Consider the following 144,179-nt stretch of genomic DNA (forward strand, 5'->3'; position numbering starts at 1 on the left):
CGATATTGTCAGGGTATGAACCTCACAGTATGATATTTATTGTGATATTTTGTGGAGGCAAACAAAATTGTGAATATGCTACATTTTCCACTCAAAATACCTACTGCCAGCGCTTAGAACTGTTATTCATGCAGTCTACACTGAAATGGAGCAAAGGATCATGGTCTATGTAGTTCCCTCTGTCTTTATTCTCTGTCTATTGCTGCACCCTCAGCCTTAATTTAAGCAAAAAGACTTGTAATTCCATATTCGGTATTCTTATTTGATGGTCCATGATATTATTCTGAGAACTTTGACAATACGATATGACAATATTTCAGTTATTGTTACATCCCTTATTAAAACTAATACAAAATTGCAATAAATTATTTTGTTTACACACAAAACATAAGACAGAAAATGTAAGTGTCAAATTGGGGTCTTGAGCCCGGAGTGTCCATACTAAAGATGAGCGACTTGAGCAAAACTACATGATGTCAGGGAAAGCTTGGTTGTGGCAGTGCCTGAGCTGCCTCCCCTGACCACACGGCGTTGGTACTCCACCTCGCTGTCTCCCCTCTGCTCTCCACTCGGCTCCAAATGCGGCGGCCGTTGCGTACTGTCTGCGTCTTCAGTCAGACGCTCTTCCCTGTTATGACCAAGCGCGGGGTCTCAAAATGGCCGCTAATTCAAGTCAATGGGCCGAGTTCGATGGTGCGTGACTCCAGATTAACCTTTAGCCCAGTGAGGTACTCCTGGTGGCTGTGGGCCAATTGAGCACGCGTAGTAGTGCTCTTTTCTCCTGTGGATACATGTGAATGCACGCAAGAGCACAAACGGAGCAATCTCGTGTATCACATTATCGCTTTGACCAATCAGAGCGAGAGGAGCTAGAGCGGCGAATGGTTATAAAGTGTTTTTTTTTTTTAAAACAACTGAAGAGTTTTGAAAAAAAAAAAAAGAAAAACTTTTATAATCTAAAAATAGGTAAAAGTTGTCTCAAAATCCAACATTTTTGAAAGTCGTAGGTGCCCTGTCAGACGAACAAGAGCTTTCTCAGCTCTGGGGATTTTTTCCGCTGAAGTGCCAGTGAGTGGCCACTACGTCAACTGGAGGCAGCTACAAGCAGCAAAACCCTATCGACTTAATTTAATAGATCCATGGTTATAACGTAGGAGGCGACCAAGGCGAATGTACACCTTGCAAACAGAGCGTCTAGAAGCAGGAGTCAGGGCTGTGTGCAGTCGACTCAACCTCTCCACCAACAGTTTTTAATGTTTTTCTTAAAATAACTACTTAGTATTGACTTAGAGTGTAATTTTTGGGACATTCAGGGCCAGATTCGGGACAACAGCTTGATTAAAGCAGACTAATAATAAAGGATTACTCAAAACACAACTCTAGGTCTGTTTTTGAGGAGGTAACGGTATTATTATCTGTCTTAAAGCTCACAAGAGTCAGTTTCATGTAATATAGGACTTCCCAAGGTTTAGGTTTAAAAGTTTAAATCTGTTTTTGCATGGGAGGTTCATGCACAAAATTTCTGCGAAGCCTCAAAATGCATAAAAGAGGAAGGCAATGCTTTCTTCATACACAGGGATGTTGTCAATGTCCCTAAAACAGCCTTTACGAAAAACAGTGCAATATCCCCATGAGGAAACATAAAAACACTGCAATGGTTTTTAGCTCGCAAGTTTCCAAGGTGGACGCGGACAGGATAATACAACAGTAAATCAGGAGAATTCATATAAAACTTCTTATAAAAATGATTCATGATATCTTCTCTTGCTGCTCTGATACAATGAGTTGCACACGACTAAAATAAAAGAAACCCAGGACTGAAGTTTAATCAAACCAAATGTTAAGCCTGTCACAAATGTTAAGTGCGATGTATTGATTCTGAAAATATCACTAAATGAGTTGATACCATTTTCACACTTAACCTTAAAGCAGAATCATCACAGTCAAGTCTTTTCTAAGGCGACGTTCAGATAGCCTGATTCATCAGCCGGTTTCACTTCGTGGAAACCGTCTGACCTCGCAGCATTAGAATTTGTTTGCTCGACGGTAGGCGGGTACGTCTGCAGTCTTCTTTTTACCGCTGATCACATTTACTTCAGTGGGTTTTATCACAGTGGGTCGGTGAGCCCAGTGTCGGGAACTACACTGGAAGTTTTCATCGCATCTTTCTTAATGTTTTCTTGGTTTGTGATGTAAGCGTGAGTAGAGCCTATTATTATATTTTAACTGCTGAATGTGCTTGAATACCCTCTGAAATAGTGTGATTCATCAGCCGGTTTCACTTTGTGGAAACCGTCTGACTTCGCAGCATTAGGATTTGTTCACTCGAAGGTAGGCGGGTACTTTTTTTTTAATTTAACCAATCGCTGCTGTTTGGTCGTGACGTATGTAATGCGCCGCGAATGGGGCTAACTGGTATATTAAGCTTTCCCCAAATCCTGTAGGAAGAAGGACAATAACGTCTTTCCCCTTGATAAAATTCACCATGCGTTGTCACTGTTCCTGCTTTAAATCCTCGATCTCTGGAATCGTTGCCAACAGGGAATGTATGGTTTTAACTTCTTGGGTTCTTTTTAAAGACAATGCAGTAAAGTGTGTTTACCTTGTTGACATGTTTCGGCTGCTAGCTGCGAGCCATCTTCAGAACTGTCACCGGTGTTGGTGGTGACGTGTCGTATATCAGCTGTTGTTACTTCCTGTAGGCGTGGTCAGCCTGATGGACCTGGCAGGTCGCTCAGACTGACCACGCCTCCCGTCGCCCGGTGTTCTCTGGAGGAGGGTGTCCCAGGTGTGTGAAAGGAGGAACGCGCCGTCATCACGGTTAATCCTGTCCGTGCCTCGTTTCCTGATTTCAATGTCCTCTTTGATCCAGCGTTTGAACTTGTTGTTTTCTGATCCAATGACCCGAGCCCCGTCCCGATCCAGAATGTGGTTGTATTTTACAGTGGTTTTCCTGTTCTACTTTATTTTTTGTGTTCTGGTGAGTCTCCCTGATGTTTCCTTTTCGCATTCCTCTTTTTTCGAATGTGGAATGCCCAGCCTGTTTCTCCTATGTATGATTTATGTCATGATTTGCATTGGATATCGTATATGGCGTTGCATTTTTGTTGTTGTGGGATTTTGTCTTTGGGATGTACTAGCTGTTGACGGAGTTTTGTGTATGGTTTGTCTACAATGCTTATGTTGTGTTTTTTCATGGCTCTCTGGATGGGTTCAGGATCCAAATTCTTTCATTTAACAGTGCTTGCTTGGCCTTATTAATGATTTGTTTTGCATTATGGGTTGGGATCGGGGTCTTGATGTTAATGCTTGCTGGCGTGATGTTCTCGTCTCTGCATCGGAGGCTGAATCGTAGGTGGTTGTTACAGCGGGCGCGCGCCTTTTCCAGCCTCTCCAAATGGCGAAGTGCTTTGACACCTCTTTGTCCAAATCTTCTTCTTATTAATCCAAAGATGTTAATTTTGTCTTCTTATAGACTTTAAATTCTTGGGTTCTTTTTAAAGACAATGCAGTAGTGTGTTTACCTTGTTGACATGTTTCGGCTGCTCGCTGCAAGCCATGGTGGTGACGTAATGTATGGCTCTTCGCTGATTGGCTGGTGCCCAGATTCTCACTTCCGGGGTTCTTGCAAACCGTCTAGTGTATTTTGATTCCTGACCTTGTCGCTGGAGAGAAATGAAACTGAGCAGAGGATTGGCTTATTGTACTCTTACTACTTCTTATTAGAGAGGTTCCTACTCCAGCCGCTCTAATCAAAAGAAGCAGGAGATGAAATAAAACAACATGACTCCCATTGTTGTGGCGCAATAGTTGCAAAATTAATGCAGCGTATTTTCTTAACACAAGCAACTGCCAACAGTTTAATCTGCTCAGATCCCGGTTTGTGCTCAGCATATGCTAATGAAGTCCACAGGCGCTGTACAAAGGAATTTGAGTGGATTACTGAGAGTGAAAAAACTCCACTTTCTGTGAGAGAAACACTGCACTATTCTCTGTGGTCTGCTGTGGATTTATGGCTGATCTTTAAACTGCACCCAGAGTCAAAGCAGGACAACGTTTTTCAATGACCACTGTATCACAACGGCCACTGTCCCATTTAGGTGAGGTTCTTTTGACCTAACAGCGTTTAAAATGGACTCGTGCTGTTTTTTTTATATTATGTAACAATGGTGGCCAAACTTTTTTCTATGGCGGGCCTAAGTGGATACTTTCATTTTAGCATCTTGAGGCCAAATCTGTTCATCTCTTTCTATATAAAAAGTCAGTCTGCAAAGATATTTAGGATTAAACTGTCTGGAGTCATGGTGCTTTTTACAGAGACAGAGTGCTATGAGCTCTTCTTCATCTCCCGACAGACTTATTAGTGCAAAACTGAATCAAAATAGATTTCATTTATTTATTTATTTATTTATTTTTTACAAATCTCAGCACCCCTTCACAGGCCCCACTTAGGGCACCCCTCGTTTATAAGGGTCTGCTCACATGATACAAAAACTGCCAAAACGTTATATTAAAAATAACTAAGTCAGTTATTGGTCTGTATAACTGTGAACACAATTTGACTGTAGAATGAATCTGGTGAGTTTATGGGTTCAAAAACAGCGTAGAAGTCCAGAGTTTATCTATGACACAACTAAATGGGTAAAATGTGAATAGACCATTTTCAAATGTTCAGAGAAGAAGACCAATAAAGTTTTCTGACACTAAAATGTGACACAGCAGTATATCGAGTTGTTCCACAGCCTTTTTTTATCTAATGCATCTCTTTGGACATTTTTCACACCAAACATGGCAGATTTCCAGGGTAACAGTTGTCTTTTTGACTCGCTCTGTGGTGGGGTTTTGTGTCCTCCTGTGTTCTATTCCCAGAGGCCGAGTGGTGACTGTGGTTTGGGAGCAACGCCGAGGACACAGGTACTGGACTGGTTTCACTTTGAGCCGTGTTTTTGTGCACACTGCGGTCAGCATGCTCCCCTGAGCCCTGCGCTGCTGGAGGGAGAGTTATTGTCTTTTTATTAAGTTGGGGTTATAAAGTAAGTAGTTGTTTTGCAGAGTCAGCCTGAGAGCTTTGAAACACAGTGGGCTCCACAGTGACACTGGAGCAAAGAGCACAGAAGACGATGATGGTGGAGGAAAGTTACTAACGAAGCATGACAAATACAGAGATACAGACGATCACCTCCTGTTCACCTCCTGATGTCCTGTCCTGTGTTAAAGCCCCTCCCATATTAAACTATTTTCTCATCAGTTCAATTGTTTACTTACTCATTTCTCATTCCCACTACTGACAGCAGAGGGAGCTCCAACGTCTAAATGCCACATTATTTTAAGTTGGAAAATGTGAAATGCTGATCCAAATGTGAGTAAAAGCATGTTCAAAAGAGAATGAAAGCCACAAGAATGCGTCACATGTGAGTATTGATTTGATGTCATTGTTCAGTCCCCCAGTGTTTTTTTTTTTTTCTTTTTTCATTTTCTGTTTGTCAAATAAAAACTAAATTTGACAAAGAAACTGTCTTCAAATAAACATTTCTTTCAGAAGCGGGACATGTGTCCCTTCATAATTGAGCCAGTGTGTGCCAGTGTTCTGACCGTGCAGTAATTGGATCACTGCAGGCGACTGTTTTCATGTTCAGTATGAATAAACAATAGTACAAAACTATTGTGACTATTGACTATTTAAAAAATTAAAACACACTTAATCACCTGATTGTCCAGACTTACTTCTTAAAAAGTGAAAAAGTTTATTTGCAAACTTCAGGTTCTTGCTATGGATTTTTAAAGCTTAATAATGATATGGGCAAATATCAGCAAACATCGGCTCAATTTATATCGAATCCCTAAACAAAATATAAAGTGTGCTGTGGAGGTGGGATCATGTGTGTCATTGCTAATCTAAAATGTGTTAGTACACAGTGTAATACTTTCCTGGGTGTTTCTTACCTTGTGCACTTGAATGCCTCTCTTAGTGTGATCTCAGAGGACACTGAGAGTGCTCCACATGTGCATTTTGCACTTTTACTTGAGTAATATTATTTTGAGGTAACATTACTCTTAATAGCCTGTTTCTGGCTATTCTACCACCTCTGGTCACAGCAAGTGTTTGTTCAAAAGAGCTACACCTGTTGGGACAACGGAGAACCTGCAGGAGTTTGTTTTGTATTTTATGGCTCTGAAGATTCTGCCTGAAGGTAAAAGATCATATTCTGGAAACAAAACGTGCTCTGGACATTTGGAGACCTTCTTGGCATGAGTATAGCTTCCACGAAAAAAAAAAAAAAAAAAGTGTTTGCAGAGCTTTTCCTGGTGTGTATGGAGGATCATTTTGTGAATTTTGCTGCTTTTAAATGTGTAAATCTGGTTGAAATAAATGATCCTGTATCGGTGTACATGTAAACGCCGTGAGGGCAGTGTGAGGTGCAGGGGGCAGCGTGGGGACAATGGCTCTCTGGACTCTGGTAAGCACACTCTCCTGAGGCCTTGCGCTGGAAGAGTTATTGTGCTTTTATTAAGTTGAGGTTATAAAATAAGTTGTGTTGTGCTGAGTCAGCATTCAAGCGCTGCTGGATTTAGGGGACAGGACAGAGCGCGCTGGTATGCTAGTGGATAGCATTGACATTTAAAAGTGAAACTCAACTGCATGATCGGCCAAGACGCAAAATAAGCTGCAAGTTTTGTGTGAAGATGCTGCTTGGATTCCAGTGTCAGTCCTTCACAATGTTGTAAAGGACAATTGTTCTGCAAATGCTATTTTTGAGCTTTTAACCATGTTCTAAGGTTCATCCTGCTTTTTGACAGGACAATCAGTGTGAGAACCAAAACACCAAATAATGAAAATATAAAATAAATGGGGCAGCATGTACAATGAATTAAGAATAAATCAGTATTAATTATTGTCAGTGAAACCTACTGTATATTGTTTTTGTACATGTTTCTTGTACCTGTGGACACAGCATGATCAAATTTATGAAACAAAAAATCATAGTTCTTTTTAGATATGCCTCACTGTTTTTAGTTTTTTTAAAATTATATATACATATTGAATAGAATAATAAAGAATGTATCATATATATCTTGGTGACATCAGTCTAAAGTCTGAAGAAACTTTGTCCTGGTGTAAGTTATTTGTTAAGTGCATGGCATGTTCATTAGTGGGAAGTGTAGAACACAGGAGAGCAGCTGCTTAATGCAGAAGTCCTTGGCTCAGTCGATGTAAACAGTACTCCAGAGTTGGCCACGTACCATTAGCATTCATAACAAAAGGCCCATTAACTGTAGACAGCTTAATAAAGGGATGACCAGGCTTTATGTGACATTATACACTGGAGCGCCATCACAGGCCCTCACAACTTCTAAGCACAAGAAAACTTCGATTGGAATTTAAGGCCATAGATCCAAAGCACTCATTGAACTACCAGTACACTGCTGGACATTTTTCAATAATTTGTCTCCATTACAAAAAAAAAATAAAAAATGCATTATTAGCATTAGTATTATGGGGGCAGTTTTGTAAAAGTGTTTGTCCACTGATCTGAAGGTTGGTGGTTCGATATAAATATCACTGGTAGAGCAGGCAGATCCACTGACCCAGAGGTGCTCTCCCATAGATGAATGCTGCCGTTGTGTCCTTGGGCAAGACTCTCAACTTCCCTTGCCCCCAGTGTCTGCCACAGACTGTATAAAGAAGAGGAATAAGTGAGTGTGACACCACCTATTAGGGGTGTGCAAAAATATCGGAATATCAATATATCGTATTGTTTAATGTGATGATACAGTATCGATATCGTGGGCTACTGTATCGATATATAACCAAGAGTATTTTTAGGTGTGTTTTACTAAAATTATTTTGTTACAGTGCTACAGTTTTGTTGCTTGTGGAGTGAAAGGAAGCTCATTTATGCGACACATTTGACATTTTTACTGTTTGGATAATAATCCAAAATGTTTGTGTTTCATATGAACTTTGTACAAGAAATGGTTTAACAAAGACTTTTAGTATCACAGCCAAGATTTAGCCATTATTTTTAATTGAACCATATCGAATCGATTTGAAATATATCATATCGTATCAAAAGTGCACTGTATCGAGATACGTATCGTATCGTGGCTTGTGTATTGGGGTATGTATCGTATCGGCAACTTCTTAATGATACCCAGCCCTACCACCTGTACTGTTCAGCGCCACTCAAATGAATCTCGTGATGCAAACAGTTACAGGGGCGAATTTGGAGCCAGGCTTTTTTAACAGACAAAATTGCAAAATAAAAAACCCAGGATCATGTAGAGCGGATTGATACAAACATTTTAAGACCAAAATGACAAGACTCACAGCAGCAGTTAAAGAGAGAGGAGCCACAATATTCTAATGTAAGACAATGGGAGCCAAAGTCAGAAGGAGCCAGAAGCGCCCACATGCAAACTTCCTATTTGGAAGTTAGCTATTTTCATTTCTATATACAGTCTCTGGTGTCTGTGTACACTGGTGTATGAATCTGTCTGTGAATGGATGAGCGGTTCCTTGATGTAAAACACTTTGAGCACCTTGGAGGTGAAAAAGCGCGATATAAAAATGTGACCATTACCACTTTTCTAATGTATTATTATACTGTATTGCAAAGTGTAAGGTATCATGTCCAAATAATTTCCCTTGTGATCAATGAAGTTTGTCTAAGATGAAGTCAAATTTCTATTTAGCATCAATACTAAAAGGTCACATTCACAGAACAGAACTGAGCCTTTCCTGAATAGTTTTAGAATGATGTTGAGCTGTATCAGAACAAGTATCAGAGCACATAGACGAGTACACACCCCTGGACCACTGAGGGATTACACAGATATAAGACCACATGTTTCAGAACTGAGCTTTAGTATTGTGACAAGACTACTTCTGACTAGTACTAATGTGCACTTCTAGTTAAGTGGGAATCCCATTTGTTTCAAAGGAGAAGCTGGTAAAATGTGCTGTTGATATCTGAGGCACTGTTGATGCTTTTTGTTGAAAATCTAACTCCTTAACAGGACTATGAACGCTCGTATTGATCACAAGCTCCTGATAATATGCTGTTTAATTCCATTTTGAGTCTTGAGAGTTTTTGGTCTGCTGCTGTGTGCACCGTGCATTGTGTTACCATGGTAACTGCTGAACATTCATATTAAACCTACATGCAGTATGTGGTGTGACACCACTGTATAGGTATAGTGGCAAGTATAGGGCACGATAAACAACAAACAACAACAACAACAAATATGCATAAAACAAATATATAAATACAAAATAAGTAATTCTACAACTAGTGTTGTGATATTAATTAAATTGCAATATGAACCTTGCAGTGACATCACGCTGGGGTGTTCTACATGTATCTCTATGGTGTTACTATAATGACACAATGCACACATTAACACTGTCAAAAAAGTTTTAAAATAATCTGAAAACTAACTTTTCAGGGGCCTAGCTTGTGACAGTAATTTTATGCATGAGAGGCTTGTTTAACAGCTCACCTGTGGTAGTTCTAACTAAATCAGTTTGTGTTAAAACAAGACTCAAATTAAAGTCTAAAGGCCTATTCATAAGTCATAAGAAAATAAGAACTTTGTTCTTGTTCTTGAGGTGATAAGAACAAAGTTTGTTAGGGCTTTGACATTTCATACTTCAAAAGATGTTTTGCTGCGAAATGCCCCGGCCCCTCGTTCTAGCTCTATAGCGAGGGTATTTCTTTTCGTCCTCCAGACTGACCACTCTTTTTTTTTTGGTTATCCACCTTTTGGCTTTTGCACAAAAGAACAAAGATGTTCTTTTTAAAGTATAAATAGGCCTTTACTTGAGTAACAGATGTTCAGACAGAGCAGTGCCTACAGTTAGCATCACACCCCCAGGGAATATTGATCACATCAGCTGCAAAGTATCAATAAACAACCTCTAGTATAGAAAATCATCACATAATTTTGAAATAATAATAATGGAACCTTTATTTATTTACTTATTATTAATTAATTAATTAATTTAGTTAGTTATTTTTATTTATTATTTATTTATTATTTACTTATTACTTATTTATTTGGACAAATAAAATGCAGGAAAAAACAAAAACAGTTTTAAACTGTGGATTTTGAGTGATTTGTAGGTGTATAATGTGTCTGACTTCCGGATGGGTTACTTCCAAAGCGCTGAAGCACTAGCAGCAAACTCATTTCCTCAAGATCTGGCGAAATTTCTAAGTCTATCTCTTCCTGAAAACTTTCTGAATGCACGTGTAAGTGGACCGTCCATCCTGACCTGTGCTCTGTCAGCGTACCCGATCTCCCTTCAACCCGCTCCTCCCTCCTTTGTCCGGTTTGAATGCACCGCGTGTGGTTCGGTGGAAATGTCACCGTCGACGGGCACAAAAGCTGCTCTTACTCGTCAGGTGCAGGTATTGTGGCCCTGACAGGTGCTGAATGGTGCGAATCTCAAGTTTTGCGCCCTTTTAAACATGTTCTCCAGACAGGGACGCCTCACCTGTCTCACACCTGATCCGAGACCAGCTTTCAACATGCGCCGTGGTCAGTGTCGAGGAGGAAGTACAAGTACAGAAAGTACACATTCAGAATAGTGATTTTGAGTGACTGTGTTCTGGTGTGGTTACTTTTTCATTTGGTGGTTTTCAAAATACAGCTCTGTTTCTCAAATCGGAAGAATAGAGGTCTTGATCTTGCAATTTGGGCTTCAAACTCCAGGGATGTGACAGTGAGAAAAATAAAACACTGCTCTTACAGCTCTTTTTTCTGTCCCTAATTGGAAATAAATAAATAAACATGCAATAACTGGTGAAAAATATGTAAAGCCATTTTACTCTCATGTTGCGTTTTCAATGATAATGTAAAGTTATATCACTATGTACATCTCACGGTAACATATTTACAGAACATTTTAACAGAATTACAGAAATGCTACTTTTAACTTTTAAAATACTCTTAAAATACTTTGGTGTGAAAGAACTAAGTGCTAGGGATGGGATAAGATCTTGTGCCACAAGATCTTGCAAGACAAATTTGCCACATGATTGCACACACGAGAATTATTAATTCTATATATTAATAATATTAATTAAAATTATCTCGTGAGATTCATTCCCCTGAATTTACCTTTGGATTGGACTGAAAAAGAGTTAAGAGCTGGTGAGTTATTCAGTTTAAGAAGATGTAAGCTGTAGTTCCAAAAAGCAGTAGTACAATCATGGCCATACCGGCTTGTCAAAGCCTGATCCCATCGGATTTCAGAAGAGCCGGGCCTGGTTAGTACTTGGATGGAGACACTGGGAATTCCAGGGGCCACAGAGAGGTGCCAGTCGCAAAAACTGTCATTGTGTCTTCAGGCAAGACACTTCACCCACATTGCCTAGTATGAAAGTGGTGTGTGCATGATGGTGGTGGTCGGAGGGGCCAATGGTGCAGATTGGCAGCCTTGCTTCTGTCAGTCTGCCCCAGGGCAGCTGTGGCTACAGTAGTAGTTTACCACCACTGTGTGTGTGTGGAGTGACTGAATAATGAACTGTAAAGCAATTTGGGTATCTTGAAAGGTGCTATATAAATGCAATGATTAATTAATTAATTAAATAATTACAATGACCACTAAAGTATTACATAAAGTAAATACAAATTGTGACGCCAAAATCGTGAAATGGATTGCACTTTCTTATTTCTTATAAATTATGTTAAAATCTCGTTTTGTCTCATTCTCATGGACCTAATCTTGTGGTGTCTCATCTTGTGAAATGTGTGTCTTATATTACACTATGTTCTGATCTGTTCTAATGATGTTTCCTCATCACATGTTTTATTTTGTTCTTTCATTCTCACATTTTAACACACAAACCCTTAGGGGTGTAACGCTACACAATAAATTGGTATGTACCTCAGTTTTGAGGTCACAGTTTGGTTAATTTTTTGGTACAGTATGGGAACAAAACGGCCAACCATTTGCTTGTTGTTTATTTGTGTTTTTATTAAACCAACAATTTGTTTTAACATTATACAAACGGGAAAATAAAATAAATGCAAAGTGCTGCTTGGTAATACTAATAAGTTAAATAATATATTCTCAAATAGGCAACAAATGTATGAAATATTATAAACAATAAATTCCTTGTTAACAGTAAACAAAACTTTTCAAAAAGTAAAGCACAGCACTAACAGTTCCAGGATGAAGTTTTACTCAATCTTCATATTTTTGGCCAGAAAAAACAACTTGTCCACATTGTCTGCAGTAAATGCAGGGGAGGCAAAAGTGAGGACTGGGGCGCGACGGTCATAGTTTTGCAAGGATTTACGTGGTTCGAAGGGACATAGTCAAGGGGGGGAATTGTTGTCAAGGTGGTCGTCCTAACTATAAAGTGCTGCCGGAAACACTGCCACTCCAATCACGGATGAGTTCCTTGTGAATATTAAAGAGCCGAGCCTCCGTGTAGCTGAACATGTAGTGCAAGAATGTAAACACACACAAAGTGAGCAAATTCACTCGTGCACTCCTGCAGTGAACCAAACATCCCGTACTGAAACATTATGACACTAATGCCTGTACTGTTACACCCCTACAACACCTGCGTATTTAGGCTGAGCTCTTATCTCAAACAGAAAACTCTCTGTTCCCACTTTGTGATGTTGTGTGGTAATAGAGGAAGTGTTTTTAAACTCCAAACACCTTCAGAAGAATCACTTGGATAATTACTGAATGTAATCTCTGAGCAGGTCTGGTGTGTGACATTAGCACCAAAGCCTCCCTATGGCTCCATGACCTTTATTGGCTGTCAGCGCAGACAGAGGCACCACAGGTGTTTTAATCATCTTCATGCTCTACAACCCACCAGCACCCTCACATACCCACCCACATCCTTCTATAACTACCAGCACCCTCCTATATCCACCAGCACCCTCACATAAACACCAGCACCCTCCTATACCCACCAGCGCCTTTGCATGCCCACCAGCACCCTCGCATACCCACCCCATATCATTCTATACGCACCAGCACCCACACTCACCAGCACCTTCACAAACACACCAGCACCTTCACATACCCACCCACACCCTTCTCTACCCACCAGCACCCTCACATCCCACCAGCACCCTCACATACCCACCAGCACCTCCACACCACCACACCTCACAAACCCACCAGCACCTCACATACCCACCAGCACCCTCACAAACCACCAGCACCCTCACCCACCAGCACCCTCCCACCAGCACCCTCACAAACCCACCAGCACCCTCACATACCCACCAGCACCCTCACAAACCCACCAGCACCCTCACATACCCACCAGCACCCTCACAAACCCACCCACTTTCTCCCCTACCCATAAGCACCTTCACAACTGGCATTCTTGACTCTGATGCAGAGCAGTTGTGAAGTGAAAACTTGGACATAAAATAAAATAAAAAAAAAAAAAAAAAAAAAAATATATATATATATATATATATATATATATATATATTATACATATATATATATATATATATATATACATACATACATAACTTGAGCTATTTAACTTGAATTTTTATACTTAGACTAACTTTATTGATCCACAAGGGCAATTATTTGAATACAGTAGCTCACACATCACAATAAAATATAATAACAAAGAGTAAAAAATATAAATGGTAATAATAAATGCTAAATAAGTAGCAAGTAATATAGCAAGAGACTGGCGTAATTATATAAATGTAAATGCACAAGTCAAAATAAAGTTGAGAAATAAGTAATAAATAAATAAAAAAATAAATAAAAATAATAATAATAATAACAATCTGCTTTATAGAAGACAGTGCAACAATGATATGACAGGACATAGAGTTATCTGTTACATAAGGGTGAGTTGTTGTACACTTGTAGGGAGTATTATCTGTTACATAAGGGTGGGGTGAGTTGTTGTACAGTTGTAGGGAGTATTATCTGTTACATAAGGGTGAGTTGTTGCACAGTTGTAGGGAGTATTATTTGTTACATAAGGGTGAATTGTTGCACAGTTGTAGGGAGTATTATCTCCTTCATAAGGGGGTAGTTGTAAAGCTGTAGGGAGTAGTATCTCCTAGATATATTTTTTATAAATTTGATGTCTTCTCATGTCATAAAGAAAAAAAAAAAGAAAATGTGTCCAAATATTTGACTGGTAACATCGCCAGGTAAGAGAAACAGCAAAATTACGATTTTCTGCTTTAACCAATCAGCTTCTTTCTTCTCAACATGTAACACTCCTGTGTAACATCTGAGAGTGGGGCTTTGTTGACAGGAGAGTGTAGTTAACCCTTTAAGCTTTTGTTTTATTGAATATTAGATTGAACCTGCAATGACTAAAACTGACCTAACACTCTCCACACACGCTCCTGTACTGGGCCACACATCTGCTTTGTCTCCACAGTCTGGGGAAGTGTCTGGTCCCCGGTCTCTCCTGTCGGCTCCTTTGTCACTCAGCTTTTGTGAGTTTTTGACATTTGCATTATGTGACAGACATCAAATGAGGCAAAAGTGCAATTTAGCCTTTATCTGACAGAGTCCTTTTTTCTCCATCCAAAGGCAGAACTTCTAAACAGTACTTCCTGCTCGAAATAGAGACATGTTTCTTTGGGACAATAGCTCATATGAAACAATTCTACAGTAGTAGTTATCTTTCATTAGAAGTTTGTGAGTGTGCAGTATGTGTAGTGTTTTGTTTTGGATCAATACAGTCGTTCCTCGCTATATCATAGTTCACCTTTTGCGGTCTCGCTGTTTCGCATATTTTTTTAGTGCAACTTTACCTGATTGTCTGTAGACCATTGTCAATCAATCTCTTCCGTGCTGTGTCTCCTGTACAGTACAAAATGTGTTCAGCTGCCAAATTTCCATAAATGTTCGATCTCCAGCAGTGTGATTCTGAAGACGTTTTCTCCCCGACAAAACCCACAATGTCGACGAAACGTTCTGCACCGACAAAGGCTCCTGTGGTCGCACCCAAAAGGCAGAGGAAGATGCAAACCATCGCACAAAAAGTTGGACTTCTGGACATGCTGAAAGAAGGTAGAAGCACTGTAACGGAGTCCTGCACCGGGTCGCGTACCCACGGGCAAATAGTTGCTGAAACAGGTGGGTTTTAACGTTCTGGAATTTTATGGGCAGGTATGCGGGCGGGTAGTGCCGAGTAGACCTCTGTGCCAGAACATCGGTCCTTTTCCTTTTCTCCTGTAGCCACACCTGAGCCCGTCCCGACAGTGAGTCCTGGTTCAGTTCTGGTTTAGTCCTCATTTAGTCCTAGTTCAGTCCTGGTTTAGTCCTCCCCTTCAGTCCTGGAATCAGTCTGAGGTTAGTCCTGGTTTAGTCTTGATTCAGTCCATGGTGTAGGCAGCACAAAAGTTTGAAATAATCTCGGGTTAACGGGCGAGTTCGGTGCTGTACTGCGCGGGTGCGGATCTCCAAAAATGGACTGTGCAGGATTCTGTGCAGTAGAGCTCCATTACGGAATAAATGAATCTTCAGTTTGTTAAATAAAGTACGAAAATAAGATAAAGACGACAGCAGCTCTAAGTTTTAAGAGGGATGCAGAAAGGGTTAACTGTCCTGTGTGAGAAAAGTGTATAAAGTGTGTGGTGTGGGATTTTACAGCCTTAAAACAGATATAATAATTGTAAAATATAAAGTTGACTACTTTGCGGATTTCACCTATTGCGGTTTGTTTTTAGAACGTAACTCCCCCGATAAACGAAAGGACCACTGTATTGTGATTTAAAATGTGAAAATGTCTTCTTTAAGTCAAGTAATGTTGAGCTGAAGTGTTTAAGATAAAGATGTAGAAGTTGGGAAGCAGCTCCTAAATCTTTTTTTCCGGCTTCATGTGTCATTTGTCAACCTGGAATATGATTTACCCGAGGACCACACGAACGCAGCGCAATTCTAAAGCGTTTTTATCACCTGTGAACCAGAATGCGCTCCTGGCACGCTTGTGTATGTTAGGATTACAGTGACAGCCGAACTCTGCTCTGGCCTCTGAAAGTTGTGATAAGCACTTTAAACTCATTGTGGTGAATAATTAGGATGCTAGGATGCGTTAAGTAAGTCACAAATTAAAAAATTAAAAAGACAAATTGGGTACAGCACTTAAAAAAACAACATTGCGTAACTTTCTGGAGATGGCACGGTATTTGCATGCTTCCTTGATGATAGAAAGTAGACTTTTGGAACTTTTCTCTATGGAGATAAGATAAGTTTAATGCCATATTGAGGAATATTATAACAAAAGGATCAACATGGAGCGAACATGTAAACTATGTTTTAGAGAAATTAATAGTTTAAAGCAGACCCATCCTGTAAAGTCAACTTTTCAGAGCTTTTAACTATGTTATAGTTGTTTGTGCTCACCATTTACTCACCTGAAGTTGTATCTGGAGTGATTGTGCATGTTTGTAAGCATGTTAAATTGCTTATTTTCAAGACACCATATTGCTGATCAACTCCTGTTTTCACCACCACTGGTACACGCCCACTACTAAATTCTTCAGTTTTATTTTCTTACTGGTAACACACGTGGGATTCAGCAGATTTGCAAAGTCATTTTGATACAATACAACAACAATCCATACAATAGAATTTTTAAAAATCTGCTACTCAGTAATTGATTTAAAATGTCCAAATGGTAACATAATGATCCACCACGGGTGCCACAGATCATTGTTTCCCAAAGATTGGGTCCCAAGAGATTTTTTTGGATCACCTTGTCACCTTCTGTAGCGCCGCCTTGCCTAACCATTTTTCTGTGGGAAACACTGATTTTCCATATTTTTCAGACTATAAGGTGCACAATTTTCTGAAAAATTGACAGTGCACTTTATAAGCTGGTGCACCTTATGTAAATTCTGGTTGTGCTTCCTGACCTCGGACCTATATTTCCATTGAGTCGTCTTTTAGTCCTACAGAAACTTCAGAGCACAAGAAGCAAGCAGTTTTTTTTTTTTTTTTTAAATCCCTTATAGTTTATGCAAATTGATAGTGACGGGCAAATGGGACGGAGCTCCGGAGCACGTCTCGTTCTTTCTGAAACAAATCGCTCTGAAGCACTGCCTCGGAGCTCGTCTCGCAGCAGCCGCTCACGTGACCAAAGTGTGGAAGTGTCGGTCCCTCCCCCTACTGCTTCGCTCTGCGTGTAAGTCTCTTCAGTGTATCGAAGCGTTTCATTGGCTCAGCGAATGTTCTGCTCTGCGATTGGTTCAGAGTGCTTCAGAGTGTTCAGCGCACTTCCGTGGTTTGACAAGCGCTAAACTGCTACAGTATAAAAGATGCACCAATATTTCTTAAAAATGTTGGGTAGTGAGGAGTATTGTGTGAGTGTGGTGATTTTGGCGACTTTTGGCATTTGTTTCATTTTCGATGACATCAACAAGTGGAAAAAAGTGATCCATGGTTTGGGATCACTTTGATCTAATTCCACCTAACAAGGTAACACCTATTTTCTTATTTACAGCTGCTATTTATGTTGCTCTTGACATATTATTTTAAATCATCATTATTATTGGTTATTATATTATTGGTTATTAGGTACGGTGTCGCTCTGCACACAAGTATTTTCTTACACTAACAATACTTCATCGATGCTGAGACACCTGCGTGCCAATGGTTAAATTTGTCCACTAGAGGTCAGTGTTTCTCCAAGGCCTCAGACACGTCGAACAATTTGAGACAATATTGCAACTGAGGCGTCAATGCTTCACGAGGCTCCATTCGCCCATCACTAACAATTAGTCATGTGGTTTTAAGTTTTGTCTCTGTAAAACAAAAACAAATGTGCGCAACGCTGACTTAAACACATTATTACTCAATCTACATTTGAGTCCTCCTCCTTGTCCTCCTCAAGTGTCGTCTGTTTCATTTAATGCGCTTTATAATTTGGTGCGCCTTATGTATGAAAATAGACAAGAGAATTGAACGTTATTGATATTGCACCTTATACCCCGAAAAATACAGAAATACTAATCTAACTGATCAGAGAGACACAATCACTCAGTCAACAATAAAATATCCTCATTAATGTTCAATAATGGTCACATTTATTTTGTGATTTACAAATAATGTCTATTGACTTGGGTCGTGAAGATCTGTGACTTTTAGAAATATGGGTCCCCAGAAAAAAAAGTTTGGGAAACACTGTCGTAGATTATAACTACGGAGCAGGCTCTTATTACATATCGTATAATGTCTTTGCCACTTTTCCTTGCACTAATTCCATTTGTGGGATCAACGACTTGGACTTCCAGCGCTCCACCCCACTTAACGAGCCTAACGACTGGTGTAGATGTGAGTAATGTCACATATTACAGGTCTGATGTGCTCTTGTCAACATGGAGGATTAGAAGTGATGAAGTGTGAGGCCGTAAAGTTTGGAGGAGTACATAAAAAGTACCAGTTGATTTCATTTGGGAACGTGACGCTCCAGTTACTGAGGCGGGGATTTTCAAAGCTCATTAATCGTGCCATTAATCTGATGGTAAACATTATGGCCATGCTGTAGTGATTGATATCTGTAATTAAACTGTCCGAGTCTGAGGAGCACTCCTTAAAGAGACGGTGAGCTCAAGTTGGTCCTACATGTATTATAGGTGCCATCAAAAAGAGATGAGCGAGGATGTCCAATGTTTTTAATGGGGAAAAGTTATACAGTTCTTTTAATGCAGCTTTTATTACACACTATGCAAATGTGAGTTGGTGGTGGGCACTTTCTCTGTAGTGGTATGTCTCTTTTTGTGTCTTAGCAGCAGTGAAAAGCACTGAAAGCACACAGATCATGCAAAAGTAAGAATTGAGCTTTAAGTTTCAAAACAAGTTTCTAGGAGTAACTATAGACCATAATTTAAACTAGAAATCACACATAAATAAAATGAGAAATAAATGACCACAAGTAATCACAGTTATATACAAATATAGGTATATCCTTGATAAAAAAAAAAAATAAAAAAAAAAAATCAAACTGTATTTTTATGATATACCACTCGCTGGTAATGCCCTACATAACCCACTGTATTGAGATTTGGGGCAATACATTTAAAGGGCCCATCTCATGCAAAATCAACTTTCTACCTTCTAAGAGTGATGTGTGGGCCTTGTATATGTCAACGTGTTTTTTAGATTGACTCTGCGTTTTTTTTTTTTTTTTTTTTAACAAATTGCAGTGTATTTCTGCCACCCTCCCACGTGACAACGAACTAAAGCTGCTACAACAATGACGCAGCAGCTACACCGATGATGCGTTTGACGTAGCAGAAAGCGTTTCACACCCGACCCCCTCCCCTGCTCCACCACCTCCGCCCCACCTTTACCCCGCATCGGCTGACAATTCCCACATGAACACTTAAACAAAAGCGACAGCATAAGCTCATTGTTCTACACTGCAGTGAACATGATATAATAAGTTTATCTACTAGTGTTTATTAATACTTTACTAATCAGTAATGTTCAGCTCATGTCGACGCGGTGCTTGAGCTTCGTGCACCTCCAAGTCCTCGTCTGACTCCAGGTCCAACACATGCGGCTGAACGTGCTGTATCTCCATGATGAATAAAAGTTTATTCCTACCACTACCAGGGTGCACGCCTGTATCCCCCTCCCTCCCTGAGATGGCGGAGGAAGGGCGGCTCACTCAGAATCTACGTCACGTTTGGAGGGCGGAGCCTGTGCTTTCTCAGGACGGGCGGGGGGATGAGCAATAGTCGGTCTTTCATAGTTCCTGATCTGTAACTGTCTCCAAGAAATCAGTAAGATTTCATAACTATTGTGTAATGGATGTTCCAAAACCCAAATTGTGCTTGTATATGTGCAGAAGATACAATGTGAAAAGAGTTATTTTATATGAGATGGGCTCTTTAAGACTAATACAAATCCAATCTTTACCTTGCAACAAAAGGCAAAAAGAGTGTGGTGGATTCTCTGCCATCACTCCATAGTGTCAGTATAATTTCATTTCATTTACATTAAGTTAATCACATTACACATAATTTAATTCCTTTATTTAGACTTATATTCTAATTTGAGTGCACACATTTTAGTTAATATAAGTCTGATTTACTTACACTGTTTTTTTTTTAGCCCCTCACGGAGAACCCTTGGGAGAGACAATCAGGACTCAAGAAGGAGGGAGGGAGCACTATTTAGTTAGTTTTATTAAGTTAGTTTGTTTAGTTTGTGTTAAGGTCACTTTATTATCACTTATTACCTCCGCCACGGAGGTTATGTTTTTGCCGGCGTTTGTCTGTTTGTTTGTTTGTCTGTTAGCAACATAACTCAAAAAGTTATGGACTGATTTTGATGAAATTTTCAGGATTTGTTGGAAATGTGAAAAGGAAGAAGTGATTTCATTTTGGGGGTGATCCGGAAGAAATCCTGGATTCTGGATCACTTTGAAATTTTAGTTAACATTGTGGTAAATGGGGCCAAAAATTTTGTTTCTCAATATCTCGGTTAATTATTGACCAAACCCCATGAAATTTGACTCAGGGATGGACAATGGGATCCTCTTTCATATTCCAAAGGCTGATCCGGATCTGATCCAGAAGACTGATTTTATCGCAATTTATATAAAAAATGGGGGTAGTCCTTGGCGGAGGTCTGCGCTCTCTGAGTGCTTTTCTAGTTATTTTCTGTATTATAATTATTTACCTTTTTGTTACTTTGATTAAGTTAGTAGTTTAGTCAATTATTTAGTGTAACTCGTCCCTCTTGTGTTTAGCTTTAGTTGGTCCTTAGATATTTAAACATCCCTGCCTGTTTGTCTGGTTTGGTTTTGTTCTGTTCAGTTTGATTTAAGTTACCCCAGTTGGGCTATTTTTGTTAATAATTTGCCTAATTTGAACCTTTGTTAAATTATATCTTTTTTGACTTTATTAAATTTAAACTTATTTTTATACCTTGTCTTTGCCTTTCTGTCCACTACAAAGAGCATCACATTATTAGCTTATAATGAGCCAACAAATGCATAATTTATAAACCTTCAAACTCTGAAATTTTATGATTTAGTCGACCTTTACACTTTGGAAATCATGTTCAAAGTAAACAACAATCTCTTGTCAAAATCGTTACAGAATATGTTCAAAATCCGAAATAGCAAATATGAGCTCAGAGGTACGGACATGTTTATCAGAAAGAAAATCAGAGCGAACATTATGAAATTTTGTGTATCTGTTAAAGGGGTGGAGCTCTGGAACTCTCTTCCATTTTATAAAGAAGTTTAAATGTTTAACTCTTGGCAGATAAATGAATTATGAGACTTAGTTTGTGCTGTAATACTTTGCTGTACTGTTACTGATTTATTTCTTTCCTCTTGCTGTATTTATGAAGATGAACTGGTGTCAAGATGATGCTCTGACAAAGAAATAAAGGGTAATGCCATAATAAACTCAAGCTTCAGCCTGCACCTTTTCGCTCTGTGTATGTTAAAAATGACTGTTTGTGGAATAATGTCAGAATATACCTGTGACCGAAATAAAATAAAATCTAAAAAAAAAAAAAAAAAAAACATTGTTCCCTCTTCAAAAACATACCCAGAGATGTATTTTACTTCATCCCCATGTGTTTGATGAATCTTTGTTAAGTAAATCCACTCCTTCTAAACCATTGTTTCTCAAACTCACGACACTCAGATGGGTTGCAAGATATTTTTTTCTGGGTTGCCTGATGTGCTGCTGCGCTCTCCTCCTGCACCTGGACTGGAACGTGCTACAAAAACACAAACAGGCCCACCTAACTCATTAGAAATGTTGATATGTTGACATGTTTTGTATAATTTCTTATCTTTTTTGTAATTATTTGACTGACCATTTTGTTGTTTTGTTGTTCCGGTATTGCTGGTTCAATTGAATGTAAAAAAAAAAAAAAAAAAAGGGGTATGCATTTAATGTCCAAATGGGTGACTTATGGATCCTTTTATTGCTGCTTCAATGACATTATTTTAAAACTTGAGTAATTGTTCATAGACACAATCACTCAGTCAACAATAAAATGTCCTCATTAATGTTCAATAGTCATTCAATTCAATGGTCAAATAATGGTTAAATCCACCTTTATTTTGTGATTCACGAATAATGTCTATTGACTTGTGCCGCAAAGGTTTGTGACTTTTAAAAAATGTGCCCCCAGGAAAAAAAAAAAAAAAAAAAAAAAGTTTGTGAATCACTGCTCTAAACGCCATAAAACACAAGAAGCTTCCAGTTTTGTGACATAAGTAAACGTCTAAAGGTGTTCTGAGCTGTGTTGTAGTCCATAAATCAAAATCTGAGGATTTGTGCGCCAGTTCCAGTATTGTAGATATCCTTAAGAAACAAAGTGCCTGTTGTCTAGATAGACGTACTGAACTGCCAAAGCAAAGGTAGTCGATTTTTCAAGACAACAGCAATGCAAATAAAGCAGCATAAGTTGTTTATTCTTTTATTGTGCTGTTTTATCTGTATTTGTGATTGACTGATGCCTAAAAGTGTATGTTTTCAGTACCAATGGATACCGAAACCACATTGTGCTTCATACCGTACAGTGGTACCTATAAAAACTATAAACAGAGTCATTATGTACAGTGAAAATGATCTTCTTACCAAACATATTCATTTTGGTTTTGTTAATAGACTCAGACAAACATTATTGATCCATGAGGGACATTTAAGAGACTAATTAATGGTGCACTTTGAAACTGAAGGAGGGTGTGCCAGCTGCTTGTGTTTTGTGCCATAGGTCTAGTGCAGATCATTCCAGGCCAAGCTATAACTCTATTAAGACAAGCAGCTGGCTGACCCTCCACCAGAAAATATAGATTTATACGGGACATTGTAACTTCAAAGGCTGTTTGCTCAAAATGGATTTTTCAAGATCACCCCTTGAAGTAGCACCTACTTTACATACAGCAAACTTTTTGACTCTTTGTACAGAAAGATTTGTACAGACTGACTTATAGTTTTAACTTCTCCCTTTTGTTTTTTACATCAATTTTGGAATAATTTCAATTTAACAACAAACAAGATCCACTCCCCTCCTTCATTCTAGTGTAAAGAAAATGTAGCAAGATATTTCCATTTTTCCATTTCCCAAATATGTCAAGTTTTGGCAATTTTCACATACATACAATGCCTTATTTACATATGAAAACATGATTTGGCATTGTGATTGGCTGTCAATTCTTAGAGTATCATTTTAGCTCGGGCTTAGACCCTGTTTACACTGAAATGAATCCGCGTATCACCGTATCACCATATCGGAAACAATCTGCGTCCAGACATGCCGTTTCTGTGTCCGCAATCCTTCCCTATCCACACAGCTTTGAGCATATTTGTTTACGTTTTACAGAAACGAAACTTGAAACCGCATGGCTAATTTGCATAGATTAAGATCGCTATTGTGCCCTGATGTGGTTCAGCTTCTGTCGGACTAAAGGACACGAGTCAGTGGAATATGAGTGTTCTTTCTGTGACAGAGGGATGTTCTGCTGATGGTGAGTCTGTTCTGTGCTTCTGTCGCGTTGGAGATGATTCATGTTAAACTTTTCAGAGATTATACATCTGCAGGTCAATGAATTCTTGGGAGCTGGCAGCACCAGATCGTTCCGTCTCTGGAGTCTTTTTCAATCGGATTAGTGTGGACGAACATGTGCATCCACAACAAAAACGATTTGAATAGGTACTAGTGTGGACGGGGCCTTAGTGAGTAGATCAGGCCGATACGGAGCGAGCCCTGCACACCACCGTCTCTCCCAGAGCAGCTTCAGCACAGACTGAGGAGACAGACTCGAAAACAGCTAAAACCATGACTCATGACAGAGACAGTGTTTGTTTTACCTCTGAAATCTTCCTGAGCCATTTGACCAACCTTTGGCCTAATCGTCAGGGGCCAGGACTGAACACACTGAACTTGTTTGAGAGACCGTGTGCTCTACAGCAGACTTCAGACTTGAATGATGCGGTGAATATGGCTCTATAGCTGCTGAACATGCATAAAACATTATTCTACAACATTATAACAAATCATTAGGTTATTTTTAGACATCAGTGGTGCCAGTGGTGATAGGAGCACTCAGGGCTGTAATCCCCAAACTAGAGGAGTAGCTACAGCAGATTAGCCAAATTCATCTGATGGTTTCACTTCATGAAAACCGTCTGACCTCGCAGTATTAACGGGGCTAACTGGTGTATTAGGCTTTTCACCAAACACTCTCTTAGCTCTGGCTTTAAATCCTCGATCTCAGGAATAGTTGCCAACACAGAATATGTGGCTCTTTGCTGATTGACTGGTGCCTAAACTCGCACTTCCGGGGTTTCTGGGAACCGTCTAGTGTATTCAGAGTCCTGACCTAGTCCCTGGAGAGAAATGAAATTGAGCAGAGGCACCAGCCTGGTTAATAGCAGATACATCTCAGTTCAGAAAAGTGCAGTACTAGAAACAGCAAAAAAATACTGCACAGAACTCTCAAGCTCCCAGGCCTCTGGTATAGGACCTAAGCTGGATGAGGGGGAGAGAGACCAACCACCATGGAAAGGTGAGGATTTATTTACTTATTTATTTTTAAATATATGTATAAAGATCACTACTGAATGGTGAAAAAAAACAAAAAAACACACATTTTCTTATGATAGAAGTTTCAAATGAGTACATCTAAATTTAAGATTTGCCCGTTTGATTTGTAGCTGCTACCTCCTAAAAAACAAACCGGGAGTTTATTGTGGTCTATTGTTTAATTCACATGATTGAGTTAGTTAGTTGAGTTCTTTATTATTACTTTGCTACATCTCTTAAGATCAAAATGTTCCACCTTGTAATGTCGTGTAGTGGCAGCTTTCAACTCAACAGCTACCTTTACTTTTTTAGTAGATATTGTAAATTCCACGTCTCAAATGATCCAAATTTTTAGTGAAGGTGTATGGAGTTTAAAGTACTGTTTTTCTGTACAAACATAAAGGCACCAGCCCAAAGTAAAAAATGAATAAATAAAAAAAAAGCAAAAACAAACAAACAAACAAACAAAACAGTAATATTAGATTTTATTTTATTATTTTTTATTTTTTTACTCAAAATGATGCGGAATCATGTTATTAACATTAACGCCGTTTATAATCACCTACAGAACACATAACACATGAACCAGAATTGAATAAACCAGGACTGAACCAGGTCTAAACCAGGATTAAACCAGGACTAATCTTGGATTTGAGAGTGAAAGGGAGAACCCCGAGCCAGTGGAGCAGGGTTTCCGCTAAGTCTGGCGACGCCTGTGCTTATCCTGTGCGGCACGGAGCTCTGCGGCGGTCCTTTTGCCTGCGATCACCCGACAATCTACGTGTGCGCAAACTCCAGAGCGTTTTCTGTTTGAAAGCAGAACTCAGCCTAACCATGCAGGATTTGCGTGAGCGTGTGAATGAATCAAAACACAACTCCACGTTTGTTTTTGACGAGGAAACAGCGTTGTACCATCGCTCAGAAAACGGCATCACATGGGCCCTTTAATTCTCCATTAAATATTATTAAAAGCAACAGTAACACTCGTCCTCCTCTCTGCGTGGCGCTGCCTCCTGACCTGCCTGCATCACACCAGAGCACTGTAATTAGCGGCGGTGAATTATGGCAACATGGGAAGAAGCCGCTATATCTGGATTAGCCTCTTGGATCTCCGGCGCATCACTGTAATTAATGAAGCCTCGGAAGTGAAGGACTGGAACACCAAACGCGCCTAATCCCAAACACATGGCCACTCCGGAGCGACGCGAGGAGGACTGACTCATTATCTGCGTTTGGACTGCCAAGAGCTGACGGCGTACTCTTAAGACCATGAATAATTCCACCTTGTGCCGCGGGATATGAGAACGGAAATGTATAATGGAAGGCTTTAACTCCATATTAACTCTATACATATGGATGTCCTGGAAGTTGAATGAGACGGGAGGGACTGGTAACCGGAGATGTTTGAGCCTCTTCAGAGCAGATGGAGAAGAAGCGCGTGGTGGTGAGATGTGTGGAGCATGTGTGCGAGGGAATAACTTGGGAGATGGAAATGATGTATTGTGGTTTCAACGGCGTAAACAAATATAGCATTGAATTCCCTACATCTGTACATGTACATCTGAATCTCACAGAAAAAAATAGGTTACCAGATGCAACGGGTTCACAAAGTTTTCCCAACCGTATATAATTCCTTCAGTTTGGTTATGGCTTAGTTGGATACAAAATCTGCTTGCCTAGATTATTATGATTATGATTTTATTATTCATATTAAGATGAAAATCGCGGAATGACAAAGGAAAAAAAAAAAAAAAAACAAAAAACATATATAAGTCACACTTTTTGGGGGAAATGTGTTTTATAAAATTAGAGACTAGGAGCCGATGTTTCATCTTGAAAGGCAAATTATAGTAATACAACAATAGAACAGAGAACAACAGAATGTTAACGTCACATATGAACAGTTCTTCAGATAAACTATAACATAAACAACAGAACAGAACAAGTTTTTCAAACTCTCCATCTCACTCCAAATCACTAAATCCATTCAATTCTTCATCCTCTGTGTCACTTCTGAACAACTCCACGACCTCCGAAGGTAAACAGAGCGCCGCTTCCTCTTCTGTGTCGCTGTCGTCAGACTCAGCATCAGTTCCAGTTAGAATTATTCCAGCCTTTCTGAATTCCCGTCAGGATGGTTTCAGTTGTCACCGAATTTGAGGCTTTGTCGATCCATCCAGTGAGTTCCAGGAAAGTTTCATGGTGCATCCTCCTGGTGTCACAAGTTTCTCGCTCACTCCAGACTTTCTTTTTGCTGCTCGATTATCATTTTTTCAGTCAGTTTATCAGTTTGTAATCTGCAAAATATGATTTTCTTTTTGGGTACAGACAGAGGGACAGAGGCTCTTTCTGCAGGAGACATGTGCAGTAGAGTGAAGTGACAGTGATACAGGAGGAACAGGAGCAACAGATACTGGTACACAAGACTACAGCCTCTCACGACTGTCAGTGTGAAAATTTTAATATATACTGTAAGTTGCACCAGAGTATAAGTCGCAGGAAACACCCAAACTATGAAAAAAAAAAAAAGTGTGACTTATACTTTGAAAAATATGGTGCTCTAAATCAATAAATTATTATTATTATTTCTTTTTTTTTCTTTTTTCCAAATAAACAGTAAAAAAAAAACCAAACAAAAAAAAAAAAACATTTGTACTGATCCAAAGTTATTCCTCACTTACATGGTTATGCATTCTGAGCATTTAAATTTTGCACCGTGTGGACTATATAAGCGCTTTTCACAATTGGCATGCTAATACACACTTTCTGATTATCTGACAATAAAACGCTGAATGTTAATTCTAATTTCAGATTTATTTTGATGTCAAGAGTTGCTTATAGAATATATCTGTACTGGGGCTGAGACATTTTGCTCAAATACATGGGGGAAAACCATGCAGGTCCAGACCCATTAATGCTGTACTGTGGAACATTCTTGGCAAAGTTCCAGTCTCCAAGGAGAGCAGGTGGCGTAACCTTCACCAGAGAAAAAAATAAAAAAAAAAATCACAGTGTATCTTTATATTTGGGTTTTGAAGTTACCATTTGGAACTGATTCACCTTTGTCATTATTAAATTGTAGTTTGATTTGACTTGACTTTTTTTTTTTTTTTTTAATATCATCAAGAGAAGAGAACTGTACAAATAAAACAACGTAATCAGGTTGAGACTACACCACAGCAAAATCGAAGGAATTAAAAACGGTCTACAGCTCGGATGCAAGAGGAACGCTTTTGAGAAATCCAGTCATTCATCTTCATCCTTTTACCCGAGCCTTATTCACTCCAAATCCCTCCATTCTGCAACCCACTCACACAGCCCGTCCCGTATGATGAGAGCCGTCAGACGTAATGGCATCTGATTTATTTTGCCCACACGGAAGAGAAATGCCACGCTGCCGAGAGAATTCCCGGGCCTCCAGACCTTTGCCTCCTGCCAGAAATCCTCCAGCCCATATTGGATCATTTTCCACGGGGTGTCACGGCGCTGCTTCCCCACACCGTGCTGCTATTATTGGGGTTTGGGCGTTGGACGATCGGACGGAAACGCTCCATCAAGCCTGACCCACTTAGCTGCTGGAAAGGCACCAGAGCAGCGCAGTGGCAATTATTTAAACCTCCCCTTTATTATTCATAATTAGCAGCTATGGTACAGTGTGTGTGTGTGTGTGTGTGTGTGTGCGTGCGTGTGTGCTAAGAACAGGCCACAGCTCAGTAAATGTGTTTGCGTTCGCTCTGGGACTCTGTGGGATTGTGCATATCGCCAGTGGGACGAGCTTGGATCATATTTGCAGACTTGGGTACAGTGCCACTATGAAGATACAAAGCATTTTTATATTGTTGCATTGTTTCTGGAGAAAAAAGAAGAAGAAGAAAAAAAAAAAAAAAAAAAAAACTCTACCAGGCCTACGGATATAGCATAGTGTTTGGGTCTAAAGTGCCAAGTGGACGACCTACTTTTCTTGCAGTCAGCATTATTATCATGTACAATTTGTTCGTTGTGAAATGTTTGCAGTGTTAGGAAGTAACTAAAGACATGTAATTAAAATATGTATTCAGATTTTTCCAGAAGAGACTGAAACCCGGCCATAGATCTTGAGACAATCCACCCACTGCTGCTAATCTGTATGGCATGTCTCTCAAGCAGTGTTGGGAGTAACGCATTATAAAAGTAACAAATTACTGTAATGCATTGCTTTTTTGCTGTAACGCAGTAATGTAATAGTCAGGCTGGTGCCACCTACTTAATGCCTCCGCTCAATTTTATTTCTCTCCAGCAACTAGGTAAGGAATCAGAATACACTAGACCACAGGTGTCAAACATAAGGCCCAGGGGCCAGATCCTTCCCTCCAAGTCATTTAATCTGGCCCTCAGCTGTTTTTCTACTAAAATATTTTAATTATATTTTCTATTAAAATATTGGTAATTTTCTGTGGTGTTTATCACAGCAGCGTCTGCAGCGTCTGTACGTGGCCCCTCCCACCAGAGCAGCACAAATAAAGACTTGTCTCTTTCCAAACGCTCTTAAAGGACGATCGTTTTGACTGTTGACCGTGACACCCTCATCAGAAAAATGTCCAAAATGAAAAAAGTGGAGCCGAGTGCAGGATTTTCCAAGAAAAATTGACTTATTCCTGTTTGCATACAAGTTCATGTTAAAACTTCGTGTTGAAATTGCATTTACATCTTAAAGTTTCGGGTTGTTCATAATAATAATATTTTGTAAAAGAAAGAGTTCATCAATTAAAAAAGATTTCTGTAATAGATATGTGTTTCTCTGCACAAATATTTAAACGTATTGTTATTTTTGGGGTTTATATATGACATGAGTTTTCTGATCCGGCCGCTTTGGGATCAAAGTCGGTTGGATACGGCCCCCGGGCCAAAATGAGTGACACCCCTGCACTAGACGGTTCGCAAAAACCCCAATTAGCAAAGAACCACATATTCAGTGCCGTCAACGATTCCCGAGATCAAGGATTTAAAGCCGGAATAAAGAGAATGTTTGGTGAATTTTATCAAGGGGAAAGACATTATTGCCCTTCTTCCTAACTTAATATAACAGTTACAGCATTACATACATCATGACCAAACAGCAGCGATTGGTTAAATGAAAAAAAGTACCCACCTACCGTCGAGTGAATTCTAATGCTGCGAGGTCAGACGGTTTCCACGAAGTGAAACTTGCTGATGAATCATGCTAATCAAGTCCAGCTTCCAACTCTTTTCACCAGAATTCATTGAGGGAATTATACTGGAGGGGAAGTGTGTGTTTGGGGACACCTGGAGATGCACACACATGCACACATATCACGCGCACACACACACACACACACACACACACACACACACACACACACACACACACACACACACACACACACACGCACACACACACACACAACACACACACACACACACACACCTAACCCTAACGTCACATATTTGACAGTTCTTCAGATAAACTATAAACAACAGAACAAGTTGAACAAACTCTCCGTTTCACTCCAAATCACTAAATCACTTCAATTCTTCATCCTCGTGTCACTTCTGAACAACTCGACCTCGACCTCCGGAGGGAAACGGAGCCAGGTCTAAACTAGATCTAAACTAGATCTAAACCAGGTCTAAACTAAATCTAAACCAGGACAAAACCAGGTCTAAACCAGGACAAAACCAGGACTAAACCAGGACAAAACCAGGTCTAAACTAAATCTAAACTAGACCTAAGGTAGATCTAACCAGGTCTAAACCAGGTTTTGTTTTGTTTTTTCCGTCCGGGAACCGAAGCTCAAAGTGAAACTACAAACTCACGAAAAAACTACAAACCAGGCTAACGGCTCGTGCTATCACAGGCTGACGCGGAGGACACGCCCACCTCGCGACACACGTCATCACGCACGTTTTGTAAGCGTAAAAAATGGGACAGAAAAAAAATAAAAAAATAAATAAAAAGAAAAATAAATAAATAATAATAATAAAGAAAGAAAGAAAAAGAAAAGAAAAAATTAAACTAAAAAAATGGGACAGAAAAGCAGTGTCGGGGAGTAACAGATTACATGTACCAGAGTTATGTAATCAGAGTACAATTTATGAGTAACTGCATTCAACTACAGTTACTGTTTCAGTGAGTGGTAATTGGATTACAGTTACTTTGTTGAAATAAAGGGATTACACGGCCCCTTTTTTTCGGTAGATGCCAGAAACTAAACCAGGACTAAAACCAGGTCTAAACCAGGTCTAAAGTAGATCTAAACCACGTCTAAACTAGATCTAAACCAGGTCTAAACTAGATCTAAACCAGGACTAAACCAGGTCTAAAACCACATCTAAACCAGGTCTAACGTAGATCTAAACCAGGTCTAAACCAAGTCTAAACTAGATCTAAACCTTGTCTAAACCAGGTCTAAACCAGGACTAAACCAGGTCTAAAACAGGATTTAACAGGACCATGCTGTGTGGACGTGTTTCTTCGTTTTCTATCAATAATATTTTTAATTTGGTTCAGTAAAGTTTGGGCTTTTTATTTTCTTTTATCAGACAAATCTTATGTGAAGATTTCCTCGTCTTTGTTTCTCTACAACAAATCAAATAATCCAAAGTAATCAGATTACATTACTCACTTTAAGTAATTTAATGGATTACGTTACAAACTATTACATTTTAAAAGTAAACTTCCCAACACTGTGTACTGGGTGTACTGATGTTGTTTTGTTAAGTTGTTCCAAATTTTACATCCACAAATGTAAAATTCAGAAATGTCCCACTAACTTTGCTTGTTTTAAAAACGAACTCAAATTATATATAAAAGCTCTGAAATATGTGTGAAATAGCCCTGGACTTTATGAACTCGACTTCCCTCAATATTATCCTTTTCTCTTCCTAAATGCACTTTTTTTTTTTGTATTTCATTGTTTTTATATAATATATTGTGTTTATGATCCCTCATCCCAACATGGAACTGCTGACGACACACACGTTTGTTGTATCAAGTTTATGCATCCGGTTGTGTGTAATTAAAAAAAAAAAAAAAAAAAAAAAAGTTTTGTTATGTTGTTTTGTTACTGTAATAAAAAAAGTAAAAAAAAATTTTTAAAAAGTGAAGAAAATCCATAAATCCAAATTCTCCAATTCCAGACCATTTTCAAAATCATTATATTAGACATAAAAAAATAATTATATATATATGTATATATATATGAAACACTGAAAACTATTTCTAACATTGAATCTGTTAAAACACATAAAATTATAGAATTAGGATTTTATTTTATATCACTTCCTCAGTTTATTGTATTGATTTTTTTCTTTGTGCACATTATCTGCCTCAGTTTGAGTTTACATGTATGTCAACTTTGTTTTTGATTCGTTTTCGCTTAAAATTATATATATATATATATATATATATATATATATATATATATATATATACACACACACACACACACACACACACACACACACCACTTTCATACGAGGCAATGTGTGTGAAGTGTCTTGCCTAAGGACACAATGATTGAATTGATTGTGTTTAAGTGTCCTTGACTATCAGCTGTTCATGGACCTGGAGCAGATTTTGTGTTGATGGAGGAAACCGGAGGAAACTCATCCAGACACGAAGAGAAACAACCCATAACCTTCTTGCTGTGAGGCATGAGTGCTAAACAAAAATAGAGTAAATAGAGACATGTCATATACCGGACGGATGTCGTAATACCGGCAGGTCTAATCCAGGACTAAACCAGGTTTAAACCAGGTCTGAAAACCCGATCTAAACCTGATCTCACCCAGGTCTAACCCAGGTCTGAGCTGGGGTTTCATCTAGTTTGTCCCGTCTTCCTCCTCCTCCGTCTCCTCTTCCTCTCCTCTCGCGCTCTCGTCCTCATATTCTTCTTCTTCGTCGTGGAGTTCGTATTTGTCCTTCAGTCGTGTGAGAAGTTGGTTTCTCCTCTGCTCCTCGGCTAACGTCTTCGTGGAGCTCTCCAGCTCGGCGTGGGCTTTCTGCAGCTCTTCACACATCTGCTGGATTTGCTCTTGCAGATGTGTTTTCTCCTGTTTGATCTTTTCATGTTCATCACAGAGAATCTCCATCTCCTCCAACAGTTCTGTGATCCTCTGTCGTTGTCTCTCTGTCTCTCTACACTCCTCCGATAACCTGTTCTCCACACTTTTCAGATCTTCGGACATGCGCTTCTTATAAGATTTTAAAAAAAAATTCCCGAAAGCCTGAGGAACCGACTCCTGTCGTCAACATTTCGAGCTCCTCCTTCAAATTCACCTTCTCTTGGTTGAGCTCGGTGACAGCTTTGAGGAGCTCTGAATGGGTCTTTCAGCTGAGCATGTTGTTGACGTTCCTCCTTCAGATCTCGTAGGTGTGGGCAGACTTCACCTTGTGCTTCATCACACCTCATCTGAACTTTCTCCAGCGACTCCTGCTGCAAGCAGACCCTCTCGATCTGTTCTTCTAACAGTTCGTTGTTATGATTTAATGAGTTGTGGATCTTCTCGTTTTGTTGCTGGTTCAGATTTATTAAGTTTTGGATCCTCTCTTTCTGTTGCCGTTTCTGATTGTTTAAGTTTTGGATCTTCTTTTACTCGCGAGGAGAACGGGCAGAGAGTGGGCATCAAAACCAACAGTCTCCACACGTTCTGATGCTTCAAGGCCGCTCTCCTCTTTTTATTTCATTAGGAGGCCCTAGTTACAGAATGATAATTCTCAAGGGGAAGGGGAAACAGCAAAGACATAATAAGAAACTGATGCAGCTATGCATAGTCCAAACACATAAAACATGATTAACAATCAGGAGGTGCCTTAGGTATGGACAGACTCCATGTGTGACAGTGGGAGTTGGCTTCATGTGAGGAATCATCTCGAGGTTCACTAGAGCGATAGGACACTGCACACAGTTGTCAAACACACAGAGGTTTATTCAACAAGTGACAAGTGATTGGTACATTATAAATAAAATAATTCTAGTACATAAATGGTTAACTTATAGGCACAGAATATCACACAAGTATTTAGCAAATATGGGATAATAAAATTATTCTGATTCTGATTTTCTAAGTTTCGGTTCCTCTTGTTTTGTTGCTGAATCTGATTTTCAAAGTTTTGGATCATCTCGTTTTGTTGCTGGTTCTGATTTTCTAAGTTTTGGATCGTCTCGTTTTGTTGCTGGTTCTGATTTTCTAAGTTTGGTTCTCTTGTTTTGTTGCTGATCTGTTTTCAAAGTTTTGGATTCTCGTTTTTTGCTGGTTCTGATTTTCTAAGTTTTGGATCGTCTCGTTTTGTTGCTGGTTCTGATTTTCTAAGTTTCGGTTCCTCTTGTTTTGTTGCTGAATCAGATTTTCAAAGTATTGGATCGTCTCGTTTATTTGCTGCTTCTGAATGTCTATGTATTGGATCCTCTCGTTTTGTTGCTGGTTCTGATTTTCTAAGTTTCGGATCGTCTCGTTTTGTTGCTGGTTCTGAATGTCTATGTATTGGATCCTCTCGTTTTGTTGCTGGTTCTGATTTTTTAAGTTTCGGATCCTCTTGTGCAGTTCCTGGTTCTCAGCCTCTAAGATTTGGCGCTTGACCTTAGGTCGAGAGTTTCTAAAAAAATACCAGGGCATTTTTTCTGTTTAAATATGCAGTAGAGAGAGAGAAAAGCTCTAGTGTAAACGTGCAGTAGTAGCTCTAGTAGCAGTACACGCAGTACACGCAGTAGTCGTAGTACACGCAGTAGAAGTGGCAGTATTCTGTGTCTGTAGGGTCTGTTTCGTGTTGCACTTATAATCTTCTTCAAAGCAGTAAGTTGCTTTGTGCTTTGTGCTTGTCCTTTACTGATGATGTCATAAAGCAGAGCGCTGCTTTGAAGTAGCAGTAGTAAAAGTATTAGTAAAAGTATTCTGTCACTTTAGTGTTTATTTCACTGTGTCACTCAAAGTTTACTTTAAAGCAGCGTCGTGCTTCTCTGATGATGTCATCAAGCAGCGTTCTATCACCATGGAGATCCAGGGCGGCATTAGAACATCACGTTGCTACGGCGACAGCTTCTCAGGCTCCAAAACTATTTTAGATTCTAGAATGTGATGATGTCATCGTCCCAGAGGGGAGCTAAATCATTTTCCCGGTGATTACGATGTACTTTTCCATCTGTATTAATATTAGATGGAAACCATGGCAACAGAGAAGTCGTCTGCTCTTGTGGAAGCTTTCACATGTTAAACGTTTAATGTTGTTTTTTTATAATTAACAAAACTAGTCGATCTCACCTGGGACAGAAGGGGAGGGGCTTAGATCAGAGAGATCAGGAGTCTAACCCACAACCTCCTGGTGAGAGGGAGGAGACAGGACAACCGCCCGACGTCAGAGCGTTTGTGAAAGCAGCGGCTGAAACGTCCCCAACACATTTGCACGACTTCATTGTTTTTTGTTGATTCAAGGAAAGTTACTCAGAAAATACTCAGGTAAAGGGGCGGGGCCTCACTGCTCAGGTAAAGGGGCGGGTAAAGTCTGACCTGTTCATTTTCAGAAAAGTCCTGGTGTTTGACACAAAGAAATACAAATTGAATTCACAAATAATAATAATAACCCAGTTTTGTTTTGTATGTGAACTAGAAGTGCACAGTCTGATCTTTGAACACTGAAGAGTCTCAAAGTGAGTGGTTTTACTGTAGACAGGAAACAGGTGACACAAAGGTCTGCACACAGATCCCGCTTCAGTCTTTGCGATCGGGGATTTAAAGTCTCGTAAGATTCTCCTCGTGTCTGTGGCGTTCGCTTTCTGTCGCACGTTTAAAAATGGTTCCAAATCCTGTAGTGTGTGTCGGCCGTAACTGCTGCTGCGAGCCTCATCGTTCTGCTCTTAAAATGTTCGTATTAATCCGCTCTACGTGATCCCGGGTTTTTCATTTTGCTGTTTTGTGTGTAAATCGATTCCTAAAATGCAGCTCTGAATTCTCCCCTGTAACCGCGGGCGTTGATGAGCTTCATTTGACTGGAGCCGAGCGATTTCTTTACAGTGTGTGGACGTCTAAAGAGGAAAAGGACTCTGGATTTGGGCATTTTCAGTTTGTATTTTGGATTTAGATGTGAGTCATTTATCACTGAAAGACAAACAGACTGTGAGTAAAACACAGTGATAATAATAAAAATGAAATGTGAAGTTTTTGAGGCGCCTATGTTCTATTTTTGTCATAATTACACCAGGGATTCGGTCCTGTTTTAAATTAGTCCTGGTCTTGGTTCAGTCCATATTTTAGTCCTGGTTCAGTTCTGGTTCAGTCCTGGTTTAGTCCTGGTTTAGTCACATCAGGACTTGTCACTTTTTTAGTGCTCTCCTTGTCTCCATCCCTCTTTATCCCTCTTCTCTTCCTCTGTTTTCATCTCTATGTAGCGGGAGGGCATCTGACACACACACACACACACACACACACACACACACACACACACACACACACACACACACACACACACACACACACAACTTCATGTTGAGTTTGGTCTTTTTCTATTTTTATTATTATTATTTTTTATTACATGTTTTTTGTAATACATTTTCAGTGCCTATTTGTGTTTTCACTGCAGTTATTTTATGTGTAATTCTATAAATGTATGTTAACACAACTTAATGAGACATTGTTCACAGCTAAAGAATGTTGAATACCAATTTGGTGGTGAAAAATGTTTTTTTGTGCTAATTTAAAAGCATTTAAAACAGACCGGTCAAGTTTGACAGGGAACATTAAAGTAAGGGGCTGGAGGTGAACACAACAGGAGGGTTAATATACCACTTGGTCCCGTTAGCGTCGCATTACATACATCATGACCAAATAGCAAAGACTAGTTAAATGAAAAAAAAATACCCACCTATCGTTGAGCAAACAAACTCTAATGCTGCAAGGTCAGATGGTTTCTACAAAGTAAAACCGCCTGATGAATCAGGCTAGTAATGTTTGGCATTACAAGAAAAAAATTTTTAATATTTTACTCGGTACAAATGTCAAGCATGCTACAATGCATTTTTAACATGGATTGAAGCGGTGTTTTTTTGTTTTTCTTCATACAAACTCGCTAAAATCACCACAATATCAGCAGCAGTGAGACGCCCGCGCAAAATGCACCACTTCCTTTTCTTTATTGATGGTTATTTGACAATCAGCAATAGTTATTTTGGTGAGAGTAACTTAAAAGTACTGCAGTAGTCATGCAATGTCTTACATTTTAAACACAGTAATTACTTTGAAATGACAGTAACAAGTAACAAATACACACATATTGCAATTTTGAAGTAACCTGCCCAACAGTGCTCTCAAGTGCTGAAGACATCTCCTTTTGAAAATTTGTGTAACATTCAGAACAAAATATATAACTTCTTTTACCTGAGATAAGTCATAGTTTGATGCTTCTGTTGATTCAACAAAAATCTGCTCTGTTTGTCCGTCCTCTATGTAATTTGTTGTTTTGTTTGTTTTGACAGATATGGAGCATGTGTCTCTCTGACTGGTTAATTTGCCTGTCAATCACTCCTCTGAAATCAGGGAGACAGGGAAGGTATTATTAGTTCTAAATTAGTACTTGATTAAGGGTTGAATTAAGGCTTCAAACTGCACAATACTAGTGAGAAAAATATAAAATACAGTTGTGGTGAGTTTGTGCATGCTTTTTCTCTAAATATGTTTTTATTTCCTCTGATTACAGATGGACATAAATGAGCAAGGGCATGGACTGTGGCCATATCAGCTTGTCAGAGCCTGATCTCGTCACATCTCAGAAGCTCAGCAAGGCCGGGCCTGGTTAGTGCTTGGATGGGAGACCACTGGGAATTCCAGGTACAACAGTCGGGCGCCAGTCATTGTGTCCTTAGACAAGACACTTCACCTACATTGCCTTGTAAAAAAGTGAGTGTTGGTGGTGGTCAGAGTTACCGATGGCACAGATTGGCAGCCTTTCTTCCGTCTGCTTTGGGTGTCTTGAAAGGTGCTATATAAATGCAATGCTTAATTAATTAATAAATGAACTGATTCCACCCAATTGACTTCTATTGAAAAAAAAAAAAAATGGTGTCCTGTCTCTGTAACTGCTGCTGTCAGGATCCTCATTTTGGTCTTAAAATGTTTATTAACTCCGTCTACATTATGCTCTTTGTATGTTACAATGTTGTCCATGGATCAAGATTTTAACATCAATAACAGACCAATAAGTTACTGTGCTTGTTGCTAGGCCCCACCCCCTGCCAAACCAACAGTGCAGGCAGGATGTGGGCTCCTGATTGTCTCTTTGTGCATTTAAACTTCCAAATGTGGTCCCTGGTTGCAAACGATCTGCTATAACTGCTAGCCTCAGTTGACTTCATTTGTCTGGAGAAGAACGCTGTGGGTGACGCTACACTCCCCTCAGTCCTATACAGCCTATAATCTAAAAGCGTAGTCCTTCTTCCGAGCACTGCCTACGAGTGGCTTATGACTCATGACTCACAGCAAGAAGGTTCTGGACTGTTGGACGTTTCTTCCATCTAAATCCTCCATCACAGGTCAAATCCTTCACCGAAGACTAGCTCAGTATCGCCCGCTGCTCCAGATGGTTTACCCCAGCATCACAGAAGTTTGTCCTTGTGCAGTACCCTTGTCTGCCTGTAGGTGTCTCTCCTCTGGTTATCCGTGTTCTGGCACTTGCGCTGGTGTTGTGGGGGACCTGTGTGGAGAGCTGGGGGCCGGAGAGTACGTGTGACCAGGTCGCTGTCGCCACCATCAGACAGCGTGATCCACAGAGTCCTGCTGATCAACTGCTGCGTAATGGAGCGCGCGGTGTGAAGAGAGAGAGTAAGCAGCACTCGCACCATGTGAGAGGGAGCGAGAGAGATAACAAATACCAAACAATATTTATCTCGATTATGTTCAAATGTGGTCAGAACAGCTAAAAAGGGCACAAAACCCCCCAAACAACAACAAAAAACAGGATTTATTCATAATTACATCAATGGATCAATGGATCAGTTTTATATAGCACTTTTTTGGACAATCAATCATTTACAGTGCATTATTCATTCACTTCACACTCTGAAATACTATTGTCGTCACAGGTGCCAATCTACACCATTCGCCCATTCCCAGGACAGAAATGAACTTTTCCTGAATAGCTTTAGAAAGAATTTGTGCTGTATCAGAACAAGTATAAGGCCACATATACTAGTAGGCTCAATTCAGATTTTTTTTTTTTAATTAAATCAGATTTTTTTTTTTTGCAAGGTCATCCACATTTCCAATTAAATATGACTTGTATGTGATCTCCAGTGTGAACTTCAAACACCTCAAAAGTGTCCCGCATGCGCATTGGAGAATACGATGATGTCACATGCAGCTCGGTGTTTACAGAAGCTGAATAAACGCTGGGCTCGTCTCCCAAAATACGGCCCAGTTCTTCGTAAAATGGACAGGTTACACGTCCACGGCCACTTTGTTTGTTTGAGTCTTTAGCCTCCTTGTATTTGGCTCGCAGGTTCTTTATTTTTTTGTTGACATTGGAGTCAGGACCGCCTGTAGCCACGCTCGGCACTTCATTTCAATCATCATTTCAAAAACTGCCCGGTTCCAATTAGGGGTGCGCAAAGATATAAAAATATTGATATATCGTATCGTTTAATACAATGGTACATTATCGATATCATGGGCTGCTGTATCAATATATCGCCAATATCGAGTATATTTTACAAAATTATTTTGTTACAGCGTGACAGTTTTGTTCTTTGTTTAGACTAAGGAAACTCGTTTATGCAACACATTTGACATTTTCATATGAACTTTGTACAAGAAGTGGTTTAACAGAGACTTTTAGTATCACAGCCATGATTTAACCTTTATTTTTTTAATTGAACTGTATCTTATCGATTTTAAATATATCGTATTGAATCAAAAACTCACTGTATCGAGACACGTATTGTATCGTGGCCTATGTATCAAGATATGTGATACTCAGCCCTAGTTCCGATAAGACCCCTCCAATTTGGCGTGTACACAGTGATTACCCCAAATATTAGTTCACTCACTAACCTCGCTTTCCCTCCACTGACGAGACTCCGAGCCTGACGTGTAGGTGGGATGAATGCGCTTTGGCCGTTCAGACTGAAATCACATGTCAAAAGATCGGCTATGTATCGGTTTTAGGAGCACATATCCAAGTGGCCTGGGTCGCATTTGAAAATAATCGGATCTGTGTCGTTCGGACTGTCATTAAAAGATCAGATACAGGTCACATAGGGGTGAAAAAATCTGATTTGGGTCACTTCAGGCTGCAGTTGTAGCTGTATACGCCCATGGAGCAATTTCGAACCCACATGGACCACTGAGGGATCACACAGATATAAGACCATATGGGAATAGAAAAGAAAGTACTATGTTTGAATCTTGAAAATCACATTCTATAGACTAAATAAAATATCAGAATGCATATTGAGTATTGAGTCTATTAGTATCTTAGTATCGAAGACCAGTTTGAAATGTTAGTATCTCGACAACACTATAGTGCACCAGAGTTGTTTTGTAATCTAGCGCTCTTGCTGTGGGTGGGCTCGGATCGGAGACAGAGTTCTTAAGCACTCGATAGCTTTAGATAGATTTAAGTGTACTGGCAGCGCTTCCATCTGTCCTGTTTTGTTGGAAGGAGCCGGCACTTTCCAATTAAAACATCTGATAAAGTCGTGACGGTGGTTAGAGCCCCGGTGAGCTGTAAACACGTGTACTGGCTTATCTCAGAGCAGACAGCTCACCGCAAAGAGCACAGTCACAGTCACACAGTTAAGACGGACTAATGGTATCCTGACATTTAACATGAAGACACACAGCCACGGCACCATCTGATTTACACAGGGAAACTTTTAAGTGCTAAAAATACTGTAGATTTCATGCTGGCTGGGATCCAGAACAGACACTTCTTCAATAATTTGTGAAGACGTAAACCTGATCATCGGTGAATCTCCTCGAGTACAGATGGGCGTGACTGACAGGAGAATTAGCCAGTCAGGGACACACACACAAATATGGCTGCTTATGATGAGAAAAGAAAGAAAATATAGCGCAGGGGACTGAAAAACCTTCTGTAAAATCACTGAGCAAACCATATGGAAGTATAGATGTGCCAGAAGTTTTGAATTAGAATATTTCACAATAAATGAAATAACTTGAATAAAAAATAGTTGAACTAGAACATTACATTACTTTTCAGCTTCTTTAATTCAGACTGACAAAATTCAAGTTGAGAAATTCAGGTAAAAAAAAAAGTCAAGTTGAGAAATTCAGATAAAAAAAAAAAAAAGTCAAATTGATTGAATTTATATAGCACCTTTCAAGATACCCAAAGCACTTTACAGTTCATTATTGAGTCACTCCACACTCAGTGGTGGTAAACTACTACTGTAGCCACAGCTGCCCTGGGACAGACTGACAGAAGCAAGGCTGCCAATCTGCACCATCAGCCCCCTCCAACCACCACCATCACTCACACCACTTCCATACTAGGCAATGTGGGTGAAGTGTCTTGCCTAAGGACACAACAACAGTTTTTTGCCACTGGCACTCCCCTTCGGCACCTGGAATTCCTAGCGGTCTCCCATCCAAGTACGACCCAGGCCCAGCCTGCTTAGCTTCTGAGATCTGACAGGATCAGGCTTTGACAAGCTGGTATGGCCATGAAATCATTCAAGCCACCACACATTCTGTTTCTATGAGAATTTGCTAACACCAGGGGGCGCCGTGCTCATAGAGGCCAAAAAACTGAAAACATTCAACATTCTCGCACACCATGAACAACCAAGCAGAAAGTTTTTGTTTTTTTTTAAATAATCCATGTGCCATTTGTTCATTCGATTTTCAAAATAAAACAAAAAATTTTAAAAATTAAAAACAACTATTTTCATCATTTGTCTGCAAAACCAAAATGAAAACAATGGATATATATATATATTTTTTTTCAGTTTTCGTTTTCCTGTTTCTGTGACTTCTGTGACACCGGACTTTTGCGCCGCATCTAAACCAGGACTAAACCAGTCTCAGTCCTGGTCTCAGTCCTGGTCTGGTCCCGGTCTCACTCTTAATCTGAGGTGAGAGAAGTGTCACTTTGGTTGTAAATGATGGTGACCAATGAGCTCCTTTGTTTCACATGTGTCACTGAAATTAATTGCTACTAAACGCTAAAAAGGGAGTGGTGACCAGGCTAATATCCCTCTGTTTAAAAAATAGACATGTAGCTGATATTTTTCCCCTGAATTATCATGTCATTCAAATGTATTACAAACTGCCCCAAGGCCTGTTTTACTGCAAACCTTTGGTGTGTAAAGCAAAAGTCTCCAACCTTTTTCCTCTGGTGAGCTACTTTCACAAAACAAAAATGCCAAAGAGCTACTTATTTTAGCAGTTACAAGAACTTGAGTATATAAAAGAGCCACAGTCTTAGATTTGGAACAGTTAGATGCCTATAAAATATAAACCATTATTCATTTATTAGTGCACAAAACTGGGCATTAAAATGATAGATTTACAATGGTAATTAACCAAATTTTACTTATTCAGCACAATATATTATATATAATTCAGAAATTCTTTGGCAAGCTACTTGGAATGGAGTGAAAAGCCACTGGAAGCTTCTGAAATATTAGGTTTTTTCCTTGTCTTGTCATGATTTACTTCTGTGTCAAATTTCATGATTGTGGTTACACTTTTCTTTTGGTGTTATTCCTATTCCCTAATGCATTTGTCGTGTGTGTTGGCAAAGTTTTGTGACTTTTCGTTATTGTTTATTGGGTGAAAAATGGGCGAGTCGAATAGAAAAAATAATAATAATAAAATTCTGTGCTTTTTTTTAGCTAGCAAACTATACATTTTCGGTCACTGGTCACATTTCACTTCTCAGCCACTAGTAGCATCACTTTCCAATATTAATAGACCCTTTGCCAGCTTCTGACACTCAGGACTAATAAGCAATTAAAGATGAATCAAACATGTACAAATCACTCCAAAAACAAATTTGAGAGGGGAAATGAGAAGGGGAACATCTCTGTTATGATTAAAAGCTCTGAAAAGTACATTTTGCATAATGGTCTGCTTTAATGTAGAGACGGTTTCAGAGGTAATCATGTGGACACTGTTTTTGCAAAGACATTTCGGCTTCCATCCAGAAGCTATTTTACATTTGTTTTCCTGCCCCCAGTGGGAGGAGTTTCAGAGTGAACCTGCCCTGCCTTTGTTTACATGCGAGCTTCATTATGGGGCATTATGGTCCATTTGTTATTTGGCTGACTCACCTTCAGCACTGTTAAGTACCTGATGTGGCTTTAACAATGTGCCAAAGGTTTTGTGCTGCTAATGAGTTAGATCAGCTATTAAATCCAGCTACCCCAGCTGTAATGAAAGCCCCGTCATGCATGTGTCTGTGCTCTTGTAGTGTCATGTGTCCTGTGGTGTTGGCCTGAGCTCTCTCTAACTCCCTCTGCCCCTGTTACTCTGCTTCTGCCTCTTTCAGCTGCACCCGGCTGCCTGCCCTAAAACAAATGTCCCTCCAACTCTCCTAAAGTTACACAGAATAAATTGGAAAAATACTTTTTGACATGTTGAGTAATGCATCAAATCGCATTGGCTTTCCCAGAAGCCGCGCTCTTGTATTTCATCTGCAGCGTCTTCAGGCAAATGGATAGCCTCCATAATGCTCTGTTTATCAGGCTGTGGCTGTGAGCAGACCACTGCTGCACGCACATGCTGCTAATATACTCCTATTCTGTGTATGCATCTGCCACAACAGATGCTATCGCCGTGAACTGGTCACAACTAATGTTATTCCAGAGGTTATATTATAAAAAAAAATATTCTCATCAGTTTTCTTAATGTTCCACTACAGCAGTTTATGTACAAATGGACTCTCAACAAACACCTAATACAAATGTGAAAACAGGGCTGTTGATCTTTAGTGTTGTGCAAAGCAGCAGAGAGTAAATCATTAGTGAAAGAGTTAGAGTCATGTTTGCACATAAAAGCAAACTCTTAGGACGAAATGTAGTGCTGTCATGCGATTAAAAAAATTGAGAGATTAATTAATTATGATCTGTAATTAATTAATCTAATTAATCTCATTTTAATCTCACCTAAAAATTGCTGAGAAAAGCCTTCAATTTGAGGTATTTTCATTTAAATTCATTATTACATTATTGTGGCAGATCAAAACACTGATATAGAACAAAAAAAAGTGACTTTATAAAGTCATTTATTGTTTAACAAATCTCTCCAAATTGGCTGTTGAGCCCAAGTCTCCATGAATAAGAAACTGTTTGCTGTAAAGCAGCAAAGACGAGGAAATCTGAACATAATAACTTTTGTCTACTTAAAGACAATAAAAAGTCCAGTCTTTCCTTAACCATATTAAAAATATTATTGATAGAGAAATGCTTTATATATGAGATCACTGGTTTTAGTCCTTGTTTTAGTCCTGGTTTAGACCTGCTTTAGTCCTGCTTTAGTCCTAGTTTAGTCCTAGTTTAGTCCTGGAATGGATTAATCCTGTTTTAGTCTTGGTTTAGTTTAGTTCCTGGTTTAGACCTGGTTTAGAGGTTTGCACAGGAGGAAGCGCGGTTTACGCAGCGTACGCGAGAAAACACGATCCACACGCGGCTCACGGGAGCACGTCGGTGTCCGCGCAGTAACTACGGAAGGAAACGTGGTCCGCGCGTTCTCAGGTTAATGACGATGATGAAGGTGTGTGTTTGTGTGTGTGTTGTGTGTGTGTTTGTGTGTGTTGTGTGTGTGTGTGTTTGTGTGTGTGTGTGTTGTGTTTGTGTGTGTGTGTGTGTGTGTGTTTGTGTGTGTGTGTGTGTGTCCCCTCATGTGGCAGGTCACTATAGGACAGTAGTGCAGACATCATGAGTCTATGCAGGTTGTTTTCACCAGTGACATTTAAGTTGTAGGCGATTTTATATTTGTTATTTTCTTTTGTATTTCACGTCGAGAGAATAATTTCCAAGACACGAATGTGTTTTTACCTGTGCACTGCTGCCTCTGTTCTACTGGCTCTTCGACCTCGTCCATTGTGAAAAAAAATGTATAAATGTGTTTTTTGTGTGTGTGTGGTTTTATAATAAAGCAACTCGCATACAGAAACACTAAAGTTAGAGATTAAAAATGAGATTAACGCGATTAAAAAACATAACGCGCTAAATATGGCTGTAATTAATTAATCGCAATTAACGCGATAATTTGACACCCCTAACGAAATGTAAAGTAGACTCTTCATGAATTTCTCTCTTTGCAGGTGATCTCATCTAGCCAGGCTGGCGCCACCTAGTGACTCCGTTCAATTTCATTTCTCTCCAGCGACTAGTCAGGAATCAGAATACACTGGACGGTTCACAAAAACCCCGGAAGTGTAAGTTCAGGCACCAGCCAATCAGCGAAGAGCCATATATTCAGTGTTGGCAACAATTCCCAAGATTGAGGATTAAAACCAGAATAAAGAGAATGTTTGGTGAATTTCATCAAGGGGAAAGACGTTATTGCACTTCTTCCTTCGGGAGCTGGGAAAAGCTTAATATAACAGTTTAGCCCCGTTAGTGGTGCATTACATATGTGACTACGAAATAGCAGTGATTGGTTAAATGATCAAAAGTACCCACCTACTGTCGAGCGAACAAATTCCAACGCTGCGAGGTCAGATGGTTGAAACAAAGTGAAACCGGCTGATGAATCAGGCTAGATCTCATCTGGATTCTCACCAAAACACACTGAGTATATTTAGTATAAGTTCAGTTTCCATGCCATTTCTGTGTCCCAAGATACAGGGTTAATGTTAATGGGTAACATAAAATCAAATGTAGTTTTTAATAATAACAACTGTAATACTGTTTTATTGTTAATGACGAAAACATTGGACATGATGACCTATTTATTTATGCTATACTTTGGTGTTTTGGACAGACAGTTACCCAGTCAGAAAACAGAATGAGCCTCACATGAATCTCTCGTTTGGGTTGTGAGTGTCAATGCTGAAATCCAGTTGGTTTAATCTTGAAAGGATCTGAATGGTCACTACCTAAAGCCAATCATGAACCAGTGCTAGTGCAGCCTTTGCAGCTTAGTGAGTGAATTCTGGAGGTTCTGAGCATTCACCTGAGGCATATTCATTTACTGACAATGAGACAAGCATGTATGTGTCCTCTGTCTGCAGGTTAAAGCTCTGGTGTAGAGGTGAGATCGGGCCTAAAAAATCCAGCCCGACCCGACCCGGCCCGCGGGTATTAAAACCCGACCCTGCCCGAGCCCGACCAATTAACTTGATTTGCAGGCCCGAGCCCGAAGCAAACCCGAAATGTCATATTTTATTTGTGAGGACTCGGGAGGAGGAGGGTTATTTATAAATAGGAACATTTTCAGGAACACCAGTCTTTTTGCTCTCGTATGAAAGCAAAGCGCCACATTGACGACATTCTGCGAAGCCAACGCAAGTTTCTGTAGCATTTTCAACAATCAATTTGAAGCTTTTCCACACCTCACTCTTACCGGTGCGTGTTTGTCTTTTCAGTTCTCCTGCCTTTAGTTTAACTTCTTGCTCCTCCATATTGGGGATACCAGGTCAAAATAGATGCAGACTTGCGGAGGGGAAGATTATTAAATTAAGAGGGGGCGTTCACGTGCGCAGAGCTCTGGCTCTGCGGATCCTGTTTAGTAGTTAAATAGCAATTACATTACATTACTTCTCTGTTTTATCCATATTATTTATTTTATAAGAAGTATTCCTTAGTTTAGTATCCACACATCGTTTTAGCATACATTTTATAAACATATATTTATTTGAAAAAAAGTCAGCGAGAGAGAAGCCCGACCCGACCCGACCCGAAGTAATGATTGGGCTTGGGCTTGGGCTCGGTCTTAAGATCTTACCTCTACTCTGGTGACACCATTTCAGTTGTGATTGTAGTGCCTTTTTCTCCCCTCAACAACGTAAGAGTACCGTCCGCATACAATTCCTTTAACGGAAATATCATTGTTATCTCTGTGCTCCCAGTCTGTCATATTCAAAGCAAGTCTAAGTGTTAATACAGTGAGTGCCGGCTCTTTAAAGCTCAGGTTCAGAGCTGGGGCACACATTTCATACACGATGTCTCCTCACTGTACGGCTTATAGGCTTTGACTGTCATGTTCTCTCTGCTCCCCCAGTACCAGAGCCTGTGTCCGGGTCTGTGCTCACGAGCCCCACCAAGGGCAACTCAAAGACACACGAGCCATCTCCAATGCTGGACGTTACTCAGGTCCATTTACTCACTGTAGAAACAGGAAAGCCTTCTGTCAGTGGAGGCTGGTGATGTAAACTCTACATGGGGCTGTTACACAAAAGGGATGTGCTGATATGGATCTTTTGAGCCATTACTGATATCCGATATTTGGCTTCTGGTGTGGCCAATAACCGATAATTGGGTATTTTTATATTCATAGCAAGGTCCACAATTGTATATAAGTGGAAGTAAAGAACGTTTCACTTTTGTAAACATAATAATAATAATAATAATATTATTTTTTATTTTTTATATAAAGCTCTTCAGTGTCAATTGTTCCTCATGATTCTGCTCAAAAAGACAAATCTGATGCACTGAGATAATCTGGGAATGACACACAGACATACAGAGAATGGGACAGTGGTGGAAAAATATCAGTGTCAAATACCTATCTCTCTCTCTCTCTCTGTCTTTTTTTTTTTTTTTTAACTATCAGAAACTTGTCAGACTAAAAAGAAGCAATTCACAGGACTAATGTTCTTCCCAGATCTAAGAGGACCACAATCAAGATGTGAGCTACAGACAAAACAAGTCAGGCTCAAATTTTCACAGTGGACAAAGATATCAGAAAGTACACGAGTCCTTTCCATGCCCTGCTCCTTGTGTGAAACAGCAGCATAAGTACACTGACATCCAGAGGTCAACTATGACATAAACATCACTGCATTCACCAGTGTTTCAAGTCTCACCTTCCGGCCTCTTACTATCACTCTTCTAAACTCCACCAACTCACTGCAGCTTCGCCTTTTCATCTTGTGTCACCAGTTGCAATGAGTCATCAGAACAACAAAGAATATCAATATAATATCCTTATGATCCACTGGGATTTAACTGTGGATCTATTAAAATAACTGGATAGGGTATGACTAGCTTAGAACAGTCTCAAGCTGGATTAGTGGCCACTCACTGGTACTACAGCGAAAGGATTTTCCCCATAGAGCGCAATGGAATCACAAACTGCTCGTGTTCAGCTGACTGGGCACCTACAGCTTTCGAAAAGGCTGGATTTTGTGGTGATTTTTTTTAAACCTATATGTAGATCATAAACTTTTGTTCAGCTCAAAATCTTTTAATTATCTTAAAAGCAGCTTTTTAATCATTAACTCCGGCTTCGCTCTAGCTACTCTCGCTCTGATTGGTCAGGTCAAGATGGTGTTCCTTGTGCACGCTCTTGTTCTTTGGCGTGTGCCCACATGAGAGAAGAGCACTGTGGCACATGTTCAATGGGCAGAGAGCCACTGGAAGTACTTAGCCGGGCTAGGCTAATCTGGGGACATTGAGCCATTGAGCTCGGCCCATTGACTTGACTGGACGGCCATGTTTAGGCCCCAGGTGTTGGGGCTAACGGACTAGCCCAAATGGTGTGTGTATATGTAAGAGGCGGGACCTTCCAAAATGGTCCAAAAAGTCCCGCCTCATTAGATATAAACAACTTCAAACAGGGGATATTATGCAAAATCTTTTTCTTTGTTTGCTATTGTAAGTTTTTTTCCCTCATCCAAAACATGCCTGAAGAGGTTTTAGATGCCGTCCATGCATGTTTGAGTATTTTAGCAATCTTTCAGGCCTTATTCAAACTTTTCCGACGATTAACTGTGAAGTGTGTCCAGTGTTCCGTCCACAATCCTAAATCATCCAAGCTCACACACGACAATTCTCCATAAACATACTAAAACACGATATAAAATGATACACTACAGCTTTACAAACCTGATGTGATCTGCTGTAGCTTCATTAGATGCACACAGATGGCAGTGGCATGCGGTCAGGGCAATCAAGGCAAGCAATGGTTGCCCAGCAAAATATAAAATCATCATCCATATCCAAATAATTTAGTTTTTTCTTCACTTCAGCAGAGTTGTAGACATGGTGTCCTTTAGAGCACTCTACAGGTCACTGAGCAGACTGCAGCAACTGCGGTTCTGAACGTCCCGTTAACTTGTGTGGTTTTGCCTTTCTACAGACGACTGGAGGTACATGTGGGGTGCGCGAATTTCTGTATGCGCTCTTACAACCGGAGAGGCTAGCCAGTTGTTTTAGAGGTCTGAGCATGGGTACTAACACAAGAGACAAGAGCCGACTCACACAGCTCTGAATAAACCTTTATTATAGATCCATGGGAATTGGAGATGTGAGACGATTCCAATTGAGCGCCCATGTGCAGAAGGGGAGACGACAACAGAAGCGCTTACTTTCTACACAAGGGTCTTCACTTTGCTAACTTTTAAAGTGTATGGATGGAATATTTACTTACAGAACCTGAGTGGGTGGTCAGAGGTTGAGCACAGCTGTGTTTGTGCAAACTTTTTACTCATGAAGTTGCTATAACTACAATAAGAGGCTATGGTCACAACATGAACATATGCTATCAGCAACAGAACACCGAAGCAGCTCATCTACACACTATTTAACTGTGAATCTCCATTATCAGATTTGCCCAAAACTAATGACAACAAGCATCTTCCCTTCTCCAGAAGACTGAAGCAGAGTGTATCCTCTTTCCACTGTCCTGTTGCCTCTGTCTTCACAAATGTATTATTGTCTAGTATGAAGAGATGGAACTGGTCCAAGTTTAGGCCAGGTCCAGGCAGGTCTGGAGGTTTAGCTGAAAGTAATAACTAGCCATTAGTCGGAGTGAAACAAATGGAGCACACAGAATACACCGCAGCCAGATGCACTCATTCCAGCTTAATGAAAATCCTTTTATTTTCTTCAAAGGCAGAAGATGCTTTGTAGAAGGGTCCCGCTGAAGAGAAGACACAGAATTCTCCCTGATAAATGGTTCATCTGATGCACTTTGACTTGGAGTTGAACTAGCCATAAACTCTCACTGTTGTTTTCATTCATTATAGTAGTAAAATGCCACAAGTATAGTCAGCAACTGGGCTGGACATGGCAACAGGCTTAAACGCAGTAGGTCAGGTGTCTGATAGATGTTTTTGAAGCCCAATCGCTTGATTTGAAAGTGCCCCAAGAACATATGTCACAGTTGTAATGTATAGTAATGGGTACAAGCACTGGATTTGATGGCAAATTTTGTCAAAACTTTCCCACAGAATTCCATTGAGTGGCATAGACTGTATACGACATGGACTAAGTGAGTGTGACGTCACCCACAGCGTTCAGTGCCGCTCAAATGAGGCTTGCGATGCTCACAGTTACAGGAGAGAATCTAGGAGCATGTAGAGCGGATTAATACAAACATTTTAAGACCAAAATGACAAGCCTCACAGCAGCAGTTACAGAGAGAGGAGCCACAAGATCCTAGTGTAAGTCAATTGGTAGTAGTCATATACACGATCTATGATGAGTGGGCACCCACCCTGCGCACTCAAACAGCAAATAGATGCCTCAAATAAAGTAATATGAGCACATTTAACATAACAAAAATAAGCATATACAGACTCATGTAAAATTTTAAAGAAAATATGAAACATATAGGCTAAATCTAAACGACTTTATCCATTTATCCCGTTAAAGTTAGGAAGTGTGGCACACTAGCCACCACTGGTCTTGGCAGAAAGCCACACTCACACTGAGCGGTGCTTAGAATAAGGTCCACCTCCATCAGAGGGACATGTTTTATGAAGCATTCACTTGGTTCCTCTAAGGCAGACTTGGGCATTGTCCAGCTCCTGGGCCACATACGGTCTTTTGTTTGACTCTGACCGGCCCATTTAAGATCGTTTGGAATTACAAAATAAACATATTTTATCATTTTACCTCATGCATGGACTAAAGCTGCATTGCTTTTATTTTAGGTGGTTTAGTTTTATTTATTTATTTTTTTTTAAATGACATTTTTTGTAAGACAACCTCACTTTTTCATTGCTTAGTCATAATGTAAACTCTTACCAGTCTGACCAGCTCATCAAAACAATTATATTTACTGCTTTTTATGAAGATATACAATTAATATTGTGCAGAACTAAGAACTAAGAATTAAGTATTCTGACCCGGCCCTCCACAATATTTTCTGTTTCTTATGTGGCCCCATGGAAAAAATAAATAAATAAAAATTGCCCACCCCTGCTCTAAGGACAAATGGAGAAAGTGATTTTCTAAAATATATTTTCTAAAATAATTTTCTAAAACAGAACCTAACTGGCAGTAAAATACTCCTTGTTACCTTCCTCGTTGGAAATGCAGCTCGTGCAAACATTAGTGCAGCCCCTGGTCAGTCAGTACATCCTCAACTTCAAAACCTGCATCCTGCATTTTAATGTTTCTCACAGAACACTCAAGAGCACTGAACTCTGCAACAGTGCCCCCTTGCTGCAGATCCCTGAATGACTTTTCCAAATGACTGATGCAGAGCCAGTTATCCAACTGTGAAGGTACACTTAATATTGGCTTCTACCTTGCAATGATTTTGTCGTGTTCTGCTTTACAGGTGGAAAAAAAAAAAAAAAAAAGCAGGCAAATGGAAAAGACACAGCTTGAAAACTACCTAAAACCCCAAAGATATGCGAGCAACTGTAGAAGCATGTGAGGCCCTGAAATCACACAAAAGAGCAGTGTACATACTTTACCTACTAAAAAGTTTATTTTTTGATATAACGTTCATTTTGATATGTTGGAAGTCTGAGAAAAGGCATAGGAATAAAATGTACCTCTCTAAAACGTTTGTCTGATCCTATAGCCAGCTGGACTATGGATAGCTGCAAAGTTTAATGTAAAAATAAAAACTAAAACCGGTTGAGAGCAGCATTCCCTGATGAAAATAGCTGTGCTGCTTCTCCTGCACTGTCAAGCAAGGACAAAAAAAAAAAGAAAAAAAAAAAAAAAAAGAATGTGGGTGCACCCTATCAACAGGAAAAAGGACTTTATCACAACTTAGTCCAGGAGCTTCAATTGAACAGGGAGAAACAGCATGAATATTTCAGGATGAGTGCAGAGGAGATGGAAGAAATCCTTGCAAACATTGGCCAGGACATAATGAAAAAAGACACCAATTATAGACCGAGCATTGATCCAAAACAAAAGCTGTCTGTCTCAATCAGGTAGTAGAAGTAAACTTCCACATGCAAATGAAACAAGAAGCAGTCACTATAGAATCAAATAATGCTATATAAAACTGAAATAACAGATTTGGTTCAAGGGGAGGTACATGGCTTGTCACAGGTTGGGCATAGTGTGAGTCCTAAGCTGTTTCGAGATCCTTAAGATTTTGCTTGAATCTTATTTTGGTTCTGCCTTTATGTCAGTCATGTCTGTTTATTTGAGGAACCAAACTTAAAGTGGGACTAAACACCTAAACCCCGACCACAACCACATTTCAAATAGAGCTGCAAACTGGGCAGTACCTGGAAGACTAAGAAACAGCAGCAGAGTCTCATTTCTCTTCCCTCGCTTCCTTCTCTTTGATTCCTCTCCTTGATCCTCCATTTTTCAGCTGTCAATCAAATGTGCCATACTCAGTGGTGTCCCAAAGCTCAGAAAAGGCAAGGGAAGGAAACCACAAAGGAAACCCGAGAGAGGGTTCAGGAGGAAGACATCAATTAAACTAGTCAAACTTTATTTGTCTCACAGAGATAAGTTCACGTTGTTGCGATAGTACATGTACAGGGACAGAAGCAAAGGATTCTAAATTCAACATAAAAACTAGTAACACAATATGTGAGGTCTGTCTTTGGGCTCCACTACAGACTCCTCCAAAATCAGTGTAGTGCTACAAAAATGACAAGAGACAATAAGAGGTGACACTGTACTGAGGCCGTAGATGTGAAGCATGTTCCCATTCGAGCGTTACGGTGCATCATTCGCCCAACTTTTTGAAAAAAAAGTTTTGAAAATCAATCTGTACCTAGTATCAATTTTTTACACTTGCCAAAGTAAACTTCTACAAGAAATTTCATGAAATTCTATTGATGTCTACTGGGTCCACCAAGCCTCTGAAGTTCAGTGCCTGCAGAAGCCTTAAATCTGAGCCGAAAAGTCAGTTTTTCTTTAATAACATGAAAAATAATGAATTTAGCCCTATAGTATCAATGGAAGTTGAATACAGATATGACCATTACGTATCATTTGGTACCTACTTTCTGAGATATGTCCAAAGTCTAATCTCTTTGGGACTTCAAGGACCTTGAATAAGAAATAGGTCCTAAAATATAACAAATGTAGGGCCTACAACTTGAAACGAACAAATTTAGAACTGAAAGACTTGAAACTGTGAAAAGTAAAATCTTTAATGCAGGTATTATGATATAATGACTGTCCATTATCAGATGTGTTCACTGTGACCTACTTGTCAAAGCATCAATAAGAAACTATTTAACTATTCTTATTAGAGAAGCATTAATCACACTGTCTACACCTTTCTCTTTCTCAGGTTTGGTGTTTCGTTTCTGTTTGCTTCAACCACCTGCAGAACATTCTGATAATGTTCTTCTCCTCTAGCAGAGCCAGTGTATCCGTGCTGAGCTTGATATTACACTCTGCGCTGTCATTTATAACGTTCATGCATTCCAAGGTGATCAAGGCTTCCTGGTGAGCTTGATGAGCAGGCCAGGTTGAAACATCAGCTGTGAGGAAAGCAGCTGTACAAGATAAAAGGTGTAGAATGAATCAGGTTCCACCAGGTCTGCCGGTGTTATCTCCTGGGTTTTCCTTTCTGGACACTTGGGTTTACCAAACCCTGAGCCGTACCTGTCGAAGGGACACTCTGGGTAACGTCACACTCGCTTACTCCACTTTTTTACACAGTCTGTGATCAATACAGAAAAGTACAAATTTTATGTCTCTCAGTTCATCTTTGGCCTTTGTGCATATTGGATAATTATGAAAAACCACTGGAAAACCTTACTTGGGCAAAAATCTTGAAGACTTCTGAATTTGGTGTTTTGCTTTGAATTGTCATATCTGTTTTTTAAAATAAATTTTGTCTGCGTAAACAGATCTTATTGCAAAAATTTGAGAAAATTGTCATATCTTAAACAGAGATATAAAATTGCGCAATAGCAACATTTATATTCAACTTTCATTGACACCATAGCCTAAAATGCATTATTTTTAAAGTTATTTGAGAAAAACTGATTTTTCTGCCAGAGCGTTAGATATTATTCAACTGGGCTAATATTCCACAGATTTTCTTTTAATTGGTACAAGTTCAATTTCTGACACTGGGGCAAATGATTCTCCCTAAAGCATGTGTATTCAACCACAACAAGGACTTTTCACTGGTGATGGTTTAAGAGAGACTTTTTTTTTTTTTATGTTGTAATAACTGTTGATCATTATTTATTCAAAAAATGTGGTTTACAGTGAACAAAATGTAAAATCATGTCATCATCTCTTTGTCATAGTTCAATACTGTGCACCTGAAAACAGCACAATATGTCCTATTATTGAGGAATAAAGCGCGTCCTGGGCTGTACGTCTGGATTGTGCCAGTGTGGTCTGCTCTCCTGAGTCATCTCTCTGCTGTTTCAATGCCCCTGCAGCTAAAGCCAGTGGTTGTAAAAGTCAAACAAGAACACACTTCCATTAGCCCCAATTAAAAGAACCAATCATTTGAAAGGGAAGTTTAGGCAGTGTTCGCAGTTGGATCTGCCTGGATGCCTGACAAATGTAGCAGCACTGTCTTCCATCTGCAGCTCTAATCATGTTGGTAAAACGGAGACAATTCATTTAATACGGTGTAAAATGAGAAGTGTTGAATGTGGGAGTCAAATTAAGACTTCAGCGGGGGGCTTAAATTACCCTGCAAAATAAATGTCATCTCGCACCAAAGTCAAATGGAAATGGAATTACAAAAGACAATAGATATTCAGAGGAGATGGGAGGAAAGCAGATCCAGAAAAAGCATTGCTGTTCTTGGCTTTGTTTTCAAATTAAGTTAAGAATCCATTTTATAAATCACATATCTTTTCTTTAAATAAGCACTTATTTAACTGTGTCCATTGCTTCTTGTAATTGACTCTGATGGAATGGGCCAAATTCACCGTCATTGAAACGGTGTTTTAAAAATATAGCATTTGGATAGAAAATAGTTAAAGAGGAGGTATGCACATTTACTTTTTTAATTGTTGTACCATGTTATAATATTCCCTCATCAAAAACAAGCCTCAAGAGGTTTTAGATTAGGGGTGTCCAAACCTTTTTCATCGAGGGCCACATATCTAAACACAGACGAAGCAGAGGGCTGATCGAGGGCCGTAGACTGGTGCTCAGTACTGTGAATAACTGAAATATGCGCAAGTTTAACATTAGAATGAGCCATCAGTCCTTTATTCATGCTAAGATCCTCAAACCACACACAAAATATTAAATACTGGCTTTATCAAGGTAGATTTTCAAAAAAACTTGCAATAAAAAGTAAATTTTTCATTGGGCCAGTTGCCTGTTTTAGATGTTTTGAGAAGAGTTGAGAAGTTTGTCTGCCCAAGGCCCAGTCCAATTAACCACACTGGCGCCACCTAGTGCCTCCGCTCACTTTAATTTCTCTCCAGCAACTAGGTCAGGAATCAAATTACACTAGACGGTTCGCAAAACCCTGGATGTGCAAGTTCGGTCACCAACCAATCAGCGAAGAGCCATATATCCTGTGTTGTCAACGATTCCCGAAATCGAGGATTTAAAGCCGGAACAATGAGAATGTTTGATAAATTTTATCAAGGGGAAAGACATTATTACCCTTCTTCCTACGGGATTTGGGAAAAGCTTAATATACCAGTTAGTCCCATTAGCGGCACATTACATATGTCACGACCAAATAGCAGCGATTGGTTAAATAAGAAAAAGTACCCTCCAACTGTCGAGCAAACAAACTCTGCAAAATACTGAAAGGTCAGATGGTTTCTGCAAAGTGAAACCGTCTGTGGAACAGGCTACAGTCCAATAGATAATGGACATTTTACATAAATATACAAAAAGCATGATACAAATGCACTTATAACTTCACAAACTGATGTTGGGAGAATAGTTGATTGCCGATGAGGTAAAAATGAAAATATTGGGGAAAAAAAGTGAAAAACAAAACTTTTTATTTTTGCATTAAATTGAGCCAAAATCATGTATAAATGTGTTTAATGTTTATTTATTTATTTTTTATTTTTTTTGCACTCAGTGGTGTCACCACACGTGTTCTTTGCATCTGGAATAGATTTATTGGCAGCTTACCCAACCCACTGAGGATTTCAGGAAATTTTTCATCTTTCAAAATTTTCTATCAAAAAATGAAAGTTATATGCACTAAAATGGCCACTTTTTTTAATATTTCTCGAAGAGCAGACCCTCCATTTTTTGGTCCTTAGGGTCAAAGTTAACAAAAAAAACACCAATAAAAAGTACAGGCAGACCATGTCAGGTTCTACCAATTTTATTGAGCTTTTGAGACTTTGGCTCCCTGACTAAACCTGATGTGATGTGTAGTAGTTTTATTAGTGGAATACACACTGATTGTGATTGTGTAATATGTTTTGCAGAATATAACATTTTCAAAACAGTGAAAGGTAACATAGTGATCTAAATATGTAATGCAAAAATATCAAATATCATCCCAGCAAATACCAATGCTCAGACTGTTTACCACCACAGCACACAGCACATCCCCTGTGTGTGCTGTAGTAGTACTGTACACACAGGGAGAGTTCACCAAGTACAACATCTGTCCAGGAGCATTAAACACCACACAAACGCAACATAAGGGCACACGTAGGACTAGCACTACACTTAACCACCAACAATAAACCACAGCACTTACTAAGTTATTCGTCTTTCGCCGTTTTGTCCCAGAGTTGTTGAGTTGCTGATCTGTTTAGTGTGGCACCCAGGCTCTTCTATAAATCCACTGAACAACATATCCCGCTTTGAGATCACTTAATTCAGACATGTCAGACTCAGGCTTGCAATATAATTATATTTGGCCCTCGAGCTCATATCAAATATGTATTAGAGCTGGCCCGCAGGCTGCTGCACCAGTATGGCTCATGCATCTAGTACTACTACTAATACTACTGCTAATACTACTACTTTGATGAACTTGTATCTTAAAAGTGATGTATTTGTATCTGCTTTGGACTGAGCTTGTATGAATGTTTTGATTTTTGATTTTTGACTGTTCATAGTTGAAAGATTGATTAAAATATGTTCAAAAGCTACAAATTTCATTATTTTACATTTTGCTTGTTCTGGATTCAATGTTTAAGCAAAACTATTATTAAACATTTATTTTAATAAGAAAAGGTTAAACATTACATACCTTGAAAGAAGAGAAAACATGCAGATGTCGTGTTACTTGTTCAACTATAAGCGCCATTAACTGTTCTGAAGAACGCAGAGAGCAAGTCATGTTGACCAGTCAGAACACAGGCTCATAGCTCCTCACAGGACTGTTTTCTACAGATCCTGGGTCTGTAGATGCACTGAGACAACAGGGGTGAGTCTGACTCCAGTTCAGCCCAAGCTCCTGGGTGTAAACATTCAAGTCAGTGGACCAATCTCAATGGCACATGTCTCCAGATTTGTCTAACCCAGATAGGTACGTCTGGTAGCTCACCTGCTCATTGAAGTAATAATGCTGCTCTCTCATGTGGTCTCCCGTGTCATGTGATTGCTTTGACCAATCAGATCGAGAGTAGCAAGAGCAGAGAGGGAAAAAAAATATATATATATATATTTTTAAGACATCTGAGGGATTTTGAGCTGAGAAAAAGTTTAGGATCTAGAAATAGGTCAAAACAACACAACCTTTGTGAAAACACTAGGTACCCTGTTAGCTGGACATGAGCAGTTTCACTTTGTGGAAACCGTCTGACCTCGCAGCATTAGGATTTGATTGACAGTAGGCGGGTTTTAAAAAAAAAAAAAACCCATCACTGCTCTTTGGTCGTGATGTATGTAATGTGCCAAATCCCGTAGGAAGAAGGGCAATAACGTCTTTCCCCTTGATAGAATTCACCAAACATTCTCTTTGTTCCGGCTTTAAATCCTTGATCTCGGGAATCGTTGCCAACACAGAATGTCTGTCTTCGTCTACATCCATCTCGATGCTTTGTTTACTGTTGTGTTGTACCACAAAAGGAACACAGACAGGCGCTTGAGTTTGACGTTATGGCTTCACAGCTCTTCACTGATTGGCTGGTGTGCGGTCTACAAATTCCGGAGTTCTTGCAAACCATCTAGTGTATTCTGATCCCTGACCTAGTCGCTGGAGAGAAATGAACTTGAGCGGAGGCACTAGGTTACCTGACTACCAATGAGGATACCAGCTCCTGACAGCTCTAAGCAGCAATACCCTATTATATCCATGGGTCAGACCAACAGCAAAGAACAGCAGAAAGGAAACACATAATTTAATATTCCCTTTTAGGAATTATTGATCGTACAGATTTGATATTTATGATACAACTCTCAACACTAGATCATTCTTATCGGAATCTTACATAAGTTATATTGTGCACCATTAAGTAAACTATTTTTCGTTAAATAATATATATGACGATGACTATGTTTTAGTGAATTGAAAGAGTACTTTTGTGGCTGGGAGCTAATATTTCCATTAAACACGAGTGAGTTCAGAGTGTGACTTCAGACTTCAGACTTCAGAGTGTGGGCGGCTGCATGGGCAAGTAAAAAATAGCAACAGCTTTTAAAATGTTTTCAAACAGTGACTGAGCCCAATTAAATTAAGACTTTCCAAACTTTAAAGGACATCGAGTGCCTAGTATTTTGGTTAAATCATTCAATGACTTTGCAACTATTTGAGTGTGCAGAATATTTCCGTGTAAACCAATCATGGATTTCCACCCTGATCTTGGGATTCTGAGAAAAAAAAAAACTGAATCACATAAACCCTTTCAGGATGGACATGTGTAGAATTGTTGCGTACACAGCATGTCCTGATATCAACATACTGTCCCATGCATTTAAATAGAACAGTAAAACAACAACAGGCATCTTGGCATTTGTAGGAGCCGCTCTCCCTATCAATCATGCAAATTTATAAAACAATATAACATTAAAGATACTTCAGCAATATTAGTCTTCAAATATGACATACATGTTGACTGTAAATAACATGCATCACTAGAAAATATAGCCTTGTTGATCAAGTTTCTTAGTCTTCTGCTTTTCAAAGTACGCGACTGAGCCCTGTAAACACCTGTGGAGTGTCCCGAAACCATTGTTTTCCAAAGACTGGGTCACGACCCTCAGGTGGGTCGCAAGATATTTTTTTGGTCACCTGATATGCGCCTGATCTGCTGCTGCGCTCTCCTCCTGCACCCCGGACTAGAACATACTACAAAAACAAAGACAGGTCCACATATCTCATTAGAAATGTTAAAATGTTAAGACATGTTTTGTAGAATCTTATCTTTTTGTAATTATTTTATTTTAGTTATTGACTCTTTTGTTCCAGTATTGCTGGTTCAATTGAATATTGAAAATAAAAGAAAAAAAAGGGCTACATTTAATATCCAAATAAGTGACTTATGGATCCTTTTATTGCTGCTTCAAAGACTGTTTTTCATGGTTTAAAACTCGAGTAACACTAATTGTTCAGAAAGACATGATCACTCAGCCAGCAATAAAATATCCTCATTAATGTTCAATAATGATCAAATCCACCTTTATTTTGTGATTTACAAATAATGTCTATTGACTTGGGTCGCAAAAGTTTGTGACTTTTAAAAGTCCCCCACCCAAAAAAAAGGTTTGAGAATCACTGCACTAAACCCTCACGCTCAGCTCCACAGTCACACCACAAACACAAACTCCACAGGACACAGGGACAGTCCCACATTACACCTCGAGTGTTAATCACAAAGTCAAAAAAAAAAAAAAAAAAAAAATCCTCAATAAACGTGCACCTCTTACCTCTGGTCCAGTTCTCTTGGTCCAAAACACACTCATTTAGTCTTTATGAGTCAAAATAATTGTATATCCCAAAGTATGTCCCAAATGTGTTGATAATAACCTGTTCCCTGTTCTGTAAATAAATCTATAGCACCGTATATTCTACTGCAGAATGTGTGTCAAACAATTTGTGGCAAAGCCTTCACAGATTCCTGTCAGTCTTGCCTCAGGAAAGGAAAAGAAAGGAACAAATATATAAAAACATTCAGTGTTCAAAAAAGAAGTAGGAAGAAGCAATTGTATGTAGCCTAAAAGAATAGAATCCATAGAAATATTATTGCTTTGTCTAAAATGTCCTCTTGTCTGGCATTGAATTTAGGCTGTCTGTTTTCTTGGAGGTGACGCTGCCAGGTCACGTTACAGGTTCAGTCTGTGGAGAAGTAGCCCTGCTCACAGTAATATGTTCCAAGGTATTTTTGGGCACTAAAAACATCGCTCCATGATAGGTAAGTTTAATGCCACATTATGTGATATTCCAGCAGTAACACTTTCATGGAGAGAGGTCCCAGCTTTCATTAGCAGAATGCACGCTGACTGTGTTGTGATAGGACTTTTAATGGGGAGTGAGGAAGAGGAGAGGAGACTCAAAGTGCCAAAAATGAAAATGAAACTTATTAGACATGCTAATATGTTGTTTTTGACAAATACTGCACTTTTAAAACAATAAAAAGTAACATGGTTCTCTAAGGGCCTGTTTACACAAGAACGCTTGCAGGGAAAAAATGACAAAATATTTTATCCGAAGTGCCTTTCCTTTATAGCCAGGCTGGCGCCACCTAGTGCCTCTGCTCAATTTCATTTCTCTCCAGCAACTAGGTCAGGGATCAGAATACACTAAGCGGTTTTGCAAAAACCCCGGAAGTGCGAGTTCAGGCACCAGCCAATCAGCGAAGAGACATATATTCTGTGTGCAACGATTCCTGAGATCGAGGATTTAAAGCCAGAACAAAGAGAATGTTTGGTGAATTTTATCAAGGGGAAAGAAGTTATTGTCCTTCTTCCTACGGGATTTGGAAAAAGCTTAATATACCAATTAGCCCCGTTAACGGCACATTACATATATCATGACCACATAGCAGCGATTAGTTAAATGAAAAAAGTAACCACCTCGAGTGAACAAATTCTAACACTGCGAGGTGAGACGGTTTCTACGAAGTGAAACTGGCTGATGAATCAGGCTATTTCCTTTAGACTGTGGCTGCGTTTTCGGGGCTTAAAAACACAAAAATTTGAAACCACCCTCCAGAGTGGAAAAGTTGAATATGCTCCACTGTAGTATTTCCGTCTACACTGCCCAAGATACAAAACATACATACAGTACACAGAAAAAAAAACAAAAAACATGTCGGATCATTTCCATCCGTCGGACTTTCTTCTTCTAAGCTTACAGGAGGCATATTAGTGAACAGAGAAGGATCTGCAATCACCTCTGTCAAATTCTGGATGCACAAGTTCGTCGCAGGCGAGTCAGACGGATAGACCTGGGAGAACCGATGGTTGATGGTGGGACAACTTTGTGGAAGGAGTAGCTGATGGTATGCATACCCAATCGAATTCCACACACTTTTGCGTCACCGTATGCACGCAAATTTCCTTCCAGAAACACTTGTCTAAAAGTGGAATAAAAAGTGAAGACGTGACGCCACTTTTACGTCTTCTGCTCAGACCGTCATCATATAAACGTAGCCTGAATGTGTTACAGGGAATTTTGTGTCTTCAGTCTTGTTTGAGTTTAGCTGGAGAAAGTCGCTTTCCGTCCACACTGATCTGGATGCAGTGACAAAGTGAATCCACTGGCCCATAGTCACTGCTGCATATTCACTGGCAGCAAATAGAGACTGAACACGAGCTCAGGACTGCAGTATTGAAACTGGCAACCTAAATGAGAGACTCCAAACCCTAAATTAGAACAAAAATAACTTTGTCATCCTGTCCACTGTTTTACGTAACAAAGCATAAATCATCATTACATCACATTGTTATCATTAAAAGCTATATTTGAACAGATGGTTTATGGAATTTAAAATCAAAGCCTTATATTCAGTTCCTTTAAGCAGTTTTAGATCAATATTGTGGTTTGCGCCTGACAAAATGTTAAAAATCGATTTATGTTGTAGTTAAATAAGAATAAAAAGCCCATGATGTTTTCTTCAATCATGCTGTGTTTAGCTTGTTTCCTGTGGCAGTTGGATGGAGATGTTTCCACCCAGTTTCTCAGGACTTTGATCTGCGTTATGTGTGAGAGAATGAGATTAATTTATCCTCTACCGATTCTAATTCTCAATTCATTTAGAGCAAAAACACACGCTTAAAGGCCATGTACCCAATTTTTCCCCACGATAAGCCTTAATTGGCCTAAAATCATCAAATGCACGTCCACAATCAATCCGTTGATTCCCACAACCACCAAAAGTGAGAAAGGACCCATTTACCCAAAGGTGGGACCAAGTCATTGTTTTGCAAGTCTCAAGTAAGTCTCGAGTCTTTAACCTCAAGTCCGAGTCAAGTCCCAAGTCAAAGACAGGCAAGTCCAAGTCGAGTTTCACGTCACTGGCCCACAAGTCCAAGTCAAGTCCAAGTCGTCTGCTTTGGCTTCAAGTCCAAAAAAGCACCAAATATAGCTTAGATTTATGCAATTTAAATTACTTTTAAAACTAAACTGTACACATAAAGTCATGGTGTATGAGTATTTATTTAAGAGTTGTAGAAAGACTCATTTTTCCTTTTTAAACATCTTGACAAGAGTACGAATTATTATGATCAGAACAGAAAAAGTTAAGATTTAAAAGTGTTTAATAACAGTTATTTTGTCTGAAATGGAAGGATCATGTTCTTTGTAGTTCCCTCTGTTTTACCACATTGTACTGTATATACTATATTTTACAGTTTTATACTGTAGTACATTTGAGGACACCATATCGCAGTACTTCAGTTACATCCAAAGTACCAAACAGAGAAGTGGGAGAGACATGTTCCAGTTTGTTCCTGCAAAATTAAGCACCACGTTTATCGAACTGTAAAAAGAAGTATTTTCTAAAAGCATATTTTTTTAGGAGAAGCATCACGTTTTCTAAAGTCATAGGCCTCAAGTCCGAAGTCAAGTCCCAAGTCATTCACCTTCAAGTCCAAGTCAAGACCCATCTTTGTTTTTTTTTTTATCAAGTCAAGTCTCAAGTACTAAAAATAGTGACAAGTCCAAGTCACAAATTGAAAGTCCCACCTCTGCATTTACCAAACATGAGAAGATATCAACAAATGCACATGATAAATGCATGAAAACAGGTCAGGGGTGAAAAAGGTGAGAAGAGACGATGTGGCCTCAGGTCTGTTTTGGAGGGGGGGTATATGCATGCATAGTGTAGTCAAGACCAAGACCTGTCCGAAACCAAAGAGTACTGAGACAAGACCAAGACCTCTGAGGGTTGAGACCGAGACAAGACCGACACCACCGGCCAAATTGAGACCAGTCATTTTCTACATTTATTTATTATTTACAGTTATTTTGTTACATATATATCAATGAATATGAATCAATAAATCTATGTCAGCTTGATCTGATTAATGTTCATTTAGGCAGAAAATAAGCCAAGCAAACTGGGGCGTGCGTGATGACGTTCATTGCCGACAACAGCGGCTGTAATGAAATATTATCGCACACACCGAGCGTCAGACCTTGATTCCGAGACAAGACCGAGTCCAAATGCGCTCGAGTCTGAGACCTGAGACCCGACACCGTGAGAAAGGCGTGGGATTTTCATGTCTGCAAATGACAGCGCTTGTGCCAAACCTGGGTGCAGACCAAACTAACGGAGGGTACATTTGAGGTTTAGAAGGGTGCAAAGATACTGCTCTTCCATTAAATGCCATTATTTACCTGCCTTAAATGTGGAGGCAACACTTTTAAACAAGTTTGCAATGTACCCTTTTTGCTCCCCTATAGACCTATAGGCCTGGCTTGTGCACTTAAGAGTTGAAGATGCACTTCTATAAAATGCACTTACGATGTAGTAGATGGATGTGAAATTGCTTGGCTGATGTCTTTTTTAGCAAAGTACAACCTCCACCCACACATGATGCTTCTAATTCTGCTTTAAATCCAATCACAGCCAGTAGCCAAAATATATATAAAGTATAAGCCTATATTTCCATATAATCCACTTTTATGGGCACAATCACTCGTAGAAAACTGAGTGAGGGCAAAACCAATGAAATATTAAGTAACTCCTTACACCCGCCTGCTGCTTCTGATGGCTCTTTTTTCTCCCCTTCGATCTGTATTTTAGCTAATAGCTGCCACAAAAGCCCTGCCCTGCCATGTTTACTTCCCAAAACTTTGGCAAAACGTTGTAATTCATCTACGCTCTGCACTCACAAAGTTCACGACACAAGCTCCTGTTGTCATGATGAACGCAAAAACGCGACCTGGCCCCAGATAGAGCGGAAGAAATGGATGAACTTACCTCAACCCGGACCTGGTTCAGACTTCCTCATTGTTATCAGCCCTGAGAGTTGTGAAAACAGCTTATGAACTCATCCCCGTGAATAATTAGGATACTCAGAATGCATAAGGTAAGTGAGGAACCAATGGAAACTGTTTAAAATCATGTTGTTCTGTTTTTGACACCTTAAAAATCATAAAATCATGTACGACAACAAGTACATTTATGCTGTAATAAGCAGCGACCAGCTCTGTGATTTTGTTGAGAGGGAGTACAGTAAATGTCAGTTTGAGTTTTTTTTTTTTTTTACTGCAGTTTCACGTCTAATTTGGCAGCTCCTCAGCGGTGTCAGGCAGACGAGTGATGAGAGGGAGACAGAGTTCCTTCAGTCTGCGGGAAAACCTGCTCCTGCACTTTTTCTGCTTGGCTCTGCCTTTCTGCGACGCTGTGGGTCTGATCTCTGATGTTTCACCCTCCTGTTCTCTCACCTCAGCCCGGGTCCCTCGCTCTGCTCCACTTCACTTTTGGTTCTCCTGCAGTGAGGCAAATGGAGGCCCTTAGGGGTGGCAATGATGGAAATCAAGGGCAGTGCCATGATGTATAATGCATCGCTCCTCAAACTTTTGACACCAAGTGTCACCCAAGAAAAAGATTTGGCATTTCAAGTATTGCCATATCTAAACCAAACTGACTTTTGAGCTTTAAATCATGTTATACTTCTCCTCATCAAACACATACCTGGACTTGTTTGATGAATATTGTGCAGTAAGTTCATGTGATTAGAATTTTCCCAAGATTGTTGCATCGCTGTGAACAATGGTGGTCCCTCTCTCTGTAATTGCTCCTGTCAGGCTCGTCATTTTGGTCAATATTAGTATTAACCCGCTCTACAAGATCTTGTCATGAGTTTTTATTTTACTACATTGTCCGTAAATCAAGATATGAACATTAATAACAGAACAATCAAGTACCTTGTTTCCTGCAGTCAGTCCGCCTAATGTCAGCAGGTTTGATTGACAGAGTTGCTAAATGGCTTGTTCCTGCCAAACCAGTTGTGTTACCCTCAACTTCCTCGCTCCTGATTGGCTCTTTGGTTGCTATGATACATGCAATTGAAATTTCAAATATGGAGCTCAAGTCCAAATTGGCTGTAGTCCAATGAGGTTCATTTGGTCTTCCGATAATTTATGTTTTTTCAGACCAAGAGTTTTTCATACCTGACAGTTTCGACTGCTCACTAGTGGTCTTCTTCCTCAGAGTGGTCACGTGATGTTGCTGTGACGTGCCCGGTCAGCTGATTTAAACAGATTTTGGTGCTGTCTTCCTACCTACGGGACTATAAACCAGGACGAGGGAGCTGTTTTACTCTCACACACCTGGGAAACTGTCCCGAGGAAGTCGGACTGCAGACGCCGCTGTCGTCCTGCCTCCTCCGGTAGGAAAACAGAGCCAAAACCTGTTTAAATCTGCTGACCGGACACGTCACAGGAACATCACGTGACCACTCTGAGGAAGACTGCTAGTGAGGAGTCCAGACTGTCAGGTATGAAAACAAACTCTTGGTCTGAAAAAAGAACCTAATAACATCTCCAAATTGGCTGCTCTCACTGCTAGCCTCAACTGGCTTCATTTGGCTGGAGCCGAATACTATGAGTGATGTCCCTCAGTCCTGTTCATCAAAGTCTATAATCACAGGTAGAAATCCTGCAAAGTTTTAAAGTCTCGTTCTAAATGCAGGGACTCTTAACATGATTTGAAACACTGTGTCGCAGGACATAATCTATTTCTACTGTGTGTGACATGCGATGTGTTTTAATTGTTTTCAGTGCGTCATCTGGCGCTCGTGTGTGCAATTCTTGAGTGCATATTAAAGAAGTGAGTAATGGTTTTAAAAAGGCACACATATACATTAACATGTTTGCAGAGTGTTTTGAAGTTGTTAGCAATAGTTGATTATAGAAAGTGTGTGTTTAAGGGCCAATTAGATGTTTAATTGAAACATCAGGGAATGCTAAGTGCTCGGTGGTAAGCTACCGGCCCGCTATTATTATAGAGCTGTTACCGCTTGTTTCTGACGTGTTTGTTTGCATTTATAAAGTATATAATAATTTCCATTTTTTCCCACTGTATGTCTCAGCGCCACGCACACACACACACACAAAGTTCAACGTTTTTAATGCATGCATCCCGAATTTCGGACTTCCGGTCATCACACAATGCATACTGGGAAGGATCCTCAGAAAAAGTGAGCATCAAATCACCATATTTGATTTCCCAGTGGGAGGCGTCTATTGACAAAGCCAGTCTTTAATCTTTCAAACCATATCGCTTTTGTTTCTGGTTCTGATATTGTCATACTTTAGTTATGGGATTCAAACATCATAACTATGTGGTTGTTGGATATTCTAACAGTGGAAAACGGCTCAAGAAATGGGCTTCAGAAGTTTGCGAACTCCGTAACAGCAAAGGGAATCAGATCTGTGTGACTGCAAACCTCCGTTCAAACTGTTTCCCTTCTCAACAGAATTGAAAAATTGTGAAAAGGTGAATGCGATGGGCAGTACTGATGCACAGGAAGGACGAAAAAAGTAACCTTTGGCTGCCTAAGAAATCATCCCGAGTTTGCATTTTGTATGTGGAGCGACAGCAAAACAAAATCCCGATCCCTCTCTCAACCTTGGTTACAAATTTTTAAAATTAACGCCAAAGCAAAAGGCACCAGCTGTTCACCAAGAAACACCTTCAACTGCAAAGTGACCAAGACGTCATATTGCTGTAAAACCACAAGAACAAGAAAGTGTGAGCTCAGCCTGCTCGTCTTCTGTACTTCTCGCTTAACAAACGTGATTTTGCTTTGATGGCACTCCACGTACAAAATGTTTGCTCCAAACTCGGGATGATTTCTCAGGCAGCCAAAGGTTTCCGTTTTCATCCTTCCTGTGGATCAATACTGCCCATCGTCTTCGCTTTTCACTATTTTTCAATTCCGTTGGGAAGGGAAACAGTTTGAACGGAGGTTTGCAGTCACAGATCTGATTCACTTTTGCAGTTAGGGAGTTCGCAAACTTCTGAAGCCCAATTCTCGAGCCGTTTTCCGCTGTTAGGACATCCAACATAGAGGTAAGATCTTAAGACCGAGCCCAAGCCCAAGCCGGGTCGGGTCAGGCCTAAAATGTCAATCATTACTTCGGGTCGGGTCGGGCTTGGGCTTCTCTCTCGCTGACTTTTTTTCAAATAAATATATGTTTATAAAATGTATGCTAAAACGATGTGTGGATACTAAACTAAGGAATACTTGTTATAAAATAAATAATATGGATAAAACAGAGAAGTAATGTAATGTAATTGCTATTTAACTACTAAACAGGATCCGCAGAGCCAGAGCCCTGCGCACGTGAACGCCCCCTCTTAATTTAATAATCTTCCCCTCCGCAAGTCTGCATCTATTTTTACCTGGTATCCCCAATATGGAGGAGCAAGAAGTTAAGGATAAACTAAAGGCAGGAGAACTGAAAAGACAAACACGCACCGGTAAGAGTGAGGTGTGGAAAAGCTTCAAATTGATTGTTGAAAATGCTACAGAAACTTGCGTTTGGCTTCGCTGAATGTCGTCAATGTGGCGCTTTGCTTTCATACGCGAGTCCTCACAAATAAAATATGACATTTCGGGTTTGCTTCGGGCTCGGGCCGGGTCGGGTTTTAATACCCGCGGGCCGGGTCGGGTCGGGCTGGATTTTTTAGGCCCGATCTCACCTCTAATCCAACAACCACACAATTATGATGTCTGAATCCCAAAACTAAAATATCAATATCAAAACCAGAAACAAAAGCGATATGGTTCAAAACTTGAAAAGATCAGCTTTGACAATAGTAGATGATGAAGTAATAAAACTTCATCATCTCTCATCGTCCATTCTTACCGATGCCCCCTGGCGGTCACAACAGTTATAAGCCGCACTAGCTCTCCCCACAACAAACACTAATTTAACAAAAGATTGCTAACATGGCACTAAGCAAGCATCTAACTTCAATTGTTGATATTGGAGATTGCAGAAATGTGTGTTATGTGCGCTCGTTGGCAGTGGAAAAGCAACAATTGTGCAGTGTTTGCAGTCTCTAAATGCCCTCACAGACTATATTCAAATGGACTAAAGTGAAAGATGCACTTTAAACCCTGTATTTCTTATTATTTTTATACTTTAAAGTTCGCTCTCTGCCGCGTCAACAGCAGTACAATGTCCCCAGATGAGCACGGGCGTCTAAACTGTTCCGGATCAGCCACAGCGCCAGCCTCAGCGAGTATTAGAGAGGCAAAAATAAATAAATAAATAAATAAACAAACTGCAACGCGCATACATCTTTCTCACTCTATCATCCACGCAAATCCCCCGGGCGCGGTGGCAGCAGCTCGGCATTCTGGGAAATCTGAGAGGTCAGGACTTGAAAGGGGCGAAGAAAAGAAAGCGTCAGATGAAACGGCGGGGGGAAAATGATGCCTGTGAGTTACAATAGAGCGTGCCTTATTCTCTCTCTGTTGTCGGTGATAGGCAGGAGATACAGGGAAGTGACGGAGACAAGCACGGAGAAGGCGGAATACATCTCGCAAAATTGCACAGTGAGCACAAGTCAATCCGGCGCTGGCAGTTTAACAGTATTGTCCATTACGTACGCTATAGGTACACGGCGGCTTCAGCAGTATTAGCTATATGAGTGGACTTTTGAGGGCTGAAAAGGCGTGATCAAAAGGGGAAGTTGTCAGACAGCAAACACGGCAGCACGCACCGGGATTCTGATTTCAAAGTGAGGAGCTGTATTCGATATTCCACTAGACTAAAGCGCGTACACAGCAAGAAACGGATATCTAGATGATTTGAAGAGCTATTATCTTGTTGGCTGCCAGAAATGAAATTAAACCACGTCTGCCGGTGCTGAGCTACTTATACAGCCACTAGTTTTGTGAAAAGTATTGAAAACCTTGGCCAAAAAAAACAACCTTTGCATCATTATGGACAGAAGGCGGCGCAATGATACATTATGAACCTCGCAATACGATATTTATTGCGAGATCGTGGGAAAGCTCACGATTTGGAGGGGAGGCTCACGATTAGGGATGTGACAATACCAACATCTCTCGGTACAATATTTTCATTATCATCTCACGGGATGATATTTATTGTGATATTTTGTGGAGGCTAAACAGCTAAAACTGTTAATATGCTACTTTTTCCTCTTAAAATGCCTTGACAAGACTAAATCCAAAGAATTAAGGCTTAAAAGTGCTTAAAGCTGTTATTTCTTCTTGTAGTCCACATTGAAATGGAGCAAAGAATCATGGTCTATGTAGTTCCCTCTGTCTTTTTTTTTTCACTATTGTAGGGTGACCATATTTCCGTTTGTGAAAACCCGGACACCTTTGGGGGGGTTCTCGGATTTTTTTTAAGTGCAATTTTGCTATTTTTAACAGTGTACAAATTGTGTACGTATTGTGTATTACAGGCGGGTAATAATTACACACGGGTGGGTCAGGACTAAAGACTAAACCAGGTCTAAACCAGGATTAATCTTGGACTTAAGAGAGAAAACGCCGAGCAGTTTGTCCGCAAAGCGCGATCGGGCGATTGCCGAGTTTAACTCCGTGAGGTACGGAGCTGAGCCGGTCCTTTCTCCTGTGGTCACCTGCAAGCCCGTTCTGACGGTGAGTCCTGTTTCAGGTCTGGTTTAGTCTTGGTTTAGTCCTGTTTTAGTCCTAGTTCAGTCGTGGATTAATCCTCCTCTTCAGTCCTGGGTTAGTCCTGGTTTAGTCTTGGTTCAGTCCGTGGCGTAGGCAGCGCAAAAGTTTGATATAAACTCAGGTTAATGGGCAGGTGCGGTCCTGTACTGCACGGTTGCGTTGTTGTACTGCGCGGGTGCGGTGTTGTACTGGGGGTCTCCAAAAATGGACCCGTGCGGGACTCTGCGCTGTTGGGCTCCATTATGGAATAAATGAATCTTCAATTTGTTACATAAAGAAGGAGGAAAATAACACAAGGACGACAGCAGCAATAAGTTTTAAGAAGGAAGTAAAAAGGGTTGCACCTGTCCTGTCTGAGAAAAGTGTATAAAGTTTGTGCTTGAGGGGTTTTACAGCCTTAACACAGATAGAATAATTGTAAAATATAAAGTTGACTACTTTGCGGATTTCACCTATCGCGGGTTATTTTTAGAACATAACCCCCGCGATAAACGAGGGACACTGTACTCTCACCTCACAACCTGTGCACATGGCCTCCCACTTGTCCCGACGGGACGGAAAACGGAGAATTTCTTGTACAAGTCACTGTTAAATGCGCTTTTGTGCTTCGGTATGTTGCAGGCTGACCGACTGTTTGTGTCTGCTCGCTCCTTCTGAGTCACAGAAACTATGAGAGACGCTCAGTTTAATGTCCCCAATGAACGGTACTGAAAACCTGGACATTTGCATCACTTTATAAAAAAAAAAAAAAAAAAACCCGGACGGGGAAAAACGGACGTTTGGTCACCCTACACTATTGCTGCAACATAACTAAAGAGACTTGTAATTCGATATATTGTGATGGTCCATGATATTATTGTGAGAACTTTGACGATACGATATCACGATATTTCTGTTATTGTCACATCCCTAATGGACAGCGATTTTAAATTTGACAAAGAAGTAAATGCAGTTGTAAAATCTGGCTTTTATCATTTGCTCAAAAACGTGAGCACATTTTAGCGATTTTAGCTTTGTTGCATTGGCTTCCAGTTCGTTTTAGAGTTTTTGTAAGTGTAACCCGAGTGATTTAGATTCCCTTATTAATTGCTCACACAATTAGTTCTGGCACAAAGGAGGACAAGGACAATGTGGTATAAAAAGTTACACATCTTTATTTAATATTTTAAACATGTAAAAATGATTTCATTTTCCTTTTATTTTTATTTTTTTTGCATGAATCGTCGCATGTTGAGGGACTATTTTCTCAGCAGCAGCGGAATGTTACTTTGCCGGTAAGATAGGTGCTAGGTGATATCAGTCCGCTGCTGCCGAGCTTTCTATCAGGAAGAACAACTCGCTGCTGCTGCTCAGACATAAATCCTTGAAATGCAAGGTTGGTTTTACTTCTAAAATTATTCTATCAACACAGACATTTACATCGATACTCTGGTGTAATAATTGTTTTGCCTCGAGTGCACTGTGGAGTGGGTAAGACTGTTTTTAGTGGCAGGATAACTATGGCCATTGACATGCACTAGTCTAGCACCAGCGACCTCTGCAAATACAAGGACTGGATGGAATTTTTTTTTTTTTAAAGTGTCTCCACACGTCTCCAACATTCTGGCTCACTAGGAAATGAGGTCCTATGTCCAAAATTCCGCACTGTCTGTTTAATATTTTAGCTAAAGGAACATAATTTTCATGGAGACAAAGAAGAAGACACTTTCTACCAGGCCAAAGAAGAGTCGGGTTTGTGGAGATGCAAGCCCGCTCACAGAAAGAGCAAAGTGCAATAAAAAGGCATCCACAATGAAAAAACTCCCTGGCCCAGAGAGAATTCTTCCATAGAACACAAAGCATTTTTTGGGTTAGAGTTTTTTTTTTTTTCACAAATTGCCATTTTGCTGGTATAAAACAATTTACATTTATCACTAGTTTTATGCCACCGCACTATGTCATAATTACAGGACACATAAAAACCATCAGCTGCTTTAAACTTCTCCTAAACGTCTCACTGAGGCTGTCACAGTTTCAGTGTCAGATGATTGGACGGGGTCATTAGGCGTTCGACAGACACATCTCTTCTGCCATCTCACATCAATTCTCCATCTTCCTAAACCTGCTCTGCTTTGATGAGCTCGCAAACTACTTTATGTGATATTGAGCCAAATATATTGAATTCCACTTTGCCCATTTAGGTTCACATTTGCGTGTTGAGTCGTCACATAAAGCGGAGAGACAAATGGAGGTACGGCGAGGACACACTTTTGACAAAGGTGTGAGGACCGGAGCGGGTCTGCAGATGCTTTTTACGCGTTTTTGTGTGTCTGAACTGAACATTCGTGACTTAAACCAGAGACAGTGTGTGCTGTTTTTTTGTCTCATTCAGAAAACTGTCAAACATTTGAATAGGGTCTCTGAAGTGACCACCCAAAAAAGAGCAAACGTGGGCCAAAATGATCTATTTGGTGGTATACAGTAAGGATGGACATTTGATTAAATTTCCTTAAGTTGATTGTTGGGAGAATTAACCAATTTTTGATTAATCATTAACATTTTTTTTTAATTAAAATTATCATCATTATTATTATTATTGCTAATCTGCATAAATAAGCTAAACTTTACAACATCTAAACCATAACCATTATAGAGCCACATCAGCCCGTTTGAGATTATAATGTGTTTAATGCAGCTTTGACACATTTTACAGAAGCAAAACTTCAAACTGCATCACAAATTTGCATAAACTATAAGTGCTGAAAAAAACAAACAAAAACAAACAAACAAAACAGCTCTTTCCTTGTGCACTGATGTGGTTCAGCTTCTGTCGGACTAAAGGACACGACTCTGTGGAATATGAGTGTTCTCTCTGTGACAGAGGATGTGCTGATGATGATGATGATGGTGAGTGTGTTCTGTGTGTGTGTCGTGTTGGAGATGGTTCATGTTTTCAGAGATCAGACGTGTGCAGGTTTAGTGCAGCTCTTTATTTAACATCATTTCACTCCCTTTATTTATGTTGGTCGCTTTATTTATTTTGGCTTCTGTTGTGATGAAAAGACTGAAAAGTGTTTGTCTTTTGGACACATGTGACTCAACTTTATGTTGCAGTAACCAGGATACTGTGTCTAGTGCTGTCAAGCGATTCAAAAATTGAGAGATTAATTAATTATGATCTGTAATTAATTAATCTCTTTTTAATCTCACCTAAAAATTGCTGAGAAAAGCTTCAACTTGAGGTATTTTCATTTAAATTCATTATTACATTATTATGGCAGATCAAAAGACTGATATAGAACAAAAAAAGTGACTTTATAAATGTATTTATTTATTTATTGTTTAACAACTTTAACAGATGCAGTCACTTACATTCCACAGTATCATCATTATTATTACTGTTACTAATCTGCATAAATAAACTCGACATATAAACACAACCACTCTAGAGTCATATCCAGCCCGTTTGATCTTATAATGTGTTTAATGCAGCTTTTCGCAAGTCTCACAGAAACAGATCTTAAAACCGCATGGCTAATTTGCATAAACTAAGCGGAGAAAAAAAACAAAACTCTTTTGCACTGATGTGGTTCAGCTTCTTTGGGACTAAAGGACACGACTCAGTGGAATATAGATGTTCTTTCTGTGACAGAGGGATGTTGACGGAGCCTGGTCTTCTTACACTACACTACGCACAGCAACGGCTTGTCGATTAAAAATGAACGTGACAAAATTCTTAATGATCAATTATCGATCAGTCGATTAATCACGCCCATCCCTCAAATACAGTAGAAACAAACATAATTGTAATAATAACAAAGTAAAAGCTTTAACTTTCTACAGTTAAGAGACAGTTTTATTCTAATGCCTTATTGTTGGCACTTTGATGTGACATAATGCATTTTAACATTTTGAAGCATTCCTTAGATTATAGTAGTTTTCTCATTTTATTTTTATATTTATAACATGTCATATTAAAGACATTTATTGGACAATCCCGATCTCCTGTTTTACAAAGCATTTGCCAATCGTTGAGACACTGAAGGAGACCCACATTTGGGGTCTACAGTTGGTTTCTGTATTCTCCCTAATTTCTTATTCGTTTGAAATGCTCTAATTAAGTCCTATTGCACCCGGGCGGCATTCACTGACATTAATTTAATTTCCTGTCCCAGAGATGTAAAAGGGTCATGAGGCGTCATGTATTTCCATAAAGAAGACTGCACACATTATGTATGCATGAGTGATACATCAGGGGCACAGGGTTAATTCAGTGTTTAATCGAACACATTCTCTGCCATTAGACTTGGATTTGCATACTTGGCTAAATGAAATGTTTTCTCTGTAAACAGTTTCAACGGTTCAGCTTGTACCAGTGCATACTGCCATTGTGTCCATGGGCAAGACACTCGACCCACCTTGCCTCATGTTTTGCTATACTCTGTTGTATCAAATAGATAAGGAATGCTACGGGATTGTTATACAATGTTTTACAACTCTAATCTAATGTAAACCTAGCTTGATTCAGCAGTTTCACTTTATGGAAACCATCTGACATCGCAGCATTAGGCATCATTTAATTTTATTTAACCAATCGCTGCTATTTGGTCGTGACATATGTAATGTGCCAAATCCTGTGGGAAGAAGGGCAGTAACGTCTTTCCCCTTGATAAAATTCACCAAACATTCTCTTTATTCCAGCTTTAAATCCTCAATCCCGGAAAACATTGCCAAGACAGAATGTATGGCTTTGTCTACATCCATCTCGACCGCTTTGTTTACTGTTGTGCTGTACCACAAAAGGAACACAGATAGGCGCAACGAGTTCGATGGCATGGCTTCACAGCTCTTTGTTGATTGGCTGGTGCCGGTCTACAACTTCCGGGGTTCTTGGAAACTGTCTGGTGCATTCCCATTCCTGACCTAGTTGCTGGAGAGAAATTAAATTGAGCGGAGACACTAGGTGGGCCCAGCCTGGCTAATGTAAACCATCTGGTTATTATAATTAGTGCAGCACAAATAGCTTGATTCAGTTTACCTGTGACCTTTTTTCATTTTAAGCCATGAACACATAATAGAAAATAGTCCTCTATTTTGATGATGCTCCATGCCAAAAAGATGGTTCTCATTTTGTTTGAAAATGAGCTTTTGAGGATGGCTTTGGGAGAGTGGGGCTCCCTGTAGAGATGGAGGTTAGGAAATGCTTGCGTGTGATTGGCTGGAGCAGCTCAAACTCTCCCTGAGCACCATAAGAAGAATAATGGACTTTTCAGGCTTTTCTTTAAGTATTCTTATGGAGGCGATTTGGAAACAGTGAGTTTTGACACGCTGCCAATCTGCATTCATGAAACCTTTGCACTAATCTAGCCCTGTCCTATTTCCACTGACAAACAAGCTGCGAAAGTTCACACATTGGCTTTTACAATAGAAAGTACAGTGTAACTTTTCTCAGTGGAGGCCTGGAGGTTGTTGAGTAAGTCGAGTGTATGAAAGGAGACACTCTGCCTGACCTCTGCACACACCACAGCTCCACAGCTTCACAGCTCCACGACCATCTGTGGTCATGCTTCTTCATGTGAGTCATTCAGAAACAGAGACAGATTTGTACACACATTTACTCCACACTAACTCCAGAAACAGCAATGAAGAGATACACACTTGCACACACACACACGCACACACACACACACACACACACACACGCAGGGTGAATACAAAACCTGGTCAACCCTTCGGGGACCAGGTAATAAGTTCATGAACTTCATGTTTAAACTCTGCTGAACTCAGTGAGTGAGTTTACAGCACATCAGTGTCCTGGTTAGAATTGACTTTTTTGAGTGTACAGGTTTGGTCATGGTGCATGTACACACAGTATCCCTGTTTCAGTATCCTGGATAAGGCAGATCCAAGTTATGAGAAACCGGGATACTGTAGCTGGTATATTCCGATAGTAACCGGGATACTGTGGCATGTATACGCAGTATACCGCTTACTGCAACAAAAAGTGTGCACATGCAAAAGACAAACACGTTTCAGTCTTTTCATCACAACATTAGTGACATAAATAAAGTGACCAACATAAATAAAGTGACCATAAATCAGTGAAATGAATAAACCTGCACATGAACAATCTGCACACGTATGAAAAGTTAAAACATGAACCATCTCCTCCACGATACACACACAGAACAGACTCACCATCATCAGCACATCCTCTGTCACAGAAAGAACACTCATATTCCACTGAGTTGTGTTCTGTGCTAAAGGATCATGGTTGTTTGTATTTTCCCTGGTTTATTAAATTAAGTTAATTTTTGCACATTTGTAAGATTATGTCAAGAAACCGGGACACTCCATTTGATCATGTACACAGTGATATGAGCGTCCCGGTTTCTCAGAGCACATGTACACACAGTATCCCGAGTACTGCTATAACCCAGATATGGCTAATAACCGCGATAGTGATGTGCATTAATGTGTCATTTAAATCAAAACAATTTAAATATTGGCCGTCGCCAGCGGCAACATTCTAAATTACATAACTGCCATTCCGCAACTTTCTGTATAAGTTCAGCTCCAACAGGTCACAACTTCTCAGACAGCACAGGAGACACACGGATCTCAGCAGCTCAGACACTTTTATCGACTATTGCCTTTTTGTGATTTCAAAACAATGGCACCGTGGACGCAGTACATTTTTGACGTCAGCCGAGCGATCGTGCAAGGTTTGTGAAAGAAATTTTTAAGAATTTAAAACAATCCCAACCTGAAGAGATCAAGGGTCATGTAGTTGTAATGTATTTAAAGTTACAAGAGTATCGTCTCTTTAAATGTTTTTACTAAAGTACAAGTAGAAAGTACTGATCCAAAAAGTACACAAGTAACAGTAAAAAGTCGGAAAACTACTCTGAGATGTAGAGTTTTGTCAAGAAGTTACTCAAGTAAATGTAGATGAAACGACCCATCTGTGGTTTTAAGTGTGCTTACATGAGTGTATTTGATCCTTACACATAAACATGTAGTAACCAAGTAATAACAATGACATGATGTGTTCACAGGGTCCAGGCTCGTCTTTACAACTGGACTGAGCCTTTTCCAAACCAGGAAAAGAAAATCCAGAGACTCAGTCAACTCTGACTTTGAGTCCAAAACGTCCTGCTCCAAAAAATCTACACTCGGAGGAGAAACACTGAACAGGACTAAGAGGAGGAAGCTCCAAGAAGAAGGTACGAGATTCAACTAAACCAGGACTAAACCAGGACTAAACCAAGACTAAACCAGGACTAAACCAGGACTAAACCAAGACTAAACCAAGGACTAAACCAGGACTAAACCAAGACTAAACCAAGACTAAACCAGGACTAAACCAGGACTAAACCAGGACTAAACCAAGACTAAACCAAGACTAAACCAGGACTAAACCAGACTAAACCAGACTAAACCAGGACTAAACCAAGACTAAACCAGACTATACTAAACCAGGACTAAACCAGACTAAACCAGGACTAAACCAGACTAAACCAAGACTAAACCAAGACTAAACCAGGACTAAACCAGGACTAAACCAAGACTAAACCAAGACTAAACCAGGACTAAACCAAGACTAAACCAGGACTAAACCAAGACTAAACCAAGACTAAACCAAGACTAAACCAAGACTAAACCAGGACTAAACCAGGACTAAACCAAGACTAAACCAGACTAAACCAAGGACTAAACCAAGACTAAACCAGGACTAAACCAGGACTAAACCAAGACTAAACCAAGACTAAACCAAGACTAAACCAGGACTAAACCAGGACTAAACCAGGACTAAACCAAGACTAAACCAAGACTAAACCAAGACTAAAGACTAAACCAGGACTAAACCAGGACTAAACCAAGACTAAACCAGGACTAAACCAGGACTAAACCAGGACTAAACCAAGGACTAAACCAAGAACTAAACCAAGACTAAACCAGGACTAAACCAGGACTAAACCAAGACTAAACCAAGACTAAACCAAGACTAAACCAGGACTAAACCAAGACTAAACCAGCACTAAACCAGGACTAATCCAGGACTAAACCAAAACTAAACCAAGACTAAACCAGGACTAAACCAGGACTAAACCAAGACTAAACCAGGACTAAACCAAGGACTAAACTAAGACTAAACCAAGACTAAACCAGGACTAAACCAAGACTAAACCAGGACTAAACCAGGACTAAACCAAGGCAGTCATTGTATTTAGATCAAGTCAAATCCACTTGTTCCATTTTGTCATTGTAACAGAAGTAATAATTGTATTTTCAGACTGCACTCCTTCCATCGCTCACAGCTTGGGTTGTGAACTCAGCGTGAGTAGAAATACCAAAAAAAGAAAATCCACCGACGAGGGGTTCAAACCTGAGCCCAAAAAACCTCGTTGTGAGGAATCCGCCAAAGGTACAGGCAGAATCCACAGAGAACTATTGTATCTTTAGATGTATACACTAAACCGGGACTAGACCAGGACTACAACAGGACCAAAATACTAATCTAGGACCAAACCAGGACTGAAACATATACATCATAGCTACAACTAAACCTAACTAATACTGTTAATGTGCTCTTGGGCAAGACACTTTGCTCCCTTGTCTATGTGTGAATGGGTGTTGTAATGTCATATTGGATGATCATACTAATAATATTTTTTTTTTTGTAAAATGAACTCAGTGAGTGACTTTGCGCTGACATACGAGGAGCATGAGCAGCTCGGAGAGGGAGGATTTGGGTCGGTGTTTGCCGGCGTCCGGATCTCAGACCAACAGTCGGTAAGATATATACACTTTTTATCATTTACAAAACTTCAAATGCACAGTTAATATAAGTTCAAATGACTTCAAGTGATTTTTCATGTAGAGGGTCAGTCTCCATAGAGATGGAGTTTCTTCCTGGAGACCGTTCAATTCAGAATAGAATCTATAACATCTATGAATGTCCCTATAATTTCACATTTTCACTTGACTCCATTATAGAATCATGTTCTAATGTCTGATTTTCAGGTGGCCATTAAACACATGAAGAGGGACAACGTGGAATTTTCTCTGGTGGTAAGTGACATTTTTGTTGTTTTGTAGTTTTGTAACATTTTATGGATTTTTAAAATCGTTGTATCGGTATCATCAAATAACCAGACAAATAATGGACATCAGTATCCACTAAAAAGTCTGTGCGCTACTATCACCTCTCACAGCTCTTTTCTATTAGTGATGAATGGACTGATACCAAATAGGAATACTGATGTAGCCTGGAGGGAATTCATAAAAATCGTGCACTTCTGGAAAAGTTTTTGATTTTTGGCAGAGTGTTAGGTACAAGCTGTGATGCCGTCCTAGTGGCCAGTGTGCATAAAATCCAAAATAGCCCCTGTCCAAACAAGAAAAGGTTATATCTCTGCTTCCTTTAGTCTTACTTTGTAGTAGAATGTATTTTTTCTACTTTCTACTTCCTACTGTTTGATACAAGCAATCCAGTTCCTCTATACAAGACCTGGTGCACCTCCCGAACACGTACACCCACTCTAAAGCCCCCTCCCCGGTTAAGCAAGGGAGAGGCACCTCGGCGGAATTTGGTGACCTGTGTACTCCACTGCAGCAAAATTTGGTGACCCAGGACTGTTCCATTCTGCAGTCGACTCTTCAACATTTGGTCGAACACATTCTGGAGCATTTTATAGAACCATGAAACAATTTCTGCACCTTATTTGACTTGATTTCATTTCACAGATGGGTTTAGAGGCCTGGCCGGGGGCCATTTTGGATTTTATGCATATCGGCCACTAGGGGGTGACCCCAACTTGTATCCATGGATTTTTAAAAACCTTAGGTCCATACCTAAACACCCTGCTAAAAATCCAAAACTTTTCCAGAAGTGCACAATCCTCATGATATTTCACAAATTCCCTCCCAACTAATGGAGGTATCAAAAATCACAGTTTGTTTATTTATGTTTGGTAAAACTTTGAAAGACACTGTTTATATTTCAGTTAGTGCATTTAAAAGTCATAAGGGAAGGATCATAACTCATAGGAATCAGATCAATATTGTGATACTTGCCATAGTTTTACTGTATCAGATTGAACAAAACTCACTAGTACCACCCCAGGAATATCTGACACTGCATTTGTCTCTGATTGTGGAATAATCTGTTTTGTTTACATTTTCCTCTTTTAGAGCATTGAAAATGAAGTGTTGACCGTCCCCTCTGAGGCCGTCCTGATGAACAAAGCTGCTCCGGATCGGCACTCGGTCGGACTGAACCCCTCGGTGACTCTTCTCGACTGGTACCTCCAGGATGAAGGCCAGGAGGTGGTTCTGGTGATGGAGAGACCCACCCCATCCCAAGACCTGTTTGACTACCATCAGGAGAATGGCCCCCTGACAGAAGCTCACGCAAAGGTATGCAAAAAAAATATACATACGCTTGGGTGTCATAAATTAGTAGTAAATAAGCCTATGTAGCAGAGAACAGCATCTCTTCTTTCATCTCATATATAATTAATGCCATTTGTAATACATTTCAGTTACTTTTCTAATCCACGTTCTTGTTATTGTCCGGCAGGAGCTGATCCGTCAGGTGGTGAACGCGCTGGTGGACCTTGACTCAAAACAGATTTTCCATAGAGACATTAATATGAAAAATCTCCTGGTTCAGGCGACAGAGTCTGGCCCAAGGATCAGGGTCATAGACTTTGGCTGTGGCTGCGGCGCCCAATCAGAGCCCTTCTACAGTTTCAAAGGTAATATTCCTAACCAACGTAGTAGTAATAGCAGCAGTAGTAGTTAAAGTACAAGATCACTAAAGATGCACCATGCAGTCTCTCAACGTCTCTACTTATTTCAGTGTGTTTCTTTTTGGTTTTCAGGAACACCAGAATACGCACCTCCTGAGGCCTATGGGACTGAAGGATACCGCGCTGCTCCTACCTCAGTGTGGCAGACGGGGGCGCTACTCCACGAACTGCTGCGCTCTAAGAGTGACAAAGGGTTCACCACAAAAGATTTCATGAAGGGTTTTCCATACATTTCCTTCTTGAGTCTGAGTGGTGTGTCCCAAGGTACGAGCAGAGAAACACACACATTATTTAGATATGATTTAGTGTTCATGTCATTAGATAAAACATTCAAGATGTCGGACCTTCATTTGAGAAGATAGATGACACAGTTCACCCTTAAACACTGCACCAATGACAGTATCTACAGAACGGATCCTAGAAGTTTTTGTCACTTAAAGGTTGTATGGAGGATTTTTTTTTTTAGTTTCAAATTGTCAATGAAAGTTTAAAATACCATTACAGAGACGCAGCAGCCTTGTAATTATGATGACCAAAAAAAAAAAAAAGAATGAAAATCTATCAACTGTGGATGTAGTGAGGCCAGATAAACATCAGCCAATAAATACTCAGGCTCTCCTTATTTTCTATTGGCTGTTAGGTTGTCAATCAAACTCCCTAGTGTAACTGACTTGCCAGCGTGCAGGAATTACGTGGTTTATGTAGCGGTTCTTAGAGGCTTTTTCAAACTGTAGCTTCCTCGCATTTCGCACAAAGTTTGTCGCGATGGCGGACGAGAATCCACGACCAGTTCACCGCAAAAGAAAGTCGGTTTATGAGGTCGCTGAAAGATGAAGAGAAGGGGAAAAGGAGCAAATCGGTCGCTAAACTACTTCTAGACACTTCAACAGTAATTCTGGCTGTAAACAAGCGTGATTTCTAGAGTAAAGAAGCGGGAGGAGATGTTTCTACTGAGGGAGCTGTGGAGGATTAAGGTGGTGTCCCACATGCACATGCACTGTCGCTGTACTTTTCTCCCCTTAAAAAATCCTCTGTACAACCTTTAAGAACTTAAGAACTCACAGTGGGAAGAGCAACTATGAAGTGTACACTGTAAAACTTGTCTTGTGTGTTTGTTTTTGCAGAGTGCAGTGACTTCTTGCGGGCCTGTCTGGCACTGGACCCAAACCAGAGGATCCCTTTGGACCAGCTGAGCCACCATCCCTGGTTGAGCCTGGTCTAAAAGTGCATGGTATTCAACCCCATGTACCCTGTAAATAAATGTAAATAAGTGTAAATAAGTGTAAATAAATATTCTTTACCTCAAATGTGTTGTTCAGACCTGATGAAATACACTGCAATGATATTGATTTGATTTTTATAAAAGAGAGACAAACGTACATGCACTGGACATGAAGGATTTGACTGATTTATTTCATATAAAAATAATGATCCACTGATGTCATAGATTATAAACACACACACACACACACACACACACAGACACACACACACACACACACAGAGCCCTTTGAGCCCATCTCTTTTAATAAAAGAACTGATCTCCAAACGTCTGTTCAGCATGTTTGTGATGGTGCAGTGGAGCAGTCCTCACGTAACATCGGCAGAGCTGCACACACTCGTACTTTTAAAAGCATCAGTTTACACCAGAGGCATCAGAGCTGCTCCTGTGACGCCAGCCTCTGTGTATTCTCATGTTTGAACATGAAACTTCTTACACTGTTTATGTATTCATTGTTGATTGGACGAATTATGTTTTAAATCACAAACGTTGACAACAAGAGAGATGATGCTTTACATCTGTGGTGTTGCCTTAATTAAGTTGCTCACCATTTAACTTTGTTTGTCTGCACCACATGCCTTTTCCTTCAGACGTTGTACTTGTAAAGTTGCTGTTTGATGTTGTGTAGTGTTTTATATTTATCCTCTATGGCCAAGCCTGGAGACGCTCAGTTGACGTTGAAAAATTAAAACTCCAACCTAATTTGAGCGGCGTGTAGTGTCATGACGTCCACTGGTCACATGTATGACACTGCTGGTGTAAACTGTCCGACCGGTTATAATGGAAAGTGACACTTGTGCGTGTCCTGCGGATGGGTAAGACATCTGTGCTTTTCTCTCAACTGGATTTAATTTAAGTTTGATTTTTGGGCTTATTCCACTGCTGTAACCCTAAAGACCAATCAATATTCAGAGGGCCACACAGGACAATGTGGTGAGAGCCAGGTTATATATGTGCTGCGATACACCACCATGTTGTTAGTTTACACGACTGTAGCTGCAGCTCAGAGGAATCCTGCTGACATAAACATAAACTATACATGAATAATCTATTTATCAACAAGGTTTGGCTTGAAGAGCACTCGTTCATAAATAAATCTGTTTTTTTTTTTTTTTTTAATATGCAATCTTGCTGCTAGATAAACATCTCTCAACTTATTTTTCCAGTGATTGTGTGGAGCCTCCACTTGAGCAGCCTGAGTCTTTCGGAGTACAATATTCACAGTTCACACTTTGTGATTTGGTCTTCGGTCTGTGATTTTCACAAATAAATTGTTTATAAAACATTATTTTAAAGATTTTCATTATTTCTGAAGATAACTTTAAAGTGATTATGATGTCTAAACAATTCTTTTCTATGTTATTTCACACTGAATGCAACTTCAAATTTGGTCAAATTTTAACAGTCCCAACATATATAAGCACAATCTCCCACAGACCACAACCCCCTTTTTCCTTAAACAGGAAGTATTTTACTTCTCTGGGGTATTAACATGATCTATTAAAATAACTGGAGAGGGTATTGCTGCTTAGAACTGTCTTGAGTTGGCTTAGTGGCCACTCACTGGTACTACAGCCAGAACATCCCTCCTGCCCAGAAAGGATTATTAATCATTTAAATAATTTCTCCCACAGAGTGTAACGTAATCACAAACTGCTCGTGTTCGGTTGACAGGGCACCTATAGTTTTCACAAAGGTCAGATTTATTGGCGATTTTACATATTTTCAGATCATGAACAAAAATTTTTCTCAGCTCGTTAGCTCCGACTCGGATCTAGCTCCTCTCGCTTTGATTGGTCAAAGCAGTCACGACTGCGCTCTTTGTGCACACTCTTATGTGTCCTCTAGCCTGGAGAAATGTACCACTGAGCTCGGCCCATTGACTTAAATGGCCCCAGGGCTTGGGTATTACTACTGTAACACAAAACATATTTAGATCACCATATTACCATTTTATTGTTTGAAAATGCTATATTTGGTGAAAAGTTATATTTTAGTCTTTGAAGCTTTGAATCTCCCCCTTCAGAGCACTTTCTGACTCTATTACAACACAACAAGCAAGTGTCCTGCGAATGAAACTACTGCACATCAAGTTTGTCAAGTTGCTGTGTACAGTTTGTATCATGTTTTTTGTATATTTATGGAGAACTGTCGTGGAGGAGCTTGGGTGCGCAGACTTGTGGACTGAGCTTTGGATAGAATCAAACTCTGAACCACAATGAGGATTTGAATAGGGCCCAGGAGAGATTGCTGAAGCTACAAAAATAGATTATGCATAATACCCCCTCTTTAAAATGAGAAGACTTCTAACAAAGTTTCTTCTTGACATTCCAGACCCCATTGGCCCATGATCACAGCAGCGTCTGAACCCTCTGTTCTATTTGAATCCTGTCTCCAAAGCCTCTGCGGGAGAGCGCTGCTAATGACCAGCGCAAACCCACGACGACCTTTGTGAAGCAAAAGGTTGGAACTATTAAGAGTGGGACATCTGGGACATCAACAGGAAAAAAATATACTTAAGTGAGCAGAGGTGCATCGAGTAATAAATCATATCTAAAGGAACGGTGCAAGAAACACAAATGTTCAAATCATTTCATATTGTCAACATCAGGCTTTTGTCACTTTGTCTCTGTGGGAAGATGAACCTAAACTTGTATTTAAATAAGATTATTGTCACTTCAGTAAAAATATGACTCAAGTAGGAGTAAAAGTATGCTGCTAGAAAAAGTAGTCAAGTAATGCAGCTGTGTACTCTACCCACCCCTGTGAGCGAGTTATCGAAATATGTGTGCCAATCAAAACCAGAAATAAGAAAAAAAAACAAAAAAAACAACAACAACAACTATTTTCTTCATTATTTGTCTCCAAAATCAAAATGAAAAACCGAAAACGATTTGTTTTTTTGTTTTTTGTTTTTTTCTGTAGTCCCATTTCCGTGACTTAAACAGCGATGCCGGATGGACTTTTGTGCCGCACACAGACTGAACCAGGACTATGCCAGGACTATGCCAGGACTAAACCATGTCTAACCGGGACTAAACCAGGCCCTGGTCTCAGTTCTGGTCTAGTCCCAGTCTCAGTCCCGGTCTCAGTCCTTTTCTCAGTTGTGGCCTATCCACGATATCAGTCCAGGTCTGGTCATGGTCTGGTGCTGGTCTCAGTCTCGGTCTTGGTCCCGGTCTGGTCCCGGTCCAGTCCCGATCTCAATCCTTGTCTCAGCCCCGGTCCGGTCCCAGTCTGGTCCCAGTCTCAGTCCTGGTCTCAGTCCTGGTCTCAGTTCTTGCCTGGCCATGGTATCAGTCCCTGTCTGGTCCTTGTCTCAGTCCTGGTCTGATCCTGGTCTGGTCTTGGTCTCAGTCTCGGTCTCAGTCCTGGTCTGGCCCGGTCCAGTCCCAGTCTCAGTCCCAGTCTCAATCCAGGTCTCAATCCCGGTCTCACTCCCGGTCTCAGTCCTGGTCTGGGCCCATTCTGATCCCAGTCTCAATCTCAGTCCTGGTTTGGTCTCAGTCCCGGTCTGGTCCTGGTCTTGTCCTGTTTTCACTCCTGATCACCTGACAGTCTACACGGGTGCACCTCTAGGCCTGTCCCAACACTCAGTCCTGGTTCAGTCGTGGTTCAGTCCTGGTACATCTCAGTTTGTCACGGAAATTGGAAACGGCCGTTTTAAAAAAAAAAGTATTATTATTATTTTTTTATTAATTTAAACACAAAATCGAAAAACTGAAAAACAAATCATTATCCATTTTTTTTCATTTTGGTTTTGGAGACAAATAATGAAGAAAAGTGTTGTCTTTTCATTTTCTTATTTTTGGTTTTATTTTGAAAAACGAATGAACGAATGACACAGGGATTATCAATACAGGCGAATTCCTTTTATGGTGTAGTTACTTCCCGCGCTAATGGAGCTGGACTGACGGATGGCGGCGTATAAGGCGGGCTAATCTGTGCTTAGAGAGGCAGAGCGAAGAAGAGGAGTGGAAGGCCAACAGATCAAAGCATATTACACTGGCTTCACGTGGAGAAGCGCTGAGGAGGGAGAGATCCATCCATCCGGCCGTCCACGCTTTAAAGTTCTGGTTCCTTTAGAGATGGCTCTGCGGGACCCCTGGCTCCGTATTATCTGACAGACTCACCCTTCAGGCTTCTATGGTGGATTTTAAAGATCATATTTAAGTACAGAGTAGATATAATGGAGCCAACGGAGGTCAAAATATGGTTAATGTTGAACTGTAAGTCGAAAAGCGATAGCGGCGAGCGTTTCTCAAACTGTGGTACGTGTCGCTGTGGTGGTGCACAAGCTCCTTCAGGTGGACAAGTCTGCAGTTTGTAGATTTAGAGGTTATTTATCCACTTTTTGGTTTAGATCTAGATTAGACCTGGAATAGTTCTGTTATAGACCTGGGTTGACCTGGTTTTGACCTGCAATAGTCCTGTTATAGACCTGTTTTAAAACTGGTTTGTGCCCAAGATTAGGGCTGGAATAGTCCAGTTATAAGCCTGGTGTAGCCCAGTCTTAGACCTGTAATAGTTCTTTTACAGATCTGGTTTAGGCCTGCAACAGTCCTGTTATAGACCAGGTTTAAAACTGGTTTTGCCCTAGATTAGAACTGGAATAGTCCTGTTATAGACCTAGGTTAGACCTAGTTTAGACCTGCAATAGTCCTGTTATAGACCTGGTTTAGATCTAGATTAGAACTGGAATCGTCCTGTTTTAGACCTGGGTTAGACCTAGTTTAGACCTGGAATAGTCCTGTTATAGACCTGGTTTAAATCTAGATTAGACCTGGAATAGTCCTGTTATAGACCTGGTTTAGGCCTGCAACAGTCCTGTTGAAGACCAGTTTAAAACTGGGTTTAAAACTTGTTTTTCCCTAAATTAGGCCTGGAAAAGTCCATTTATAGTCCTGGTTAAAACCTAGATTAGATCTGAAATAATGCTGTTCTAAATCTGGTTTAGCCCTGTGTTAGACCTGCAATAGTCCTGTTATAGAGCTGGTTGAGACCTGGAATAGTCCTGTTATAGACCTGGTTTAGCCTTAGATTAGACCTGCAATAGTGCTGTTATAGACCTGGTTTAGCTCTTGATTAGACCAGGAATAGTCCTGTTACAGACCTGGTTTAGTCCTAGATTAGACCTGGTTAAAACCTAAATTAGACCTGGAATAATCCTGTCATAGACCTGGTATAGACCTAAAATTGTCCAGTTATAGACCTGGTTTAGTTCTAGTTTTGAACTGCAATTGTCCTGTTATAAACCTGGTTTAGGCCTGCAATAGTCCTGTTATAGACCTGGTTTAAAACTGGTTTTGCCCTAGATTACTCCTGGATTAGTCCAGTTATAGACCTGGTTTAGCCCTGTGTTAGACCTGCAATAGTCCTGTTATAAACCTGGTATAGACCTAAAATGGTCCTGTTATAGACCTGGTTTAGTCCTAGTTTTGACCTGCAATAGTCATGTTTCTAAAAGACACTGGGAGCCAATGGAGAGACTCTAAAATAGGTGAGATGCTCTCGTGTTTCCAGGTTCCAGTTAAAAGTCGAGTGTCTGAGTTTTGGACCCGCTTCAAATGGTAAGTTCATTCTGGCTCACACCAACATAAAGTGCATTACAATAATCCAATCTAGTTGTCACAAATGCATGCATGACAGGTTCGAAGGGTTCTGCTGACAAAATAGGCCTAATTTTGGCCAGTTATCTTAGCTGGAAAAGACTAGACTTTACAACGGCACTGATTTGCTGATCAAATTTTAGATCAGGGTCCATTTTGACACCTAAGTTTGAAACAACTGGCTTCAGGAAAATACAAATTTGAAGAGCTGGGGCCAAAAACCATAACTTCAGATTTTTTTCCTGATTAAGGTGCAGAAAGTTCCGTGACATCCAAGATTTTATGATGCTGATACAGTCTAAAAGTTGTCTGGCATTAAAATAGATACACACCTTAAAACACTAACTAAGGTGCAAGATAGAGTAGCCTCCCAAACTAAACATAACAATACAATCAACCTGAATATCATTAGAGTAGTTATCATGAGTGGCCCCAGAAAAAACACACACAAACAGTGACCTAAGAGTATGTCAGTGCTGATGGCTGAATACAGTAAAAGAACCGGTACACTTTTTAAGTAAACATGCTAATATGTGAGCACCGGCCTTACAGAGCTTGTGGACACAGAGTGTGGAGCTTTGTGGTCTGGGAAATGGTGCCTCCGCTCAATTTCATTTCTCTCCAGTGACTAGGTCAGGAATCAAAATATACTAGATGGTTTGCAAGAACCCTGGAAGTGCAAGTTTGGGCACAAGCCAATCGGCGAAGAGCCATATATTCTGTGTTGTCAACGATTCCCGAGATCGAGGATTTAAAGCCGGAACAAAGAAAAGGTGCGGTGAATTTTATCAAGGGGAAAGACGTTATTGCCCTTCTTCCTACGGGATTTGGGAAAAGCTTAATATACCAGTGTGAGGTCAGACGGTTTCTACGTAGTAAAACCAGCTGATGAATCATGTCTGTTTGACATTTGATGGGTCCTGTATCAAAGTCTCTTATTACAGACGCATTTTCACCTCTTCAGGACACTGAACTTTCAGCTGCGTACGCCTAAAGGGACAGACGATCCAACAGGACAGCATGGACAATCATGTAATGGACACTTAACATCTCACACTTCCTGTTATTTATTTAAGAAATTATTAATTTGATGAATTTTATAGAATATTAAAATGCATTTTTCTTTACAACTGAATTTTTATTGTCAGTCATGCTGATCTCCTCTCCCCTCCCGTCCTCCTGCAATCAGGCTTATCTTGTCACCTGTAGCAGCAACAGTGAAAGCAGAGAGAGGAGAAGATACTATTTTGTGACCACACTAGATCAAAAAAGAAAGTCAACCATGGAGAATATTATTTTTTGTCCTTTAAAATAGATGGATAAATGCAGTTTTCGAGTGCTTTTTTTTTTTTTTTTTTTACGTGAGTTACAAACCTCCTCAAACAAAACTTTCTCAAACACTTCCTTTAAATAAAAGAGCTGTTGTTTGGTGCAAAGTCGTAATTTATTTAAATAAGACCTATTCTGCAAAATCTTTTCTGATTGAGTAATCTTTAAGCACTTATTTTCAAGATTCCATTTTGCCGATCTACCCGTTTTCACCACCACCAGTACACACCCACTGTGATGTACTTACTCCATTCTCCAATTTAATATTATTATTATTTTTTATTTCTGGGATTGGTAATACCCGTAGAATCCAGCAGCACAGTCATTTTGATACAAGCATAAAATGTGATGTGAAAGTCCAGTGAAAATCAGCATTATTTTATTAAGTTGTTTTAGGGGAATATTGTGATAAATTATTAACAAATGAGAATGACAATATTTGAAGGAAGTTAAAAAAAAATACACATCATTGTAAACATATTTTAATCATAATGAAATATGATAACAGGCGCTGGTCCCGTGCCATATTGACATTCTGTCCTGCAAACTGAAAACGAGCGTTGTTTAAAAATGAAAGAAAAAAAGAATTGGTGTATAATTTGACGAGTGATGGGGGTGTTGAGATTTTTAAGAAGTCTCTATTCTGATTCAATTCAGTGCTGAAAAGACTGTCAGGAGATGAAAGGGAGCCACACCAGCAGACCCCCTAAAAAGCTCAAATAATTGAAGACAAAAATATCCTGTCCTGATAATACGTGTTCATTTTGGAACATCGAGGAAGAAGGTTTGGGCAGCGTAGACAGCGGGCGACATCCGTGCCTCCAGCGTATGGCACTTTGGCTCTGCACAATTTGAAATAGAAATGAATAAATGAAAGTCAATAGGTGCACAGTGGTCAAATCTTATGCAAAATGGTTATGTGTGATACTCGTGAATTCACAAAAAAAAAAAAAAAAAAAATCTCAAGCCTCTCCTGCTGCTGTATTGGGGCTCAGACCATAAATTGTAAGTATAAATGGACATAGATAATGCACAAGCTGCCGTGTTCCAAATAGGAAATCAGGATTCCTACTCTTTTTCACTGACTGATTTCAAAACTTTTCCATGACTTTTTCATGACCTAAAGTGAATGTTCCATGACTTTACAGCACCTACATGTGTAGAATTGGTCTAAGTATGAAATATTAACCCTTTCCACTCACCTTATGTTTTGATATTATAGTTTTTTAACATTCAAAATACTGTCAGTGCATTTATTGTCATCTCTTTTAAACAAAAGGTGTATACGTTCAAAAATAATCATTATAGCCTCATGAGAATGCTGTAGTTGCGTGAAAGAGATACTAAAATTCCAAAACTTTCATTGAATTTACAAAATTTCATGACTTTGCCAGGCCTGGATGGATGACATTTTCAATTTCCATAACTTTCCCAGGATTTCCATGACCGTGGGAAACTTGGGGAAGTTCACATGGGGGCTCTTCCGGCTCCTGCTGACCCTGGCTCCCATTGACTTAACCTAACTACTTAACTGCTGCTGCGAGCTTCGTCATTTTGGTCTTAAAATGTTCATATTAACCCGCTCTCCATGATCCTGGTCCATCAGAAATATTAACTTCATAATATAAAGCCTGGTTCCAAATTCTGGCTTAGTCCACTTTTTTTATACAGTCTATGGGTCAGACCAGTGGCGATCCTACGCTGAGGCCCCCCTTCCCGGTCCTCAATTGTTTTTTTCTCAATTTTGTTTTTGTCCAGGGAGGTGGAAGGGGCGATAATAATAACCAATTATATGAAAACAAACATTAAAGATGCATTGCGTAACTTTTGTGGTGGAGCAGAGTCCTGCACTGGGTCGGGTACGGGCAGAGAGTGGCTGAAATGAGCGGGTTACACAAGGGCGGGTCAGGACTAAACCAGGACTACAGCGAGAGAAAACCCCGAGCGAGAGAGAAAGCGCGGTCGGGCGACGGCTGCACTTACCTCCGTGCGCGCGGCGATCTGCTCCTGTCCTTTCACCGGTGGTCACCTGACGGTCTACACGGGCGCATCTCTGAGCCCGTCCTGACAGTGAGTCCTGGTTCAGTCCTGGTTTAGTCCTCCTGGTTCTGTCCTGGAATCAGTCCTAGGTTAGTCCTGGGTTAGTTCTGGTTCAGTCTTGGTTCAGTGCGTCGCATGTGCGGTGCAAAAGTCCGGCATCTCGATCAGTGTTTCTTCTGCTCAGTAAATAAAGCCTGTCGAGTGATAACAGTCGAATCACATCTGTGAATTTGTATTTGTACTGAAAATAGCGTGGCTCGTGATTGTAATTCTTAAAGTCAGAACTTTTCAATTCATATTCTGATGGACGCTTCAGTTAGAATGCTTTTAGTGTGTGATTTATTAGGGGCGCAGGTGGGTAACAGGCAGAATATTAAGAGATCCGGGCAGACGTGGATTTAAGTTTGCTAAAATCACGGGTTAACGGGCTTGTGTAGTGCTGTACTGCACAGGTGCGGGCGGGTGTGGGTCTCCAAAAATGGACCCATGCAGAACTCTGTTTCACAGTACGGCATTAAACCTTTCTGTCTTCATGAAGACCAAAACAAGACAAAGACTGCGTTCAGACTGCAGCTTGAAGTGACCCAAATCCGATTTTTTGGCTTCTATGTGACCTGTATCCGATCTTTTAATGACAGTCTGAACGACACAGATCAGATTTTTTCAAATGCGACCCAGGCCACTTGGATATGGTCCTGAAACCGATACATATCCGATCTTCTGACATGCGACTTCAGTGTGAACGGCCAAAGCGCATTCATTCGATCTACACGTTATCAACAAGCCACAAACAAGTCACTATTCTGTGCTGAAGCAGGTGAAAACTGTTAATGAACTCCGTGTCACTGAAGCGAAGCACATCACCACTCACCACTCTTGGCTACGTCTCCGCATCCACATTCCTTTCAATGGACGTCGCTGCCGCTGTCCCACAAAACGCCACAGCCAAAATCCTCGTCCTTCTCCTTCTCAATCTCCTCCTTAAAACAAGTAAGTTGTTCATGTTCTGGCTCCGGTACGAGAGGAACTTTAAAATCACCAGGTGCTCAATGCTCGCGTCCGTGTTTGGACAACTTCCGTAAACACAGAGCACGCTCGCTGCGGTTGACGTCATCGTGTCCTCCAGTGCACATGCGGGACACTTTTGGGCCGTTTAACGTTCACACAGGGGATCGCATTCAAGTCGCATTTAATTGGAAATGTGAACGACCTCGCAAAAACATCGGATTTCACAAAAAAATCGGAATTGAGCGTTAAGCCCTGCAGTCTGAACGTAGCCTAAGTTACAAGTCAGCCCTTTGCACAGTCAGAATGCCTGTTTTTCTTGGAATTTTTAAGCCACCTGTGATTGAATAAATGTACCGCCACACTGTGTTTAATGTCACACTGTGGAACATTCCAGGCAGAGCAATGACAAACCCCCCCACCAAAAAGTCACAGTGCACCTTTAATACGAAGAAAGCAATTTATGCGTGTGTTGATAGGAAAAGAAAATGTGTTTTAGAGATGGGATTGGGAGAAAAAACTACTCCCTGCCCATGGTCAACCCGCTGACCATAGAAGAGTCCAGGAGGTGGTCTGACGGGTTAAAAATACTCTGAGTGTGCAGCAGTCAGAGCATCCTGTGCCGACCCCAGATTAATAACCTCACTTTATAATCAGGCCAGGTGAGGTCCCCCTATTCCGGGCCTGTAATTAGATGTCTACCAGAGACGATGTGCAGATAGCTTATCAAACCTTTTCCTCCTCCTCCTTCGGCTTCCTCCTATCCTGCACACTCTTTTCCTCTTTAGTTCTGGGCCTCCTCAGAGATACGAGTCTCCACAGACCTCTCCAGCAGCACCTTTTAATAATCCCAAAGCAATTACGGAACAGCCGCTCCACTGCTTCTCTCCGCGCCAGTAACAAAAGCACTTGCCCTTATTCCCCCAACTAAAACTATTGATTTAAAGGAACGGCTAATGGGAGCAGAGAGGTCACCTTTTTTGGGACGCTTTATGTAATGGCCGGTGCTCAGATCAATGCTTTCATGGTTTGTTGCTTGTTCTCTGCTCATTCTTGGTGTCTTCGCTGTCTATTCTTCATGTCATAAATACAGAGGTAAAGTACAGAGGGATCAATAACAGTATTTCGATATCGCAAATCTGCCCAAATCAGCTGTGACTAAAGCGGGCGTCATAATCTACAGCTTCGCTTCTCGAGAGTTTGAAGGACCCCTCTGAAAAGGTCAATATTTACCTGAATTATGAGCCACTTATACATTGCATAGGTCTGAAAGTCAGCTGTTTTAATGGTGTCATTAGAGCCCCAAAGATCAGCTTTTACAGTTTGTCCTGCTCTGACCTCTGTGCTGGAGAGACCTTTTCATGAAATCAGGTAATAGGTAAACTATCACTCTCTCTTGTTTTCAATTTTAAGTGAGATTTTGATTTTAAGATTTAAAAGACATATTATGCTAAATCACCTTTTCAGAGCTTCTACCTGTGTTATAAGCACTGTTGGGCAAGTTAATGTAAAACTAATGTGTTATTTATAATTTGTTACTTTCATTTCAAAGTAATTCGTTACATTACAATATCAGGATAATATATACAATTATTCTAACACTGTGTTTAAAATGTAAGACATTACATTATTATTATATTATTACTTTATGTTCCTCTCACCAAAATAACTGCGAAGATGCAGAACTTTTGAGGTGTATATGGACTGAGCCAGGTCTAAACCAGAGCTGAACCAGAACTAAACCAGGTCTAAACCAGGTTTAGAAATGCTGAGCCAGGACTGAACCAGGACTGAACCAGGACTGAACCAGAGCTGAACCAGGACTGAACCAGATCTAAACCATAACTAAACCAGGCCTAAACTTGGACTAGAACTTGGAATCTAGGACCGCCCCTGAGAGAAACCCCCGAGCGCAATCGGGCATCAGCTGCGTTTAGCTCCTTGGAGCGTGGAGTTCTGCACCAGTCCTTTCTCTCGCTATCACGATCTACATGGGCGCACCTCCAGTGTTTCACTGTTGCTGATATTTTAGCGAATTTGTATGAAAAACAAAAAACCCACCACTTCAATCCAGGTTCAAAAAGCATTGCAGCACGCATTACTCACATTTGTACCGAGTAAAATATTATTATTTTTTTCCCTGTAATGCCGTGACATTACTGTGTTGCAACAAAAAGCAATGCATTGCAGTAATTTGTTACTTTTATAACGCGTTACTCCCAACACTGGTTAGAAGTGATTATAACACATGCCCATCCCAATATTTCACTCCAGCCTAAACGTCTTCAGTCATAGTCTTATGTAAAATGTATGTAACAGTCTATTAAGTACATGACTGAAGAAAATAAACTGATCCCACTACTACTACTAATTGTTTTCCTTTCTCATTGACCCTCTGAAGTTGTATTTGGAGTGATTCATGCATGTTTGAGTCGTCTTTATTCTCACGTATTCAAGACATCATCTATTCTCTACCTTCTCACCACCACGGGTCCACGATCACTGCTTTGTTCTTATCTTTGTTCTCACTTTATTGTCTCCACGCACACATTTGTCCTCTGTATCTGACCCATGTGCAGTACTCAAGGATTACTCTCCATGATCTTGTTGCTAGACTTGATCCGGACTGCCTTAGCTGGAGGAGTTTACTTATGGTGCATACTGGGGGAGAGTGAAGAACATGCAAACTCTGCACAGAAAGGCTCTGGCATCTGGGGATTGAATCTGGAACCTTCTTGCTACTATCCACCATTCTACCAAATCGAGAAGGGCCTACACTGTCGAAGCCTCTTGTCTGAGACCTCTGCCTGAAAATCACACAAGTCCTGGATCTTACTCCACAGCTAATAAACTCCTGACACAAGTTGGGCTTTTACACTTTTACAGTTACTGAAGATCAACTCGTACTGCAACTTGATCGTCCTGCGCAATTGTTTTTTTCTAAATCTAATGAGCACGACATCACTTCTTCTTGTTGTAACACAATGTGAAGGATAATTACAACTTTATGACACCAGACAACACAAACAGTATACTAAGATGAGTCAAAAGGGTGAACTGAAAATCCAACTTACAATACCATCCTGACAGGTTGCATTTTGGCAAAGAATGATTATGAATATTTATTGTATTTTAGTGGCCTTGTTGCTGAGCTGAGTGTCTTTATGTCTGAAGTTTGCATGTGCCTGTGTAGGTTTCCTCCAGTTTTAATATAAAATGTAAATACGACTAATCCCCCTGATGCCGCTGTGGAATTGAAGAATGGGTAATGCAAACAATAATAAAAAATGAAATTTAATTTAATCTGTACAGTCTTAAAAATAATAAGTCTAAGCACAGCAGCTGTACCTGATCACATCCCACAGCCAAAGCAAACTTACTTAAACCTCTTTTTAGTTTCCATACAGAAGCCCTCAGTCAGTTAAGATTTAAGTATTGCTTTATTTTAAATTTCATAAACTGATTACAAAAACATTGGTCATGATGTCTGATGTTTATTTCATTTGCTGTTCATTTGGTTATTCAAATAGAAAACAGAATGAGCCTGAGTGTCTCATTTAGGTTGTCACTTTAAGTGTTTAAATCCAGTTGGTTAAAATCGAAAATGCCTCTCTCTGATCTGATGGTCACAACTAAACCCCAGCACCTGCAGCCAACTACAACCAGAGCTAGTGCAGCCTCTGCAGCTCAGTGAGGGAATTCTGGAGGTCCTCATGAGGCCTGACCTTTCCATAAAGTGAGAATGAGACAAACTTGGATGTGTCTCTACAGGTTCAGGCTCTGGCAACACAGATTCAGCTGTGACTGTAGTAGGCCACCTTTTTTTAAAGAAGGGATATTATGCAAATTCAACTTTTTAGAACAGACATGTCAGACTCAGTCCCGGGGGCCAAATTTGACCCGCAATATAATTAAATATAATTATATTTGGCCCGCAAGCTCATATTAAATGTGTATTAGAGCTGCGCCAGTGAGGCTCATGCACCACTAATGCTACTACTACTACCACTACTACTACCACTACTACTACTACTACTACTACTACTACTACTACTACTACTACTACTACTACTACTACTACTACTACTACTACCACTACTACTACTACTACTACTACTACTACTACTACTACTACTACTACTACTACTACTACTACTACTACTACTACTACTACTACTACTACGCTACTACTACTACTACTACTACTACTACTACTACTACTACTACTACTACTACTACTACTACTACTACTACTACTACTACTACTACTACTACTACTACTACTACTACTACTACTACTACTACTACTACTACTACTACTACTACTACTACTACTACTACTACTACTACTACTACTACTACTACTACTACTACTACTACTACTACTACTACTACTACTACTACTACTACTACTACTACTACTAGCCACTACTACTACTACTACTACTACTACTACTACTACTACACTACCACTACACTACTACTACTACTACTACTACTACTACTACTACTACTACTACTACTACTACTACTACTACTACTACTACTACTACTACTACTACTACTACTACTACTACTACTACTACTACTACTACTACTACTACTACTACTACTACTACTACTACTACTACTACTACTACTACTACTACCGCTATTACTACTACTACTACTACTACTACTACTACTACTACTACTACTACTACTACTACTACTACTACTACTACTACTATTACTACTACTGCTACTACTACTACTACTACTACTACTACTACTACTACTACTACTACTACTACTAATAGACGATGAAATTGTATCTTAGAAGCGATGTATTTGTATCTGCTTTGGACCCATGTGCATCAGAGTAAATCACAGTCTAGCAAACTGAGCTTGTATGAATGTTTTCTTTATGATTTTTGGACTCTTCAGAGTTGAAAGATTGATTAAAAGGTGTTCAAAAGCTACAGATAGACTATAGAGAAAAAAAAAAAAAAGTAATTATTTTATATTCTGCTTGTTCTGGATTCAATGTTTAAGCAAAACTATTATTAAACATTTATTTTAATCAGAAAAGGTTAAATATTACATATCTCGAAAGAAGAGAAAACCTGCAGATGTTGCTGAAATTTTTCAATAAATATTTAGTTTGGCCCATGACTTAGTCCCAGTTTTTAGTTTTGGCCCTCTGTGAATTTGAGTTTGATACCCCCGTTTTGGAGCTTTCTTATTCCCGCATCAAAAATATGCCATAAAAGATCATCCGTGCATGAGTATTTTAGAGATCTTTCCAGGGTTTCGCCTTGATTGAACCTCTTAAATGTGAAGCTTGGGCGAAACTACACACACGCATGCACAGGACTGGATGGTTCAAGAGATGGACATGAATGGTGTGAACACTCAGACGAGATTGTTCTGTAAACTGACACTGCGTTGTTGTGACGTGGACAGAAGAAACGTGCTCATATTTCCCCACACGTCGCCTGAGCTGAACCTCTCCAGTAGAAATCCTCTCCGTATGTGAGATCAGGATATAACTAAAGTTTGAGGAGAGACGAGTGACTTATTGCGTCAGCTTTTCCTCGGCTCACTTTCGGCCTGACTCAGCACCTCCACACGCACACAAAGGAGAAGTGGAGCAAGTCAATGGCACAATTAGCTCTTTGATTGAATATCTCACACGGCTCAACTACACTGTGGGTTCCTGTGGCCTAAGAAGAGACTGGAGCATATTCACAGTTTTTCTTTTTTCTTTCTTTTACTGTAACGGAAAATCTATTGGTTTGAGTCTTCATCCCCCAGCAAAGAGCAAACTGAACAATCAACCTAAAAACTTACCCCTAAATGCTGTACACCATACACCAAGGTAACAGAAATAGAAACTCAACTAAAAGTGAAACAGAAAATATGCTCATGTGTGCTCAAACAATGTTGCTGGTCCAAGAAACTATAAAAAAGACAAAATGCACTGATTTGTGAACCTGGATTAAACTAGGTCTAAATCAGGATCAAACCAGGTTTGAACCAGGTCTAAACCAGATCTGAATCTGATCTAAACCAGCACTGAGCCAGGTTTGAACCAGGTCTAAACCAATTCTAAACCAGGACAGAGCCAGGTTTGAACCAGGTCTAAACCAGGACTAAACCAAGTCTAAACCAGGTCTGAACCGCGTCTGAACCAGGACTAAACCAGGCCTGAACCAGGTCTAAACCAGATTTGAATCAGGTCTGAATAAGGTCTAAACCAGGTCTAAACAAGGACTGAACCATGTCTGAACCAGGTCTAAACCAGGTCTGAACCAGGTCTGAACCAGATCTAAACCAGGTCTAAACCAGGTTTAAACCAGGACTGAGCCAGGTTTGAACCAGGTCTAAACCAGGACTAAACCAAGTCTAAACCAGGTCTGAACCAGATCTAAACCAGGTCTGAACCAGGTCTGAACCAGGTCTAAACCAGGTCTGAACCAGGTCTGAACCAGATTTAAAGCAGGTCTGAACCAGATTTAAACCAGGTCTGAACCACGTCTAAACCATTACTGAAACAGGTCTAAACCAGGACTGAACCAGGTCTAAACCAGGACTAAACCAAGTCTAAACCAGGTCTGAACCAGATCTAAACCAGGTCTAAACCAGGACTGAACCAGGTCTAAACCAGGTCTGAACCAGGTCTAAACCAGGACTGAACCAGGTTTGAACCAGGTCTGAACCAGGTCTAAACCAAGTCTGAACCAGATCTAAACCAGGTCTAAACCAGATTAGAACCAGGTCTAAATCAGGTCTGAACCAGGTTTAAACCAGGTCTAAACCAGGTGTAAACCAAAACTAAACCAGGACTGAACTGGGTCTAAACCAGCTCTAAACAATTATAACTATAATTAAAATATTTTTATTATTAGTTATTATTATTAGTAGTAATGAATTACAGTTTGTTTACTATTTACCAGAGTATTCAGTATTGTACACAATCACATACACAAGGTGAGGGGCATTCGGGGGGAAAGAAGCTCTGCATTTTATCATCAAACATGTAACATTTCATGAAAATCCTATAATCTTAAATAGCCACCAACATATGACGTCATAATATACACATTAGATGGGTAAATTTAATTCCTGCATAAACTTTGGGTCATCCTTTATATTTCTCTAATTTACAGAAAGTCTCAATCTCTTATCACTTTTAAGTTATAGACTTTTGAAATTAAGATGTCAAAATTGAACGTCTTATGTAAAAACCTCTGGCGTCTAGAGGGTTAAATAGGACAGGGCAGCATGTTTATCACTGTTGTAGGATAAACTGTAGTAGCCTGAGAGTTGAAGAGAAGAGAGAGGCATGTCCATTCAGTCTAGTGCAGTCCAGTCTGGCTATACTCCAGTTGTAGGGAGTATTATACCTCTGATGACGTAGGCCAAGATAACAAGGACTGAGGTGTCAGGGGGTGCCCTCAGTGCAGCAAAGTAATGGAATTTCTCAACACTAAAATAGAAGATATTATCTAGTATATGTGGTGGAAATTTTAGTATTGGGTGTTGTTCTTTCCACTGGCCAAGTAAAACGTGTTAAAGGGATAGTTCGGGATTTTTTACATAAATTTAAATGGCATCCCCGTGAGCAGTGTCGTGCATCAACACTGACTTGCCCCCGACAGCGTACGGTGAACCGGGATACTGGCCGTTTTCGGTGCTGACGAAAGTAGTCCATGTTGTTACATGTCGTAATCAGACATGTTGTCGCTAACATTCTGAGCAGTAAACAAAGTGAACCAGGCGCGGCTGTCACCTGGCGGCCGTGCGCATTGATACGAACAGAAAGAAAATAGTGCCAAGCGATAATGAGGTCTGACTTTTTAGGCGACGATGGTTTTGTGATGAAAACATATCACTCTTTTGAACACATTGTTTTGAGAAGAAAAACACTTTATTATACAGTCCCCAGCCAACTTGCCGGACTACTTTCGTCATCACCGAAAACGGCCAGTATCTCGGCTCACCGGACGCCGTCGGGGGTAAGTTAGTGTTGATGCACGACACTGCTCACGGGGATGCCATACAGATTTATGTCAAAAATCCCGAACTATCCCTTTAAAAGCCACGCTATATGTACCTTTGGGTTTTCCATTTACACGTCTGCTGTTCATGTCACATGTTCAGTGTTTGATCATCTTCACTTGTACTCAGATGCTAATGTAAAGTTGTTACATTTCAGAGCTAAGAAAGCCAAATGGACAGACTAACTTGAATGCAAACTGTTCTTAGGGAAGGACTTGGACCTCAGAAAGTATTTAAGTGTTGTTACTCGACTGCTCTGGGCTCACTGCAGCACAAACTCTGTCCGTTAGCAGTGGGACCGTTTGTTACTATTGGAAATATAATAAACCAACCTAGACAGTCTTTCTGTATGTTTTGGTATTATTTTACAGATAATTTCCACGACATATGAATTTGGCCTTGTTACTTGGCCACAACAAAAGTACTAAACATGTGTCCAATGCAAAATGATCAGGCCACAGACTCTAAAGCAGACCTTGAAAACTAACTGAAAGATACACAAATAATTCTCATTGAAAAAAAGAAAAAAAAAAGTATAATGATAACATTTAAACCATTACAACACTATTTCTAAACCATGCTTTGTTCTTAGGTCCTTCATAACACTGAGGGAGCACAGGCCAGACAGGCAAAAATCCTCTGCAAACAGAAAAAAAGCACACTTAAAACGCAAGATTCTGCAAAATAACTTGACAGTTTATGGATGGTCACTGTTGAGCTCTATTGCACGTTATTTGAATGTGATATAGGCTCTTTTTTATATACACACACACTTACATACCGTATATATATATATGCCAAAAACAAAACAAAAAAAACTTGCAATCAATTCAAATCTTTCATACTATTCATTCATAAAGTAGACAGCTGACAAATGTACTGTAGGCAGACATAAATCTGCATTTGACCTGTGCCTTTCAATTTCTGGAAGTGTCAAAAATAAGGTTCTGCCATGGTTTACAGCATTAGAGGAGATTCCTAAGACATTTTCAATTGTGCTCAGCTCCAACAGTTACATTTTTAGATTTAATGCAAAAGTAAAACTGAAAGGTCAACATTTTTGCTCTTTATTCCAGCAGAGAAACTCCAAAGGACAAACCAAGAGAGCTCATTACTGTGGAGGTAAATGTAGACACTCTGAGGACAGGATCTGCACCTGCACCACACTTTTACACTTAGTACTTGTTCACACTGGTGCTTTTCGTGCTAAAAAATGGCACCAAACCACAGTGGACAGTCACATGCACAGTGTCACCACAAACAGACCAGTGAACACGAGGACGAGTGCAGATGAAACGTACAGAAGCTGCCCCAGAGTGGTCCAGAGTTATGCCTCACTTACTTTATGCATCTTGAGCGTCCTAATTATTCACCCTGCTAAGTTTATAAGTGCTTTTCACAACTTTCAGAAGCCAGAGCGGAGTTTTACGCCACAGTAACGCTAACAACAACTACCAACAACTACCAACAACTAGCATGTTAACAGTGCACTTAAAGGTTGTATAGAGGATTTTCCAAGGAACGAGAAATCCAGCGACTGTTTGTCCTTTTTCAAATGTTGCGCGTGCGTGAAACCAGCCCCCCTCCCCTACAGCTCCCCCCCTCCTCCTTACGCCAGAAACAGGTTTGTTTCTAGAAAACAAGTCCTCATCGCTGCACATGATTTGTAAACAACTAACTACAGTGTTGGTTAGGCAAGGTGGAGAAGTGAGGAGCGGGGGGAGGGGGTGCGCGGACATTTCGTGCGTGGAAAAGAAGTGATGAGCAGGGAGAAGAACGAAACGGGGAGCGGGGAGAGGAGCAGTAAGGGGTGCAGAGAGGGGTGCGCGGAGATTCAGTGCGAATGAAGCTACTACTACAACACGCAGCTGCAAGCGGACTCTTTCTTTGCATTGAAAATTACGTTTTCAGACATAGGATATCGCATTCGTGTCCTGAAAAACGTTTGTCTAGCTCTTGGAAATAAAGTACGTTTTCATAATAAGCAGAAGTGACCTGTCCAGAAGTAATTTGGCGACCAGTGTGTCAGTCTTTAGACCCTTCGTCTGCTTCAGTCGCGCCATCGCTGGAATGAATCTCCAAGAATCACCTTAGTTTGTCTTCGCTGCTTTTCCCCTTGTCTTCTTCTTTCAGCGGACCTCAGAAACTGACTTTCTTTTGCGGCAAACTGCTCCTGGATTCTTGTCGCCATTGCAACAAACTTTGTGCTAACTGCGAGGAAGATATAGGTCAAAAAAGCCGCTAAGAACTGTTGCATTTGTGGAGTAAACAGCGTCTGTGCATCTTGCGTCTGTGGACTGCGTGACAGGCGTACGTAAACCACGTACCGGCAGCGCAGGCAAGTCAGTTACGCTACAAACGTAGGGAGTTTGATTGACAGCCTGTCAGCTAACAGATAACGAGGCAGTGTTGTTATCTATTGGCAAATGTTTAGCCCCACCACGTCCAGAGTTGATGAATTTTCTCTTTTTTTGGTCATCATAATTACAAGGCTACTGCATCTCTATAATGCTATCATTGACAATTTGAAACAAAAAAATCCTTCCATACAACCTTTAATAAAACACAATAAAACACTTAATGAATAGATGCAGACAGTACACAGCGGGCTTACCTTACCAAGGCCTTTAAGTAATTGAAGTGCATGTTTCAACTTTTGATGATTTTCTAATTTTTGCTATTCTGGTGGGATCAGACCTTTTTGTAAATATAAAACCACCACTCAAGAAACAATTTATGAAGAAAAGTTGAAAAATATGTCTGAAATTACAGAAAGTAATGAGAGAGGCTATCCAAACATTTGGCATGATTTTTCTCTCAGGAAACAATTTTCAATACTTTAAACATTATTTCAACAAAATAAAGGCGTTTTCTTATCAATTTATTTGTAAAAAAAAAAAAAAAAAAAATCTGTATCTCGGAGAGAAGAGACAAGAGTTTTGGCCTAGTGCACAGCATCATAACAGTTATGCAAATCCCTAGCATGAAGTAAAATTTTAATCCTAAAAATTAAAATTAAAATGAGTTGTCCAGCCTCTCTTAAGTACATGAAATTAGAAAATGTGAAATACTGTATTTTTTGGACTATAAGGCACATTTAAAATCTTTTAATTTCCTCAAAAATCAACAGTTCACTTTATAATCCTGTGCGCCTTATGCATTAATTCTGGTTGACCTCGAAACAATTTTGTGTGGTACACGGCGCTCAAAAATATGTCAAAATGTCATTGTGAGTCTTGTCCTTTAGTCCGACAGAAGCTGACTGCATCAGTGCACAAGGAGTGAGCTGTTTTTTCAGTGCTTATAGTTTATACAGATTAGCCATGTGGTTTTAAGTTTTGTTTCTGTAAAACATTAACAAATGTGTGCAGACCAAGACTTTGTTTTCATACCGGTTTCATACCAGTTTCGACTGCTCACCAGAGGTCTTCCTCACAGTGGTCACGTGGTATTGCTGTGAGGTTTTCTACTCTCACACACCTGGGATACTGCCCTGAGGAAGTCACAGTGTGAAACAAACTCTTGGTCTGAAAAAAGAACCTAATAACATGAATCTCATTGGACTAGATGCACTCATATCTGCATTAAACACATCATTACTCAATGTATATTTGAGTCGTCCTTGTAGCAAATAAAACAAGCTAATTTAAATAATCCACATTCATTCATTCACATTCATAATACACATACAAGACAGGGAGGCAACGGTTTGGCTAAGGGATCAGTTTCAAGTGTCGTCCGTTTGTTTCGTGTAATTCGCCTTATAATCCAGTGCAATTTATGTATGAAAATAGATGAGAGAATTCAACATTATTGAAAATGAGCCTTATAATCCAGTGCACTTTATAGTCCAAAAAATACGGTACTTAACTAGGATGTTTAAAAAAAAGAATTAAAGCCACAAGAATCCTTTGAATTTTTTGGTTGGGAGTCCGTCATCTTCTTGTTTCTATGGAGATTAAACTAAAAAAAAAACCTTGAAAAACAGGCATTCTGAACATGAGTGGTTTCACCTCTCCACAGATTTGACCTGTAACTTTGTCTGGTTTGGTCTCCATGATGATAAAAAAAGGTTCAGTGCCAAACTACGAAACATTTCAGACAAAGCAATAGCATTGTATAACAGGGAAAAAAAAGTTATACAATGCACCTTAAGGTTTTCTTTACAAATGCACTTCGGTAAACTTTCCACGTCTGTATTTGACACGTTTAACTGAATCCAGAGAAAGCGTGGAAGCGATGTGCATAGGCCGAATGTGCAGACGTGTATTCTCCATCGTACTCGCTCTTCCCATTCACTCAGATGGATATTCTAAAGCCACTGCTACCATTCACTTGTAAGGGGGTGATTAACTTTTAAATACATGCCTGTGCTCCGCGTGTGGGAGCGGGCTGAGTGCAACCGTGGAAGTCTCCATTTGCGAGCCCATTTTAGCGAGCGTTTTTATTGGACAGTGCACTGATTCATACCTCCACATTCATATTCAAAGGGCCGCTCGCCCAACTGTGCAGCCAGTCAAGCGTTTTACTATCTCCCAAACACAGTGTCACCGTAAAGTTCACGCCGCAGTTTTTTTCCCGAACAGGCCAAAAGACGCAAAACAGTTTTTTTATTGGGACGGAAGGATTGGCAGGGCTTTTATCCCTTTTGATTTACGGTGTTTTCTCATCTTCGAGGTTGTTTTGGTAGCTCCTTCACTTTCTCTTTTGAAATAGATTGAGGTCTCGTTCATTAAAAGAGGAATGTTGGCGGCCGTTTCCTTTCACGCGCAGAGGACGAGAGAGGCCGACCTGTGTGGGAATGTCGCGTTCTCTTTCACAGAGCTTTACAAGACTCTATTAAAATTGGCCGGGACTTTTGATGCTTCCTCAATGCTTCCATTTTCCTCCTTTCACGCTGTTTTTTCACAGCGCAGACTGAGTGCTCGGGGTGGCCCGCTCCCTCACCCCCGCACAGAATCAAAGGTCACCATCTCAGCAGTTTGACCCCATTTGGTGCTTTCACTCACCTCTAAAATTGGGAGACGAAGACTGAAACGGAGGCAGAATGGTTAGCTGCTGTTGTGGCTGATTGGCTGACACACTGGGATTATTATTATTATTGATTTTTACTTCCAACAAAAAAAAATTACAAATTTAAATTAAAAAAAAAAAAACAGTTCAGCATGTGCAGTTCAAAGGGCAAACATGAAGGACTATCGGACTGTGTGATTTGAGCAAAGGACTTTCTACACTAAATCAAACACTTTCCAATGCAATCCACTTTATTTATGTAGCACATTTTAGTGCTGCACAGACAAATTAATACAACAAAAGGCTGTAAATCATAATTAAAAACAATAAATAAAAAGTGTTAAAATGCATACAGCTAAAAATGATAAAACAATGAATAAAATAAATAAATACAATAAATAAAAGATGCAGAGGACCACACAACTCAAGCCAGGGAGTCAAAGTGGGTCTTAAAACGAGACTTAAAACACTGATTCATCCAGCAGTTTCACTTCATGGAAATTAATCCTGGAATTAAAATTTGTTCACTCAACAGTAGGCGACTACTTTTAAAAAAAAAAAATAAAAAATTAAATTAACCAGTCGCTGCTATTTGGTCATGACATATCTAATGTGCCAAATCCCGTAGGAAGAAGGGTAATAACATCTTTCCCCTTGATAAAATTCACTAAACATTCTCTTTGTTTTGGCTTTAAATCCTCGATCTCGGGAATCGTTGCCAACACAGAATGTCTGTCTTCGTCTACATCCATCTCAGCTGCTTTGTTTACTGTTGTGCTGAACCACAAAAGGGACCCAGACAGGCGCTTGAGTTTGACGTCATGGCTTCACAGCTCTTCTCTGATTGGCCGGTGCGTGGTTGGAGAGAAATGAACCTGAGCGGGTGCACTAGGTGGCGGCAGCCTGGCTAAGAGAAGGCTCTGTCCCCTCTGTTTTTAAGTCTCTTTTCAGGCACCACGAGCTGGAGCTGACCCTCGGACCTCAGAGAGCGAGCGGGGGAGTAAATCTGGATGAGGTCCGAGACATATTGTTGGGCCAGTCCATTCAAATTCGAAATTGAACAGGAAGTCAGTGCAAAGACGCAAGGATTGATGTGATATGTTTTTGTATTTTGGTTAAGCTGTTAAGTCATTCCAAGGAGTTCTGGACTAACTGCAGACGGGGAAGTGCACTGCTTCCCGTTTGCAGTTATCAGGGAAGTTATCACTTTGATCATCACCTATCGAAACAACAGAGCAGAGTGAGGTCTGTCAAAAGGAACCTTTATTTGGATATAACTCACATAATCGTCTGCTCTGATTGTCTTATTGTGGTTTAAACAAACAAATCCAGCTTTTTTCATTACTATTTAGAATACTGATCTAAAATGCTGCTCTTCTGTTGTTAGTTTGTTTATTTTTATTTGGGTACAATTATCTAAATGTACTTTTACTTGAGCACAGAATTTGCAGTTCTCTTTGCACCACTGAATGTATGTTTCACTGTTAAATCCACTGGCACATGTAGAGCAAAATAGAACATGGATTTTTCATCTGACTGAACACTGAGTAAGTGCTTGAGTCCATATATTACTGACCTTATAGAGATTTTACTCCTCTAAGTAGAGGGCACAGCACCTCAGGATCAGCCAGTTGGACTTTGCCAGCACGAAGCAAATACAGAGACAGAAACAGACTTTGAACAGTTACGGATCACAGTATCTCACCCACTGTAAAAAGATTACACTGCAACACCCACATGTCTACAGAAACAGCTTTTAAAAATGTCATCACTCCTCAGCTCCAACACTGCCCAAGTGTCAAAAGGCACCAAAGTTACAGCACAACTAATCGCCCTTAAAGAAGGGCTTTTATGCAAATGCTACTTTTTTAAACTTTCTAGTGTGTTATAACATTCCCTCATCAGAAACATGCCTGAAGAGGTCATCCAGACATGTTTGAGTATTTTAGCGGGATCCATGACAATTGTGATGATGCTCTGAAGGTGGAGTGACTTAGCCCCTGTAGTAAAGGAAGGAGAATCTCAGAGGGTCAAAACCAAAAGTGAAACTTATGAAACATGACAATACATTGTTTTGAATGAATATAACATTAAATCAATAAAAGATAACATGGTCATCTAAATATTGTATGTGTTTGTGGTTAATAGAAGTAAAGTACCCCCTTTTTAAATGTCAAATATATTACTGGGCTTTCACAGAGATGTGGATGCTAAAAAAACGAGTGTTAGCATCCCTATTTTTTTTCTGTTATTTCACAATGAGAGATTTAAAATAATAACATCACTATTCACCAAAGCAGACTGTGGTTTGTGAATATTTATTGACCAAGTTAAACAGAAGCATTTAGATATGAAATACGCTAAGATAAAAGATCAGATGCGACCTTAAGAGATATATAAAGTTATGTGCTGAGTCTAAACTGATCAATTAAACCACTCTGTGAAGTGTGAGCATATGACCAGAAGAGTGGAGATGTTAGTCATGGTGTGGTGCAGAGGTCCATTGGTTTGGAGATCTGAAGTCCTCTGGGCGTCAGGTCTGAAGATTCAGATGAGCTTGAGATACAGAGGCCACATGATCTAAACAATAACTCCAGGCTCAGGCAGCGTCAGGCTGAAGGAACATCTCTGTTTAAAGAGGAACAGAAGGCACCTTCATAGTATCCATGAGGTCTGAGAGCTGCAATGGCCACAGATTAAAACTGCTTAAATCAAAGACGATTGGCTACAAAAATGCTAATATTTAAATTTGGAAAAATGTCAAAGCTTCCCTTTCACTCAGATCAGTGACAGTAATTTGGATTAAAAAAAACACATCAAAAGATGAGCACAAATTTGGAAGAGAGAACTGGAAGTTTTAACTTCTCTGTGTTGTCTCTCTGGAATATTCTTTGTCCATCAGAGAAGATAAGGAGCTACTCTCTGTCTTCCTGTTTCTCCATCCTCTGTCTGAGTTGAACTGTTGGGTTTTGGTCTGTGATAAACCAGGATATTTCTCGTTGTAGCCACCCACTTATGTTTGAACGGGGGAAGGCTAAACCAATGAAGTGTGACTTGAGTAATGTTGAGTGGGGGTTTGGAAGATGTAATATGAAATTCCTCTCACATTTGCATTATGAACCATTAACAGTCTTACACAAATAAAATATATTCACATTAGGGATGGGCATGATTAGTCGATTCATCGATAATTGATCATTAAGAATTTCATCGATTACGTTCATTTTCATCGACAAAACGAATGTAGGTTGCTGTGCATAGAGTGACTAAACAGGGTCCGTACATGTGTCTCTGCACTCAGAAGGAGCGAGCAGATACAAACAGTCGGTCAGTCTGCAACGTGCCGAAGCACAAATGCGTATTTAACGATGACTTGTACAAGAAATTCCCTGCTTTCCGTTCCGGTCGGGATAAGTGTGACGCCATGTGCACAGTGTACAAAGCAGCACATGTGTTTCGGTGTCCAGTGGGAAAAAGCTCACCAGGACACCGAAAACATGAAAAAGCTTTGCCAGGTGAGAGTCGCGCAATGTCGATGACGAGTCCCCACCTCCCACCCCCCGTACGGTGTCCTGGTTTTGACAAACGCAAATATGGTCACACTAACCTGTATTCCACTGGGTTGTACCACATCAGCGCACAAGAGCTGTTTTTTTTTTCCTTCCCTTAATTTATGCAAATTAGCCATGCGGTTTAAGTTTCATTTCTGTGACAGTTGCGCAAAGCTTATAATGTCAAACGGGCCGATGTGGCTCTAGAGTGGTTACGGTTTATATGTCGTAAATGTCGAATTTATTTATGCAGATTAGTAGTGCAGATCGTTAATTCTCCCGACGATCGATTAAGAAAATTTAATCGAATGCCCATCCCTAATTCACATGACATTTACAGATCAACATTTATATTCACAGCATGAGCAGTTCACACCATTCCTCTTCTTTCTCTGGAGATAGTCATTAACTGAGATTGTCTGATCAAACAGCAGTGTCTTTTATTTGTGTCTTGGTTATTTGAATTTACTTCAGTCAGTTGGCTTCTTTGTTGGAGAAACATTGTAGATCTTGCAGCTCTTTTGGCGAGTCTTTGTGGAGCAGAAGTTAACGATGGTCTCTCCTCACAGTCTTCTGACAATGGGTGGTTTCAATCCATTTTGTGTTTTTTTTTTTTTTTTTTTTTTATTTTCTTGAGTTTCACACAATTTTAAAACTTTCTGGCAGTATTTTGTAATGTGTGCATTGTGTCACCATGGTAACTTCTGAACATTCGGTAACACTTTATAATAACTACACCTTATTTAGCCTTAATAAAGCATGAACAAAGACTTAATTAATAATGAACAAAGATGTAATTAATGTAAATGATTCCCGCTTAGTATCTACTTAATTACTACCTTAATTAGCACTTGCACTTAATTTGCCTGTGCTGTAAATAGTTACTCATAATTATTTCATACTTAATTACTCATGGACTAACCATTTGAGCATTTATTAATCATGAGTAAGCTATGAGAGAATGATTTACTAATAATGCAATGCAATGATAATTCAGGCAGCTGTTATCTGTTAGTTATGACTTTTTGAGAGCTTTTCTAAAGAGAAGACGAATTATTCTTTATTAAACATTTACTAAGCATGAATCATTATTAATTAAGTCTATGTTCATTATTAATTAAGTCTTTATTCATGCTTTATTAAGGCTAAATAAGGTGTAGTTATTATAAAGTGTTACCGAATATTCTACCATGTACATGCATATAGAGCCCCCCCCCCCAGTATGATGTCAATGCAAAGTATCAGCACATGTAATGGTCACGGCATACCACAGATTATAATGATGTTTTACTCAAAAACGGTCAAGAAAAGGGCTAATTACTTTCCACAACGTTTATTGACAAGAAGCGCAAATGTAGAGAAAGATCAGAGACACAACTGGGGCAGTGAGAGAGAGAGAGGGGGGGGGGGGGGGGCAGCTCTCTCCACTTCTGCACTCATCAGACTACATCCACACTGTGCATTTCAATAAAACTCAGAAACTAAAAGTCCAATTCTTGTCGACATTTTTATTATGCTAAATTCACCTTTTTAAAGTTTCCATCTTATTCTTCCGTCTGACAGGTTTTTACCACCTTGACTGGGACATTGTATTGTTGAAAATGACCACGTTACTGGAGGAAGGTCAAAAGAGTCTCACACCGTGCAGCCACTGAAACCGGAGGCCATGTCAGAGTTCCAGTGCTTGTGAGTCGTTCAAGTCGCTATCGGAGGTCGGAACTCAGAATCAAAGGTCCTATATTATGCAAAAGTGACTCTTGTGAGCTTTAAGCCATGCTACAATGTTGTTACCTCCTCAAAAACAGACCTGGAGTTGTGTTTTGTTTATTCACACATCTTTGAGTAACCCTTTATGAGTATCTCTCTACATTGCCAAAACCAATTCCATAATTAATAAAAAAAAATAAAAAAAAAGACTAAAGATCAGAAAAAAATAGAAAAGTGCTCAAATCATACATAATTCTGATCCAATGAAGTTAATTAATAGTTGTTAGAGGGAAATTTTACCTTTGTTGCTAACGTGCTTTGTTTACACCATGTATTTATTATAAATTAAACACTTTTTGGGAGTTCATACTGCCTGTTTTCGGACAACAGGGCACTGACAGCTTTCATTAAAGTCGGATTTTGTAGGAATTCTTCTGTACTTTTGCAATTGGACTTGAAAATGTGCGTATAATCCCTCAGTCGTCCAGGTAGAATCCATGGCAAACATACGAACACTTTAAGACACAAACTGGTCCACCCAAAGACAAAACACCGAGGCACAAACAAAGCGATCTCGTCTTCTCCGAGGATGTACCAACACAGACGAGAGAGCAACACAGGAACTCAGTCTGGTGTACATCTCCACCTAAAAGCCACAGGCCACTCTTTTGAGGACAGTGAGGTACAGATCTGAGCCAGAGAAAAGAAATGGTTTGAAGGGGGAGTTAAAGAAGCTGTGTTATGTTAAGAAAAACAATCCATCCTTGAACAGAAATGGAGCCCTCAGACATCATCTGTCTCCCATCTGCAACTCCATCCTCAAACTGAAAACAAAGAGAACAATAGGGACAGCCAGGTTGGGGCCAGAGGTGTGAAAACACTCATCATGGCCCTGAATGTTTATGCTAATATAACCACACACTCAGTCTGCACTTCAGTGGGCCTAGCTAACAAACTTAAACTGTAAACAAGTAGGTGTGTTAGTTTCAGAGTAGTTTCAGTGTAGTTAGCTCCTCCCTTCAGGCAGATATAATGAAGTGTCCAGCAGTGTCTGACCACAGCTGAAGAAGCAGCTTGGATGAGCAGCGAAATGTTTTCAACCTAAATAAACGTTTGTCCAGTTGAAAAATTTCTTTGCTATGGACTTGAAAAATGTAAAAAGAAAAAACTCCTAAATGTTAGATTTGTAAGAGCCTAATTAGCCTGTTAGCCTAGTCCTGCTCTTAGCCTGCACTTGCTCCGTTCTAGCAGCAAGTGCTCTGATTGGTCAGAACTGGACGTTTCTGACATTACACGTTTTGCTGTGTGAGGCCAATACAATATTTATCTTCCAGATTTTATTACAGTTCTTTGATGTACACTTTAACAACATTAGCATTAGCAGCACGGCACATAACACAGATGCAGGTGGGCAGGAGGGAACCGCTAAAGGAAACATAACACTGATACCATCAATCTTTTAACTGTCAGCTTTTTAATTCACGTAAAACTACAAGAAAATCTTAACTACTAGTGCTATGGTGTTGTGCCTTTTTATCAGTTCTCCAACAATGGTTAGATGAAACAAAACCAAACTTAAATAGTTTGTTAAAAATGAACTATATCTGTAAAATTCCTTTAATACTGGATCTACTTATATACTTAAAGGGATAGAAGTGAATTTTGGGCATCTATTCTGGAATACATAAAAGGATCATGCAAACACGGTAACAAAAGGATTTATAAATGAAAATAAATACATTTAAAAATAGCAACTCTATGCTACTTTGGCCCCAGTAGCTCTTAACCATGCACTACCTCTCTTCTCTTTATGTGTTTTAAAAAAAATCTACTTACGTTTGAGAGAGCCCAAAAATAACTGAATGAATGGATTTTCTAAGGGGAACCATTGGCATTCAGTTGTAACGAAAAGAATGCTCAGAACGACAGTCAAAACAGTCAAATCCGAGGCTCAGAGCAAGTAAACAAGATTAAAAAACAAGCCGGGGAATATTTCAACATGGTTAAAGCTCACAAGTTTCAATTTAGCATACTGTAATGGTGACTGCACGCCGCTGAAGCCGAAACACACTGAAGGAAAATTGTCCACATTGTGTACAGCAGGGTTTCACATGTGCAGAAGACTGGTCGAGGTGTTGTTTTCAGATGTTTGGACGTCTCCACACTTTGTTCTGAGTCAGACTTTGTTCTCGGCTGCCCGCCTGGATCTTCCGGGAGCTAGTTAAAGACCTGCACAAGTTTGACTCCTATTGTTTTCACTGATGCGCTGGAAGAACACTCGAGGAACAAAGTACGAGCGTACATCTCAAACAGTCAAACTCTCAACGCTGGAGCCTCAGGGATGTCATTAAAACCAGCACATCTCATATTTATACATTCACTTTAGACCCACATGATGTAAGTCCTTCAATTCCATCACGAGGACTTCCACTTGATCTCTGCTGTCACAAAGTCTTGATTGTCAAGCCCTCTTAAACACAGACACAGTCGCCCATTAACTCCAGAACTCCAGCTACTCTCCGCTGATTAGAGTCGGATTTCTCCAGACAGCTGGTTAGACCATTCTTGTCCCCATCAACAAACTGCTTAAAGGGCTCATGTAATGTTGTTTCCTCATAACAAACATACCTGGAGTTGTGTTTTGTTTCATTCACACATGTTTATCCTGCATATTTAAGCTGAGTTCTTCAAACCTGGAACTGCCCGTCTTTACTGAACTAAAGATAAAATACAGAACAGAGCGTTTCGACCTTTGGCACGTAGACAGACGACTGTAATAATAAAGGGTTGCTCAAATGTGTGTGAATGAAACAAAACTTCAGGTATGTTGTTGATAACAATATTATAACAACATATAAAGCTCACAAGAGTCCATCTTGTGTAATATAGGACCTTTAGTGAGTGAGCAACCTCCCTCTAAGCCAATGGTCAAATGGTCAAACTCAAATTCACAGACTCCAAAATTAAAAAGTGGGACTAAGTTGTCGTCTAAATATTTATTGAAAATTTTCAACAACATCTGTAGGTTTTCTCTTTGAAATATGTAATGTTAAACCTTTTCTTGTTAAAATAAATATGTAATAATAGTTTTGCTTAAACACTGAAACCAGAACAAGCAAAAGATAAAATAATAACAACATGTTCCCTATAGCCTGTCTGTAGCTTTTGAACTCCTTTTTTTTTTTTTTTTTTTTTTTTTCCACAAGCCAACAACAAATAACAACAAATAGCAACTTGCTTCAGTGAAAATTCAATTTTTCAACTATGAACAGCCAATAGTCAAAAGTAAAAAAAAAAAAAAAAAAAACAAACATTCATCCAAGTTCAGTTTGCTAGACTGTGAGTTACTCTGATGCACATGGGTCAAAAGCAGATATAAATACTTGGCATCTCTTCTTAGATACAGTACAACTTCATCAGAGTAGTAGTATTAGTAGTCGTAGTATTAGTAGTTCATGTGCCGTACTGGTGCAGCAGCCGGTGGGCAGCTCTAATACGTATTTGATATGAGCTCACGGTCCAAATATAATTATATATTGCGGGCCAAATTTGGTAACCGGGCCTGCGTCTGACATGTCTGCTCTAAACTCATATCTAGCATGACTGCTTCTTACCCAGTGCAGTTGAGTGCCTCTTCGACTGTTGTTGATAGTGCAAACAAGTTCTCCTATTTAAACTAAACTGTCAGAGCATCAAAAATAAAAGTAAAAAATGTTTATCCTATGTGTGAATAATTATACCCCAGACCTCCATCTTATAGGAGGATGAACATGCCCCAACATTCTATCTTGTGTTTGTCGTGATTCACTGCTCGAGATGGACTTTCCCTGAGTCTGTGTCTGTGGTAAAGTGTGTCTGTCTTCTCATCTCTAAGTATTGATTTTGGTCAAATACAAAGTGGTGCAGAGTGTGAGACATGAAGCACTCCGTTATGGGATCCAATTTATCCACAAACTGTTCTGAAAAAAAAAAAAAAAATACACGGTCCAGTCGCTGTGTCAGTGTGAGTGCACAGGAGCGAGGAGGGGGACGGCTGAGTGAGAAAGATGGAGGACACGAGTGGGAAAAAGAGGACGCCTGGTCACTCTGGGTGAAAAAAAAAAGTCTATGCCGGAATCTACCACTCATGATCAGAGGTGGGTACTACTCAGTTTTATTTACTCAGTTACATTATTATTATTATTGTTATTTTTCAGTATATTACAAGTTTTAGTTACTCTTCCCACTGTGAGTAAGTCTACAAGTGACAAATCTTTATGACAGTGGCTGACAATATGAAATGATTTGAACATTCTATTTCTATTTTTTTGCACTGCTCCTTCAGATATGATTTACTTTTTATACTTTTATACAAGTGCATAATTTCATGTTTTCTCCTTTGAATAAGATTACATTCAAATTAGAAATCAGATGTTACGTCCTGACTGTTATTATTATTATTATTATTTTTGAAGTAATATTACTCTTACTTGAGTACAGTGTTTGGCTACTCTACCGCCTCTCCTCACGATGCACGTTCACACATAAACTGGAAATAAAAAGCATTTGTACACAAAAGTGAGGATGACTACATTATAAATGATGTAATTATTTTTTTTTATTATGTGGGTTATAGAAATGAAAAAAATACCCCTTCATATTTGGATGTTAGTGCATTCTTAGTAGATTGTCTTCAGTGTGTTCACTTTAGGTCTGACTTTGTTAAAAAGCAAGACCAGGTTTTTCATGGAGTTGTGCTGCCATCTACTGGCTATTCATAGGAAGTGCACCAGAAGAAGCTTGGACTCGTGTCATTTGTCTATGCATTTTAATTTATTTTTAAATTTTTTTGTATGTGGGGATGGTGTAAGTATAGCCACCCATAAAATCTTTAAAGTAACACAATTGAAATGCCATGCTCTATTACAGTTTAAAATAATTAGGGCTGGGCAAAATTTTTTTTAAAAATATTAATCGCAATTAATCGCACTCGAACTGTGATTAATCGTGATTAATCGCATGTTATATGCAAAACCAATTAATGAATTAAAAAGTAGAATACAGCGCACTTTTATTGGAAATGTAAATGAAAGAGCCACACATTTGTTGTGCAAACAGCATTTCTTTCAGTGGGGAACCCTCAGAGCCTTCAAGGTTTTCTGAAGGCTCAAGAAAAAATATTGAATGAATTTTTGTACTACTAATATATTTTTTTCAATATATATATATATTTTTTCAGTGAGTAATAAACACTACTACTAGTAATAATATCTAGATCATAGTTATAAACTTGGACTGAATACCTTGTAATAGCGTTATGTAAGTGAGACCGCAGCGATGAAAACCGCACTGGACACCTCTATCTGGACGCCTCAGGGGCATCTGGAAGAAGGAGAAGACAAAGACGGTCGGAGCTAGGAGCCCTTGGAAGCTCAGAGTGCACGGCTGGTCCGGCCCGGTTGCGGGCTCGCGGAGGCTTGGACACGTTGCATCTCATGTGGTCAGAAAAAAGTGAAAAAAGTGTAAAGAAAAGACGTCAAACTTAAAGAAACGCTCGCGGTGGACTTTTTCAAAATAAAAGCCACTGAGCAACAGATGTTTACAATAAAAAAAATAAAAAATAAATAAAAACTGCGTTAACAGCTTTAAAATAATTGTCGAATTGATTAGTTAACGCAAAATTAACGCGTTAACGTGCCCGGCCCTAAAAATAACACATAACATAGTGCACATAATACACCAATAATGTTCACAAAAATGTTTGGGTCAGTTACAAATATAAACAGACACATTTAAACAGCCATTAACCAATTATACTTGGATAATTAGATTTATGTGTGCCTAGTTTGATTCCTAAGATGCTTATTTTGATCAATTTTTTCACAGGAATCAAATCAGAAATGTACAAATCAAACCACAAACACACAAATCGAATCACGCAGAAATCATGCACGCACAAGTCAAATCACGCAAACACAAATCATGCACTCACACATCGCACACACACAGATCAAGTCTTCAATGCACAAATCAATCCACGCATGCATGAATGAAGGTCAAAATTGTTTCAAAATGTTTGAATGTGTACATTTTGATTTGTACACTGGTAAATACAAATATATTACAACATTAGTTTTACAGGTTCAACTGAGATATTTTCAGACCAAATCTGAAAATTATATCTTCATGTCTCAAAATAGTTTGTATGCGTAGAATGAAGCGAGCAGGGGGGTGGGGCTGTAGGCTGGACCAGTGGGGACACAGACATGAAACTCAACACTGAGTTGTTAGAAGAGACGAGGAGACGCACAGAATGTCACAAGACAGGGTCAGTTTCTCTCAAAAGCTGCACTGTTTATTGTACTGTATGGTATAACTGCTGTCTGTTCTGAAACCACTTGGGATCCTGTTGTGCTCTCAGGATTTATAAACATGTCACATCTTGTGGGTGACATTCATCTCATCTGTCGGTCCTACAGGCAAACAAGGTTTGGCACGGAGTCTGGCATTAGACGAAAGCAGGTGACCAATCAGTATTGACAATCAGTACAGTAGAATACACACTTGTTCAATGCTTTATGACTTTTAAGATGTGAGTCTGGTCACTGGTAGAGAGGACTGTCAGGAGTCTGTCACATTTCATAACACTTTGCTTTTCTGACATATTGAAATAGTAAATTTAATCAATATCTTTTTGTTCTGGCTCTCCACAGTCTGGTACATCTGCTCTCATTCAGGAAATACAACAGAACAAACTTTAGAGAGTGGCTTCTTCAGTTCTTAACTGAGCTCTAGTAAGAGACTGCTTTAAATAGGGTATTATGCTATATATATATATATATATATACACATATACACACACACACACACACACACACACAACATCCATAGCAGTTCTGTAGTGATGATATGTAACCACAGCCTACATGTTTAATCAAAGCAGTTATTCAGTACAATACAATTATCAATTATTAATTTTGATTATCGTCATAGGACCTCACAGGCTGATCCTTATGTGCTCAGCAAATATCACAGACAGTGGAGTGCAGAAGAAGGACTTCAGGTTAGACTTTACTCTGATAATGGTAAACCAACAGCTGTAAACTGCTATTTCTTTGTAACAGCATTGCCTGAGCAGACAGGTTACTGTATAATTTTGGAACAGCACTGTACACGTCAACTACAGAGCACACAGAAGTGACCATCTGCTTTTTAACAGTGTATGAGAAATTATTTTACTCACTGTGGCTCAGTGCTGCCCCCTGCAGTTTCTTTTCTGATAGGACATCCTTTTATCTGCTCACTCCCTGAAGCCATTTCCTCACTCACTCAGCCTGGAGGAGAAACCGCAGAGACACTCTCTGGTCTCGCACTCTTTACATTTGAAATCAAGGCTTTAGCCATTTTAACACGACTTCTATTAAAGTGACAGCAGCACTGATCACAACTTAACCTGGAGTGACCCAGTTCTAGTGATGATTAGTAGTATTCATTTCCTGCCTCAGTCCCACTCTTTGATGAACCCTCAAACACATCACATATGAGTTAAACCCCTTCTGAAAACTACAAAAGTGAATGTCTCAAAGTCCCAAAAGTGTGACTCGCCTCGACTCAGACGACGCCTCTGCTCCAAACACTTACACAGTCCCTCCGCTCTGTGCACTCTGAACAGATCAGAGTCAAATCACTGGGGTCGTATTCTCCCAGATACGACATGGATTTACTGTCTCTGCTCGTGATCACTTTGGATTTTTTCATAAAACATCAGTGTGAGAAATCCAAAGAGTTTAATCAAATAAGAGCAAGCATTAAAGGGTTCATATTACTTTATTTCTGATTTGATTTTGTGTACACTGTTGTAAGATCGTCTGTGTGAATAGGTTATAGTTCTCTGATGTAAATAACTTTGAAGGTGGTAAAGTGCTGCATAAATATGTAACCATTTACTATTTACCAGACTGATAATAAAAGATTACTCAAACATGTATGTATGAAAAAATAAAACCCTTTTTTTGAAATATTAACATGCCATTGAATCCTGATGAATAGAGTGAGTAAAATGAGTGAATTGAGTGATTTTCCAGTGAGACAAAAGTGAGCAGGCTGCACAGCTCGCTCCGGGGGATTGTACCCAGCACTACTGACAGAGACAAAGTGAAGCTCCAACAGAACACTGTGGAGGGCTTTTCCAAATCAAATACCAACGAGATGAACAAAAACCAAAAAGACACCAAACCACGGATCAAATTCAAGAGTTGTGAATGTACATTTGAGATTGAAGCGGGCTTCGAGGAGGCCTGTGTGAAAAGAGCTGCTTAAAAAGAGATAGAGAGAAAGAGCGAGATACTTGGTTGATCCTGAGAGAAATTCAAGTTCTCCTGTAGCAAACTGGTGTCGCTTTGCTGCAACATTTCCACTGCACTTCTCAGTCGCCATTGTGTCTCAGTCGAAGGTCTCAGTGCAGTTGAACAGGAGACAAGAGGTAGAGTCAGAAGATCCTGTGGGAGAGCCAAAAGTGTCCCTCCTCTTCGTCCTGCAGCGTTACAGCAGTGTCCAAGGGGAGCCAGGTGAACGCAACAGGAAAGGCGTCATTCTTACTCTGCTCTGGTGTTTCTGTTGGTGATGAAATGAAATCCATTCTCTAAGTATTTCCAGTCTCCATGGATACAGAAAAAAACAAAAAAAAAACTTACTTACCATATTTTCCGGGCCATTAGACGCGCTCTTAAGCCTCCAACCCCATCAAAAAACGACTGCGCGCCCCACAATCCAGAGCGCCCCATACATGAAGCCACTCAGGTGTCCAGCACGACTTCAGTAAACTACAAAGCCACAACACCCGCAGAACACGCAAACACACACCGAGCAGACAGCGACCGCAAAGCGAAAAACTCCTGCAGCCACACTCATCACTCCACACGGACGAGGAACGGAACGGAGGAACGAACCAAAAAATGAGTGCGATGTGCCACTTCTAGACACAACTGAACAACTGAGTCACTGCGAACACACCACAACTGAACAAAGCCCAGAGTCACTGTGAACGCGCCAAACAAAGTCCCACTGACCCATCCAGCTGTTGTGTTTCCTTTAAAGTCCAGTATCATTTATTTGTGAAAAAAGTTTAAAAATAGGCCGATCTATAACAGTGCGCCTTATAATCCAGAGTGCCTAATAGCGCGAAAAATACGGTATGTTCATTGATCAGCACATACTGCAATTCTTAGTCGGTTAAAATCCCATGATATGATGTTAAAAAACTGAGCTCAAATAACAAAACTTTTCAAAAACTGCTCAGTGTGTGAGCCAGGCAGTTGCCAAGAGCAGCCAACCACACTGAACTACAACATGTGGAGTCACTAAGAGCACCACTAAGGCTAAAGCTTTTTTTTTTTTTTTTTCTTAAGTGAAAGTCTGTTTGGAATTCTGAGAGTGCTGTGCCCTACTTTCTCATCTATGTTATAACGTCGTTTTCTCATCTCAAACAGACCTGGAGTTGTGTTTTGTTTCATTCACACATGTTTAACACACAAACCCTGCACATTTAGGCTAAGTTATTCACAAAGTGCAACGGAGCATTTTGAGCTTTGGAGATGTAGAGAGACAAATCAGGATAACTCAAACTCTCTGAATGAAACAAAATACAACTCCAGGTCTGTTTTTTAGGGAGGTAACAGCATTATAACATGGCTTAAACCTCAGAAGAATGTTGTGTGGGACCTTTAAAAAAAAAAAAAAAACTATAGGCTATACGGCTTTAGTGTCCAAACACAGGTGGCAGTGAGGCTGAGGCTTTCACTGCAGTGTTATCGTTGTGTTGTTGCAAACTGACCACTAGATGGCGTCAGAGTCTGTGAATTTGACTTGTACACGCCCAGACTGTATGACTTGTCCGTTGTTCACGTTATTAATGAACAAAACAATAAGGATGTTCAATGAGGTGGATTAATGTCTTTGAACATAAACTCTTCAATGGAACAATGTTGTCTGTGCTGTCTGTAGTTTATAGTTTAATTATTAAGAAGAGACAGAGTAGTTTAAAGAGAAACAATCCCAGATGCTTTTTGTTAAACATTATTAATTTGCTTAACTTTAATGAACTGCTTATACATGCTGACTATAGGAAATAAAATCACAAAAACGTTACATCAGTAGTTTTTTGTGTAAATAGGCTACAACATTTGCAGAGCATAAGACTTTAGCTTGAAGTACAAAACTGTTCTTCTTTTCTTTCATGTCTGCTTTGATTTACTCCTCTGAGTTTATCACGCCACATTCTTCTTTCTTTGTTGAAAATAGTCCTCAGAAAAAAATGCATTATTAATCTTGAACATTTGGGAATTAAACTCTTCACAGATCATTTTTAATTTAATGGCAGCTGGTCTTTTTAACAGCTCAACTCAGAGCTACAGGGTTTGCCCCACACTGATAAAACTTTATACATGCTTTATACATGACTTTGAGGAGTCAACAATGTCATGTATTTTCAACACTAAGTTGAACAAATACTAATGGGTAATTTTTAACTTATTGGCCACTTTACTAAGCAAGTACATTGATGTTGTGCTCTACACTGAGGGGAACTGTACTGATCTCTGTTTGGTCTGTCACATGCAAATAATTGGAGATCACCATTTGGGTTTTGTCACTATCATAAGCCTAGCAGCAAAAGATATGGAACTAACATCAGCAAGCAGATCAGATTGCCAGTAAATCGTTGTTGGCAGGATTCGAACCTGCGCAGGGAGACCCCAACGGATTTCAAATCCGTCGCCTTAACCTCTCGGCCACAACAACACAACAGTGTTGCAAAATTCAGACAATGCACTCAGCACTGAAGGGTTTTGATAACCCTTCAGCATAGTGATTAAACAACCATATCAGTTACTTCTGTGTCTTCTAGGGATGTAACAATAACCAAAATATTGTGATATCATATCGCCAAAAATCTCACAATAATATTGTGGGCTGTCACAATAAATACTTAAATGCATTGTTTTATAGTAGCAATAGCTAATAAACATTGGGAACTACATACCGCCTTGATTAATTACAGTGCAGACAACATAAACATGAAGAAATAGGTTTTTACTTGAATTCTTGGTATTATGACAGAAATAATTCACATTAAAATCTTGTCAGGGTATTTCTAAAGCAAAAAAAGTGTCCTATCTACAATTATATCAGCCTCTTCAAAATATCGCAATAAATATCGTACCGTGAGATGCATATCGTGATAATATTGTACCGAGAGATTTGGATTTCGTTACAGTCTGTAGTGTTTGACGTCTGGCAACATGCAGATGACGACTTCTTTTGAGCTCTGGGAAAACTGAGAAAATGTCCAGGTTTTCTTCATCTAGATGTCATTCTTTGTTTTGTTTTTTTCCTTTATACATTTCCTATGCACTTGTGTGTTATAATCTGTCTAATTTAATAATAAAATACTAAATAAAATATGTCATTGTAGCTTTCCGTTTTGTTCGGCAGATCAACAGTTCCGACCAGCTGCCTCTGTGTGACACTGATGTGATTAGAGTCCCATCCCCCATGAAGAGCTGTGGCAGGTTGTGAAGACGCTGCTGCCGAATAAATTGGTTTTATCACATGCCCAATACCCACTGCACTGGAAGTCGTCATCCGTATGTTTCCAGCGTCTTCTGGTCAGCAACTGTGATGCTTAAAATACATTTTTCTGCACTCCTTGACATCATAACTGCACAACTAAATGCATTTAAAGGCCAAACGAGATGATTTTGCATGATATGTCCACCACTTTAAAGTGCACATGCATCCATTTTGTGTAAGAACCTTTAAAATAAAAGTGTAGAATATATGGCTGTAGGTTCCAGACACAGGTGGCAGTGAAGCTGAGGGCCGTCACTGCAGTATTATTGTTGTATTGTTGCAAACTGACCACTAGATGGGGCCAGAGAATCTGAATTCAATGTGTACACTCCCAGACTTGCCTGTTGTCCACTAAATTGATGGATAAAACAATAACAAGGTGCAATAAAGTGCCGTGTGGATCTTTGAACATAAATTCTTCACTGAGACAATTCACGCTTGCGTCACAAAACTGGCAGAGATTTGGAAACATGCGGATGACGACTTTCTTTGGGCTCCGTTGGATTTATTATTTTTTTGTTATTATTTTTCTCTTATTTTTTTTAATTTTTCTATTATTATTCTATGATTGTTGTATGATGATTACAATTTAATTATTATTATTTTTATTATTATTACACACTATATGTTGATTGTCTTTGTTTTATAAATGATGGGGTTTTGCGTGCACTGTTTCTTTATGACCTGTCACCCTTGGGTGCTTGCCACACCCTATTTAAGATGGCCACCTGAGCTCTCATTCTGTTTGCCTGACGAAGGCCTAGTGCCGAAATGTTACAAGGTTTGTCCTAATAAATTTCACAATTTGCAAGTAAGACGGAGTGTGGGATTTTTCTCCAGGCTCGGTTGGATAGAAACTCCTCCACAGACTGATAGAAGATCTCCAGTAACTTGCTTGCACACACTAAGAGACCTGAGCTTTCTCAGGAAGTAGAGTCTACTCATGCTCTTCTTGTACACAGCGTTACTGTTCTCTTCAGTCCAGTCTGTTCTTCACCTGGATGCCGAGGTACTTGTAGCAGTCACTATTTCCACTTCATGGCCCTGGATGGTGATGGGCTCCACTGGTGTCCTTTTCCTCCTGAAGTCAATCATCAGTTCCTTGGTCTTGTCAATGTTCAGGAGTAGATGGTTTGCCTGGGACCACTTCACAAAGTTTGCAATCAGTGTCCAGCTCTGGACCTCTCTGATACACCCAAACACTGCAGAGTCATCAGGGAACTTCTGCAGGTGGAAGGACTTGGCGCTGTTCTGGAAATCATAGGTGTATAGAGTGAACAGAAACAAAGACAGGGCTGTACCCTGGGGGACTTCAACATTACTAACCATGATATGACACAGGGTGTTCAGCAGTCGCACATACTGAGGCCTGCCTCTCAGGTAGTTTGTAATCCAGGAGACAATGGAGTAGCTGAGGAGCAGCAGCAGCTGCTCACTCATCAGAAAGGGCTGGATTAGGCACTGGAGAAATCGAAAAACAATTTCCTCACAGAGTCCGTAACACCATTCAGGTGTGAGTGCTCCCACTGCAGAATATAGATTATTGCATTATTCATGCTTAAATGGCACTGATAGGCAAACTGTAGAGGATCCAGGGATGGTGCCGCCAGGGGTCTGAGCCGAGCCAGAACAAATCTCTCAAACACTTTCATGACATGAGACGTCAAAGCGTCCCTCATGGAAAGCTTTAGCAGGTTGTGAAGACCACTGCTGCTGAATTCATGGTTTTATCACAACTACACCGGAAGTCGCCATCCACATGTTTCCAAACGTCTTCTGGTAAGTGTGAATAGGCTCTATCGTCCTCTCCAAAGGAAGGGACAAACTCTCCTCTTCTGAATATACAGGTAGAAATGTACTCACCACTGATTTGAGACTGAAAATCGCTGAAAGCTGAAGGATGCAGCCTCTCTCATCACCACGGAAACCTGGCATCAGTGAGAAGGAAATGCACAAAAGAGAAAATCAACTCAGAAGAGGTTTTAGTACCAGAAGACTTTTCCCAGCAGCCACAAACGCCGACAAACAAATAGATATACAGGTTCTACAGTGTGTACTTACAGGAGACATAGTGACGTTACATGTGTTGTGCTCTGGGTCCATGGACACATGGAGGACCAAAAATGACATAAATGAAAATAAATAAATACAAGAATAAATATTGAATTATATTAAATCAAATGGTAAACAAAAATATCTGTAAATACAAGGATTTACAGATTAATAATAATAATAATAATAATAATAATAATAATAATAATAATAATAATAATAATAATAATAATAATAATACATTATGTCTTTACATTTCTCTGTTTATTTATTCATCTCATTACATTCATTCATTTTATTCATTTCTACATGTTTTTATTTCCACATTCCACTTTTCTTTCTGTTTGAACTACAAATGAGCTGCTTCTATTTGGTACACCACTACTACTACTGCACCCACTATTATTACTTCTGCTACTACTACTGCTGCTGCTACTGCTGCTACAACTACTACTACTACTACTACTACTACTACTGCTGCTGCTACTGCTGCTACAACTACTACTACTACTACTACTAATGCTGCTGCTGCTACTACTACTACTACTACTACTACTACTACTACTACTACTACTAGTAGTAGTAGTAGTAGTAGTAGTAGTAGTATTAGTACTACTGTTACTATTACAACCGCTGCTACAAATACTACTGTTACTATTGCGACAATCACTACTATTACAAATACTACAACTACTAACACTTTTCAAATATTGCTACACAAAATACTACAACTTCTACTTCAACTTCTACTACTATTGATACCCTAAATATGACTACTACTGCTGCTTTAAACACCACTAGTAAAATACCACTAGTAGTAGTAGTACTAGTATTTTACATTGTAATGTTTGAAGCCAAAGTAGTATTTGCATTTAAAGTAGTCTTTGAAATAGTTATAGTAGCATTTGAAGTAGAAGTAGTACTAGTATTTGTATTTGAGGCAGATGCCACTGCTCTGTACTTATTTCTCCAATGTTCTTTTCTTCATCAGTGATACTTGTCGGATTCGACAGCTTCATGTCATTTTGGTACAAATGGGGGGAAAAAAAGGAAAAAAAAAAAAAAAAAAAGCTGCTTGTTAGTGTGACGTGCAGCTGTTTATAGGAGGGGCCTACAGCACAGTTTTCTAATGCACTCGATTCTTTAGCTAATTTTTGATAAATATTGTGAGATGTTGTTAAAATATAGATTATAACGACGTGAGAGACAAACATAGTATATCTGCTTTAAGATACTTTCAGAATGGTCCAATTCGCTCCAAACAAAACCAATGGAAACAAGGCTTATGACTAAACTGCTGTTTCCATTTCCAACTGCAAATAAGAACCTCTACAAAAAAAATCTCTAGTTTTTCTGATGCCACATTTTTCTGTCAAATAAACAAATACTTAAAGGTGCACGGCGTAACTTTTGTAGTGAAGTCCGTCATCTTAGCCTGATTCATCAGCCGGTTTCATTTTGTAGAAACCGTCTGACCTCACAGTGTTGGAATATGTTCGCTTGAAGGTAGGGGGGTACTTTTTTAATTTAACCAATCACTGCTATTTGGTCGTGATGTATGTAATGTGCTGCTAACGGGGCTAACTGGTATATTAAGCTTTTCCCAGATCATGTAGGAAGAAGGGCAATAACATCTTTCAGCCTTGATAAAAATTCACCAAACACAGAATACATGGCTCTTTGCTGATTGACTGGTGCCCGGACTCTCACTGCTGAGGTTTTTGTGAACCGTCTAGTGTATTCCAATTCCTAACCTAGTCACTGGAGAGAAATGAAACTGAGCGGAGGCACTAGGTGGCACCAGCCTGGCTATCGTCATCTGCTTGTCTTCATGGAAATGTCATAGCTTTGTCCAGAATGTTCCACTGTAAAGATTAAGGCCCCCTTTACGTGTGCACAGGTATTTTTAAATAACTGACATATTTCCCTTAATTTGTGCCAATGCAAACGGTGAATTCAGAGCACAGTCATATTTCTTCTGGTGCAAACACTTTTCATGTGTTTGCATTTGCAAACACAACTCATGTTTCATATCAATGACCAGAGACGAATGAGGCTCAGAGCTCAGCAATTTTGCCACTTCTTTAACAGATCTGTGGAGAGGCGAGTCCACTCAGTAATGTAGATTTTTCAATGTATTTTTGAGTAATACTTACAACTCTAATAAAATAAATGCTACAGGTTTGAATCTAATCCAAGTGCCGCCCAAAGCCTTGGTATAGTCATGACGGCGCTCAATGGTGTATTTATGTGGGTTGATGTAAACAAAAACTTTTTTTGAAAAATATGCTATGTGCACGATGTTATTTTGGAAAACGGAAGGAGGAAAATATTCGTTTCTCAACATACCCGGCAAACATAGCCTATCTATCTCAAGGGAGACAATTATAACTACATTAGAGGTCAGATCTGTGAAGAGCCTTATTCACAGAAAGAATTATTGTATTTTTGAGCAACAGAAATGCCAGATGCTAGATAGATGTGCTTAATATCATACCATGGAACATTCCCGGCAAAACAATAACATCTCCATGAAGACAAGTGTGGCAAAACCCTTCACCAGAAAAGTTGCCTAATGCACTTTTAACCACATCAACATCTCTGTATTGTTTTACTATATCAATTCTCAACACTCATCAACTGCACCAAGAACTTCGAGATTCACGACGCAGTAAACAGTTGGTGCGTTTCATCAAAGAATATTATTCTGTGGCCTAATTTCCAAAAATACGTGTATGTGCTGCCAGGATCCCACGAGTCAGCTCACCAGCGCTGGCTTTGTTCACACTTTGAAGCTCTCTCCCACACTCTCTCCTCTCCTCCACACAAGGCGCTCTCATGTACTCCATGTGTTCAAGAGGGATTAAAGGATGTTCTGTCAAGACGGCAGCTCCACGACGAGGGTGGCATGCGTGAACGCCATTATACTAACAGCCAATGACGGAATAGGCTGGGCTCACGTGACATAAGACTCATAGTTTTATATTGAGACTGGCACCCTGTGAATAGTGTAGTCTCAATTTGAAGATGAATCATGGAAGCATAAGATCTGGAACTGAACCAAAGATGGCGATGTATTGTTTTGCCTATTGCTTGTGCCTATTGGTGCACGATGCCAGTTTTTCTTCAATAGGGACTAGTTTTTCTCATCTATATGGTGACAGATACAGTGCTAGCACAGGCTTAGAGCAGGGCTAGACTAAAGCTTACAAAGCCAGCTTTTAGGAGCTTGGAGGACTGAAAAAAAAATAAAAATCATCCCTTCAGAATCCTTTCTGTCCAGCCAGAACTGCACGCTTTGACAAAACTTTACAAAATTGAGTGTGGAGTGGATCTGGAGCTGGATCCTGTCTCCCTGATTTCAGAAGGCGTGATTGACAGGCGGATTAACCAATCAGCAAAAGGCAAGGTCTGTTCACGTCAAAGCAAACATGACTGCTTCACATGTAGAAAAAAAAAAAAAAAAGTATATATATATATATACAATAGGTAGAGTATGCGGACATCCATATTTACCCAGTAAACAGTCTCACTTTTGATCCCTGTGTCCCCTGTCCCAGCAGATTTATCCAAAACCAGTGATTTGTCCAAGTTTTATAAAAGAAATGTACCAGGTGTCCTTATTTTTGACCAGTTTGATACCTGCCAACAGTAAGAAGAGGCAAAAATTACTATTTGTTTAGATAAAATACAGAAAAGCTGGTTAAAAATGACCAAAACATAAAGAAAATGTGACTATACTGACTCACATGTTAGTTATTAATGGTCTGCAGAGCAGTTTTCCTCAATTATGCACTCGTTTGACAATTTTATTATTGCTAACCACCAAAAAAATGTGGAAGTAATAACTTACTACCCAAAAGGTAAATACACAAATGTTGAACGTGATTGTTTCTGTGAGATTCATTTCAAGACTAATTTATTCTGCCTCCATCTGTATTACATACTAATATTATTGACCTAAAGAATGTTGTGTTGTCATCCGAAACCCAGAAATGGAAGTGGCACACAAAGAGAATCCATGCCCTGAGGAAGATCCCCTGATACAAACATTTAACAATACAACAATAATAATTGCAGTTTTGGAAAACAATGCACAGGCTCCATCTCATTGGGCCTCATTCATGACCTTCTCATGAACATTTTTGGCATTCACAACACTTTTTCTTAACTGAAAATGTTTTTTTTCCGGAAGAACAAATCCTACAAACAGTCGGGATCACTTGAAGAAAAAAAAAAAAAACAAGCCCTGCACCTGGTCACCACACTGGACTCAACACCCCCATCACCCCCCTGACCCCCATGACCAGAGTGCACTCTTATGCACCCCCAACCCCAGAGCCCCTTCTTTGCTATTTGCCACAGGTCTGTGATCACGGAACCCAGGAATAATACCAAGTGCCCACTTATTTCAATAAGTGTATGACTTATTCTCTCACTGAGTGTGTTCATGTGAGTTTGGACATTTGAAATTGCAGCTGAAGCTATAAAACAGCCGTAGTCTGTAGTCATGGTCCATCTGACTTCCTCGGTCACTTTCTCCCTCGCAGTTTCTGGATGTTGATGAATCAAGCGCAACTGTCACTAAAAAAGGAATTTGGCGACTTAAGAATGCTTTGTGAATCTGGCACCAAGTTCTCGCAGCGTCTTCTTAAATTGGAAGTTACAAACACTGTGAGGCCCATTGTGTTCACTGCCTAGAGCAGGGGTGGGTAAACTACAGCCCCAAGGCCACACCAATCCACTGTTTCTATTCACCTCGCAGGTCCTCCCAGCTGGTAATAAAACATTAAGATAGATAAGCCCTGTGCACTCCAGACTCCAGAGCTGAATAGAAGTGCAGCTTGTTAATTATCCCCCCCCCCCCAAAAAAAAAACGAGTCTAAACTAACTCTACACTGTGTCCAGCAGAAATTAGGCAGATGTGGACAGCAGTATGATGAAATAAAGGCCCTTAAGCAGCTGTAATACAGTGTCAGAGTGAGCAAACTCCTGTTACTGCGTTAATGAGAGCAGCAAAGGGAACTGGAACACTCGGTCTGTTAGTGCACTGGAGTTTGTACTTAATAATCAGCATCACTCTAAATCTACAGTGACTGAGAGTGAGTATGCTAAAAAGGCTTTTATTTGATGTTTCACTTGGTACATAACAGTGGTTCTCAAATACGGGGTCAGGGCCCTGTAGGATGAGAGCTATTTGAATTATAGTGGTTGTTATAGTCCGCAGTCAACAGCCAATATTTACTTATGAACTTTTGTAACACAATCACGGCATCTGTATGAGTCAACGTATGAGCCACTGCCACACACAAATGTGACCCTTAGGAATAAAGTCATAGCTATGCTGTCTGCCCACGCAGTCCTATAGCTCTATACCACAGCCACAACAATAGAGTCATGAATATACTCATGAACAAAGGACCTCCAGTGTGGAGAAAGAAAGCTTTCAGAAATATGTATGTGCATAGAACAGAAATATGTGCATATTTGGCTGTAGTTGAGTATAAAAAATACATATTTGTAAACTCTCTAATGGGTCCAGTCGTACATAAAATGTATTGTGTGTATTTTATCCATCAGAATACAAATCGAAAAGTTACAACACCAATAATTACAATCACGAAATGAAATTCTACGATTATGCTTTCTTCAGTACGAACACAAATTCATAGACGTGACTTTACTGTCAAAAATCTGCCATCACTTCACAGGCATTTTTTTATTGAGGAGAAGAAACATCGATCGAGATGCCAAACTTTTGCACCGCATTCAGACTGAACCAGGACTGACCCAGGACTGAACCTGATTTAAAGCTCCAGTATGTAACTTTTCAGCCCCTCCCAAAAATAGGCTACAAGCGTGTTTCTTACTTAATGGAAAAGTTCTGAGTACCTTGAAAAGTGCAATATAAAAATCAGACCATTTACCATTCATATTTTTGGTTGTGTTTATTGCAGTGAAAAATGTATGAAAACCTGCAACATTCCAGTGAGAAGGCTTGCATCTCCACAGACCTGACTCTTATTTGACCTGGAGGAGGGCCTCCTCCCACTTGTTTCTGTGAAAATGAATTAGCACTATTTGAAGAATTTGAAGGTTATTACTGCATACCCATGCTGTTCCTTTGGCTATAATATTCCACTGTGTGACACAAAACATATCTATGTCCATGTGAATGAGAATGTTCCGAGAATGTTCCCAAGTATTTCCATGGAATCATGAAGGTGATGTGCCACTTCCAGAAAGTTACATACTGTGGCTTTAAAATGCCTCCTTTATTAATCACTTTATTAGTGACATGCCTCAATAGACTGACGTTGAACTGTGTGCCAGTTTTTGTTTCATGTGAATAGGCTCCATAATTACAAAGACATGAACCATAAACCAGGTCAACAAATCTGCATTTTGGCATTTAAAGGTTCTGTATTATGCAAAAATTCACTCTTGTGAACTTTAAGCCATATTAAAATGCTGCTACCTTTCACATTTTGTTCTGTAGAGATTGTAAATTCCAGGACTGAAATCATCCAGTGATTCTGGTGAAGGTGCATGGAGTTTAAAAACACAGTGTAGAACATCTTGTATTACCACATGACAGCCCAAGATGGAACCACTGTGCTCCTCACACTCTCTGTGCTCCTCACTCTCTGTGCTCCTCACACTCTCTGTGCTCCTCACACTCTCTGTGCTCCTCACACTCTCTGTGCTCCTCACACTCTCTGCTCTCCTTTGTACTCCTCACAGTCTCTGTGCTCCTCACTCTCTGCTCTCCTCTGTGCTCCTCACACTCTCTGTGCTCCTCACTCTCTGTGCTCCTCACACTCTCTGTGCTCCTCACTCTCTGTGCTCCTCACACTCTCTGTGCTCCCACACTCTCTCTCACACTCTCTGTGCTCCTCACTCTCTGTGCTCCTCACACTCTCTGCTCTCCTTTGTACTCCTCACAGTCTCTGCTCCTCACACTCTCTGTGCTCCTCACACTCTCTGTGCTCCTCACACTCTCTGTGCTCCTCACACTCTCTGCTCTCCTTTGTACTCCTCACAGTCTCTGTGCTCCTCACACTCTCTCTGTGTTCCTCACACTCTCTGCTCTCCCCTGTGCTCCTCACACTCTCTCTGTGTTCCTCACTCTCTCTGTGCTTCTCACACTCTTCCTGTGCTCTTTGTGTGTCTCTTTTGTGCTCTGCAGCTCCAGGACCTCAGCTCTGCCTTCACATCTCACACATGGAGAAAGGCATCTATATTTAGAAAGTACATTTCACACACAACAACTCTGACAGTTCAATGTTCCCTTCTATACAGCAGGTACAGGCGTGTTGATAACCCCAGGGCTTCTCTTTGCCTTAGATAGTTAACGCAGAATAATCAGGAGTCTGGTGAAGAAGTCTGGACTAATAATGTACTCTTGGTAAACGGTCACATTTTCATATATCTCTGCAAAATCCTTTTACTCTTTACTCTTTAAGTACATTTTTAAAGAGGTACTTCAATAGTTTTACTTACTTTAGATTTTTTTTTTTTTTTTTTTTTTTTCACGTGATACTTTTACTTAGTACTTGAGTAATCCTTTGCCCCTGTATTTGTACTTTTGCTTGAGTAACAAAATTGAGAACTTTATCCAACACTGTGGAACAAGTGCTAGGGGTAAATGCTAAGGTTATGGTTTAGGTTTGGACTAGGGCGAAGGGTGAGGGGTAGGATTAGGTTTGGGGTTAGGATTAGCGCCATGATTAAGGCTAGGGTCAGGTTAGAAGTGAGGGATAGGACCAAGGTTGGGGCTGGGGTAAATGCTACAATACGGCTGGGGTTAGAGGTGGGGCTAGGTTTTGGACACTTTTTTTGACACTAGAGTTAGGGCTAATACAAAGGTTAGGGCTAAGCTTAGGGCTAATGTTAGGTTTGGCACTAGGGTTAGGGTTGGGGCAAGTGTCAGGTTTGGCGCTAGGGTTCGGGTTGGGGCAAGGGTTAGGGTTTAGGTTGGCGCTAGGGGCTAGGGTTAGGGTTGGCGCTAGGGTTAGAGTTGGTGCTAGGATTAGGGTTGGTGCTAGGGTTCGGGTTGGGGCTAAGGTTAGCGCTAGGGTTAGGATTAGGGCAAGTATTAGGGTTGTGGCGAGGGTTAGCTAAGGCTAACTAAGAAATGAGGTCCTATGTCCAAAATTCGGGATAGTACATTTAAGAGTGAAAAACAATAAAATGGGAAAAGAGTTTATTATTTCATTGTTCCACTTTGATGTCAAAAAAAAAAAAAAAAAATCTTTCCAATATTTAGTTTGAAGTTTATTTCATATAACACCAACTGTCTCGGTGCCTGTTTCAATTTTGATATTTTATTCTCTTTGGTTTATTTGTCCCAGAAGTTATGCTGCTAGAAGGGAATAAAATATCAAAACTGCAAAACTGAAATAGGCATGCTGACTGTATTTTGATTGGTGTTATTTGAAACAAACTTTAAGTCAGGGGTGTCCAAACTTTTTTCATTAAGGGCCACATATCTAAACACAGATGAAGCAGAGGGTTGATCGAGGGCCGTAGACCGATGCTCAATACAGTGAATAACTGAAATATGTGCATGTTTATCATGTCAGAATGAGCCATCAGACTTTATTCATGCAAAGATCCTTAAAATCACACACTAAATATTAAATATGAGCTTTATCAAGGTAGATTTTCAAAAAACTTGCAGTAAAAAGTTAATTTTTAATTGATGCAAGGTCATTTGGGCCAATTCACCTGGAAGTCTGAGGGCCAAGAAAAATTTGTCTGAGGGCCGCATTTGGCCCACGGGCCATAGTTTGGACATGCCTGCTTTAAATTAAATATTGCAAATAGAGTTTCTATTATTATTATTATTATTATTATTATTATTATTATTATTATTATTATTATTTATTTATTTATTTATTTATTATTATTTTTTGTTTAACATTTAAACAGAATCATAAAATGACAAATTGTTTTCCCATTTTAATGTTTTTCATCCTTGAAAAGAATGAACGGTACAAGGACCAGAAAGCAACTATGGCGAAATACCTACGAGTAAAGAAGAAATCAGCTCAATAGCATAACAAGTCCCGGAAGCTTGGACCGTGGGTATCGAAATAGCCATTTCCCCCACATCCTGTTCATGTAACCCCTCTGGCTAGGGCTGGTTGCTGTTTGGACTTTTCACGAGCACACAACCCTTTGCTCAAATGACTTTATTAAATATTAAAACAGCACTGCTCTGTGGAGACCCCGTGTGTGTGTGCGTGCGTGTGTGTGTGTGTGTGTGTGTGTGTGGAGGGGGTCCTCTGTATGTGTGTGTGCAGGCTGCAGATGTGGAGATGCCTTTAAATCTAGGAGCTGGTCTGTGGAGCAAACGGCAGAGATCTCAGTGCTGTTCGAATGAGCACAAACCGCCTGTGTTCTGACAGCTTTCATAGCACTATTCCTGTCTGTCCTTTGTAGCATGTCAAAACAAGTCAGTGCTGTGGAGAGAAAAGTTATTTTAGCATCGCATTCAGACTTTGTTGTCAGTTTTATGTTGCGCTGGGCAAAAATACATATTCCATTTTTTTTTTTTTTTTTTTTTTTTTAATCGACCCTGAAAGAGATAAAATATCCTGATGCCCTGAATGTCTGTATTAATGACGAAAATAAATAATACATTTTCCTGATTAATACCAGCATTCAGTAATTGCCATTTAACATCATTTAACCTAAAGAAATGGAGCTAGGGTTAGGGTTGGAGCTAGGGTTGAGGTTAGGGTAAGGGTCGGTGTTAGGGGTAGTGTTAGGGCTGGGATGAGGGCTAGGGTTATGTGTAGGGCTGGATTATAGTGTTAGGTTTAGGGCTAGGGTTAGTGTCCCCTCCGCTGTTCTCCATTGGTCTGAACCTCCATCAGCCAAATCATCAACAGCTCTGGTTATGGAGACCACTTAGGAACTTCAGAAATGGTCAAATTTCTTTCTTCAAAAAACACATGCTTTAACTGAAAGGGAAAGCAACGCATTATTCATCCTTTCATTCCCTTTTATACATGCTTTTAGCTAGGGAGACTCAATTTCATTTCTCTCCAGCGACTAGGTCAGGAATCAGAATACACTAGACCAGGGGTGCCCAATACGTCGATCTCGATCTACCAGTCGATCGCTAAGGTCTTGTGGGTAGATCGCCGTGTCTTAGTACTCGTCTCGGGCTTGCGTTCGGATTCGGTCTTGTCTCTCACTCAAGGTCTGACACTCAACAAGTGTGATCATATTTCATTACGGCCGCTGCTGTTGGTAATAAACTTGTAGCGGGGTGCAGGAGCATGTGGGGGCATCTCAGTGCAGCCTGTGCGCTCATTTGAAACCCTCGGAGACTCTACGGCACATCACAAACACACACGCTCCCTATGCACGGCTCGTCTGCAACAGCGTGTGCCCTCGTGTACCAGCGTGCATCACAGGGCAGGTTCAACTTCCTAAACATCCTACCTGTCCATCTGCCTCACGTCAGCACGCCGCCCCTCGCCTTTTCACGCTCTCGCTCCTTCCTGCGTACAGCAAAAACAAGCCCCTCCCACAGTGCGGCTGATTAGAAGAGCAAGACCAAACGTGTGTCTAAGCAAAAAGCAGAGTCTACAATTTGTCAACTAAAAACAGGTTTAAAAATGTGCTGGTCCTGCAAATCACTTTTTTTCACAGTTTTGTGTAAAGTGCCAGAGGAAGTTCTCTTAAAGAAGGGTTCTCAAACTGTGGGTGAGGGTCCAAAAAAGGGGCACAGAGTGTTTCAGTGCTTTTTGCTTGGCTTTGTATTAGGTAGATCATTTTGACTTGGTCATTTTGTAAGTAGCTCGCATGCTGAAAAAGTGGGAGCACCCCTTGTCTAGACGGTTTGCAAGAACCCCGGAAGTTGTAGACCTTGCACCGGTCAATCCGAGAAAAAACATACATTCTGTTTTGGCAATGATTCCTGAGATCGAGGATTTAAAGCCGGAACAAAGGGAATGTTTGGGGATTTGGGAAAAGCTTAATATATCAGTTAGCCCCTTTAGTGGCACACAGCGATTGGTTAAATAAATAAAAAAAAAGTACCTGCCTACTGTTGAGCAAATGAATTCTAACACTGTGAGGTGATGAATCAGGTTAGCTTTGGCCACCTTGGAATAAGTATTTCAGATTAATCCAAAGTGAGAGCTTCAGGGTATATTATCTGTCATATTTAACATACACAGACCAAAAAGGTGTAGGCTGAATCTTGAGATTATTACGCCCACCCTTTATTCTTTTGTCAGAGCACAGTGCAAAAAAATAAAATAAATAAAAATAAATCTATTAAAGTTAAGATGGCTGGAATTAAGAAAGTTTTATCCTGATTTGAGTCTATTTCATTTGACAAGTGAAATTATCTGCCAGTGGAATAAGACTTTTGTACATAGCATGTGAAAATACATCTTGCTACACTTAAAATAAGGAAGAAAAAAAAAACAACAACACATTTTTGCACTTAAAAAGAGAAACAAAATGGACTGTTGCTTGAATGAAGAAAACACTTTTTCTAATATTATTTATTTACTTATTTTTCCCCATGCTTCATCTTGACACCAGTTCATCTTCATAAATACAGCAAGAGGAAACTAACAAATCCATAAAAGTACAGCAAAGTATTACAGCACCAACTAAATATCATAATTCATGTATCTGCCCAGAGTTAAACATTTAAACTTCTTCTTAAAATGGAAGAGAGTGGTGCACAATTTTAGGTTTTCTATACAATTGTCCCAGAGCTCCACCCCTTTAACAGAGATAAAAAATTTCATAATGTTTGTTCTGATTTTCTTTTCAATAAAAATGTCCATACCTCTGAGCTCATATTGGCCATTTCGGATTTTGAACATATTCTGTAATGATTTTGACAAGAGATTGTTGTTTGATCATGATTTCCAAAGTGTAAAGGTCAAGTAAACCGTAAAATTTTAGAGTTTGAAGGTTTATAAATAATGCATTGGTTGGTTCATTATAAGAAGATAATGTGATTGCCTTTTTTCTGATGTATGGAGTTTAAAAACAGTGGAGCACTTCCTGTAAAGCCACGTGAAATCACAATGTGGAGTGTTTTCTACTTGAGAGAAGAAAATTTGTCATGTGTGAATGAAAGAAAACACAACTCCAGATCGGTTTCTGAAGAGGACACCACATTATAACATAGATCAGAAAATAGCGTAATATGGGCCCACTTTAAACACTTTAAACACCTCTTCTGCACTGTCTCACCGTCCTCTCCATCCTCCTCTCTAAGTTTATGGATTCGGTGAAGTATCAGTCATGGATCCATTTGCGCACAAACACTATCTCTGCTCAGGTGCAAGGAGAGAAGCATTTTTCACAAATAAAAGCGTGTGGTGCGGAGACGTGCTGCGCTGATGGGGACGTGCTCTGTGGGCGAACGGCGTATTGATCTGTTCACATTCAGATTCCTGGAGCCGCTCAATTCTGCCCCACACCCTTTCTGTAATGAGTTAATCTAAGCTGGTTTAAAGGACACATGATACTCTATTTTCTGATCTGTTCTAATGTCGTTTCCTTGTCACAAACAGACCTGGAGTTGTGTTTTGTTTCATTTACACATGTTTAACACACAAACTCTGCATATTTAAGCTGAGGGCCGGTTTAAACGAGAACGCTTATGACGAAATATTTGATCGGAAGTGCTTTTCGTTTCGAGGGTGACTGCATTTTTGGGGCTTAAAAACTGCAAAAATCTGAAACCACCCTCCAAAGTGGAAAAGCTGATTACGCTCTGCTGTAGTGTTTCCGTCTACACTGCCCAAGACGCAAAACTCTGGTCAGATCTGCTCACGTCACATACAGATTTACATCACATACATACAGTACACAGAAACAAACACGTCGGATCATTTCCAGAATATGCAGAGATACTTTTAGTGAACAGGGAAGGATCTGCAATCACTTCTGTCAAATTCTGGATGCACCAGTTTGTCGCAGGTGAGCCAGACGGTTCTGGACGAGACCTGGAGAACCAGTCGACGGTGGGACAACTTTGTGAAAGGAGTAGCTGATGAAAATGCGTGGTGTGAAAACTTCTGTATGTCCAAAGATGCCCTCGTTGCTTTACGTACAAACATACCCAATCGAATACCACACATTTTGTGTAAACGCATGCCTGCAGATTTCCTCCCGAAAACGCTCGTCTAAACATGGAATAAAAAGTGAAGATGAGAAGCCACTTTTGCGTCTTCTCTTCAGACTGTCATCATATAAATGTAGCCTTAGTTCTTCTCTCAAACATAAATGCCATGTGGTCAACCCTAACCCTAGTGCCATACAGGAAGTGCTTCTAGGTGTTTTAAAACTCTACACACCTTCACTGGAATCATTTGCATAATTTCAGCCATCTGTAGTGCACTAAAGGTTAAGGGAGCTGTTAACTTGAAAGCGAGCATTTTGAGCTTTGGAAATGAAATTATCTAAATGATTTTAGTGAAAGTGTGTGCAGTTTAAAAACAGTGGGGCACTTACTTTATTACCACTTCACTAGCAAGAAACACTCCACAATATTGGAATACGGTAAGATATTTATAGACGGTGGATAAATGTGATGACTGGGGGGGAGACATGGTGGGGGTAAAGTTTAAGAGAGCTGAGGTTGAGATGAGCCATGGTTGGCTGGAGAGGAAGTTGTTATTATTTCTCTCCAGCGACTAGATCAGGAATCAGAATACAATAAAGGGTTTGCAAAAACCTCTGAAGTGCAAGTTCAGGCACCAGCCAATCAACGAAGAGCCATACATTGAGTGTTGGCAGTGATTCCCAAAATCAAGGATTTAAAGCCGGAACAAAGAGAATGTTTGGTGAATTTTATCAAGGGGAACGACGTTATTGTCCTTCTTCCTACGGGATCTGGGAAAATCTTAATATACCAGTTGGCGCCCCTTTGGCAGCACATTATGTGACTACCTTATTTTATTTTACTGGTTTTATTATTTTAAGACTAGTATGATTATTTTCTTAGTTTATTTTATCATTTTATAATTGTTGTTGTTATTATTATGTATTTGTGCTGCACTTTGGAAACTGTTTGTTTGTGCTATAGAAATAAAGTGGATTGGATTGTAAATAACAGAGATTGGTTAAGTGATAAAAAGTACCTGTCTACCGTCGACCTATCACTGTGAGGTCAGACGGTTACTACGAAGTGAAACCGGCCGATGAATCAGGCTAGGTGAGGCATGGTCCAGCTCCTGAATTTCTATTAATCATATTAACTCCACATGACATCACAAGGTGGAACAAAGTGTTTTCTGTAAAAGAACCTAAGCCTAAATATCCAAGATTTGTGTGTTAAACATGTGTGAATGAAACAAAACACAACTCCAGGTTTGTTTGATGAGGAAACAAGATTAGAACATACATCAGATAATAGCATAACATGGGTCCTTCTTCTTAAAATGTGTGTAAATAATAGTTTTTATTTTTATTTTATTAAATGACTAATTGGACAATTCTATGCTGAGGTGTTCAAAATGCAGTTCGAAAGGCCTGAATAAAGTGTAACAGTAAAGTAGTGGCTATACCAACTTGTCAAAGCCTGTTCCCGGCAGATCTCAGAAGCTAAACAAGGCCGGGTCTGGTTAGTGCTTGGATGGGAGACTGCTGGGAAAATCAGGTGCCACAGTGGGACATGAGGCACTTCACCCTCATTGCCTTGTATGAAAGTGAAGTGTGAGTGATGGGGGTGGTCATAGGGGTCGATGGTGCAGTCAGTTTACCACCACTGAGTGTAGAATGAGTGAATAATGCTCTGTAAAGCGTCTTTGAGTGTCCAGAAAAATGCTAGATAAATGCTAGATAAAACTGATCTATTATTATTATTATTATTATTATTATTATTATTATTATGTGGGTGTAGAAGGTGCTTGAGAAACCACAACTCTCCGATCGCTGCCGTACTTCTCCAGGTTAGAACTGACAGCGCCTCCACCCCGATGGCAGGCCGGTACTTGAACTGCAAGAGTAATAAATACATTATAATTAGCTGTGTTGTGCTTTATGTTACGCATGGCATGGTAAGTGTTGGTCAATGCCATCGATCCGGGAGTGTTACACAACTCAAGCCTCTCCACAATCAATGGTGTCGAGTGAGAGCAAAGGCAGCAGTGTCACAGGGGCCATAGATCCTCTGGTCGATGCTACTGAGGCTGACGGACGGCACGTGGAGCGCAGCCAGGGCCAATGTGAGCACAGCAGGGAGGAATGTCCTGTACACACCAGATGCACCACAACACACCAGATACACCAGATGCACCTCAACACACCAGATGCACCACAACACACCAGATACTAGGGATGTCCCGATCACATTTTTTTGCCCCCGAGTCTGAGTCTTTTGATTTTGAGTATCTGCTGATACCAAGTCCCGATCCGATACTTCTATAAAAATTATGAAATGAACTAAGAGCAAAGAATAAGATCCAGAACGTTAGGGGGGATCAGATTGTACTGATTTCATGCGTAGTATTTGACTGAGCTTAGTGTGAAAAATCAAATGTCCAAATCTTTATTTATTTTTTATTTATTATTTTTATATTAACTTTTCTAACCATTCATCATCATTGTTGAAATTTTTGACTTTTCACAGTCTGGCCTTGGAATGTCTAACTTAGTATATTTAATGAACTGGACAAAACAGGAACCAGACCAGAATCAGATCAGACCTGAGACAAGACTCTGCACAACCTAAAGTTTGTATATTTGATATTATATGGAGGCACATGCATTACATTTGTAACATTTAGGCTCGTCTATAAAATCCAAATAAACTCACTACCAAATCCACAAACCCAAAAAACAATAAAAAACAACTAAATAATAACTAATAATATAATAAAGAATAAAATGCATAAAAGTCCCAGTGCAAGTACCATACATAATCCAATCCCAATAATAATATATATATAATATACATAAATAAAAGAACATATATAAGATTGCAATCACATTATTCGTGTAAACGTGTAAAATTTGTCTTTGTCTCTTATTTTTGTTCCCCATCAGTTGTGTTTGATGCCATTTTCTTTGGTTCTGATTCTCCTTCTCGTTCGCGCTCCCAAACTTTTTGGTTGTAGTTTTGACACAGATGTGACAGGTGGGTGGGATTTTCATGGGTGCATTCCCATTGGCTAAGCAAGCTGTAGTGGATGTTTCCTGTTGAAGTTTTGGGAGTTTTTTTAATATTTAATGTTCTCTGGTAGATGGTTCTTCTGGAACAAAGTTATTCTATACAGTGTAAGTACTGGACAAACACGTTGTCTGTTTAGTCCACCAAAACTACAGCAGGAAACTTCTACAACTGCTTCCGGAGCTCCAAGCTTAGCTAACATAAATTAGTCAATGGAAATCCCATCCACCTGTGATGTTTAGTCAAAACTGCAACCAAAGGTCAGGGAGTGCAAACGAGAAGACTGAAAACAGAACCAAAAAAATGGCATCAAACAAAGCAGAGAAAGACGTGGAACAAAAACAAAATGTTTCCAAAGAGGCAAAAACTGATATTTTACACAATTACACAAATAATTTTATTGCAAATTTAAATATATTTATTTTATTTATGATAGGTTCACTTTTACTTTTTCAACAAGAGAGAAGACAAGAGATTTATTTTTTTTTATTACATTTTGATTTATAAAGCCTTTTTTTCTCCACGCTTTTATTCAATATTAGTTTTACAGTAACTTCCTCTCAGAACAGGGGAACATGCAAACATTAAACTTTAGGAGTAGTTCTTTTTGCTTACAGGAAAAACAAAAAACACTTCAATACAGTTTCAGGCCAGAGTTAAGGTCAGTCTGCCCTCCTCATTTCATCTCCTTAATCCTCCTTAAGCAATTCGCCAAGATGTTTCCTGTTATTGAATTTGATAGGACTTCATGACTTCTGCAAACTCATGAATCTGCATACTCAGAAACAGAATCGTTTAAGTGCACATATTTATATATTGATTACAATATGATTGAATAACAAAAGTGAAGATTACATTACATTACATACACAGTGAGATTAATATAATGTTGAATCCATCAATTTAACTTTTTTTTTTTTTTTTATATTTTGATTTATAATTTTTGCTTGTTTTATAAGCATTCTTTTAACTGTTTCACTCAAAATTTATCCCAAAAATCTGCATGGTTTTTGTGTTAAATGTGTGCCTGAAACCAACAACTCCAGGTCTATTTGTGAAAAAGAAACAACATTAGAGCATAGATCAGAGTAATATGGGCCCTTTAAAGAACACATATTGAGCTTGTGTCTGCTCTTTGGTTATAATCAATGACACCGGTGGGAAAAAAAAAGACCTTGTAAAACCTTCTTACTGCATGTGGGGTCAGGTGTCCCCATAGACCTGATCTGTGACTTACACCTTATTGTTGCCATGGAGATACAGGTTAAATGCCATGGAGGGAAGCAGGAGGAGCGGCAATGACTCAGTGGCCAGAGCACCACAAAGATCCACCGACTGATTCTCGCTCAGAACAGTTTGGGCAAGACACTTCAGCCTCCTCGTGTAGTGTGAGTGCGGCGTGTGCGCAGCCGTTGTTCAGAGTGAAGAGGTGATTTGCAGCACAGATAACAGGAGCGCAGGGCCGTGCCAGGAGAGCTCTGCGCACGGGCGGCAGAGTGGGGCTGGCAGCTGCCCGTGTGTGGACACAAACACATGGGGTTTGTTCTTCAGAGTCCGGCTTATCAGGTCAACACAGCTGCAGCCTAAACCCAGAGCCAGAAACCTGCGCTCAAAGGAAATGTATTAGCCACAATATGAGGGTTTACAATAGCTGGAGATTGCTTTTACCAGCACATACAAACGGCAAGAAGGACCAGCTCAGTCAGCACAAGTATTCACCTGAGACATTGTGACATTCTGTACTTGAGCAAAACACTAACCTGCACAGTATGAATGATTTATTTATTTATTTTTATTTTATTTAATTTTTTATTCAGAATTAAATAGTTTGGAATTAAAATTATTCTCCTTCGAGTTTACATGGAAATAATAATTCTGAATTAAGGTTTACCGTCGTCCATCACTATATCACGGTTCACCTTTCGCGGTCTTGCTGTTTCATGGATTTTTTAGATTTTTTTTGTGTGCAATTTTGCATGCCATTTTTTACAGTATATGAACGCGCATTGCCCTTCTCCCGCTGCGTCCTGATTGGCTAAGGGACTCCTGTCTCCTGTGCTACAGTACAGAATGTGTTCAGCCAAATTTAAATAAATGATTTATCTCTAGCAGTGTGATTCTGAAGTGCTGTATGTTTGCAAGTTTTCTTCCTGACAAAACCCATAATGTCGATGAAACGTTCTGCACCTTCAAAGGCTCCTGCGGTCGCACCCAAAAGGCAGAGCAAGATGCAAACCATCGCACAAAAAGTTGGACTTCTGGACACACTGAAGGAAGGGAGAGGTTACGCGCTGTAGCTGAGTCCTGCACTGGGTCGGGTACCCGCAAATAATTGCTGAAACCAGGACTTAAAGCGTGATCGGGCTACGGTTCTGCTTACCTTCATGAGGTGCGGAGTTGAGCCAATCCTTTCTCTTACAGTCACCTTTGAACCTGTCCCGACAGTGAGTCCTGTTTCAGTTCTGGTTCAGTCCTGGTTTACTCCTGTTTTGGTCCTGATTCAGTCCTGGTTTAGTCCTCCTCTTCAGTCCTGGAATCAGTCCTGCGTTAGTCCTGGTTTAGTCTTGGTTCAGTCTGTGGCGTATGCAGCACAACAGTTTGATATAATCAGGTGCTATAATCAGGCAGGTGCTGTACTGCGCGGGTGTGGGTCTCCAAAAATGGACCCATGCAGGTCTCTGCTCTGTAGGCTCCATTACAGAACTAATGAATCATTGGTTCGTTACATAAAGAAGGAGGAAAATAAACATAAGGACAACAGCAGCAATAAGTTTTAAGTCTAAGAAAAATGTATAAAGTGTGTGGTGAGGGGTTTTACAGCCTTCAAATAGATATAATAATTGTAAAATATAAAGTTGACTACTTTATTGATTTCACCTATTGTGGGTTATTTTTAGAAAGTAACCACCTCATGATAAACGAGGGACCACTGTACATGGAAAACACATTAAATTGTCTTCATTTAATTCCGCTCAATGTCTGGGGGGTGAGGAAGGGTTCTGATTGGACAGAGAAACAAACGTATTTATGTCGACCAGAAGAAAAAACACACTTCAGCTGCTACTGACTTTTTTGCTATCTCAGGTTGTTGTTACACGTGAGGATGTGTAAGAACCAACCAGAGCCGCTCCCGCTGTTTCAGGAGTCTGGGTTTGGACCGCTGTTCCCGAGTTTGTATGGGCAGGGGGAGCAGCTCTGGTTCAGGTAAGACCCAGATCAGCTGGACCGGGCAGTGATGTTAGGTGCCTCGGCCTGAGAAGAGCTTTCCCCGGGAAGAACCAAGAGCACAAAAGGCGGACCACTCAGAACAACATATAACCAACCAAACTGGAGTCACGCTTCTGTCTGGATGTTTTGCACCACCTCGGAACCAGCCGCAGTCCTGAAGCACGGAGGACAGGAGCAGCCCACCTGGACCTGTAGTCCACAGCGCATTCTCACTTTCGCCGCACGGATCTAGTGGTCTTGCTCGCCCCCGGAGAACAGAGGTACGGGGGACACAAACATGTAACAAACTTTTTTCATCATATCGCATCAGAAGGGCGACCCAACACACTGAACGACCAGAATTATTTATTTTTTAAGCATTTACATGATCACGGAATAAACTAATTTGGCTTTAAAATCAGAATGAACCACCCAATTAATTCAGATTTTATTTTAATTCCAAATAATCATTAGGAATTAAGTGTTTACTTTGGCTTTTCAAACTGGAATTAATTTTTATTCCGAATTAAATTATTTTAAATCGGAATTAAAGCTCGACGAGGCAAATGTCTAGTGATGGGAATAGGTTAAAGTGCATACCAGTCAAAAGTTTGGACGCATTTGTGTCTCTTCTTTATTTTCATGATTATTTACATTGTAGATTCTCACTGAAGCATCAAAACTAATAACTCACGTGGAACATAGCAAAAAAAAAAAAAAAAATCATCTCAAAATGACTAGATTTTAGCTTTTTAAAATAGCCATCCTTTGCTTGAAATCCTGCTTTGCACTTTGCACTTTTTTTTGACTTGCTTTGCTGCTTGACCTTTGCACTTTTGGCATTTCTTGACCCTGACTTGGCGCACACATGGTGATTTGAAAACCATTTCAGGAGAGTTCATCATGAAGTTCACTGAGAGAAGGCCA

General features: G+C 39.9%; 1 protein-coding gene, 1 non-coding gene and 1 pseudogene across 2 annotated transcripts; 1 reads left to right on the forward strand and 2 right to left on the reverse strand.

Annotated features, from left to right (window-relative positions):
- Nucleotides 1-37,985: 37,985 nt before the first annotated feature.
- On the forward strand, nucleotides 37,986-81,007 carry LOC129410728 (aurora kinase C-like). Its single transcript, XM_055159608.1, has 9 exons — nucleotides 37,986-38,049; nucleotides 38,156-38,338; nucleotides 76,887-77,054; nucleotides 78,125-78,256; nucleotides 78,527-78,624; nucleotides 78,856-78,903; nucleotides 80,026-80,250; nucleotides 80,414-80,591; nucleotides 80,718-81,007. Exons 1-9 carry the CDS (start codon nucleotides 37,986-37,988, stop codon nucleotides 81,005-81,007), a joined length of 1,386 nt encoding a protein of 461 aa, XP_055015583.1.
- LOC129410782 (5S ribosomal RNA) lies at nucleotides 41,089-41,205 on the reverse strand (annotated as a pseudogene).
- Nucleotides 81,008-120,918: 39,911 nt separating the features above from the next.
- Nucleotides 120,919-121,000, reverse strand: trnas-uga (transfer RNA serine (anticodon UGA)). Its single transcript has one exon. It is a non-coding gene; the product is annotated as a tRNA-Ser (tRNA).
- Between the last annotated feature and the right edge of the window lie 23,179 nt (nucleotides 121,001-144,179).

This window comes from Boleophthalmus pectinirostris, unplaced genomic scaffold (assembly GCF_026225935.1).
Source record: "Boleophthalmus pectinirostris isolate CB_2022bp ecotype Guang Dong unplaced genomic scaffold, ASM2622593v1 HiC_scaffold_23, whole genome shotgun sequence".
Lineage (NCBI taxonomy): Eukaryota > Metazoa > Chordata > Actinopteri > Gobiiformes > Gobiidae > Boleophthalmus > Boleophthalmus pectinirostris.

Coding starts and splice junctions, on each gene's coding strand:
- LOC129410728 (XM_055159608.1), top strand. CDS start 37,986: ATGACTCACAGCAAGAAGGTTCTGGACTGTTGGACGTTTCTTCCATCT. Junction 78,257..78,526: donor TTGTGAGGAATCCGCCAAAG/GTACAGGCAGAA, acceptor AAATGAACTCAG/TGAGTGACTTTGCGCTGACA. Junction 78,904..80,025: donor ACGTGGAATTTTCTCTGGTG/GTAAGTGACATT, acceptor TTCCTCTTTTAG/AGCATTGAAAATGAAGTGTT.